Source organism: Dromaius novaehollandiae, chromosome 2, assembly GCF_036370855.1.
Source record: "Dromaius novaehollandiae isolate bDroNov1 chromosome 2, bDroNov1.hap1, whole genome shotgun sequence".
NCBI lineage: Eukaryota > Metazoa > Chordata > Aves > Casuariiformes > Dromaiidae > Dromaius > Dromaius novaehollandiae.
This window is the reverse complement of record NC_088099.1, coordinates 78,712,658-78,856,836: the sequence shown is the minus strand read 5'-3', so window position 1 is coordinate 78,856,836 and position 144,179 is coordinate 78,712,658. Positions and strand designations below refer to the sequence as shown.

Genomic DNA, 144,179 nt, shown 5'->3' with positions numbered 1-144,179 from the left:
GGCCCAGGGAGGCTGCAGGCAGCCCGGCTGGAGCAAGACCCGACCTCCATGAAGCCCCCGGAGATCCCGGACGGGGCGAAGAGCTACCGCCGCTTCCTCAAGGACATGGCGCGCCGGGCCCCGGCGGCCCCTGCTGCAACAGGGCGGTGCAAGCCCCGAAGCAGCCAGCACACAAGCTCGCTCTGGAAACAAGCTGTTGCTGACGCCCGCCCCACCTTGCGCCCTCTCCCAGAACCTAGGGGAACCGCCGGGGGGGGGGGGGGAGAGGCTGAGCGGGGGCAGCGGGGACCTACCCGGCTCGCCGCACCCGACGAGGACGGAGACCAGCGAGTCCCGCAGCAGATGGCCGGGCCGCACCGGCAGGCAAAGGGCGCTCCGCAGCGGGACCTGCACGACGGCTGCAGCTCCGCGGCGGGCAGGTGGGCGCAGCCCCATCGCGCCAACGGCAGCGCGCCTGGCCCCTCCCCCCCCGGCGGCAGGCGGAGGCGGTGGCAACGGCCGCGGGGGGAGGGTGCCCGGGGGCGCCGGCGGCGGCGCGGCCGCTTCCCGCCTCGGGGCAGCCCGGAACGGCGGTTCGAATGGGCGCGCCGAGGGCAGCGGACCTACGTCGTACGAGACCTAAAAGGTGAAACCGTTTGGTAATATGTGACCAGGTTCGGGCTTTGGGTGTGAGAGCTGCTGGTGTGACACGTAGCCGTCCTCTCCTTTTACTTAGCCCAGAGGAGAAGCAGCTTCCACCGGGGGTTGTCTAGCTAAAGCCAAGGCAAAGTGACCCCAAAAAAGCCTCGCAAAATCATGGTTCTGTGCAAAAGAAACCATCGCTGCTGGCCCCTCTTTGGGTCTGCTCGTTCCACGTAACGGCCATGCCAGGACTCCATAAATCCCGCTGACGCTTTATTTGGAAACACTGGCTTTACCCAAGTGGATATAAGCAATTTAAATAGCTTGGAGTTCCTGTTCAGTTAGATTTTCGTAACAGTGATAAAAGATGATCCTGTTGTGGCATTCAAGCATTCTTCGGACACAAATCCATGTTTCACAGTAGATCAATGTTTTATGGCAGCTATAGGCTCTTGGGATCCTTATAGAGGTGTTCACATAGAAGCTTTGTAGTTGATTTACACGCTTCAAATATAAAAGATGGTGATTCTGGTATGAGCAGGTGGGAGACAGGATTTTGCTGGAGCTGCATGTGCTATCCGGATTCAAACCATGCTTTTTCCTTGTAAGTCATTTTGTGTCTCTTTTTCAGGCAGAAAGAGGGGCTTCAGATGGTTAGAGTCCATGTGTGGAACAGGAAAAATAGTTAAGCTCCACTTCTGCATTCCACAATGACATTTAGTTGCATGATGTCATCAAAATAATCAGGGGAGAAGTCCTTAATCAAATAAAAGTTCACAGCTCTTGCCACATACAATATTTACTATCTATGAGATTAAGTACTGTATAGATGCTACTTATGTCTTCTGATTTGGGGTTCAGGACCTACCACTTGTTCCAGCAAACACCTGAAGTGACAGCATTTGAATTACATGAAAACAAATGTCATTTGGAAAGCTCTATAGACCCTGCCACTGTGCCTCCAAGACAGCAATTATAAACTCTGATACTCGAAGCATGCTAGCACAGAGAAACCACCATTCCTGGCCTCTTCTGTATGTACATGCAGGGCTGAGGCTATTCACATAAGGAAAACATGTTACAAAAATGCATTTTATTATGCAAGCTTTCCTTCACCTTAACCAAAACATTTTAAGGTACGTTGTACATTCTCTGCTGGTGAGAGGGACAGAGGCTTGGCAAATGATCAGTTTTAAATACTGACCACGTCTTAGTACTTGGAGCATACAGAACATTTCTGGGAAAGTTTTGAAAATAACTAAAGAGATTTTCTTCAAACCGTCAAAGCTCTTTTTTGGTCTACTATATGCGTAAGAAATTTTCAGCCCAAATGGTAGGAATTTAGTCATGTTATAAACAGTAGAAACAGGAGCCAGATGTTTTTTTCAGCCATGAATACAGCATCATATGAACAATATTATATTCCTAATAACAATCTATCATTAGTTTTCAAAAATAATAAAGCGCTAGTTTAGAGCTTCAGTTCTTTTCAGTCTTTTAAGTCCTCATGTAGATGCCTTCATATGAAATACTGCAGCTGAATTCTTTCTGCATTGTGTTCCACCATCAAAGTCTGTGAAGAGTTGACTAGTCTGTCCTTGAGTAAATAAGCCATCTCCATTTGAAGAGATTTATCACAGAGGGAGAGCTCAGGATGATGATTTTCAGCAGAACGGCAAAGTAAGAGCCAAAGGATCAAACCTTGAATGTTTACAAGTACAATCATACCCTTAAGATTTAAAACTTTGGTCCTTTAAAATGAAATATTAACATGGAGGACATGGAACTGAATGTAGTATTTGCCAGACAGGCAAAGTACTGCTTTGTTTGCATTATCTAGTTTCTTAATACATAACAACTACTGTATTTACTTAGTCAAGGATATTTGAACATGAATTTAAGATGATGTGAGAGCAAAGGAAATAGTTTACCATTTACATCAGCCATTCAAGCAGGAAGGCTCCCACATCTTAGAAGTGAAGCATACAATTTATTTTGCTTTTATTCTGCTCCCATTGCATATTCATGTCCTGTCTCTTTTCAGCTCATGTTTGCAAACACATCTATTTGTAGTTAGGTTCAGCAAATGTTCTTCCTTTTTAATTTATTCAGTGTGTGCTGTGTTTGTGTGAAGCTTTCTGTAAATGCTTTCTCAGTCATTGATTCTTATTAGGGAGAGCAGGCCAGAAAGAAAAAGAAATCAGTAGATCTTATGAAGATTGGTCATCTTAAATCATATTCTTGAAAAGTTATATCCAAGATCTCCTAATAGCTCTTTCCACTTGATTTTTTTTTACCTTAAATCTTGTGATTAAAAAAGAAATTGAAATAAATTGGTTTGATCAAATCAAGATAATTAAACTGATTAAAACAAGAAGTGTAGCAAGTATAATTTCAAAGGTAAGGTTTGGAAAAGAATGTATTTAAGTCATCTGCAGAGCTGTCAAATGCAAGCTTTTACTAACTTACAAACCTGTCATTTCATCTTCCCTGGCAAATCAGTTAGTTGCTTGCTTGCTTTTACTTTCTTTTACCTGCCCATGTTAACAATGGTAAACTCAGAAAGATTCCAGGTGGAATTTCCTCCATCACTACTGAAGGCTATCAAAGAATAACATTGGAAACAAGCTACTGCACAAATCAGTTAACTGCTGTGCTATTTTCTTGTTGAGAAAAAAACAACCAAAAGATAAACTTGTGTAACTTACGTATGACTGCATGCATGAAGACAGTTTATAGGCAGTACAAGAGCTGTGTGCATGTTCAGTGTAATCCATAAACACAAGCCATATAAAACTTTTCCCCTAGTCCTCTTCAGTATGTTTGAGTGGAAGAACTTGGGACTCTGACCATGATTTCTTTTCACTGCTCTTAGGCTAACTTGCCTTCTCTGACAGTGTATTTCTGTATAGCATGGGAAAGAAGCATGAGCAGACATCCCTCCCCAAACTTCCTAGACCTTATTCTCTTTGTATGTAAATCATTAGACTTCTTTGCAAACTAAATAACTGAGTTTACTGAGTACATTTTCACATTGCAACTTGCACAAAAATTTTGTAGCTGAACAGTTTCCTGTACCTGGAGGGGAAATCCTAGCTTTGAGACTTGGATCATGGGCACAGACAGACTGACATTTAGGATTAGGAAGAGAACATCTTAGGCAGAAGTGTACATGCCATTCAGAATTAACCTCTCCCACTTTGAGGGCTGTCATACAGGCAATAGGATGTTTATGTAGCTCAGGAATCATTCAGTTGTTTACTGCCTTGCCTGGCAGCATTGGCAGGTTCAAAAGAGATTGAGCAAGCTAGCAGAACTTTTCTAGAAATTGTAAAAGGTTGCAACAGCTAAAGAAAAAGGATTTTTGATTTTTTTTTAAGAAAGAGAGACCTCATAAAACCAAAAATTGTGTTCTGCAATGGTATGAAGGATCAACCGAGAAAGAAAACCATAGTTACTTCTCTGATGTAGTGTAGGAATCACTCCAGGGCAGTGAATCTAACACAGTTCTGCTTCCTTTGGTATTTCTGGGTCTTTTATTTGGCTGTGCAATGTGTTTTTACAGCAGACCTCCCAGTATTTAGCATGAGGCTTTACCGCCATCCATACCTGATGCTTCCTGAGACATCTGTCTCACACATTTGTAGCTTAGCATAGTGCCCTCCTTTGCTCCAGGCCCACATGTAAATACAGTAGTTGAGCTTGTTGTTAATTACTGACAAGCTATGAATGACTTGCAGGATTGGAGAATAGGAAGAGCCACAAAGCTGCCCCTCAGCCAAACTATGTTCTATTTACCCTATGATCTTGCAGACAGCACCTCCTCCTGCATCACAAGGACAGTCTGTCACGTGCCTAGTGCCATAGCATGCAAGATGCACGCTTTCCCCCAACCTGACAGTTGGTTTCACATTGGAAAGAGGCCTGAAAGAATCTCCATTATTTTCTGTTCATTTGGGAACATTCTAACATTTGCGACTTCCTCATTTTATAAGACTAGCCATACTAGGTCATGTCAAAGACCATCCAGCCCAGCAGCTGGTCCAACAAAAGATGCCTTTGAAGAGCACAAGAATAAACATATAGTGATACTTCTCTAGAACAGTTTCTAACAATTTCCAGCTAGGGCAGTCCCTAAAATGGAGGTGATGTTCTTCTTTTTAAAATAGTCCTGGGTAGATTTCCCTTCCATGAACTTTTTCACTTAACCCTGAATTTTCTCTGATAGCAAACATTCACTACATCCTGGGACAAAGTGGTTAACAGCTCCATTTCACACTGCCTGAAAAAGCTTTTCATTTGGTTTGTATTAAATTTGCCACCTGCCAGCTTTATCTGATGCTTCTGAGAGCTTGTACTAGAAGAAAGAGTGAACAGTTTTTGCCTATCCATCCATTCCATGTTGCTCATGATCTTATACACCTCTGTGATCTCTCCTGGCATCCCTCTAGCTTCCGTTCAGGGAAGTCCTAGCCTGCTTATTCCTCCATTAGCTTTCTGTGTTCTTTGATAATATATTATTTAATTCTTCAACATAGAGCTCTTTAGCACTTTAGAGCTCACTGTCATCGTGGTGTCTGTAAACAAAAGATTGTTTAGTACTGAAATTACAAACAGAGTACCCCATACACATCTACAGACTACTCTTGCACCAACAGTTTTTTAGGGAATTTCTAGACTCCAGCATAGTAATCTTCTGCCTGTCACAAAGACTCAAATCGACCTGTGAATCATGTCTAGTTTTTCCAAGCATGACATAGCCCAAGGAGGGGAGAACTAGTAGGAGTGTTGCCAGCTGCACAATGATTGCCAGTTGGCTTGCCTGTACCTTGGAGTGAAACAATTTGCAGAGAAGTGAATTGACTGCACTTGTCCCCTTGTGGTTTTCATTCACTCATACCCTCCCTATCTGAGGTCCTCTTAAATCACAGGGCTTACCTATAGACCACCTCCCGGCCTTGGCCAAGCCAGCCACCAGGAGGAGGATCAACATGGGAGATCTCAGTTACAGTGAGATTTTGTGCTTGCTCCCTCATCTGCTGATGTCTCTAGGCAGAGCAATACTGGGCACCATCCATTAGTTCTCTGAATGCCTTCCAAGAGCAGGCATTGCTCAGTTCGGTGTCCCCTGCCTCTTCTGCCTTCTCAATCCATTTTTTAACCTCTGACCCTCACACTTCTTATCATTTTTTCACTGGTTGTCCCTCAAAATCAGCTGCCTGTTCTCCACATCATTTCTTTTTCCTTAGCTGACTCTCATCTTGGGAGGACTTGACAAATTGATTATGACTGGGCTAGTGCCCTGCCATAGAAAAAGAATGGCAGAGTACCCTGTCTGCTGGAATATCAATTACACCTTAACATACTAAATAAAGCTCTTTGAACAGAGTCTTGGGATATACCCAAGGTCTTTAACATAAAAATAACTGCAGGAAGGTATAACAGTCTGTCATGGGTATGACAAACGATCTGATCAATGACCAGGAATTTGGATGAAGAGCCAATAGTGAAGGAAGGTCAGTTCTATCAGGAAAAGGAAAGCATCAACTCACCTGAATTGAGCAACTTGAAATACATGTTCTGGAACACTTGTTCTTTAAGAGCGGGGCTGCCTCACTTCCACAGAGCACCTTACAGCTGTGGTGAACATTTGACATCCAAATTTTACTTTTATTGAAAGCCTTGTGATTAGCTTACACTGTTATAGCAGTGCAGATTTTCTATTTGTGTATTATTTATTGCTTTGTTCTTTGTGCCAGTTTAGTGCACAGGAAGAGTTAATACTACATTAGTTAGATTCCGACCTTTGCTCTTCATGCATATTTCTGTTACACCTCTGAGCAAAACCAATCCAAATGTAACAATGTGTTTGAAATCTAAACAGCTAAAATGTACAGAGCCATAATATTTGACAGGAAAACAAGGTGCAAGGGCCAGGGTGACAAGGAGTAGGACAGCAGTAGAAGACAGTGCCTCAGGACAAGATCATTTGGGAAACTGTAATCCCTCAGCATGCCACATGGGGGCATTTCTTATTCTGAGTTTAGGAAAAGTCAGAGTAATTGAAACACGGATAATTATAAATCCCTGAAAAATAGGAGCTTTATGTGGTCTGCATAGAACTCAGCTGCACTTGTTAGCTCACTAATTCCCTTCATTGTCTTTTCAGTGAGGCTACCTTCAGAAACACTTTCCTATCCAATTTAAATATGCAATTATATATAAAATCTTTCTGCTGGCTTCCTCATGCAAACTTGAAAGTCTCTTTTTTTGTTGCTTTGGTTTTCCTACAGACAGTTTCTACTTGTACAGTCCAGATGGAAGACTTAAGGTATTCCCCATAAAAAGTTCCATAGATGGTGGCTATTTCAGGCCATCAACAAAGTCAAAAAAAGTTTTTTCTGACTGCTAGTGCATAGCTCAAATCAACATGCATTATGAGCAGTTGGGTTAACTAGCTGTGTGTGATCATCTAACAGGCAAAGCATTGTATTTCATTCTGTCATTTCTTAAACCTTCATTTAGGATTTCTGTTTCACAGCCTCACACAGCATTATATGCTATACTATGCATGTCACTTGTTAAAACTAATGTATCAGATATGTAGCAAAAGGAAGAAGGGTATGCAATCAGTAGATCACTAGTAAAAATGTGTATGAAGCGATGATTAGATCTACCAGATCAACCATAGTAAACTACATTAATTAGTATAGTCCCCTCTAAAACATATTTCTTCTGAATCTATTTTCTGTCACTCAGACCTTACTCAGCACTTGTGAGACTGCATCTACTTGTCTAGCTTTTGGACCACCCCAGTATATGAAAAATTCTGAGAAACTGGAGAGAATCCAGCAGAAGGCCACCAAGATGGTTGGGGGCCTGAGCATGAAAACTACTAACAGCTGAGAAGGTTTATTTAGCCTTTATTTATTTTATTTATTATTTTTTTAGAAAGAGAAGGCTTTCCTCCTATCAAATGAGACTTTGTGTTTAAGGAAATGTCTTCTGTATGCCAAATTTTAATTCTTACATTTTGCTTAAAATTCATTGCTTATAAACCCTAGAAGACAGTTAAGACTGTTTTTATCAGCCATTCTTTAATGCTATCAAGGCTTTTAGCAAATGCTAAAGTTTACTTGATGAAAAATCCTTGGATGGGAGTTTTGATCTAAAGAACAATACTGGGCAAGAGGTAGTGTACAGGTAGTACAGAGCCAGGAGAAGGGAGAACATTATAAATTAGGGATATGCTTCTTGCTCTTTCACTCTTTGCTTCTTCACTACTCTGGAAGGAATTTATTGCTGCTGACTTCACCTGGAGTGTATTGTGATTTTCTCACCTCTCTCCAACATCTTCCTTCTGTGCTGACTTAACTTCACACATTCTTTGTCTTTTCCCTCCCACAACTTATGCATGCAATGGAGAATGCAAAGGGTGACAGGGAAATAGGCAGTTTTTAGCTGACACCTGTAGTTTCATAGTGAAGTGTACAGTTTAATTCCTCCACTTCCTACTGATTTGAAAAGGTAGGCCTGTTGAAACTGGCTTTAGTGCTATAGTATTCCAGAACAAAAGATAGTATACGGGATCATTAAGGTTAAATTGAGATCTTCATTATAATCACATGCAAAATATGAACTTCTAGAAACAGATTTCAAAAACAGCAGATTCAGAAATTTTGTGATCTTATCTGTGAGAACTACATGAAGCGTGGAAACATCTTTGGGGCTTGTCAGTTCCAGAAACAGTACAAAGGTGTTCTGAAAATAGCTTGAGAAAATGCCAACTAGTCACCATGTTACAAATAAATCCACTTGAAAATTAGTGAGAGGGTGCCCTGGACCAGCAGAATACCACTGGAAAAATCAATATGCTGTGGACAGAACATCTGATTTATGTGGCCTGAGAAAGGAAGGGTAGACTTTGAAAAAATTCCTCTAAGGTAATTTCAGGATCTGTGGCCAATACATGATGTTTGTGTCCGGATATCTAAGATCCTCTGTAAGAGCACAGATAGAGAGCATAACTGGTAAACAGAGAGTTAAGGATTTCTGTTGCATTTTCTGCTCAAACTTAAGGATTTTAATTCAAGTATTTTTGACTTTAAAGTCAGGGATTTTTAACTTTGAAATTAAACAACTTTGATGTTAATATATAGTTGAGTATTTTATTGTATTTTATTTTCTTATTGAAATTTCCTTAAACATTAAATCCTCTTTTTTTAAAAGGGCTTTTTTTCCTATGGCATATGTACTCTTTGAAAAACAGTTTGTCAACCTTTGAAAAAAGTAATGCTTACTGGGAATATTAACTTGTTTCCTGGTGTGATCTTTGATCTGCTGGCTTTCTTCTCTTAACTGAGAGGCCTACTCTGCCATAGCTCTCTTTCTGGAAATATTCTGGATCTTTTTCAAAACTCTCCAGTCTTGTCCAGAGGGGAATGGAAGGTTCTTAACAATTTTCAAACCAAACTCTGCATTTTTTTTAATTATGCCTTTGTTGATAATTTTTATTTTATTGGTTACAACCTTCATGGGTCAAACTGATGCTAAGAGTAAGCCACATCAATAAAATAGCACCAGAGTATACTGGTGTCTGTTAGTATTTCATGAGGAGCGTCACATATGAGATCAGAATGAATCATTTTGAAGATCAGCATCTCAACATTAAAAGGCGTGTATTCTGCTTTTTTGCACCTAAAGCCCCAAGGTATTACTACTGGGTTAGTTCCAAAATGGACTTGTGGTCCTGGCCATTGTAAGCATCATCATTTTGCTCTGGACCTTCTCAGCAGTGGAAAGGAACAGAAATGAGGGCCTGTTCAGCAGTAAAGACTTTATCTGTTATTCTAAGTTACCCTATCCCACACATCAGTCACCACACATTTCATCACAGTGCATTCTTAGGGGGCCTATGCCCCCTCTCTTGAAATATATTCCTCTCTTGAAATGTGAAGAACTGGGTTTCACAGCACGTTCTGAACAGCTTGAGCTATGATGGACCTCATGAATTAATGCAATGGCATAGTGACAGATGACTTTCAGGCTCCTCATTTTTCTACTAATGGGATCCAGCTCAGCCCAGGTACCTTTGCTGATCAGAGAATGAAATAATATCTTAGGCTGTATTTACACTGCTAAATGAAACAGCATTTGGGAGTAATTTCTGGCCTAGAGGCAGTATAGCACACACTCACTTGGTAGCACTCAGTACACAGTACTCTCCATTCTTTGCTTCTGCATAGTGTGTGGACTTGCAGAAAAGCTCTACAAAAGGGTTCCTGAATTCTGCACTTGCAGGTGGATTTTCATTAGCACTCACTGCAATAGTGCACTGCCCACCATGGTTGGTGCAATGTCAAGCTGTAGCTGATCCTGCTGTGCTCTCTTTGCTGCTCATGTTCATGCCAGGCTGACCCTGACTCTTTCTCTGATTGGTTCGCCAGCCTCCCCCTTCCTGTGGAGCCAGGGGTTCTGCCAATCTGCATTATATCAGATAAGTGGGACTCCTTCTGCAGGAATGCTAGGTCATGCCTGAGACACATGCCAGAAATCTAAATGTTGAGCACTGGCCTGAGAGGGTCTTTTGGCCACCACCTTTGCCAATCTCTTGACAGCAGGAAAGAGACTTGAACTTGTACAGCTCCATCCAAGGATTCACGCTCATTGATAAACCCCTGATGGATGAAAAACCTAGTTCACAGGCTGCGGGGAATTATGTTTGTAGAGGTCGTGGGGGTGGAGCAAGCAGAGAGATGTGAAAGCACAAAGTCTGCTGGAATACTGTTGAGGACGCTGCAGAGCAACTTAGCACTGTCATCCACACTGCCTATGGCAGTGGTCCCTGGAGCAAATAATCCCCTAAACTGCACTAAGGTTTTGTCTCAGACAAAACTAATTTGATTTCTCTGGAAAAGAACCTAATAATAAAATAAGAATTACGTGGTGGTAATGATCAGAGATTCAGTGCTCCAGTTCATGCCCTAGCATGGCTTTATTTAGCAGGGAGACATACTTTTAGCTATACATAACTGCCTAGGCTAGACAATCCGAAAAAATTTTCAGAGTCTTTGTATATTCACCCTTGGGTATGAAAAATAGGACTTATCCACAGCAGTGTTGAAATTTCTAGGTCTTATTTTCCCCAGTGATCCAATACAGCTTAAATTTTGTCCCTCGAAGCCTAGTATGAAATCCTCTATAGTTACTCATTTTTTATGAAAATGAAAATTTTTATGAAAATATAGCCTGGGAAGGCCAGTGAGAATAAATGTTTACATTTTCTGAAGTAGGTCATTCAACTCAATGTCTGTTTGCATTTTTTCTTGTACCTGAATGTCATTCTAGGAACTACATCGAGAGAAGTGGGCTAGTAGAGTTAATACAGGACTTTGCTCTACTGATCATGTTTTTGACAACCTCATTCTAAATAAATAAATGGCGCCAATTCTAGCAATGAGAGCTTATACTCTCTCCTCTTCCTGCTTCCCCTTGGGTTCTTTGGACTGGAGTCTGCTCTCCTTTGCAGCAAGTGTAGACCTGAGTATGCTCTATGGCTTGAGTTGTTTTAATAGAGAGTAATAAGAGCTATACTTGAAGCTTTCCTCTTTAAAATGACCATACTGCAGGTGCTGATTGGTCTTATATTACTACATTTTAGTGGATGGCAGGATTTTGTTAATTTTAAAATATTTTAGAATTTGTCCCTCAGTTTAAGAGTCAAGTTAAATTCAGTTATTAAATTAAGTTCTAACAATGAGCCCAATCTTAAGATTTGCTTCTTACTGCTGATTTCATTTAGAATAAAATAAACTCCTTGCCCTTTTCATACAGGGCAATGGGAAACATATAAGTTGCCAGTATTAAAGGATTATGCTTTTTTCCCCAGTACCAATGCACCAATTAAGTGTTCTCTGAGATCTATTTAGATCTACTCTCTGTAGGAAGGGTCAGATGTTTGGTAGGTATATTTATACCACCTAAGAATTACATCCAGCTCTGAGTCTTCTCCCTTGGATTTCTGAGGCTACAGCCAATCAGTAGTTCTGGAAAGAGAATGTAATGGTGTCATCATAAACTCCCTTTGAGTTTAACTCTGATTTGTTATGTGAGCAGTATGGGCTTGGACCACAGCACAATTCTGTGAGTGGTACCATGTTTTATACTCATCAGGGCCTATATTCAGCTCAGCTAATTGCAGGTGCTTAATATGGGTCATCAAGTGAGATGTAGAGTAGCTGTATATCATCTCTATAATCAAGAGAGGCAGAGGAGATGATTCACATGTTTGGTGGATGGTCCTCTGATAGTGCCCCTGTCTACAGATGGAGACGATAGCACCTGTTTTTTCTATTTTGGGGGTCTCAAGTGCTATAATATTCATTGGTTCTCCAGTTTACACAGATTCAGATATACATTTCACCTGTCCATGCAAATTTCTGTTTCATAGCACTGTTAATGACATGATCTTTAAAAGGCAATTAACTGTATATAGTTTTCTCACAGTGTTACTGTGTCTGTTGAACTGTGCTTATGGGAGGTCTTGTACCCAAGCTGAGGTACACTATGTTGCTTTCAGAACTTTTACCTTCACTTTGTCTCTGGCTTGTCATGACCACTTATTCTGAGGTCATGTTTCAATTCTGTTCCATTATAAAATTATATTTCTGAGTTTGTTCCTACCAGTGTTCCCTGGACTGTTCTTCAGGTGAGTTGCAGTACCAGGCTTGATGCTACCGTATGTACTGTCCTTGCTTAGCACAAGAGGGAAATAAGACTCAGATTTTACCGAGGGCTATAAAATAATGGTGGGGATAGACCCTACAGTTCCCAAGTAAGAGATGCCTTTGCCTAAAGGCATTTTGCTGTGTGAATTTAGAGAAGGGGGTTTGACATCGTGCTTACCTGTGTAAAATGTACCATCACAGAATGCCTTGTTAACCCAAGGACTCTAGGCACTGTCCAATGGACTTTACCTGTCATGTCAGTTTGATAGAGCTTTTAAGTGTTTCCAAGAAAGTGGGACTTTGCTGGAAAGATGTGATAATTTGTGCTACTGAAACACTTATCTAAACTGGCTAATTAATTAAAGTATAAATGTCATTTTGTGAAGATCATCAGTTTTGGGCAAACAGCCCCACAGACAGTTTCGAGTGATCAGTTTATCCACACTGTTTCCACCCACATCTCTATCCTATCAGCTGTTGTTATCCAGGCCAGTTTGGCAAGGGTGGGCTTTGTGAGCACCTCTGCACTGCTCAAGCATTTGCAGGATATGATGTGTGTTTAGTTTGGTAGACTAAATATATGTTTTTATTACATTTATTTAGCCATTAATAAGTAAAGGCTGAAAGTATTTATAATCTTAAAACACCTTTTCCCCCATATTTACAATGAAACTGTTAGATTATTTGATAAAAAGCTTGCCTCCACACATGCAAAGGAGCACATATGCGGGAAAGCCCAATAACCTAATTCGAGAAACTGGAGCACCCTAATCTGGCTCCTTCCAGGGCTGTCACAAGAAGGTGATCTCGTGACATTGTCTGTGGGGTAAAACCTATCAGCATGAGTCAGCCTGGAAAGGCTCCCTAGATCACCTTCTAGACTGAGGGGAGCTACTGCCTACAGTGGTATATGGGACTCATTATAGGATGCTGGGTTGGGATTGTACAAGACTTGTTATGGGATGTTTTGGAGAGGAACCAAAGGAAGGGAAAGGGAGGGCTCAAGGTGGTTTGGTGAGGAACAAGCATGGAGAAATAGAAGGATAAGGGGATAAAAGGAACTGGGGTGTGTGAACAGTTGGCTGTGTACCCAATCACCAGTGTGTCCCATCTTCTCATTAAATTCCATTTCCATTTTCCTGGGCGAAAGGCTTTCTGTTCTATATATATACGTATGTATATGGAGGTCAAAGTGCGTGACTCCACTGGAGTCAGACCACGGGTCATAGGGATACCAGTTTGTGATACCAGCATCTGGAGAGACTGCATGCATACTATGTGGGTGTGTATGTCAGTGTGTGATCACCAATATCAAGCTGGACTACCTGAAGTGTAGAATAAGTGGCTTGAGAATCAGGTATCAAAGCAGCCATAAATCTGGAATGGATACTGGACAGACCAGAGGTCTGCGAATTGGCTGCTGGAGGTACCAGGATGTCCAAGCTAGCTACTGGAGAGATCATAGGGGCTGGGAGTTGACTGAGAGACCCATTTGCGTGTGTGTGTATCTCTGTGCATGAGGCAACTGAAGGAGTTGGCTACTGGAGGGACCAGGTGGTCAAGCCAACTACTGGGGAGACCGTAAGATCTAGGGTCACCTATGAGACCCATTTGCATGTGTGTGTTTGTTTATGAGGCAACTGGAGACAACAGCCAGCTACTGGGTAGACTGGGTGTCTAAGTCCAGTTACTGGAGTGATCCGTGGTATGTGTGTCTGAACATGCTTTGGTGTGTGCAGGTGGGTCTGTGTGCCAACAACTGGAGTGGGACTGCAGGCTTCAGAAGTTTGTATGTCCAAGTGCCAGAAACTGTGGAGACTGAAGATTCAGGGCCAGCTGCTGAGTAGCCTGAGTGTTGGAAGCCAGTTACTGGGAGATCCATAGTGCATGCATCTGGGTGCTGATGTACATGGGGGCATGCAAAGTATTTGGAAGGGCAGGGGGTCCAGGCCAGTTACTGGACAGACTGTCTAAAGTCAGTTACTGGAGGGTTCTGCATTGTATATATGTACACATTTCCCACTAACCAGCCTTCATCCTGATCAGGTAGAGAGGGGAAAAGGATGAGGCTGTTGGTGCTGTTTGTGTTTGTGAGTGCTGTGTTTTCTCTTTGTGTTGATCTGTGGGCTGTCTGTGTGTATGTGTATATGTGTATTGTATATGTATGTTTGTGCGTGTGCCTATTAGGAATTCATGCTCAGTGTCACCACTGGTTGGACCTGGGGACAAGGCCGTGCAGCAGTTTGGCTCCATCAGGCTACTGAATTTGTTGGCTCCTGACAGAAACACTATTTAGCTCGTCAGAATAGCAGAAATCTTACTGTGAGCTGCTTAAAATCCACAATCTAGCATTGCCAAAAATAGGACTCTAAAGCTATCCCATTCCTATTTAAAAATCTGAATGAGTGATTTTAAGAGTATGTAGGAGTATAGATTGATCAGAACACTGTTAACACTTTGAAGAGATCAGACATTGCTATAAAGTACAAAAACAGAACAAACTGATTTATCAGTTCTGGTTTAAGCTTTTACTGCCTTTACAGTAGAATTGCATTTTAGTCCTGGCCCTATCTTTTTCATCAGCGATGGACTTTTAAAGTTTGAAAGCTCACAGCAGAAGAAGAATGTCTATGCCAGATTTGATATTCTACTAAAATTTGAATGCATTAAAGAAACTTAAAATAGTCCATTTGGCAACTTCACATTATGTAAGGGAAAGTTAACACTTTAAAAGATACATTTTTAAAATTTTTAATTCATTTTCTATAATTCTATCTTCTCTTTATAATGAACAGATAAGCTTTATATTTTAACTTTCAATTAGAAGTCATCAGACCTATGGTAACATTCTGAGACAGTAGGTATAGAACAATGTCAATTATTGTAATCATCACATCTCTTCTTGATACAGTCTGTCTTGTTGCAGATACTTGGCAGCATCACTTTTAGGTCTTTGTTACATCTTGAGGGAAATTTTTTTCACAGCATAGGGTATCTCTCCAGGATTACTCATAACTATACTAATTGGTATTTTTACTAGTCTTTTACACTGAAGGAAATGTTGGATTTAGCATGAGTCAGATAAAACTGCATTATAGGGTTAACTTTTGGAAATAGGTGAGTGTGGTAAGAGTTGAGCTTTGGTTATTAGAAAGGTGATATAGATGTCTTCTGGACTTATCTACATTATCTTCCTTTGGGGTCAACTTTATCCATTTCAGTCTTCACTGTTTCAGTTCTGTACATTTGTATACACATACTTGGCCTGAATTTCCTTCCATTTTTAACTACTTACATCCCTGCAGAAGCTTTGCATTTATGAGTATGGCTTCTTGAGCCATAAATGAGAACTGTTTCTGGAGTTCTAAAACCAACTGAAACTTAAGTCAGGCCTTTTATAGCAACAAATTCATTTAAGAAAAAGTACAAACTCCTAATACCGTATTAGAAAGCTGCTCCAGAAAAGTTTTAAAAACTCATACAGTGATAATTTATCCATTCCTATACATTAAGGAGGATTTTATCACTGATATCAACAAAAACACCCTGCCCTTGGCTGGCATTAAAGATTGCTTTGAAGATAATCAGTATTTCACATCTATGACATTCTGAAAATCTGAAAAGGAATACATTGAAACAGCATATAAGTGAAATGTTTAACACTTAGATCATTGCATTGATATTTGTCTTTTAAAACAGAAACAAAAATTGCTATAAGTGAAGAACATGAATGTTGCTGTCCACATCATTTCAGAATATGTTTATGACCTCATTTTTTTTGCATATTCAGTTCACAATTTGCAGTTGCTGTACCTGCTTATGTTGTCTGCTAAGCATGTCCCTCTTTGGGCTTCCATTGTCAGGAAAATGATTGACTTAAGAGTTGGAGAGATCAGCAATGCTTTCAATATCCTCTGCACCCATTTGTGGGCATTCTCTCCAACAGCTAGGAGGTCTTCTAATGCTGCTGACAAAATTTCTCAATCCAGAAGAGTTGTAGATACCCTTACAATAACCTCATAACCACTCTTCCTGGTGTTTCTGGGAGACTGACCTCCACTGAGCAGCAGTACCACAGTTCAAGGTCCCTAGGAGCCATGACACAGCTCTTACTTACTCTGTGGAGAATTCAGCTGTCAGGGCCATGAGAGCTGACAGCCTCGTGGCTGTCATGACAGGCCTGTTCCACTTCTCTGTTCTATCACGTTTGTCAAAGAAGCAAGAAGAGAGCATACAAGAGCATACCCCCAGGATTGTCTACTAGCTGTGGCTCTGAGGATGCATTAGTTGTCTCCATCCCCATCCCAGGGGGGGGTCAATGCCTTGCACTCAAGGTCCTGCACAGAGGAATGCAAGTCTTCTATGCTTCTTCCAAGTTGAGAATCAGAAAATGGCAGCTCAGCAAAATGAAGTGTTTGTCTATTCTAAAGAGTAACAGAGGCTTACCTTTCCAAACTCAACTGACCACTGCCTGGCCAGGAGAGACTCTTTAAGTGTCTTATTGGGTGTGCTGAGCACATTAATGTCTAGCCTAAGACTATTTCAGTGCTAGCTCTCCACTGTGTGTATTAGTCAATACATGTTTGTCAATTACTCTTACTTTGTGTATATCCAGCTTGAAAAGTCTCTTTACATAGTGTAAAACTTGCCCCCCAAAAAGCAACTGAATGAGAGGCAGTTACAGTGGGGAAAATAAGAGCTGACTTTTATTTGTTACTGCAGAAGGTAAGAAAGTAGAGCGTAAGTAGCTAATAAACACAGTAGAGCTAGCATTAATGTGCTCATCATCTCCGATGAGGCAGGGTGATCTGCCAGAATCCATATGGCAAAGAAAGCTCCAGGAATGTGATTATGATATGAGAAATATATCAAATGTTTTATCCTCCAAAGTTTTAATTCTAATCAAAGAGGGGGCTGTCCATGCCTTCACTGACTGTGGATTTACATCAAACCCTGAAGGTGGCAGTAAGTCTTAGGCTAAACATTTGGGATGCAGATGGATAGCACTTGTAACCTTCTCTGAAGCTTACTTCTCCTAAGGAATTATTGGTTTTCTGCTGTATATCTCAGAAATATAGAATGTGTCCTTGGCTGGTTTGGCTCAGTGCGCACTAACTCTAGATTGAGTGAACTCAAGTAAGAATTGCTTCTTCCAGGAAAAAAAATTCTCACTGGAATAAGGACTAAAGTCCCACTCCTAGAAGTGAACCAGTATGGCAGGTCCTTGGATTGGCTCCTTCCAAAAGCCAGACTTGAGTCAGTGAAGCTCCTCCTAAGTACAAGGATAGTTTATATTCCAGGACTGGGATCTGCAGCTGTAATGTGAAAGTACAGTTGCTTTTTCTGGAGCTTGTGAGCAAGGAAATCTGAGCTCACAGTAAGCTGGGATAAATAAGCTGGTGCACTGGGATAAACTGACTTTCTGATGTCTGAGGAAATACAGTGAGTAGAAGTAAGGAAGTAATATTAATTTTGGAGAGTCCTCATATGTGCCCTTTTTTGGAATCCACAAACATGCATTAGTTGGCTTGACATAGAGGAGGCTGAATTAAATTTCATCAGCTATGTTATGCAAGACACCATGGTCTAGCAATCTGACTTCAAAAACAGATGGAAAAAAAAATTGTTCCAGCTTGGAAGGAGAAATTTTACCCAATCCCATTACAGCATATGCCTAGTATTCTGCTATGTAATATTTATACAATAAAAATTGAAAGGTAAGACCATATGTAACAATGAAAGCCTTGTGCTCATCCTAACCCCTAGTTAGCATTGACAGTATCAGCTTTCAGAATAAACCATCTTTCACAAAACAGGACCTCCATCTAGTCTGGTGGGAGGAGGCTTGCATCTACAGTCTAGTAGCTTTCATGTAAGCAAAAGTTAGTTATAGACTATACTTCTACAGAAAACAGCTGAACAGCTGTTACTGTCCCTCGCAGAACCAAGCAGAAATCTCATCTTTCTCATTTCTGAAATCTCAACATTCTTTTCCTACCAATAATTGGTTCACTCAAACAATAACTAATTAAGTTATTTCCCTTGCAGACTGGAACAGAGGAAAGGACAGAAGGAGTGACATTGTTATAATTATTTCTTGTTGAAGTGAGTGGAGTCACTCAGCTTCAATAAAGTGGCCGGAGCTAAGCTGGCCAGTTAGAATAAATCCCACACAAACCGAGTTTAACGCAAAGAAACACTTCTTCAGTTCTTTTTTTCCTCAAAGAAATATGAACTCCTCACACAGCCCAGATCCTCAGTTCTCAGAGATACAGAGCTTTGGGATGCTCCACAGATGAAGAAAGCCTGAAGCAGGCATGAAAGGGAAAGAGTACAGGCTTTTTGTGGGGCTGGGTTTAATCCAAGACCGGGATAAAAAAATGAAAAAACAGCTATGATCTGAAGCCTAGTTATAATCTCCTCAGGGTTGTTATCAGGGGTTAAAGCTCATACTGAGTAGTCCTATCCAAAACCTCTTGGACTATTCACTATTGAACTAGCTTGACTCTACTGAGCTGACCACAACTTAGTATCTGTTTGTGTTTTGATACAATGGACGACTTGGCTTTCAGTCATCCTCACTGTTGCATCTCTGTGCCAGTTGTGTTATGCAAGTCATTTGACAAAAGCCCGCGATCTATTTCAGTGTGACGTTATTAGATAGTAAGACTTCTTGGACCATTAAACTATGAAGCCGTTAAACTTGACCTATCAGAATCTACCAGTGGCTTTGGATGCTGATTTGCAAGCTTAATTTTTCCAACAGAAATGGCTGTTCATTGTGTCTCTATGCTTAATGTATCAACAAAAGTGTGAAGGGACGACCCCTCCCCACCGCTGATTTGATGGCCTACTAGCAGATCGGCTATTGCATGGACAGACCGTGAAAACAGCTTTATATACTTTCGCTGCTGCAGAATTGTATTTGCTAGCATATGGTTGGGTCATCTATGCTATCCTTTTCAATCTCTTCAGATCTAAATTTGGAAGATAATTCTTTTTTAACTCTATTAAATGTTTATTTCATAATATTATCACTGTTATTGTTTATTAATTTTTCACCCCACACCTCCTGTGCAGTGTTGAGATACTTGTTGAAAGCAGTATCAGGCATGGAAACATCCTAACAAGCAGGACGATAATAGAAACGGTAATTTTCACTGAGTACACGGAGCCTTCAGGGGAAATTGGTTTATCCAATTCAAGACAGTTTAGATTAAATTTCCTTGGTTTCTGTGTGGGAAATGAAGCTGGCCTGCATTATTGGCTACTAAAATCTGAATCGAGCTATTGATGCTGCCAAATCTTCAAAAAGCATTGCACGGTAAAACAAAACCCTAAAGGTTTGAATCTTTTCATCAAAAGACTGATATTATAATGCTATGTTATATATCATAATATATACAGATTAACTTATGTTGTTATAATGATAACATTAGTATGCATATCTTGAAAAAAATGGATTTCCATGTGTTCTAAGGATTGAACTACTAGCTTTATAAAGTCAATGAGAATTCTGTCACTGAATTGGATGGAGTTAGGACTATACCAAAAGTATCACAGTGGTCAGTGTGAGACTTGGGATATCTTCTACAGCTTTTGTTGCTGCTTTTAATGGTTTGAGTTTTATAAATGACATGAATGCTCAGCATTACATTATTGCCACTTATTTTTAATTATTTGATTCAGGGACAGAAATTCAAACAGTCCATTTTCTCAGAAGTCTTATATGAGAAGTCCTCTCTAAATGTACCAAATCAATGAGTCTTGCCAAAGCAGAATGATTCCACCAAAGTGATACAATTTATTGCCAAACTTCTCATCATGATATACTATTAAAACATTTTTTTAAAGACATATTAGCAGAACAACTTGACTTGTTTAAAAATATATGGAGGAAGTTGACACTGCTTGGAAATTGCACACAAAAAAATCTCCAAACAGCAGCTCTCTAAAGAGTGACAATTTAAGGCACGTGATTATTTTACGATTTTTGTTACATAAATCTCTGACTAGACCATATATTTGTAAAACATAATTTCAAATAAGTAGCTTCACAACTTAGAGAGACAGAATTCATCTGAATGCAGGTGACACACTTGTTATTTTTAACATTTCTAGGTCATAGTGCAGCATAATAAACATTGTTGAAAAGCATCCTACCTGCGGAGCAAAATGTAGAAAGACATCACACATTTCTGCATTCCATCTTTGTACAACAAGGTTGCCCATAGTTACATGTTCAATAAATAGCAATTGTGGAATTCCCCACAAACCACAAAAATTGTCTTTCTTTGACAGAGCACAGACACAGATCACAAATAAATTCTAGACAGACTTTTCAGCAAGCGTAGCTCAGCGAGAACTGAACCAGCCTCACCAGAGGCGACCTGATTTACCAACGGATCTTTCCAATCTCATTCATTGTTTCCTCACACAGTAAGAAGAAGCTGATACACACAGCCAACTTCTCAGCAGCTCTACATCTGCACAGCTGTGATTAAATTAGTAGTGGTCGACCAATTTAAGTCTGCTGAAGAAGCAATCAAAAACTTGCACCCACAGGATGTACTGAAACTCAAAAGTTCATAGAAAAATAGCATGGAGTAAAAACTGTGAGACAGATGATAAACTTATGACCTGTTCTTCTTGTATACACAGGTAGACTCCTGGTAGGAGTAATTGCCCTGGAAAAAATAAGGGATTACAACCTACTACATACTAGTTGAGATCTACCTGTTTTCCCAGTATTCTCCCAATGTGCAAATTAGGGGCTTGAAACTTTTTTCATCACATTTCAAATTTACAAACTGTGCCACCCAAAGCCCTGATGTAGAGACAACTATAGTACAAAACATCTTCTAGAGGCATAAGAGCTTCAGAAATGATGTAAGCTATTCCAGGGAAAGGTCTTTTCACTATCAGAATTGGCCAGTCTATGCTTCACCTATATGACTGTGGTGACAGAGCCCTTTATAATATGGACAAGGCCTAAGGCCTTTGAGAGTAAATGGAGAGTTAAGCCCTTTGTACACAGTGCCTTTCCAGTTTTCAGTTGTTAAAAATGGCTTAATGTTCCTCTCTGTTTTGAAGACACTCCTACCAGCCCACAGGCCTCTCCAAAGCATACAGGATCCTGACTCCTCCCAGAGACTGCTGTGTCTCTAAACACTGTGGTGTCTACTGATCCTCTTGTGTTTATTACTTCAGCATACAAGAACATGAAAAATCTCATAACCTGAGATTTTCAAAAGTGCATACACTTGTGTGTGCAACACCTATCTGGCAAAAATTCCCACCTGCTGATGAGGACTTGCAGATGTTTTATTGAGGTAGCCTGTACACAAATAGATTATGAATGCTCTTATAAGCATACAGAAAATGCAGCCCACAGTGTGGTTCTTCTTCAGAATGCAAGACAGCAATGACCTCTGTACAACACCAATAAGAAATGAAAGCTTTTAGTTCAAAGCCAACACCTAATCAACATCTTGTCAACTTTTGTGTTAGTAGTTAGGCATTATGCTATGAGACTGGAGATGAGATTTTGGCACATTGCACTTTGCTTGTGCTAATATCTGGGATCAGTAAGGGTTGTATGTTGGTGTCAATGATTGAAATTCCAATACTTTTTCCAATTTTACTATCTATCTGGAACAACATTAAAAATACTCTCCTTCACCAAAACAGTATGTTCATGTTTATCCAGTTCACAAAAAATGGTATTTACATTATCGAATTATAAAATTATGTCTCCTGACCCTCATTAACAAGACTAGCTCTGGGTTCAGTACTGGGTGATGGAGCCTTTCATTTAGGGATACTGATTTGAATCAGTACCCAAGATGCTTGCAGACAGGCAGCTGCCTGTGGATTGATATCAAAAGAACCAGTACTTTGAATCTAGTCTCTAAAGGCATAGGTTACGTAGCTAGCTAAGGTATCAGACATCTGCCATCACGTCTCTGCAGTATGTACCGGCCTAATGGGCACTTTTGCAAAGAGGACAAAGACAGGAAAAAGCATTGAGTCAGAATGTTCATACAGTGCTCCACTCTTTTGGGGTGCCTGGGTGTATCTAAAATTGGATATCTGACACAGACTCATGCAGATCCCTTTCAAAATTTGGGAGGGATGGAGAGTGAAGTACCTGCTAATTCCTATAGGTAAGGTAAATTTTACCAAAGAAAGCCTCCACTGGATCCAGTGCTTAGCAATTCAGATACCTCCCTGAAGTTCATTTAGCTAATTTACAAAGGGGTTACATGGTTCTCAAATAGAAATAAGGTACACATTAGGCTCACAGAAGCAGCTAAGCACTCATCTATTAATGTCACAGAATCTCAGCAGTTTATATCACTGAAGATTTCAAGCCAAAGTTTCAGGACTGGAGCCACTGAAGGCAAAAAAGAGCTAGGCCATAGGACTATGCTTGAAGCAGTCCAGCAGGGAGCATTACACATCTATGAAAGATCTCAGAGCATTTACTTTTGTTAAGTCTTCATCTGAGTCAGCTTTCACTGCTGTCTCCAGCTGGCTTCACAGAAATTAGATCAGATTCATACATAATAGTGCAATCCTAACTATTGTCATTTAACAGAAAAGTGGAAAATAAAAATGCAATTTCCTGACACAAACAAGTGTATACATATGCAGTAGCCAAACTACCACTGTACAGTACTTTGAAACATCAACATCCTGAGTCATTGTGGCACTTAAACCATGTGGTAGAAGACAGAATAGCATCTGTGAGGCTATTATGCTGATCTGCTGTTGAAAGAGGGTTGTACATAAATAAACAAGGTGATCTAACAGAATATTTGGAAGACACACAAGCAGCAGGACAAATGACAAGTATTTACACTTTTAAATGAGTGATGCTATTTAAAATTGAGCAGCTTAATCAAGAATATAAAATGAGATGCTTGTGACCACACAAACTAAAATTCTGTACTAATTCTGGATGTTCTTTTATTCCAGTGCCACTAAATAGGGGAAATAAAGGTCAAACACTGGCCATCCTGGAGTCCTTGACTAAACTTCAAGAGGCCAGGACTTTCCTCTCCCCTAATCCCCAAAGGCTTCCAACAAAGTCAACATCCCACAGTTACACAGTGACGCTAGTATTCAAGAGCAGGAAAATATTTTTTCTTTAGCTTGCAATTAAAAAGAAGGCACTGGTCCACTCTAATCAGAATAGACTTAGCAGGCAAAAGGCTCACCATTGGCTCCTCCTATATGAAATTCATACATCACGAATACTGAATTCCATTACTGATACAGCAAATGCAGGCTATTTCTTTAAATGTATTTACTGGGAATATATGGCATAATAAACCATTTCTAGGTAAAAAACCTCCAAACATTTACCGTTTGAAAAGCTTCTTGTTTTAGCCCTCCAAAAATAAAGATGATTGATTTTTGTAACAGTCTACATGAAAAAATAGCAAGGAGGCATATTTTCCCTTTACCATGCAGCCTTTCAGCATGAATAAGGACTTAAAAATATAAGTGCAATAGAAAGCCCCAGTGCTTCTGACATCATGGGATGCCACCTCCTTTTTCATCAGAAACCATTCTGATGGAAAGCAAACCAACAGGTTGCTCTCTATTTTTAGAGAAGCTCTATATTCAACTTATTCTCTCTCATCTTCTCCTTTCAAGTAAGTCCTGGTTCACAGCTGTGTTTCCTCTTGTTCCAGTGAATGTGGAGGGACATGACAAGATGCTGGAAGCGATGCTAGCTTCTGAAGCTTAGGGTGTTGCAATGGTTTTGGCCTGTGAAATGAACGTCGGCTTTGTACACGCCTGGCTGCAGCAGATCTGTAGTTTGCTTGTACATCAAGCAACATTATCTTCTCTTGGGGCTCCTTAATATAAGAGTCTTCTAGCCCTTCAGGCATAGAAAGAGAACTCTCCTCCTGTGAATTCTCTGGCTCATAGCTAACTTCAGAGCAATAACCTGAGTTTATTGTTTCTTTGTTATTCATATCTGTATCTGCTTCCCAGTAGAGATCAGGTACATCTGGGTCACAAGAAGTTACATACTCAGAGACAGTAGAAAGAGATATATTCCCTCTATTTTCCAAGGAAGAATAGGTTTGTGTCCAAGGCATCTGAAGACAAGATGGAAAGAAGTGGAGGGGAGTTTCTGAAACACTTTTTGTTTGGTTTGGTTGGTCAGATGTATAAGGAGGCAATTTGTCATCTGAAGAGGAGTATTCTGTCATTTCAACATCATGCTCCATCTCACCTAGAGGGCAAAATTAAATAGAAAAACATATAGACACAGACTCTCTATACCAGTGCAAGCTTGATTCTATTTTAAATACTAATTTTCTAGGAATCCTTTGAATTTGGTAATTTTGCTGAAAATCTTACGAAAGTGAGTGGTTTAAGACTGTTTTTGAGCTGGGGAACTGTACTGTGTCCCAATGGCCATATTGTACAATCTCAACCAAGTTTATCAAACTTTTTATCCTGGCTGAATATGAGGTGGATTTGAGTCCAGTGATGAACATTGCATGTTACAAATATTTAGGAGATGGAGCCATCATCTGGTCATTAAGGCACATCTTTGCTTTTGAACCATTTAGTCATGAGGCTCGTCAAGGAAATCTTTCAGACACTTTTGAAAGAAATTGTGCTCTTTTAATTAATGAACAGAGAGTATCAGCAGACTATCAATTTCTTTTTGACTGAAGCCTATGCTCAGTTTTCTGTACACTTCAGGTTGTGTAGGCAAACTTCACATTCCTACTTTTAGTTTCCAATCTATACTGTTTTTAAAACCTTTTAACTGAAATTCCAATGTCATTCTCCCATTAGGACATTTTATTATAGGAGATAGTTCAGAGGACTGTTTCTGAGGGTAATTAAGCTCTGAGCTTGTTAGCTCAGGTAATCTAGTTTCCCAAAATGCCTCTTAAGAAATTCAGTCAAAGCCCAGTGACTTTGATATATCAGACATACTTGCACAAGAACTAATGCATAGCAATTCTAAATAATAAAGTCAGGTATAATCAAGGCAATAGAATGGAAGAAAGGAACAAAGGTTAGCAAGAAACAGTTCAGTGAATAATAAGCCAGTATTTTATGACAATATTTTCAATGGAAAAAATTGTGAAGAGATTTTTGATGTGGATAAATGTCAGGAAGAAGTTTCTATTTTGGAATGCTGTTCATTGTTTTAGTTTTTAATGAGGACATTGGAATTTAATTCACAATCTTTTAATTAATCCAATCTGTATTTTACAATACCATTTAAAAATAATCAGAAGATGCACTAATAGAGAACTGAGTACTAGAACTAACCACAGTGCTGCAGTACACTCCAGTGAAGAAACTAATGTGCTACCTAGAATTAATCTTGAACCAGCACATCTTCCGTAGGGACAGAAGCCAGAACAGAAGCAAAATGGAACTTTCTTTTCCATTTCTTTTCAAAAGATCATGAAATTCTTCTCAAATCAAAATTGGGTAGCAGTCACTCTCATCCTGAGATCTTTGTCTGAACAAAGCATCAGCTACCTGCAGAAGTACTCTGAATTTACCACATTCCTGTGTTTTTGATGCACAGAGCATGCTAGGTCATACACATCTGATCATGGATTCCCCAGAAGCTAATTCCCGATGAAACTGAGGATTGGATTTCACTGCATAATTCCTGCAGTGCCCTATGCTCTGTTCAATTATGATGGCTGAACTGTGACCTGAACCACCTCCTTTACAGCACTATGTTGATTATAGAAATAAATGCTGATTTTTATGGTGTGGAAAAATGTCACAGAACAAGAATTAAAGGGCCACCAGGATATTCATTTAAACCTAGAGTTGATTTATTTTTAAGCCTATAACACATTAGAGGCATCAGCTGATTTACTGCATCAAAAAGATGAACATATCTCTGGTTTCAAAACAAGATATGGATTAAGAAAAATTCATGGTTTCAGGATAAGGCAAATGGCTGGGCTCTAACCAAAACTGGAATTCTGCTTTTCTGTGGTTTTGGCTGTTGCGTAGTTATCTCCACCTGTGTAAGGGAAATCTGATGCTTTTCAGTGCAAAACTTGCTTCATTTTTAACTCTCTCTTATGCAACTTAATGGTGTAATCAGCAGTGTCATTTAGCAGTTGTCCTGCACGGTAGGAGCATTTTCACTGGCTAGGCCCAGGATAAAGAAGAACCTGGCCAGATCTTGAGAACTGGTGCAAGGCTTCTCAGCAGCAGAGGCAAAATCACAATGTGGTGATGCTAAGAGTGAGCAGCTCAGCTCAGCCCATTGCTGGTCTAGGCCTCCTGTTCCTATTGCATATCTGATGGATTAAATGACTCACCCAACCTCTTACAGGCAAACCACGTACTTTGGCATCAGCAACCAGACTGTCTTTCCAGGGCTTTGGCATAAGTGAGATAGCTGGCATTGGCTAGGACTGATTTGCTGTTCTTAGTAGTCTCCTGTCCTTGATAATTAACTAGTTTGCTGAGACCTGAAGACAGTCCTGACAATGTTACTTGAAAGAGTAACCACCACTTTTTAAGAGGGTTGAATCGGAATTGCCTTGTGTTAGGCAATTCAAGTAGGAATTTTATCATCTAGAACTGGCTAACCAAGAAACCTGGATCCTCTTGAAAACAGGCACACAACATTCTGGTGTTTGGAATAGTTTTTGCTTAGCATTTAAAATGTTCAAGCCAAAACAAAGAGCCAGATCCTTAGTTGTTGTAAAAATAACCAGGCATTTCACCCCAAATATTTACAGCTGGACAGCAGTTCTATAGGAGGAAAAAATGTTTAGCTGTTCAAACAAGAGGAAAATAGAAGACGTTTAGTTGTAGAAAAAACATCAGGAAGGAAAGAAACACTCTGGGAGAAAAAAATTAGAAAAATAAACTTCTTATCAGTAGTCAGAGTAGACAGGAAGACTGATTAAAAATAAAGATGATAATCTGTTTTAAAATATTACATATGTGTTGATTCTGGGAGAAAAGATCGGGGTCGGTCCTCTGGGCCATCTGCTTGCAAGAAGGAATCTATTGATTTATTGCTGAGCCGGAATGGAGTGAGCCGTCTGAAGTTGTTTGGAGAATATGGGATCTGCACTCTGGCCCTTTGTGATGGTACCACAGTATCTTCATTAGATAACCATGGTGAGAACTTCATGTAGACACTTTGATCATCATCAGCTGAAAATACTGGGTTATCAATTCCTACAAAAAGTTCATGAGTAACAAATTCAATTAATTAAAGTAATTTCTTGGTAATACAACAAGATGTATAAGGAGAAGGGCTATAGTGAAGAAACCCATTGGCAGATATACTATTATACACACACAGACTGCTCTCACTGGCTTGGTTATTGCTTGGATTTCCTTTAAAGAGAAAAACTGGATATAACATGCAGTTATGGTTGGGATGTCTGCAGACAATGAATAAAATCAATAGAGGAACAAATCAACCTGTCCCTCAACCAAAATAAAGGAAAACATAAAAGAACTGCAGAACATTCAAATCAAACCTACGAAAAAAACCCCCCATAATAATAAAAAAGGCTTAAAGTGCTCAAATCCATATAGGTATGAGATGTGTGTGAGGGAGCCAAAGCAGGTCACAGAGCAGTCAAAAGTAAGTAACATCTGCCTTTTAATATAAACATCAAATCTATAGTGTTTAAACAGTAAAAGAAAATTTAAAAATAGTCTAGGTCTACAGTTCGACACCCACTTTTTTCTGGATCGATTTCTGGATGCCTTTATATAAACCCAGACAGGGAATTTGTCATGATGCAGTGAAAAGGTGTATCAGCATGATTGCCAGGAATGCTAACACAAGAATTTATCTTCCCTACATGCAGCATGTTACCCATACAGTGGCACATTGAGACTTCAAACAGAAGAGGACTAAAGAGAAATATTAAAATTTAAAACCTTTGAAATCACATCATATTATTTCTTTTACATATAACAATATATTTTCAATCTGATATTTTGGAGCCATTCAAGACCAGAAGTCAAATACAGTAAATGCCCAGAAATGCTGCAGACCTTCCCTTTTCTGTGACTACTATGAGTTTTGCAGTATCTGTAAAATGATCCAGCATACAGCCTTGTAAGGATCTGAGGGAGCTGTGGATTTAAGATGAAAAATTCCACATGAAAGAAGAAGTATGAAATGTATCACACAGCAAGGTTGATTTAAATGCTAGTAGCAGTCAGTTCCAAAGGACTGGTATTGGCTGGCCTTGTGAAGTAGGACAAATCTAAGAAAATATTTTCTGTTGCTAGAAATAATTAGTGCTTTTAGGTCTGGATTATGCTGTCATGCTCACAACTGCTGTCAGTATTATCAGCTGCAAAGTTGATGCTCTCCATACCTTTAAATATCCAAAACTTTTCATGTGTTAATAATATTAAGCAAATAGCATTTCTAAGAGAACAAATCAAATGAAAACAAAACAAAAAATACAAGATAAAGCAGCATCACTGCTAATAAACTGTTTTATATTTGAGAAAAAAAATCCATATGTAGTTGATTGTCTTACCACTAGGTGTATCTGTGAAATTTTGCTTGGTCACATTAGCCAGGAAATCAACTCCTTTGCCAAGGTGCAAAGTTTCATAATCGTTACTTTCTTCTGGCTCAGAAAACTCCAAATCTGGGAAAAAAGAAAGAAAAAGAAAAAGAAAAAAAAAAGTCCAGTTTGATTAGAGATTTCTATCAGTTTTCATATAAAATGTTATTTCATGCTGTTTTGGTGCTAAAATAGTTATCTAAGATTTATCATTAACAAGAATCTGGATAAGGGCAAAAGAGAGCTTGAATGTATCCAGTTTGCAGCTTAGACACCAATTAGATTAAGAAAGCCAGCACAGATTTCAGCCTTGCATTAGTGGCTGGTACTATGGTAGAGATGGTGCATTCCAGATAAGCTCTTGGCTGAGAGACTGTTTTCCTGGCACTGAAATGAGCAAACACATGATATAAGACCACTATGCTGCTATCTGTTTTGCCTCTTAAATGCTCAGGTCTTGTCAACTGTGGCCCCTTACAACAACCAGTCACTGCATTTTCATGGTTAGACAGATGTTGGCGTTAGTATCCTGACTGATTTCCAACCTGGTGAGGTCATTGCTGCATATATAAGTTTTTACTGCAGGAGAACTGGTCTTACTACAGTTTGGATAAAGAAGTGAAGAGTGTTTCTGTCTGCTGCCAAATCACTTCTTAACACTATCCTCCAACGAAACTATTTTTTTAGGTAGAGGATGAAGAGATTTCTGTGAAGAATGTGCTTTAAGGAGACAGCATTGGATGACCTACTTAAAAGCATTTGGAAAGCTCTTCCCAAGCAAAGGTAGTCTACAGTATTACAGTTACTCAGCCAGCATGCATTGCCTATGTCAGTCAGAAAAAAAAAAGCTCAGAAAATGATTTAAAGAGCATATATAAGGAAAAAAAATCTTTGCTTGGAGCTATGGGAAAAAATAAATCTCTCTCTGCTTTACTTCAGCTTTTGAGATCAAGGCGTTGCCTGCATAAGCAGAGGAAAGACCAGGAATAATAGTTAGTTCAGTGGCTTTTAAACCACATTTCAGTTCTCAAGTGAAACATATAGATAATTTTATCATATATATGTGATACATACTATATATGATATATTAGATATATCATATATGTAAATGATAGCCACATAGCCACATGATATAAATAATAATATATCATTATAATTTGACCTATCAGTCTCCATCATGTCTTGTTATTATTGACAGAAGGCCAAAAGATGGCTAAAGCGCCAGATCAAAGTATGCTTTTACATGCACAACCAAAATGTCAGATTTTGTTTTTTTCTTTCCTTCTTTTGCTAGGGATGTTCCCTAGGGTAGTCAGCTTCAAAGTAGACTTCTAAGGCTGACTTGTTTATTAGGCTTAGTGGATAGGCATGAAGGATGAGCCAGTCTTGAAAGTGGCCTCTGACTGTGTGTTCCTTTCAAAGTTACTCTCTCATACTTGCTTGGCTTTCAACTCTGATCCAGACTCCTTTTAAACAAATGGACCTTAACTCAGATTGGAATGCTATCAAACTACTGAATTTATATGGTGTGGTGTAATGGACAGACATATCCTGCTCTGGTCAAAAAGAAAGACACTAGCAAAAGTTGCTCTGTGCAGCTTATTCAAAAGGAAGCTGAAACTTCATCTACATCACAGCCCCTGCATCTTTTCGTTTTCAAAATGTAAACATGAGATTTTAAAAATATGAGTGAGAGGGCTGATTCAAATTTGATTTAGCATCTAGCTGTCTAGAAAAACAACTTCTAAATCACCCAGACACTACATTTTGAAGTATGCAGCAGACCTCCCCAACTCAGGTTATGATTAGAAGTCCCTTTTTAATACCGGCCTCGTCTTTGCATGCCATGAAGTTTTTCAGTGATGCATTTTTTTTTCCAACAATGTAGTTGGTAAAATGCAGTTAATGAAGCTGGCCTAACAGTTTGTTTACCTTTTTCCTTCAAAGCAAAATCTTGTACTGGGTTTTCTGAAGGTATTTTTCCATTTGGTATGACACTGCTGTTTCGCTGAAAGAAAACAAACAGATGAACATTTACCAAAAAAATTATGCCATCATCAGATAGCAATGGCAGAGATGTCCTTACAAAGTCCGTGGAGTTCCGCAGTATAACCCTGAAATCTCTTTTAAACTTTGCTTGTGTCCTTGTATTGATGATGTTATTTTCCCCCCTCTGCCTCTTACTCACTGCAGGAAAAGAAAGGGGCTTTGGTTCTTCAAATGGTTCCCTCCTACTTCCATGCAAATTTTGTGGAATGGTCAATGCTGCGGCTGAACCCTGCTACATCCTCCTGCAGTGCTCCCACTTGACTCAAGCTCCCTTGTTTTACAAGTGATCAAAAGTCTCTCACCCAGAAGGGTCCAAAAGCATAGAGAAAAGCAGCATGTGAGAAGGTGCCCCTTGAGTCACCTCATAGTTCAATTTCTTCTTGTCTAGACTCTTAAGCTAATGAAGTTCTATAGGGCAGAGATAACTGCAGGACATGGGACCCTTTAGAGTCTTCCCTGCTCTCTCCACTCCTTAGTTTGCATAATAGATGAGTCCTCATGCAAGTATTTTACCCTTTTTTGGCCCCGGTCTCGCTTGTGGATTTTATTGAGCTTCTTGGAATGATTTATTCCTAGTTTGGTACTCTTGAAAGACTCCAAGCGCTTCCTCATTGTCCTGTGGAAAATTTCCTTGTCTTGTTTTTCGTCTTCGTTGTGCATGATCTCATGTCGGCTGTACAGGTGTTTGTGCTGTGGCCAGGAAGGAAAAACAGTATTTATTTATTTAGAAATGCTGCTGGAAGCCCTGGATTAATGCAGTCAATCAGTGCCGTGAAAACAAAACCAACTGCTTAAAAAAAGAGTGAACCAAAGGCTAATCTAAAGGCATTGATGGAAACTCGTATTTTCTTTCTCTGTCTTTATGATGAAACTGGTATTAGTCCAGGAATTTTAAGTATAACTAATAAAGAGTGACAGTCACTCAAAGGAAGCCTCTCCCTATGTCTGTGTGAATCATTTCAGTTTACACGCTCCATTTCATCCTGCTTCAGAACCTATTTTGGATCCAGTCCCGCATTCCCCTGGCCCTGCTGAAATCAGAGGCACTAGCTGTGCGCATGAGGCTTTGCTCATAAGTGGGAGAGAATACAGACAAAGATCCCATCTTCCTCAAGGGTGGATTTTGCAGATGTGTTATTTCCTTCCGAGTTTCACTCCCAAATTTTTGGTTCCTAGTCTCTCCCAGCTTTAGACTGAGAATCTGTCCTATGTTGGCCTCATGCTCTCACCTCTTGCCTCGGTTTGTACAAGTACTGTTGTAGGGTATGGTGCGTGACTGTATCTTCTGTGTCCCGGATACTCTTCCTCCTCTGCTCTAAAGCTTGCATGTCAAGGCAAACTGGTCCAGCTTTTTCTCTCCTGAAGAATACCAAAATACAAACAGCACTTTTAAAAATCAGTAATTGCAGAAGGGGAAGGGAAAACAGGAAGGTGGGGGAGGAGAGGGAGAAATGAACATGAAGTTAAAAAGAACAAAGAAAGGTCAAAATGGAGCAAACAGAGTGAACAAACAGCTGGTGGGAAATGTGAAAAGAGTATATGTTTCCCTTTTAAAATGTATTGGCTTCTTGTATTCAAGGTGGGTGTAGCATTCACTACTCTTATTTCTCTGTCTACATGTCCCACGGCCTATTCCTCGAGAGTCACAAATTAGTTAAAAAAGGAGGAATGTTCCTCCTTGCCTTGCTTGTGACCAGACCTCTCTAGACCAAAATCAGCAACGACATCCAGCACTGTCAATTGCAGTCAGTGAGCAAAAGGCACGCTAATGCCACATGAACCAACACGAACACGGACATGTGCTCTATTTTATGAGCTTTTATCTGTTTACTTTTTTTTTTTTTTATGACAGTTACCTTCCTGTAACTGCAGGACTGAAGTTCTATTATCCATAATCACAGTTATCTGTCTATAAGTTACAATACAAAGGGAGATGAGAGATTTTCTGGGCAAGAGAGGTTGTCCCTGGACGTAGGAACCTAGGTGTTGTAGGGAGGCAGTGGAGAAAAAAGGCTATTTACAGAAGATGACTCTCAGCACCTTAATTAGGGGCAACAATTAGGGGCTTTGAATTGCCCTTGGAAGGCTTTTTCTATTCATTATACAGAGAACCTAGATTCCTAAATTAGGTTCCCATGGCTAAATGTCTAAAGTGGAGCTCTGTGGATACTCCCCTTTCCCCCCAGTGAATGTGATGGGTGTAGAATTACAGAATTCACAAAGCTTTTGCTACAGATACAATGCTTAAGGAGTGCTAAATCCCTCTTTTAAGATGCATAACACTTGCTGAAAAATTTACCTTTAGATCTGAAAAAAATCATGCTGAGCTCTAACCAAGAGTGACTTGACTTTTAAAAAGTTTAGATACAATTTTGCAAGTGTGAAGAAGTGTGTACATTAACTATTTTAAAACTATTGACTCTTATCTTTCAGGTGGATTTTCAATTTTTTTTTCATTTATTACTTTCTAGTCTTATTCTTCTGTTTACATCAGTCTATCTATTCTGTGAGGCAGCCAGGGATGAGTTAGCGAAGACACAAGTCTTTCTAATTTCACATGCTCTGCCATCAGTTTGCACCGAAAAATTTGTGTGTAAAGTGAAACAAGAGCACTGATAGCATCGTATACCCATTTTATGTGAGAGGAAAAGACTAATGAAAAAAAGTAGTGAATGAGGACCCTACAATTTACATTTTTAAAAATTTCTATCTTTAATCCTTCATATTGTTTTTTGCACTCTTCACATCACGTAACACAAAAATAAAAGGCAACCAACCCATCAGCTGCAGGTACTCACAGTAAGTAGGAGACGGAGCTCTCCACCGTGCTGGGGCGCGGGGTGCTGAAATCCACATTCACCATGTTGTCTGTACTTGGCGAACGTATGAACGCTAAGGAGCCTCTGCGTTCTCCCTGGTCACAGCAGGAAATGAGACATGTTACCGCTGCAGTACTTTTTTCTCAAAAGCTACAGCATGTTAACACGAGGGTGGCAATACACAGTGCAGTATGTTAGCGTAAGCACCTAGGACAAAATGTGTATCAGAAAATGCCTGTTTGCAATACACTGTGGAGGCACAGAGATGAGATGTTGAAGAGAGGAGACTTGTTGTCAGTTCTGAAACTGGTATCTCAAAAAGAATTTCTGGGAAAGCTTGTTTTTCTGTCTTCACACTTTTCCCTACTGCTTGCAAAATCCCTTGTTTTTGAGGACGGGAGCTGTTGAGTGACATCATGGTTACACAGGCCGAATCCATCTATGGTTTTGAATAGCAGCAGAGAGGAATCACATAGCAGACCTCTACATTTTAAATTGTAATAAGGATACATGCAGAAAAACAATCTCCCTTGCAGAATATTAAAATATTTTTATCTACATTTCTCACGCTCTGTGTTGTGTCCCTTTTACATTTCCATATTCACAGAGCAAATCAAACAAACATGTTTCCTTGTATTATGACAGATCACCTACGTGTTACAGTAATCTGTGCTGGACTGGTTCAGTGGCAGTAAGTACTTTCTGATCTCTGTAGACAGAAAACTTAAAAGACCAAAAGGTAAAATCTGGGTCAGCACCATCTCATACATTTTCTTAAGTGTGGCTGACTACCTTTTCAAATCAAGTTTAATGTGTCATACATACATCATACCATGTCGTCAGTGGAGGAATTTTAGCCAACAGAAAGTTACTAATTGCAAAATCTTTTCAGCATCCCTTTCCAATACTCAGGGAATGTGGTTATTTACAGCAGAAGGAGCTGCTGTCTGCACCAAGAATCTGTAGAAGTCAAATATTGATTTTTCCACAATATATTTTACATTAAAAATGCACTCTAGAACAATAGCGTTACAACTGTCTTACTTCTCCTTATGAAAAAGTGTTGTTTATTGCCTTTATCTTGATCCTTATTGATCTGTTATAATTTTTATTGTGTAATTATGCAATAATAATTTGCTCCCAGTACAAAATGTCCTAGGACATTTTTGCTGTTTACGATTTATCAGAGATGATCTGGATTAAAATGAGATTTTGCTATAAATGCTTTCTTCTGAGTCACATGTCCATGTTCATTAGAGCATGGCCTAATGTTAAAATGTTATCATTTCAAAAACTGTGTATATAAGCTAACTAAAAAAGCTCCTGGAAGTGTACCCACTCATGAGAATGTGCTATTTGAACTTTGGTACCCTGATGAGAGTGCAGAGTAGCTATCTGAGAATCCTATACCATGACTCTGAAAAGTGGTAGAGGTAAGAAATGTATTTTAAGTCATTTCTATTTGTTTGCTCTGGAGTATTTTGAGCTCAGCTGACTTAGGCTCTCCTCTCACAGCTATAAGGAATTTATTTAGGTTCAGAGTGAGCTCTCTCAAGCTCTTGTTTATTGAACAGCTGCAACAAAACAGTGGAGCTGGAAGAAGGACAGATTTATAAAAATAGTTTTTAAACTCCTGAGTTTCTTGCAACTCAGAAGAGAAGGGGTATCTGGGGGCAGCAGATCTCTATTCCTCCTTGAAGAAATGGCTTCCATTTCAATGTCAGCTTGTAAATTCACAGATATCTAGTTCAGAGAGCTATTTCAGAAGTCAATAAAAGATTGTTAAGCAGTCTATCCCTGAAGCAAGTATTAATGTGAGAAAGGTGGAATGACTTAAGGATTCACAACTCATGACTGATTAACTAATTTCCACTGGAGGAAACCATGTTGCAACACTTTTGTAGAATCTAAAGAATTTTTAATTTCTTTTTTAATTTTTGTCAGAACAATAGACATTCTAAAACACAATTTGTCTGCAGGACACATTCTACACAAACATTATTTAAATTTCAGTAGCATGTCAAAAGTCAGCGTCTTTGTGTCATGCACTGTACTAATATATAATGAGAAAGATCATTCTTCCAAGCAATGAATAGTCCAACTTAACCTGACATCACTATATGGAGTTCAAGACATTATTGGCTAAAAATCCTGAGGGTGGATCTGCATGACTTAGTGATTTCTTCCAAGGGAAAGAATACTGTAATGAATCTGCTGAACAGATTCAGCAGTGATTCTGAACATCATATTCATTATCTAACTTTTCTTCTCTGAGGTTTGACCCAGAAAGGCCCATGAGAAAGAAAATTAGTTCTTGAGCTCGAACAGCCTGAAAACTGGAAGAGTAATTTAGAAAATTTTAACTGAAATATTTTCTTGTCTCTTTCTCTTTTCACACTAAAATATTTGCTGAATTTGACCTAATTCTGTGAATACTTTTTGTCTCTCAAACTTCAGATTTCACTGAAAGAAGTATGCCCAGCTGTTTTCATTTTCCAAAAAATTAGATTATTATTAAACATTATATTTAAATAAACAAACTAGTAAATCACCTAGCTGTGAAAATGAGTTCACTTGGAGATTAAGGGAGATAGATTATCACTTCAAAGATCACTAAGATATTACTGCTTAAAACTATCCTTTGCACTGTGTGGATGCTGCATATTTGTGGTGATTTGAACTAACCTGTCTGATTAACACACATTAATACAACCGACTGAAGAGGATTAGGAAGTCTTATACAATCTGTTAACATAGCTTGGCTCTGGGAATCACGTTCAGGCAGGTCAGTAACTCCCTTCAATTCACTAATTTTTAAATGTGCTCCTGTTGTTATGTCTTAAGTTTCTCTAACTTCACAATACTGTGGTTGCATTTGCCATCTGTAACATACTACTCTAACACTAATTTTTGAAGTGTGGACGTTGTGATTCAACTGAATTAACGTTACTCCTCAAAAATCTTTTGAATGACTGATCTTGCAGAGTGGGATCGTAGCAGTTCGCCACTTTGAGTCATAAGGCCACACCGTTTGGAAGGGGCTTCTTCAGATCAGATTTGACTTCATGCAGAAGCACCATTCTGCAGGAGCCACGTTCTGCTGACACATTTAGAAATACACATTAACTTGCCTGGTCCCAATAGATTAACAGTGTTTCCTCATGCAAAGAAGGCAGAAACAAAGCTTTTCAGTAAAATCCAACAGGGAAGTGCACTGATATATGTACAATATGCTAAAAAAACAGTGACATGCGTACAGTATACTAACGTTCAGGGATCAGGCATAAAATTGACAACTGCAGCTACTCAGACAGGTGATACTGGGTGAACACACTTAAATTCCCTTTAGAAAAAAAAGCAGAGCAGATATGAAAATAGATTTCTTTTAGACAGCTTTTCTGCAATGTTTCAGCTTCAGGTTACCTATAAAATCTGAAAAAAGGAATATGGTGCTATAATGTGTAGAAAAGCGTTCATACCTCAGCCACATAGCTAATTGCATCCTTCAAGTTGAGTTCATGGAAAACATTAAGGATCTGGTCCCTTGATTTTTGAGCAGACCTTCTCATCAGTATTTTACTGAGGAATTTCCTATCAAAATTGGACCACCTGATAATTTAAACAAATTATGTTAATGACAGGAAGCAACTTTAGTGTCATAGCATTTTTAGTTTAGGATAAATGCTACCTTTTAAGCACTTTCAAAAATGATAAGCATAGTAAGGTGGAGGATTTGGGTTTTGAAGCTTTTCAATTAGGAGTTAAAGTTAAGGAAAAGGCTGTTACAGAGTTAGGCAGTTGTCTCAAAGCATTTAATAGGTGCACTTACCAAGCACCACTACAGCCGCAAGAGTGCTATGAATACAGAATCACTACGACTTTTTATACTCTGGGAAATCATGCTACCTTATTTTTCCACTTCTGATTAGTCACTTGTATACTAACTAGTTTCATTCTAAAAGTTACAAATTTCTTTCCTCCTTTCTACAGGAATCTGTTTTTCAGCAGCTGTCTTGTAGGACAGCCAGCCTAAAAAGTGAGTTCACAGTGGTGCGCTCTAAAAGCATTGACATTTCATGTCCAGCACTGACTGGCCTTATTCATGCCATTGATGTACACTGATGGATAGGAGCGGTGTGTATTTTCTGTTATTTCCACTTTCAAGCTTATCTGAGAGAAAGATATCTGCCATTTCATATTTGGACTCCAGAAGATTAAAGCTGCTTTACTTTCATCTACCTTCGTAGAGATTTTTCTCTACAGGGCATGAGGCAGCTTCAGAGACCTACCACTATCAAAGTGATTCTATCTGTCTTGTCCCATGACTATTTTGAGTTTACACCTTTTTATTCCAATAGTTGAAGTCTTTTTGTTGTTGAAGTTGACATTATTCACACGGTTGATAACTATTCCTCTTCCTTAGCCAGAACACCAGACAAGCAGTCCTGTCTCTTTTTCAGGCAATCACACCTGAGCCCATTAGTGCAGAAGCTAAGGGGTTGCCACCTCTCTGAGGAAGCAGAGCCTTCTGGCTGCAGATGTAATCCAAAAGAAGCAGATGTAAGGTGGTCTCATTCAAAATACGTTAGTCATCAAACCACACACTCAACCATGACCCTGGATTAAGCTACACCTTCTGTTGTTACTCAGGGATATTACTCCCTGACATCAAAGAAGTCAAACTCTAGTCCGCCACTTCAAAAATCTTTAGCTCCATCTTCTTGACAGTCAGTATTTCAAAACTGAGGAAGTATACCCCTGTCTTTTAATCTGCTGAAATTCATTCCCAATAAATAAACTGAAGACTAAAGATTGCCAAAAAAAAAGGTGCTCTGTTTGTGATGCCTCATGAAAATTCTTCACGGCATAAGGACAGAGCAAGAGAAATACCTACACATATGATTTCACATGTGTAAATGCAGATACTGTGGTGGGATAAATCCTAAGCTGAGGTTCTTGGCTTGCCTCAAACTGTTGGTCTCTCCAAGATTTCTCACTCTGTATGAGCATAAATATGTATATGCACATACATATTCTGCTGCTGCAGAATTAAACTGAAATAAAAGAAGAAATGAAAGAGACTGTCTCTATAGCTGGGTACAGACAACTGAGCCATTCTGCTTGAGCTCAGAACTAATCAGACACAATCTAGCTCCAGCCTAGGAGATGTATAGTCATATAGGAATGATGTTAAACCTGAGCTAATATTCTCTGCTTCTCATTGAGACCTAAGGGAGAGCTCTGCAGTATACTAGTGCAACCACATGGCTTACGGATTGGAGTTGATGTGTTGAGTCAGATTAAGATTTTAGCACATTGTACTGTTGACTGTCTGCACCTATGAAATGACCTAAATCCAGGAAGAAAGAAACTGCCTAACCCTATATAACATTATTAAAGAAGTCCAGTTTTAAAGTCCTTTTTTCACATTTATCCATCTAGCTTATGAAAGTCTACCCATCACAACAGTAATTCTTCATGTGTACTTCAAAGAACATGGTGACTGTATCTTCCATTGAATAATTTTGCTTCCCTCAAGCTGGATCGACTATAAACAGAGGGGGGTGGAAATGATCCACAGATTTCATTACTGTTTTCAAGCTAATAGGCTTAAAGCATCTGAGTTGATTCAAAGCACTCTCTGTGATCACTTTTGGAGATGCTGAACTCATCCGTTGTAGGATTAAGATAAAAAGTGAGCATTTTTGAGTTTAATTTAGAGAAGCTTAGTGTCTCTCTTCCACTCCCCATGAAAATACTGTTCATGAAATGGAGTATCACAGAGAAAGACCAACATTATATTTTAGGTTAAATCTTGTGCAAATGGCCAATTCTAAAATCTTGAGAGGAGCTGACCCCTAGATGTGGACTGAGGCATTTGTAAAGGCCTAGTCTGAACTTGTGGCAGTGAAAGAGAAGAATCCAGGCACAGGGGATGGAAACGCACTCTTTTCACATGCCCTAAATTTCCAGTGTTTTCAGTGTATAACCTTTAAAATTATGCTTTACATCCCTGCTGTCCCAAACTGAAAGACTTAAAATTCTTAGTTTACAGGTGGGGTTTTGTAGCAAGATTTCAAACTTTCCAAGTTAGTTACTACTTACTTATCTCTCAGATAATTATGTCCTATTTGACCAGAGATGTCTTCTATAGCAGAAAGAATGTGATCAAAGGCCTAGGAAAGTGAAAGTAGAATTATTATCTTACAGAAATTAAATTCACAGTTAGAAAATAGCTCAATTTATGTCAAGTTAGACCAGGTGATTATGCAGGATAATTTCACTGATGCTAAACAGAATGTTTTCCCATTTAGAGAAACACTGCAACTGCCATATGCTTTTTTCCAAAGGTTCTGATTGCTTTCTGACCAGTTCTTTACTACTACAAATTCACTAACTCTTCTTGATCTACACAGGTCTAAGCAAGAAGGTAATTAAACTCCCTTTTTATTAACAGTCAGTTTTAAGACTCTTTATCAACTCATTTTACCATCTTCATTTCTGCCCTATGAGGGACATGAACCATTACTATTGGTGATTAAACCAGTTGAAAGTTTCCGCTTTTTAGACTTTTCAAGAATCAGTACTTCCATCAGAGTAAAAGTAGGAGCTTCTTTTGGAAACCAGCGCGAAATCCTTTGCTGGGTTGACTTTTGCATGGTTGATGGCAATTTGGAGCTGTGTAACTTTATTCAAGCCAAGGCAGCTGCAGGTATAATTTGGTCTTTTTCTTTAAACAGTTGTTAACATTTCACCCTGAACATTGAACTGAATGGTATAGAGTCTACAGAATGCTGGGTTTAGAACAACGCAGGTGATAAGGATCATTCCTGAATATAATAATTATTGCTTCAGTAGACATTGGACATGGGACGGGGGAAAATTTATTATAAGTCAGGTGCTTCCAGCCCACTCTCTGAGGATGGACAGTGCTTTCCCTCTCTCAAGGCAAGGAAGCAACAATTTAGGAGAGCTAGAGACACTGAGACAAGGTGCTGGAATACTCTAAGAAGCAGTGAATCAGTATACACACCTTACAAAGTGCCAGAATTAACGTTACTGCTCAGCCCTCCACTGCCCACTGACGTGAAGATATAGCCCATAAATGCAGCTAGAAGATATTTCCTCACCTGGAGGAAAAATTCTGTTTTTCAGATAACCAAAATAGTGTCTCTGGGAAAATTTCCTCTCTTTGTAAACCAAACAGCTTTTCTGCTGGGTAACAGAAGCATAACGTATTTATTCTGTAGCCTTTGAACAGAACACCTCAGAAACAAACAGATCATGTAGGGTCATGATGGTGAATACAGTACTGGGAGAAACTTTTTCTAGAGAAGGAAAATTTTTCAAGACGAGATGCAAAACTGCATAGCTACGGAAGTCTTTCTGAACGGCGTGTAAACCCACGGCAGGAATTTTGCCCATAGGGAATTTTCAGAGCCTAGAAATATTCAGACATAGATCCAAAGACATCTTAAGCAAATCCCTAGATACATTTTTGGACACCTTTGAGGGCTTTTTAATTGAGTCAGTGACTTATCAAGTATGAAATAACTTTCTGGTATGTAGCTGTCCATCTCTAAGCTAATTCACTTCAGGAATCCTCTAGTTGGAAAACAGACAAAATTATGAGCTCATGCAAGTATATTTTCAAATGGTCAATGCAGGGATACCTGTATAAATCTGAATTGTTTACTAATTAAAGAAGTCCATGCAAGATGTCTTATAGTCTTCTGACATTTAACCTCTCTATGTGTTGAAAGTGTATGTTTTCTTCTATTGCATTACATTATAATGTCACACGAAAATGAATTGGAAGAGATCCAGGGCTCATGTTTCAAAATCTTTTCAAACGTGTAAGAAATATAGGTACGCAAAGCATTCAAAGCGGACTAGAAATACTACCATTAATCTTTAGTGTCAATATTTAACTGCCACACTGAGCAGCACACTACCATTCCATGCAATATGTAAGTTACAAAGCCTGCTTTCATCTCTCTTCCATAAATAAATAATATTTAGGAAGGATAAATAAACTTACTTCCACATGCTTTGCCCTAGCTCTCTACAATCAAGAGTGCATCACTCCTCTTTTAGCTGAAGGGAAGGAAACATATTCCCAGCTGCGCTGTCTCCCCAGGGCTGTCAGCACCAGGGAATTAGCAAGTGAAAGACCAGAACTTTTCAACTGAGAATCCCCTCACAGGGCTCAACCTAAGGACAAATGACAGCCTGCAGGATAGTTTTTAAAACATTTGAAGGATTTTGTGCTTGAAATTTCAGTTTGATTTTCCCCCCTTGCAAAAATAAATTTTCTTTAATTTTTTTTTCTTTTAAGGCACTCTGTAAAAGTCCAAAATATACCATGAAATTTTTTTAAAAAGTCTTACTCTGCCATGGAGTTTCTCATTCAGTTTGGGCTCTCTATGCTCAGTTTTCTTCACTTTCAGCCACTGCACCAACGGCTTGATTGTCAAACCCTAGGCAGTGAAACATGATAAGCAATACTTAGTAACTGTCTTAGAATTGCCTCCAGCTGGTTAGTGCAAAAGAGATAAAGAGCATTTTCCTATGTGGTATAGGGTGTTTCTCAAGCTTCCTCATTTGATCCTGTTCCCCTTCAGAGATAAAATAATGCACTAAACTCAGCTCCTGTAGAAAGCTTCAAAAAGATACAAAACAGTGGGAAAATATTTATTCTATACAGGAAAATATGGCAGTGGAAGAGGGAAAGTGTTCCGTGTACCAGTGAGTGTGGTATTTTCTGCACCTATCAGTAGTTTGTGAAAAATATGCTTTATAAATTTGAGAAGCATTCTGAGCTGGTATATACTGGCATATCTCCATTCAAGTTAATGTTTTTTTCATCCAGAAATTGCTGTTGTGTTTGGAAGCTCAATACTTTCTTTTCCACTGCTTACTGTTACATTTTAAAATGAGAATTTAGGTTCAGGTAGATCAGTGTAATAATTGTAATAATTGCCAGTAAAAAGGACTGTTCCCTATAGTTATTCACATGAGGTGAAGGATGCTTCATCAGATATTAACTTGAGTTCTATTAATACCAAGAAGCTAGATTGAACATTTTTTAGTGCAGAGGAAACTGTGTTTTGTCCCTTGTGATGCCATGTGAAAACATAAAATAGGATCTTTGTTACTAAAATTAAGTTGTTAATTATGCTTTTGGTTCAGTGAAACAAAACACAACCTTCAGCAGAGGACTACTTTAAGCATGCAGTAGTCTGGGGGGACGACTTCTCCCTGTAACAAGTGTGATTAAGAAGTTGAATTACCTGAAAAATAACAGTAAAAAACACAACAATGATAGTTGTGCTGACAAACAGGTTTTTCTCTTTCACTTTGTCAATATCCAGAAGTGCAACCAGAGCGAAAGCAACTGCTCCACGTAGTCCGCCATAAGACATCACCACCTGGTCTATTATCTCCAACTGGACCATTCTGTAGTGGTTGAGAATCCATGTCTGTAAAACTACACCTATAAAAAACAAAGGCCAGGATGTCTAGAAATACCCTTATGAAATGCCAACAAACCTCAGCCATGTGTAGCAGAAACAGGACCACCAATCTGCTTTCATAACACAGTCTGTATGGCATCTACTTCTCCCTCACTATCGCTACTCTACCAAACAGGCAAGGCACACTTGGTACCATCCCCTTGACCTTGAACCAGAGAAAACAGATGCAGCTTTTTCAATGATCCAGCAGCTGAAAGTGCTGCCCAAGAAGGATGTCCCTTGGTGTGAGGCAAGGCTTTTCCTTCCTCTAGCATAGGCAGTGAAGGTGAGATCCAGGTTATGTGCTGTCCTTTGAAATGAACAGCTCAGGAAGAAGGGATTTCTAGCACCATAATAAGTGATATGCATGGGGTCTTTCAACAAAAAGAGAAATGGATTGGAATAGTGTTGATTTAGACAGCAAATGTGATACTGTTTACAAGTCACATGAAAATATCATTCATGCTGTTGCCTTATGCAGGGTAGTGTTTTTATGCTAATGCCGTATTCAGGCCTACCGGTGAGCTGCTCCCTGCTTCAGGAGCCCTATGCACAGCATGTGTGACCTTCTGCAGCAGGCCAGGTCTGATGACCAGTGCAAAAGAGTTATCCCTCTTTTCAGAGCACTTTGAACTTGTGCTAAGGGAAGTGAGAAGCATATCACTGAAAGCAAGGCTTCTGGTGGACAGGACCTGGAAAATAAATTCATGCCACCAGTCTGACTTCTCCAAGGGTGTGAGAGCAGTAATTACATAAAGCCCAATATCATCAGGTCTTTAGTAATTTGTCATAGTCAAATTACTTAATTACTTTCATGGATGCTTACTGTCATTGCTGAATATTTACTATTTAATTATCAATCACACTTTGGTACAAGACAGTTAAGCACTAATTCCAGGAATACAACAACAAGTGACAAAGTCAACAATTTGAAAACTTGTTTGAGCAGCTCACACACATCAGTGGTTACTGAGAGGTAGCTAACTGAACAATGGTTACAGACTACTTAGAAAGGAGGACATGGGGCTAGGTCCTTCAAGAAGCCCAGGATTCTCCAGTCAGAATAACAATATAGAGTCTTGGAAAACTGCCAGCTAGCAAGGGGTTTTAGCTTTTATTTACATTTAACTCCGATATTCAAGATAGACAGGCAAGTGATCCTGTTTAGTTTATTCCTAGATGTAAGTACACACACCAAATCACTACGTGTGTTATTCTCAAGAAGTACTGCATTCTGTACCCTTTTGCTATTTCAGACCATCTACTATTTCACAAAACAGTGGTTAAATAGTAGAACAAATCATTGTCTCTATTTTGCAATGTTTACAAACTCATATAAAGCCCGTAAAATGACCGTAGGTAATCTCTACCTGCCACAGTCTTATTTACTCTGTTTTTAACCAGTCTCTGGGTATTATTTCTTAAGCCAGAGAACCTGCAGTGTAATTGTTTACGATTTTACATCACTGTGTCTCAAACCTGAAGTCGAGCAGAAAATTAGCTTAACACAATCTCTTTATTTCCAAATTGAAGGAGCTGAAGGAAAGAGATGGCTGACAGGACTCACAAGTCTTTTGTTAGGCTGTAAGTTACCAAAGTCCAATTCACCAAGAGAATTTGCCAATGCCACGTGTTTGGTCAACAAAAGTTAGCCATTGGGCGATTCATGTTAACCACTGGGCTATTCAGGTCTTCAGAAGTGAAACCCTACTATATTTTCAGCATATGATGAAGCTTACTATAAACATCTATTCTCCTAACCCAGCAACAACCTTAACTTAAATTAGAATCAATGGGATATTTTAAAAAGAACAGCTCTGGAAATACAAATTCTTTGTTGGTAAAAGAATGTGTGATTGCACAGCACTGCAATATAAGGACAGGAAGAAGACTGTCTCCTTACCAATAACTCTATATACTGAGATAAAGACCAGAGTCAGTAGTATAAAAGCAGTGTTCCAAGTCCAGATTTCTGGATTTACAGCTGAAATTCCCAAGAACATGAAAATAATAGTTTCTGCTCCACTGGCCAGCATTTTCATGGTATATCTTACAGTTGTAGAAGATTGTTCAGATATGTTAGCCTTGACATATTTCTGACAGCAGATGCCACAGAAGGTTATCCTAGAAAGAAAACCATCAGTTGTTCAAAAAATACTTGTTGTAACACTTAATATTCTTTCCACCTAGACCATCACATAGTGATGAAAACCCACCATTAATTCTTAAGAAAAAATACACTTGGGAACCATTGTGGAGTCTAATCTAGGCAAAAAACATACCCCAATGAGGTGACTCCAAAAGATCTGAAGGTTTGCAGTAGGATTTTCAGATTTTGAAGATACTCACTGTAACATCTACAAGCATGGTAAGCAAAACTGAGGTGAAAGGTATGCTACAAATCAAGGGATACAGTAGTAAGAAAGACCACAGTGGGACTCAAGCTAAAACAGACATGATTTAGGCAAACTGAAACTAAGTTCTGTTTGACTGATCCCATTAGTAATTGGCCATATGAAGAAAATTTTAAATTTTACAGAGGAAGAACATTAAAAAACCTAGCTGTTCAAAATGCTCAAAAATCAAAAAGGCCAGTCCAGACAGTGAGAGCAGCAGATAATGCACATTCTGTCACACAATGCCTTAGAAAATGATAGTTTTAATTACAGATTATATGGAAAAATGTCAATATGAATGGATAACTGTTAGTTATTGAAGTATTATTACTCATAAAGAGGAAAGAATCAGGTCTATATTCTATATGCAAAGGAAGTTCTCATGTTGTACAGCAGATACTAGAAAACTTGCATTCCTTTTCAAGGCTGAATAATGATAGTATATGCAAAATATAATCTACTGCAAACCAAAGACATTAATAATCAGCACAAGCTCTGTGAGTGTCATATTCTGTAGCTTCCCTCTATAATTTAGGTATTTCCTTTCCATGCTTTTAAAAACTGTATTCCCTTCTCAGCCCTTTCACAGAAAATAACAAAAAGGGGACTTACGCAAGGATGGCAGAAAGAGAAAGCATCTCTGCTGTGAGGTAGGACAAGTAGGAAATAATAAACACGAATGCAGGTTCAATGCTTCTAACGTGCTTGGTGAAACGACTGACCAGTGACAGCAGGAATGCAAAGAAAATGCCAACCAGTGTCCCACCCAGGCTCACCACAAAGAATGACACTGAAATACAAAAACAAACACAGCTTAAACAGTAGAAATTTACTGGTCTGAATCAGTATTGTTTCTTCTATTGTATGGCCAGCAAATCAGAGAAAATTTTGGAGAACACTTCAAAAATAGCCATGAAGTTTGGTGGTCTTAACAACTGAACTCCACATCTATTGATTCCCCTCAGAAGAAAACAAATCCTCTCAAGCTTCCCACATATTCACTTATTCATTCTCCTAAGACATTATTTTAGGTTTGTTCTCTTAGAATATACCACAGGGCTGTGCAAATATGAGTGACAAGGGAATGGGCTGAAAAATAAGATTTACTGATAGAGCAGTAATTATACTTTGTTTAAAAGTCCACATATGTACATCAATGACATGATGCAGAATTCAACACAACACACCTATGCCTTTGGCACATTCAATCCCCGTCACCTTCTCTGGTCCAATTGCAACAAAAGATTCAAACACATCGTACAGCACCTGAAAAGAAAAGCAGACTCACTTAGTATTTGCTCCTGAGTTAAGCCTGTTAAATTATCTTGTTATGGGCCCCAACATTATGAATTCTGAAATTCTATATGACTGAGGGAAATTCTTTGTGGTGGTAGAAGATTTTGCAGATTTTTTGAATTTGCAGAATTGAAAAAATACGGTGTAATAGAAAACAAACAAAAATCCTTTCCATTTCTTCTTTCAATATGATTTCTATCTATAAGATGGATGGTTAAATCTAGATGTCTAAGGGTTTTCTAAAGTGCTTATCACTCTAAAATCCCAGTTTTGAGCAGATTTTTTTTTTTTTGCCTGAACAGTGACACTTCATAAAGAGACTGGATTGAAATAGGTTGAACATACATGAAATGAGTTGAGCATAAAAGTGAATAAACTATAATAATTATACTAAAGCTTTTCAAAATTGACTGCCAGTGATAGTGCTGAGAGTGAAGAAGTCATCTAATCCATACCACTGACTCAAGATGTGATCTGCTTGTATCAGCATCATTCTTGACAACTGTTTTTCTAACCTCTTCTTAAAGGCCTCCAGTGACGGAGGAGAGCTTTACTATGGCATGCTCTGCTTTCCTTGTTGCAGTCTGAGCTCATTAATACTTACCGTATTTACCCCAGCGGTGGAAAACAGGATACTTTCTTATTCAGTAACAGCAGTCTTTTACATATTTACATTTAAAAAATGCTACATCATTCCCTTTCTTCTCCTAGCCTCCAGTCTTTGCTTCTTCAAGATAAACAACCCCAGCTGTTCCAAACTTTCTCATAGGCTATGCTCTCTAACTCTGGATCATGCTTACCATTCCCTTCTGGATTCTCTCCAACAAACAGCCACACTTTTACTTGTAGAGTGAGTGCTTTTATTCATTTCACAGTAACAGAAAGTCCTTTCTTTCTGAAAGGCAGTGATATTGATACTTCAGTTCATCAGGATATTATTTTAATATTTGTTTCTGGTAGCACCTCAAAAGTGTAAATGAGACATTTCTAAAGTCAATTAGGTTTCTTGGGAGGTTCCAAATGGGGTTTTCAAAAACATGTGAACAGTTAAGCCACTGCCAGTGACCTTGCAGTGCCTAGTTGGCTGGGCTGCAAAACATTAAGTCACTGAGCCTGCTGAAGGTGTCTCACCCTCCTTTGGAGATATGCAGGACAGGTAATGGGAGATGATTCAAGAAGAGGAGGGAAATTGTATAGCGAGTCAGTCATACAGCATCTTTCTGCCATAGGACTTCCTAGTCCCTGCCCACTAAAATCCTACTGCAGAACTGGTGATTATCTTATTCTAAGAAAAAATTGCATTAAAAGAATTGTTTCAATCAAAATAAAAACATCAATGGAAATTTGGGATAGGTTTAAGTCTTTTTTTTCCTTTTTTTTAAAATGGAAAACCAAAAAGCAACAAGCTACCAAAACAAAACAAACCAGAACTTTCTAAAATGTCCCATCAGTTTTCCCCGTTTGACTTTTTGATGTATACCCATTTGATAAGCATCTGACTGCAGTAAGAAAGGGGACAGGCACCAGCACTTCAGGGAGTACTCTCTCTCCCACTGTCTATATATCTAAGTTATGCATATAAATTAAGGACAAAGGAAATAGGCAGAAAATAGTATTTGTATTAAAAAGTAAAAACAAAAGAAAGCCTTAAAATCTCTTCTTTGAATAGGAAAATAAAATAATTAGGCAAATATAGGCAAATAAAATATAGATAAAAATATAAATATAAAAGATATTTATAAGAATATAAATATAAAATATAAAATAAAATAGGCAAATAAAACATACACACCGGAAACTTGGTTTTAAATGTTATTACACTCACAGAGACTGGGAATATGTATATTATTATGTGACTTATGGGCTCCAAATAACTTTCGTGTTTGAATATTTAATCTTTGCAACACAGTGTTTGTAAGCAAGACAGAGAACACCATGAGCTAGGCTAGACTAGCCTACGAGTAGATACACACTAATGGTACACCATTTCATTGAAGGGGCGACTATACTTCAGAAGAAACCCTCTGGAACTCGGTTTACTTTGGATATATAATTTACATACCACAGTTACAGCATCATTCAGAAGTGATTCTCCAAAAACAATGATGAATAGAACTTCATTGACATGGACTTCTTCGAACACTGCCAGAACAGCTACAGGATCCACTGCAGCTATCAAACTGCCGAAAAGGAGGAAGTCCAGCAGTCCAATATCCAGGTGGCCTTTAAAAACAAAGCAAACAAAGTATAAGCATTGTCGGCTCTGCATTATCTCTAGTAATGGGGAGCTGGGATATTACAGATAATGTGAAATCCTTGAAAACATGGATCCTAAGGCATCAGCTGGGAAGCACAGCACAAAAACTACTTTACAAGTGCAGCATGGTGTCACCTTGTAAGCCCAAAGTGGCTTTGTATTTGCCTGTGATATATTTTATCTAACTTGAGTAAATTACCCTAGGATAACTGAGAGGTGACAAGATGGTAAGAGGAATATACCAGTAGTCCTGGACTAAATGTTCCAAAATTCTTTAGCCACAGCCCAAACTTGATTCTTGGTCACTGAGACCTGCTACAGGGTGCTCATATGTACACTTAGTGCAGTTTTTGTCCTTAAGCAGCACTTCTGACCTCCTTATTCAAGCTGACATTTATTGATAGCTGCATGAAATTACTTAAGCCAGTTGTTCCAAAATTATGATTCATGAAGCCACTGTTAAATGGCCTGCAAGTGGACTGCAGAATAAGATAAAGGAGTAAAATGTACAACCTCAGCAGCTGTTTTGGAGCCTCTGAGGAATTTTGAAGGATGGTTGGCCATGATTTCAAAAGTTTTGGAACTGCAAAACTATGGTAAAGAAGTAACTCAGTATTTATTTCATTAGTTTTTGTCTTCTGTTAGTCAGAAGTCATTTTTTTCTGTTATGGAAACAAAGAATATATATGCAAACAGAACGGCATCTCTATCCTTTTAAGAGTATCAGAAAAGGGAGAGCCACAAAAATGGCTTTGCTCAACTTTCCAAAGATCTTGCAAAGTTTATCCTCTTCATGCAATCAAGAATGGGACCCCAGGCTTTTTTTCTGGAAAACAGATTTTTTTTCAAGGGTAGAGAACAGGAAAATTCCCTTTGTATTCATTAATGGATGGAGAAGGAAGCAAGGTTCATTAAGTGGTGATGAAGCCCAAAATTATATGAGAAGGAGAAAAGCACAGATATATTCAGAGTTCATTCATTAGAACACAGTGCAGACACTCATGCCCAAAAAATAATAGGTGGCTGTGTAAGGCATGATTTCTCTGGATGAGGGAAAAATGGATCTGACTAAATGATTTGAAAGCATCAGTCAGACAATGAACAGCTGATAGCCCTAGCCAAAGGACCAATATTGTTTGTTAGGTACACCCAGAACATCATGGCCACTCCTTTGGCAAGAGCTCTTATGAGGTAATTTTTCAAATCCAGAATGCTTTGTGTTTGGAAGGCAATTGAAGGAGAAACTAGATTCCAAATACCTTTTTTTTTTTTTCTTTTTCTTTTTTTTTTAACAAAATCTATGGTCATGTTTACTCATAAGGACACTTAACAGGGGAAGCTGGAAACAGGAGTGGACAACACACAGTGGTATACAATAACGGCCCATAATCTGGGGGAGTGCAGAAGCAGATACTCTCTTAACTGCTCTCTGCCAAACAGGGCATATACAATGTTTTCTGTACAGTTTATAACGACTCTGGTAAGGCCCTGAGAACAGAAACCCCTAGTTTGCATGCATATATAACTATTCTGTATTTTCAAAAAGAGAGATTGTGTTGTCCACTTAGTGGACTTAGTGGGCTGTGAACAAGGAAGACTGAATCTATCCATTTTTGTGGGAGAGATGTTGAGGCAGTGAACTGGAGTCTGTGCCAAAAATTCTGAGAACAGCCTTGAACCTGTATCTAAGTAATGATTCCACCAAGAGTTGTCCTTCTTTGCCATGCTTAAGGAAAGTACAAGCCCTTTGACAATAACTATCAGATATCAGGGCACAATAGAACATAAGCTTTTAAAATAAATGGGCTCACTGAGATTGCTTATCTTTTTTATATGTTACCAATTATAATCATTGGTACATTCTTAGAAGAGTTGCAAAGCTAGTGAGCAAATATTTATGGAAAGCTCAGGACACATCTATAATTCATACAAAACAGTGTCAAGAGACATGGGATTGCTAAACCAGACTTTTACTTAGACGAATAACATAAGTTATTTCCAAGTGGTGCATGACCATTGCCCCCTTCAGCTCACCAGAGTCTGGAGTGACTATTGCCAATGGTGACACCTCAGCAAGGTAAGGTTGCTGGACCCAGTTTAAGACTTCCACCCACACCCAGCACATTGCCACTGCAACCTAGATTGTATAAGAAAAACTTTTGTAAGCATTAGTCACAACAGTTATTCCAGTGCAGATAGCACTGCTGCATGTGTTAGTTTTACAGCAGATGCTCAGGTGGAACCAGACAGCAAGATTTAGGATTAGATTCTTCCTCCTATCCAGTGAATGCAGCAGGGCCACAGTGGCTGTTAGTAAATAGTTAAAAGGTGCTGTTCTTTTTATTTCACTTCTAAAGAAGGATTTCCTTGTTACTATCACCTTCTTTCTTTTTCTTTCTTCTGCAAATTAATTGTAAGGATGTTAAGTGTAAATAAAGAACTATTTCTATTTATTTATGCAGGCTATCTATGTAACCCAGTTTGGATTAACTGCTCTCATATCTGGCCTGTCTTAAATAAATTACTACAGGCCTATTCCACAGCAGAGTTAGAAGTAACTTTTTTTAGTACCTCTTAGTCTATAGTGGATAGACATTCTTACATTTTAGTGATATTACTTTTAACATTATTCACTCAAATTATATACAAAGTGATGTAGAAACAAAAACATCCCCTAGAACCTCAACTAGAGGCTGCTATGAACTCTCCTAAAAATTAAATAACTCAATATTCTCACATCTTCAGCACAACAGCCCACCTTTTCACAAACTGTTGAACCCAGTTCTTGCTACCATCTTGGGGGTCAACGCAGTGCATTTAGGGGATTAGTAGGTATGTATCAGGTACATATTTTGAAGTCCTACTTAGCTTTGCTGAAGAATGACACAGTTTGAATCAGGGACAGTCTTCTCTGGCCTTTTCCGTAATCAAAATTAGAATTAGGAGGTTATAATATGTCTTGTCAGTAAAGAAAGGTCCACACGCTATATTAATTAACACTCAAGTGATCTCATTCTAAACATGGAAACCTGTCAAGCATGTAAGTTTATAATTTGCCATGGTTAACATCTCATGTTTTTAGCTTGTAGAGCTTTACCTGTGACTTGTGGTAAGGGCGGATTCAACTGTTTAACTATAAGCTCAGAGCTGGAGTATATACGGTCACTGAAAGATCTGCATATGATGAAGCAGAATGTGAAGTCATCAAATATAGCTCTTACAGTTAGTCAAGAATTGTTTAAGGATGGGGAGACGAGCAAGAGAGAAATGAGTTTTTCACCTCAAATAAAATTTTCAGAAAGACATTTGATTTTTCAATTTCATAGTCCATACAGAGATCCATAGTTCTCCTTTTATGATTTTTATCAACACATTTTAAATAGTAATTACCATTCATTCTGTTTTCCAGGACAAGATGTTAATAAAAATATCTTTGGTGATCATTTGAATTGTTCCATGAATCTATCAAAACAAAAGCAACTTGGATATTTAAAGAAAGAAATCTTTGTCCATTCTATTTTTGTTTAGCTGGCAATTTACTGCCATACTGAGCATCACTATGTGGAAAATTACACTAGTTTTTAATGATATGCTTTATATTTTTTCCTTCTCCATTTCCTTTTGTCATCTTTTTTCTCTCTGTTCCCTTCGTATCTCTCTTAAAGAGTTCCTTACCTTTTTCCTTCCCTGTAAAACTTCAATCTCAACTTCTTCACTATATCAGCTGCTGTAGTTCTGAACAAATTGTTAATTATTACATTTTTAAAATATCATCATTTGGCATCATAGGTGATAAGACCTTAACGAATTTAATAGAAGGTGACAGGACAGTTCACACCTTTCTTTGCTATTGCTTCAGTGGTTCCTGAACTGTTTTATTGACTAGTATATTCTCCAAACTATTCCAGAGGAGATGCAGGCTTGTCAGGGAGCATGTAAGCGCACTGCCAAGAAGCTTGCTTTTCTTGCTGTCTTTCACTGATTTCCTGAGAGTTATAGACTCCCCTTCTTCTTGAATGGTTCTGACTGAGAGGTTGAAACCCATTCTGATTATTCCTGAACAGGGAAGACAGCACTATTCGGTTATGCTCTCTCTACTCTTAGAAGGCACTCTTTGCAGCCATAAGTGATTTGAAGGGAAGGAGGAAACAGGAAGGAAATGGGAGAAAAATAAAACTAAATTAAGATGGGACATATACCTTTATTGATATGGCTAAACCTGGATGACAGATTAGCTGTTACACAGCATGGCTTGAGAGATGTTTTTGTTTCTGAAGAACATTTACTCACATCTCATTCCATTTAGTTCAGGTAACATGCAACTCAAGATACTATGCAGTATCACAGATAATCACATACATTTTATTTTTTCAACAAAAGTCTAACAAATCTAAAAAAATGCCTCTCTACTTTTATTATAAAGTCAAAAAGCAATATAAATGTGTCCATATCCTATTTCAACCGTGACATAAAACCAGATCTTCAGAGAGAAAACAGGTTTCATTTCCTTTGGGATTTCATTTGCAATAAAATCATCTTTTTTTCTGAGATGTTAACAGTTGAACTTGTATCTCTTTTTCCTTTTCCTTTACTAAACTCAGACAGCAGAAATCTTTTTTTTCATCTGGACACTGCTTTACAAAGACAAAGTATTGAAGTGAACACCTTTATTGACTGGACCATTGAAATATCAGTAGTACATTTTTCAGACAAACCAATCAAATTCATAGATCTTTTCTTAAAGAAAACCTACATTGCATCTACAGAGTGAAAGCATTTAAAATTCTCACCTACCTTTAGAGGTCAATAGTGCCTGCATTGGAGCTAGTCACCCTAATATTTTACTAGGAAAAGCTGTTTCTTACAAAACATGATTTATCTCCTAATAAGGTGAATACCTAAAATGTAGATTAAATTAACCAAAAATGTCGATACTGTAAACATCTAAGGTTATGCAAGATGAATCTCATATGACCAAATCTGTGGCACAGTTCTTCCAGATTAGGATTTTCTGATAAGGACAAGAAATTTAGTCACAGGTTTCCCTTAAAATGGATGGAAAAGATGGCCTAATCTTATGATCTGTTTCAAAATTATGCTGCTTCCCTATGCTGCATGCTGGGAGCGGTTTTTGAGGCTGGAAGGTGGGGCAAGACTTTACTATCTTAGCTTCTGTAATAATCAGCAGATAGTTTAATTCTTGATGACAAAAATGTTCTTCTCTGCACCATCGTCAGCTTCTGACATTGGAGGCACTCTTTTATCTGGACTGAAAAGGCAGCTTATGGTAAATTACCCGGAGCTGGTTTTGCACCACTGTGGTTAGAGAGCAGCTCCATGACTAGCCAATGGCCCTGTGGTACACCATAACACACATCTTGGCTCCTTGGGGCTGCTCCCTCAGTTGGGGGTCTCAGGGGTCTCAGGACTGGATGCCAAAGACAGATGGGTGGAGTGAATAGGCACAGCAGCACCACATTGGTACAGCTCTCAGCAGCATTGGGTATGCCCTGTCAGGACCTTCTTGAACTCTCTGACCTAAGACAATTTGGAAAATTTCCTTTTGTGCTACAAAGGCTCTTGAGGTTCTTCAGTACATGCACCAAAAAAGCATGGATATGATGCCTGTTTTGAAATACTCTGAATGAATTACTGTCGTATGAATTACTGTCGTTCAGCTTATGTGCACACCACACCTGCAGAGAAGATTAAGAATTGCTGTTCTGTGCCTCTTCCAGCACCCCATGATATCAGAGGACAGCAAAGACGACGAAGATTTCTCACATACTTGGCCTTTGCTTGTGCTACTAAGGCTTCGCTTAAAGTTTCTAGCCTCAGAAGACAAAATACAGATCTGTCATGCATACATACACACTCAACAGCTATTGTTTACTTAATATTAGAGCTGTCTGAAGGAAGACAGTTCCATTTTACAGTAACTTTGAAGGTTGTTTCACAGCAGAAAGAAACAAGCAATTCAGAGTGTATTTCTGTCTAGATATCCATTAGTAAGATGATCCTTGAGCTTAATCCTGAGAATGTACACACACATAATTTAGGGCAGGAAAATATGAGAGACTTAAGTTCAAGTCCCTTTTGTGCTTGCTTCAGAGAAGAGTTCTCAGATCATTCTGAAATCTGGTTAAAAATATTTCAAATTTCTCCAAAATTGCATTTTTCTACTGAAAAGATTTGTTGAGCATAAGTAGCATCCCACTCTAATAGCTGACATCCATTAGCATTCACAGTTGTGCCTTAACAGAGAAAACTTACCCATTATTCCTGTCAGGTAGACACCATAGAGCGATAAGCCGGTGGTGGCAGCATTCCAGACTGTCCCAATGACAGCATACAGAAGGATGGAACCAAGATTTCCAAAAAACAATCTATTCGGCATAAAATATCCAGCATCCAAAACAATGGGGGGCAGCAGGTAGGAGAAAAATAGAGTTGGTGTAAGGGTGAAGGAGGCAATGTGGTCTGCTGCCCATACTATGCCACCAAGGAAGAGACCAAGAACAATCAGCAGAGCACTCTCTGGAACCACCCGAGTGACTCTGTGCGACAAGTGGAAAACTGCAGTGGAAAAGGAAAACAACATGTTAGAACTGGAGTGAAGAAAAAATTTGACAGAACAACTGTTGTTAGCTGGGAATTTTGACTGCATACACACTTCCTGCTTTTATTACTGTTTTATTATTCCTATTTTATTACTATTACTCAAGCATGAATGAAATGCATGGGATACAGACTGTATCAGAACCCAGAATCCACCTATTTACAAAATAAAAGAAAAAGATTGATTTTAAGATTATATTCAGCAGCCATTTTTAATTCACATTTGTACCTATATGAAACCAACATTCCACTATATATGTTTCTTCTGTTGGATTGTCTTCACCATGCAAGACCTATTTTAGAGAAAGATACTGCTTTTGCAAAGCAGTAAGTGCAAGACTACAAGAAGTGGTAAAAGGGCTGGAAATTTATGACTATGTGGTTTCTTTCTTTATCTAAAATATACACCTAACCTTCTAACATTTGTCCTTAAAATAAGCTGTATAATAATAGCTTTATTGAAGGATGGGAGGAGGAGAATGCCAAAAAAAGCATTAATTTCAAGACAAATCTTGGTAAACTTATGAAGAATATTACATTACAATGTAGCCTGCAGCAAGAGCAAAATGGAGCTGATAACATGGGAAATCCCTGCTGGCTCTTTTCCTCAAAATTTCCCCAGCAAGGATTTCAGTTAATTCAGAGGCTTTCTGAAGGAACTAGAGCTTTAGTGGCAACATTGTATCTCCTGTTCTGCATTCTCCATATACAGACATGTTCATGGTGAACAGTTCTTCCTCAGGCTACTTCCTTTTGTGTAAATGGTGTCATAAAATTTGTTTCTTACAGTAGTATTTAAAATGTAGCAATATAGCAGAGGGACAGTATATTGTATGTATTAAAAAACAACATGTAATGGTATGATAGGACTATTAAATTAACCAATAATCAGAGGGAGAGAAAAATACATAGAATTCCATGGGTCAATCTAAAGAGATGGAAAGATGACAAGACCAAGAAAGAAAAATAGACTGTTCAAGATGATAGAATACAAGCAAGAGTGTGTATATATGTGTATGGCAACATGTATTTAAAGAATACATGTTAGGTGTCAAATAAAAAAAAGCAGGAAGGAGATCAGAGAGAAGTCAAGCTCCTGAGAAAGATGGAACATAAAAAAGGAGGAGGCAACAAAGGTGTTTGACAATAAGGAAGCATAGGTGGTTTCACACAGTTAACTTCCTTGGCATTTATGTGAGCTTCTTCTTCAGTTTGTCTTAAATGTTGATATGACTTAGGTGGCCCAAACTGACACTTTGTGGTACTGACCCAAAGCACTGGAGTTTATGTATGGCTTTGTATTGAAAATGTGAGTTTCGATGTATGAGGAAAATTCCATCAAAACCCAAGAAGTTTCTCCTGTTCTGAGAAGCGTTGAAGCTTTTACAACTGTAATCCAAGTTAGCTCAAAACTAGTTCAGACAGGAATCAGTCATTAAGCATTCCAGCTTTTTAAGATACAATGGAAGAATCTTCCCCATGACTATGCAGAGGTCTTAGAACAGGGTACTTTACTCAAAGACCATTGTTTTCCCTCAGAATCTCCCAGCCAAGTATTTGTTCTAGTAAAACATTTACTGGTTACTTTTCAGAGTGTTTTAAGGGCCCCATTCCTGAGGTGTCTGTCTTCATCATGGCTGCATCTATACAGACAATGTTAGGAACGTTGTCCATCATTATACTAGCACCTAGTAGCTGCACAAATGCCAGGGACTCATCAGAGTAGAAAACATAAAAGGAAAAATGACAGCAGCCTGCCTATACCAACGTTCTGACCCCCCCCCCCCCCCCCCAATAAGCACTGGTGTAGATGTTCCTAAGTATTCGTAGGCAAGATTTGAAAATTAGTTCATGTTAGAACGTATCTTACTCTCGCTTATGCAGAAGAGACCAGAGTGGAACTAAGGCAACAGCAATCAGACACAGAAGCAAACTGCATCTGGTAAAGTTGGCTAAATCCTGCCAGTTTTCTATAACATCTGGGACATTTATCAATAGCTGAATAACACTTCAGAGAAAGAAATACTACGGTGTTCACAGTTAGTTTCCTCTCTTTATAATAAAATCTCTTCTACCTTGCCTTGGGCCTGCCAAAAAGGAAAAGAAAAACTAAAAAGAAAACCAACTAGCTACAAGTATTCAACTTTTCAAAAGCCTTTACTAGTGTTATTCTCTCAGTTCCTTGAATTTCCAGTCAGTGAATTATCAACTAATTTATCACCTCACAGAGAAGGGATTACCTCCTTATCCCTGAAAATGAATGTTGCTGAGCTAGTCTTACTAACCTGAGTCTGTTTTTCCTATTGCTATGTTTGCAGATAAGCCATGACTACAAGATGCTGAAGTTAAAAGTTTAGAACAAAACTGTGCAGACTTTTCAGAATTAGATGTTGGGAAAAAGTCTGATGTCCTTCAGCTAAAAATTCATATTCTGTACAATTCTCACCTTTACAGTCAAGAACCAGCTTTTCCCAGTAAGTGCTGGAAAGCCAACCTGTTTTTGCTTACAACAATCTCCTCCTAAAAGCTAGGTGCTGCATGTTCCCAGTGAATCAGCTACGTAACTTCCACATCCTTCTGTGTTCCCCATAACACCAATCAACCAATAAACTGTATCAGATCTGAATAGTACCAGCAATAAATTCTCCTACTCTGTTAGCTTAAGAATGCAGGCTGGGGATAGGGAATTGCTGCATGAAACAGGGCTCTAATACAGGCAAATCCATAAAAAGAGAAGTGAGGGAAGCGCCTTCCCTTTATTTTTCTACATTTGGCCCCAACACAGTCTAATCCTGAACTCTAGACCAGATTTGCTTTACAGTAACTACCTAACTACCACTGCAGGCAGATAGTATTCAGTATGATTAGCAGAATCATGGTGTCTATGAACCTGGAAATACGTAAAAGAAAATACCCAAAGTGAAGCAATTGAATGGAATAACTTTAGATTGAGATGTGACTGGAACTTATGTCAGATGTTTGAATTCATATTTTAACTTACAGTGACTGATTTTTTTCCTTCTGGATGTGTGCATGAATTACATTCAATAAAAGTTGTGCAGGTTGTGCAGGTTGTGCATTATGAGCAGTTTTTGCATTTACAGACTATTAAAGACTTAGATTAATTTCAAATTCACCCTCTAATATTTTTAACAGTTCATTGTCCTGAAGCTATGTCCCTGATACACTTGGAGTCAGTTAAAAGCAAAGATAAGGCCAGTACATTCCTCTTATAAAGCTGGCCTTTACCAACTTTGCACAGATCCAGGAATTGCCCCACAAAATGAAGCATGTGCCCATTACAAAGTAAAAGTATCAGAAGCTTTAGTTACATCTACCTATCTAGCATGACTAAGTATTTCACCTGATTCAGGAGTAAAACACAATCCAGCAGTTGTGGGCAAGAGGTTCAGTCCAATTCTACTGCTGTGAAAGAAGTTTACAGCAGCTCTGCAGACACCAGCAAGGATTGCACACTGGGCTGCTCAGACACCCAGCTCTGCGCCAGCCTCAGAGAGGAAATGAAGTCTATTTTCACTGCTGTTAATGCTGAAAACTAGATGAATATATTTTAATGAGGAAGGAGAAAGAGCAAGGAAAGAAAGAAAAATAATACCCAGTCCATAACATAAGAACAATAACAATCCACAGGGAAATCTGGAGATCTGCTTCATAATTCAGACTTTATCTACATCAGTCTAGGAATAGTATTTGATGGAAAAGTAAAACATATGCCTTTTATCTGGTACATGCTAAACCCAGCCTGAAAACGTGTTGGACTGGCTAGTGTGTAAACTGTGTTTAAATTCAAGCTGAGCATCAGCAGAGGCTTTCTACAAAGTTAAGAAACAATTACATAGTATAAACTTCCTGTTAAAACTTTTCCTGACACTGCCTTTGAGATCCGCGGAAGGGGACTCTGACATTTAAAATGTCTGACAAAGAAAACAAAACAAAATAACAATCCATGATCTGATAGCTGGATCCAGCTTCTTTTGACTCAAAGAAAGAAATATACTTTGAGAAAGCACACTTTGAAAAAGTTTTAATCACCTTTTAAGAATGCAGTAACTTAGATGAAATCCTACAGTAGAATTCAGAGCATTCAGTGAACTGTCTGTTGCTTTCTAAGACACCATCTGAGACTGCTTTGCAGGACATGACTCAACAGAATAACCTTTTTTTCTCATTCACTAAATAAAATGAAGACTCAAAGGCCTGGTTTTAACAAAAATAAAGAACAATAACAAGAATAAAGAACAGAGAATATAAAATTCATGCTCAAGTCACTTACTATTTGTAGGCATAAAAACAAAAGCTTTCTGAAGTAGAATTTTCCCATATTTCTTTCCAAACTGTCTCTAACAGAACTACCTATTTAATATATAGTCTAATTTCTGGATTTATACCCTTGCTCCAACACTATCATAAGTAACTGATGAAACTCCCATTAACTTTGTTGGTGGAAAATCAAGGCCCAGAAAACACTGAGATATTTTTTTCAGATAGGATCACTGTCCCAGCCAGTCACAAAATCTACTGCGTGTGAACAATGTGCAACATATCATCCTGAAAAATCAGGAACTGACTTATAATACTACTACTAATTCTCTGTTGAAGTTTATTTCCATGTATCTTTGGATAAAATCCAAGGAATCACAATAGAGTTTAAGTTACAGAAATATTTGTATCCTATTTTTTCAGACCTAAGCTTTCTGTAGTTCACATAGAAGCACAGAAATGAATTTGCAGACATTTTTCAGCTCCTCCTACCACTACCAGTGACAGGTGCGGGGTCTACTATCTGCATTTTTGCTAGTGGATCTAAATATGCACTGTTAGTGTGCTATGGTCTGTGGTTTATGGTGTGCTAGTCTATGGTTTTGACTTCTTATTTTCACTTAGGAGGTTGAAGTTATCATATTAGATCAAGCCATGAGTCCCTCTAACACAAGATCCAAAACTTGATTCTCTGTAAGAGAAGGCTGCTGGCCTTGTTAGACTTACCAATGACCAAGGTGAGAGCTCTTACTTAGTGATTACATTCTCTTTGCAGAGATGCAAATAACAATAGTATCTTCAAGGCAGTAAATAATGAGGTTCCTATAATGGCACCACATGGCAGCTACTTAAGAAAAGGCCACAAAGACCTTAAGAAATCCTACAAAGAAATACCCTGCCCAAAGGGAAAACTATCTTCTCAACATCTCCATGAAGTTGGACTCTGCCTGGCAAGCATGAAGTTTTCATTTCTTATCTTATATCCCTTAGCTTAATAAAGAGGGAATTCTATTTAAAACCTGTTTAGCTCCCGCACTTCCTGCAGTTTTTGCAGGCATGTCTTCTGCAGAAGAAATATGTTATTGCTTTAGAAAAAAGATAATAAATCTGAAATATATTCTAATATCACATGTGGAAGAATCTATCTTACCCTGCCTGTATAATTTCAAGAAATATAGCCAAATACCACAGAATCACATAACAGTTGAGGTTGGAAGGGACCTCTGCAGATCATCTAGTCCAACCCCCTGTTCAAGCAGGGTTGCCTAGAGCACATTGCCCAGGACCCTGTCCAGATCATTTTTGAGTATCTCCAAGGATGGAGGCTCCATAGCCTCTCTGCGCAACCTGCTCCAGTGCTCTATTACCCCTTCTCCCCCACCAGTAAAGAAGTCTTTCCTTATGTACAGAGAGAAGTTCCTGTGTTTCAGTTTGTACCCATTGCCTCTCGTCCTGTCGCTGGACACCACTGAAAACAGTCTGGCCCCATCCTCTTTACAACCTCCCTTCAGATATTTATGCGCATTGACAAGATCCCGCTCAGTCTTCTCTACTCCTGACTGAACAGGTCCAGCTCTCTCAGTCTTTCCTCATATGAGAGAGGCTTCAGTCCCTTCATCATCTTAGAAGCCTTTTGCTGGACTCGCTCCAGTAGCTCCATGTCTCTTTTGTACTGGGGAGCCCAGAACTGGACACAGTACTCCAGGTGTGGCCTCCCCAGGGCTGAGTAGAGGGGAAGGATCACCTCCCTTGACCTGTTGGCAATGCTCCTCCTAGTGCAGCCCAGGATACCATTGGCTGCCTTTGCCACAAGGGCACATTGCTGGCTCATGGTCAACTTGCTGCCCACCAGGACTCCCAGGTTCTTCTCCACAGAGCTGCTTTCAACAGGTCAGCCATGACCAGCTTATGAACTAAATAGATCAAACATGGCTGGGCAGTAATACAAAGACACCAGAATATCCCAATCAATCCGTATAATACCATCAGGCTACTTGACAGGAGAGCAGGCCACACTGCCTATAATACAATTTGGAGCATATGTTTTCAAGAAGGGACCATTTTGCTTCTACCACCCCTAAAAGGTGTGCGTCTCTGGCCCTTCACCTGCTCCATGTCTCCATGTGTTAGCTGCAGTTGGCTGGTGGATCACAAGTCAGACTAACCACATGCACCTGCCACATAGAGAGAGCAGTGACAGTTCTGTAAAAGTGTGTGGTATGGCCTAAGTAGGTTCTGTCTTTCCCTGGGCAGAGCTTGCAGCCTTCACGGTGTAGGAACTGGGTGTGGATGCTGGGGCAGAGAGCACTGTACACTTACTGGCCTTTTTCACTGTTTTCCATCTGGAAACTCCTTTATGCAGTTACTGTAAATTAACAGTGTTCATTAGCAGATTTTTCTTGTTGAACTGTATATGTATATGGAGATCCAGGTACCCTGACTTCCCCAGCATCTAAAATGAAGTTGAGCAATGTTTTCAAATTACTTCTAACTACTGATTTTTTAACAGGCCTACCTAGTCCCTGATCTTTATTAGCTGCCTCCAGTGCTCACTGGAGTCCTCTCATTGATAATTAGAGCAATGTATGTCATTTCATGCTGCACACCACCTTGTCCAGATTAATCGTGAATATTTGTCAAATAGTGACCCGTACAGATCCCTTAAGAAACCTCGCTGTTGTGACTGCTTTGGAAAACATTTATCATTACTCCCCATTAGTGTTTCTCTCTCTGGCCCCCCTTTCTCTTTTCTTTTTTTTAAGGAAGGTAGCATTTGTTCTCTTCCAGTCTTAGGTCACCTTGTCTTTTGTTTGGATGAACAACTTTCTTAATACTTCTGCAGCTTCAGTCTCAAATTTCTTGAGAGGTTTTGTTACCTTGCCCTTAAGTGATTGGTGTTAATTGCTATTTATTTCACCTGTTTGTTCAAGAGCACATTGTTTTTGAACACTCCACTTTCTGGTTACTTCACTGCTCTACTGAGAGAAGGTATTCACCTATTTTCCTCCATCATGAAGACTGACATTGTTTCCATATTTGCATTCATCTTATCTTTTGCTATGGCTCCCTTTACTTCTCAGCAGTTCAGTCCACTTATTAATTCTCTAATAAACTTCCGGCTTTTGCTATATTTGATTTCTCTTTACTTATTTATGTCTTTTACCTTCTGCTATTTCCTTGTAACGCTGCTCATCTTCATACGACATGCGAATTTTGCATTCCTGTGCACTGACCTTCATGACTTGACTACATAAGTTTTCCACCTTTGAGACTACCAAACACAACATTTCTTGCCTGCATAGCCTCATGCAAACCTCCTAACTAATTACTGTTGCTCATGTAGCCTGCACAGCAGATCTAAGGTTTTTAATTAAGACTATAAGAACTGAAGGACTTGCTTGGTCATGTAGCCAGTTCCTCCATTATCACAACACTGTATTTTATGAACCCTATTTAGGAAGATTTTTGCTCCAGCTAAGCCTATGTGAAGGCACAGCAACAGTCCTCTCCTCATGGTTACAGACATTCTTCTAATTTCTGACACTTTCTTCTGATTTCTAGCCTGAACTTGCTCACAAGTAGCTTATACCCATCTGCTTTTGTGACAGTGATGTAGTTTTCTTAAACAGTTCTTTTTTCCCTGTTATATCCCTCATTTGCTATTATGCATGCACAGAAAAAAAATACATCCTTTTTGTTGTCTTTGTGTTGTTAAACTAAACCAGTTCTTTTAGCCTCCACTTCAGCCCTCTCTCATCCATTTCAATCTGAATTCATCTTTCTTGACTTTGAGTTTTCAGAAATATAGACTGTGTTCCGCATGAGTCACAGTGGAAGCAGGTCCAGCAGCGCTAATAATTTCCTAACACTGGTGGAATCTATACTTCAGCTACATCCTGGATTCACTATCACACTGGTGACTTGCAATCATCTTCTGTTCATTTAGTACATGAGTATACCCCTCTTCTCTTTCTCAATGGCAATCTCATGTAAAAGTTCTTGTCACTTGTCACTAAGACAGTGAAACTGCCTTTGGTACTACTGTGTTTCATCCCATTCCTCTAGGTCTCAAGATTATATAGTTCTTCTATTACAATAGTCAGATCTACATGGATTCTGATCGTGCCAACCGAAATGTGCCATCAGAAACCTTCAGTAGGATACTTCACCTCTTTGTGTCATGGTCAAAAACAAAAAAGCTTTGTAAGACTAGTCCAAAACTTGAACCCTAATGACTCACACTAATAACCTTCTTGTATTTTATGTTGTCCTTTCCTTAGCCACCCAGTAATTCCTCTCAGCCTCAGTGAAGAAAAGATTTTCTTCCTGTGTTTTAAGAGAGTGGTTCAGTTGAAGCAAGAATTCAGACACTAAGGAACTGCTTCTCTTGTCCATCCAGGAGATGTCTGAGCAGACTTTGGGTGGCTGAAACTGATCATTACTACTTGCATTTGCCTTTTTAATCATTTGCAATGGGGTGCTATCAGTATTTTTTTCCTGGTCAGGAAACTGATAGCATATTTTATGGTCCTAACAGGTTCTGTTCTGTGGACCTCTCAACAATGGTATTCTGCTGGTCTTATGAATTGATTCTGCCATTCTGAATTGTTTATAGACAGATGTTACACTATCCTTAAAGAAAAAGCTTTTGCTAATTTCTTCTAACCAGTGTTACTTAGGCAAAAATTTAATTCTTGTATCAAACAGTATTTTATGCTTTTACCAAATCTAGCAAAAATTGAAAGACTTATTGAAGAAACTCAGAGATAAATAGTGTCTTGTGAAACAAGACAGTACAAGACACACTTTGGTATAGGTCCTTGGATAGTGTCTTAAGGTATGCTATATGAACATGAATATTAATACTATTCGCTTTTGATCCTGGGCATCTTCCTGAGCAAAACGCAAAGTCCTTCATATTGAACTTGTTTAGATGAACTGGTTAGAGTTTGGTTTTATCCAGCTCAAGGAAGCTTTCTTTATTTGTCACATATTTAATGATCGCCATTAAAAAAGTGTACAGCATTGCAATGAGCTCATTAAATAGGAGATTTTAGGTCGCTGCTCTCTGTAGGTGAGCAATTAACAAAATACATTAGCAATTACAAATGTGACCAACATACAGGTCAAGGTTCCCAGTTGATAGGTCATGTCATAACATAATAGCCTCAAGTCACATTCAAGGAAGTGTGTGAGTAGGCAACTATTACCTCTATGGGCAGTTAGAATATAATGAAGTTTAAACAGTTAGGTACAGATTGTCATAATTACGCCAAATAATTCTTTTTTGAAGGAACAGTCCCACTGCAGTGCAAGTGTGGTAGAATGTGGCCCTTATGGAACTGAACAGCTCTGAAAGAAAAATGGGAACAGTCAAAAATAATATTTTAAAATGAGAGCAAAGTCCACTTTAGAAACACCTTGAAATATAGTAGAGGATATAAAACAGGACAGCAGACATACCAGAAAACTGTTTGACTTCCTATACAAAGATATTAGATTGAAGGCTAAGTCTGAAAGACAGTCTTCATGGTCAAGTTAATATTCCTCACAGATTGAACTCAGCTAAGGATTACTGTGTTTAGGATGCTCTCTCAATACAAATACTCCATCCTGAATACAAATATAATTCAAATACAGCTGAATAGTATTACATACTAGAGCTACTTTATATATGAGAATATATAATATTCTTTTTATATAAGAGAATAAAAAGGGCCTCTGCTCCTGTTACAAACCTTTCCAACTAAATGTTAAAAGGGCACCAATAATTATACATATAATTAGCAGTAATTTCCTGACCAGTAAGGCTGTTTTGACTAAAATGATTGCCTGAGGTCTAAAAATCCACCAGCTGATTTTACAGTACAAATTAAAAGGGCATTCCAGTGCATGAAAACAAGGTAAAATTTAATTCCTATTAAAAGCGTACTTCTCCAGGTTTAAAATTGTCTTCAAAAATACATTAAACTTAACAGACAGATGAAGAATTTTTTCTATCTTTATTTTTAATATAACTACATTCTAATAATATATAACTATATTCTAATAATATAGGAAGGACCGTGTGAAATGAAGAAATGCTAAGAAATGCTGAGTTAACTCATTTCACACTATGAATTTTAGAAAAATGTTTCCTTTTGACCTTCGCTTTAACATGATAAATGAATTAAAACAAAGGTCTCGATTTGGGAATGTTTTGGCTTTTGCTTATACAGATAAAGAACAGCAAAGAAATGAATTACTAGTACATATGGAAGCAGTTCTTCTGGTGTCAAGATAAATTGTGCAAGGAATTATCCAAGCCTGAGCACACAACAGAACAAGTTCTTCTCCTTGATTCAGGTCCACTGCACAAGGAAGAAAGAGAAGATGAAGATGAAAATTTAAAGAAGCCCTATAGGAGGTTCAGGCACTTTGAAAATTTCCTTACACTATAGGAAATTCCTGTTCTTTCCTAGCACTGTTTTTTGCAGGGCATGGCAAGGATGTGCTACTGGTTGTTTCCTGTTAGGAACTGCATGAGAGACCGGAGGCACTAGGGGAATAGGCTAGGGGGATAGTTATTAAGTCTGCTCTAAGACATGGGATAGGGAAGTGCCTCCCTTTCCAGCCTTGGTGAGTTGCCTTGCTTCCTACACTTTATGCTCCACCTTGGAGAGATCCTAATCAGTCCAAGTGGAATGACATGGGACTACAGGGGAAGTAGTCCTGATTACATTAGTAAATTAAAATCAAAATCATGGTACTCCAATTTAGCAGTAATGCCGCAGACAAAAATTTCACAAGTATCAAGTAGCTCTTGCTTAATATTGAAAACTAACATAATTTGAGTGAAGTTAAGAAGTACATATGGCTAATTTCTGCTGAAAGTGAGTACTACTGTGCACCCTACAAGTCTTGCCAGTCTTTTGGCTCTGCCAAATTGCTGCCAGAGCCTCATGCTGGAGGAAAGGCTCCAGTAGCTTGATAAGACAAGAGTTTCATGATGGATGACAGCTCGTGGAAATAATTTCAGAAACTCAAATACATTGTTTATATGTACTATGAATTTGGTTAATCTTAGCTTTTCTAGATTAGATCATTTTTATTAACAAGTCAGAATCAGTCTAAGGTGAAACACTCCCTAGTGCTAAAAGCTTTCAAAAACAGCAAACAAAATGTGCCCAGCACATGAAGGATAGAGTCTTTGCCTGGGATTTTTACAGGGCTGTGGAAGTCCCTCAGTGATCTATTTTGGACTCCAAAGCTTTTTCAGGAGATGGAGAAGATGCAGATACAAACCTGTTTCTATGAGACTGCTGATGAAATTACTCGTGACTCACCTATTTCTCCAAGTACAAATCCCTTTGTGGAGTTTTACTTAATGGTGGAATGGGTCTTTGAGCATTAGTAGTGCATTAGTAGCATTTCTAGTCAGAAAGGAGAAAGGAAGAAGCTCAACAGTGAAGTAGATGATAGGTGGGAAAGATGGAGGCAGGGAGTCTCATGTTGCAATACTTGCACACTGCTCTATTTGTTCCACAGCAGGAAAGCACCATCTTCACCAATCACGGCTGGAAGTTTCTGGCTTAGACAATAGAGAGCAAAAGACACTGCATGCTTCCTTACTGGATGCACTCTTTCCTGCCCATAAAGCAAGTATGTTGCTCAGAAATCCAGTCACATGACTTATTTTTCCACAGATTTAAGAAGAGTAAAGTCCGGCTTAATTTATATCACTTTTCTTGCAAATGGCTCTGAGATACTGCTATTATTGAATGTCCTTTAATGTGGCTTTTGATTTTTTCTCCTTACTCACAGCTTTTCTGATGAAGTAATACACTAACTCTCATGCCTTCTTCATTGTCTCACTTGAGAGGTGAAGTACACAGTGATAACAGCAGGAAGAATAGTGGATTGAGGAATGTCCTTATACTGCAAAATGCAGTACATGGAAAAGAGCTTTGATGTTTTGAAATGGGGTAGGAAGGTGATGGTGAGGCAGCTATTTTTTTTCAGTTATGCATTAGTGTTTTGTACTGTATACACAAGGAAAATGAGAAAGGTTAGCTTTGCTAAGCATGCAAAAGGAAGTTTATAAGGAGATTAGTTTAAGCTAATCTGCCACACTGCAGAAAGAAAAAGAAGGAAAAATCCCCAACTGTCTAAAGCTGTATTTGAAGCTGTTCACAACTCAAAACTTCTTGCTACTGCTGATGACTGACTGTTTCAAGAAAAAAAAAAGAGAGGATAGAAATAAGACACAAACCTTCTCCTAACTAAAAAACAACAACCCAGAATGTCATACACATAGAATAACATGATACAATGTACAAAACCATATCAACATAAGATTCTTTGCTTTATATAGAAAAAAGTGGGTTGTCTGTTGGCATGGCGTAGTGTGCCTAAAAACATCTGTGCAAAAATTCATTAGTGAGTGAGCAGTAAGAATTCAGTGTGAGCCAAATGTTACACGAAGTACATGCACAGAAGTGTCTGCTTTTTTGTTTGCTTGTACCACATATGTATGAGCTTAATTTCACTGTAGGAAGTTAAATTATTTACACTCAGATAAAATCAGAAGCGAGAGAAAGCTTATATCTGAAAAAATGTATACATGGACTTAATTCTAAATGAAATAGTGTAGCATCTTCATATATAGGTAAAGGCCAGGATACGTTCTGAAAAAAAATATTAGGGTGAAAAAGCACCAACCCAGCAGAAAGACCTAGCTGAACTGACATTGCTTTATACCAGCTATAAATGAATGTGGAGGAGTCAGTCTTGTGTTCTAAAACACAAAGTGTTGTGAACTGCCAAACTTCAAAATTTTCTGCTAATATTTCTTTTTCCACTGATCTCTGGAAACTCAGTACCTGAATACACTCCTAGTCCTGACAGAGTGAAATGAAAGATGAACAAAAGTCAAGACGGAAAGTTGCAGCTGAATTTTCCTTACATCTGTGGATTCTGCACTTTCTGCTATGTCCACCAGCATCTGAGTAATATTTTATTGTTTTCATTTCAGTAATGAGATTTTAGTTTGTCAACAAATAAATCTGCTTGGCGATTTATTTGTACTGCAGTAATATTCCAAACTGACCAGCACTTCCCGATGCATGGGGCTGCTTAGCAGGCTTCTTACATTTATGGGTATACCTTCTGTGTTTCTGGCACTACGACGTGAAACTGCTGCAAGAGCTGTTGGATATGGCACTATGTCACTGGACTACCATCACAAAACATTTATCATATGAGGGCATACAGACCAGCTCCTACTGATGTTCAGAATGCTGGAGTCCCCCATCCTGTGACACAGAACAGCCTACACCAGACAGCACTAGGAAAATGGTGGCTACAGACCATTTATTCTTACTTTTGGGTAGGTCTTTCCCAACATAACAGCTTCAGGACCCGTACACAAGCTCAGCTTCCACCTTCAGCAGCAGGTTTATCTTGGACTGGTTTTAATCTTTACTTCTAAATCACAATAAACAGAAGGAAATTTCAGACTTCCTCCTGCTGTTTTTGCATCCTCATACTTTCAAACACCAAACAGCACTATTCAAGTGAACATGCCTTGAAAACCATGCTTTTTAGTAAGGTAAACTGCATGTTGTATATCTTAGGAAAGACTGAATAATTAAGATGCCCTATCAAGTACTCAAAATGAAATGCTTTGCCTCAGAGGAAAAAGCTATTAAAAAGAAAAAAAGCTTTTTCTTCAGCACAAATATTCAAGACATGAAAACAAGATGTACTTCTATTACTGAAATGCTTAGGAACATAAGGTTGCAAATAAGATTAATGTATTATGTACTAAAGAATTGCCACTCCCCTTCGCCCTATGATAAATGTGACAGCCCTTTCTTTAGGCTCATACTTGAAGAGTAATACCCTCGTCCTCAGACCACAGCATGGCTGAAAGTTGATCGAATTAACTCGGGCAGGGAGGGAGGCGGTGGGGTGAATTGCAAGGCATTTATCTTTTGCCGAGTTTAATCCCATATCTGTCGCACTGAGAAAAGAAGAGTGGTTTCTGAGCTTGATATAATTTTTATTTCCAATAAAATCTTGGAAGATTGCATAAGTTTTTCTAAATACTATCAAGAAAAAAGCAACATAAGCCATCTCTTTTAAGTTTTCACCACTGCAGAGCTCTCTTATGTATGTCCATCCATAACACCCTACACAACCATCAAAACCCAAGCTAGCTCCCACCTTCTTTGTTTTAAAAGGTCTCTCTCACTCTTTTTGTCCTTGAATTATAAGAATTTGCTGCATTAGAGATTGTGGAACACAGAAAAAGAACTGAAAAGAATAGATACTAAAGAAGTAAGAACAAGAAGCACATTTCAAACTCTCAGCAACTATGGATAGCTGCTCTATACTTTTTTTTTTTTTTTTTTTAACCTGTGAGAGATAAGCATATACAGGTCAGCAATGATGTAGCACCTGGCCCAGATAAAATGAAGATTTATAGGATTACTGGAAGCAGACAGGAAGGTGGTGCCGTGATTTGAAGCAATACTTAGCATAGCACTGAATGGACCAGAGCAATGCTGACTATTCATCTTGTCTAGGAGTTGCCTTGTTAGTGGGGAAAAAATAACATGCTATGCATGGTTTTTTTTTTTAACCCCCCTAAAAGGTAATATCCTCTAACAGACACTGTACTCTATAGGGCAACATATAGAGCCACAGGAAAGTCACCCAGAGGCCCTCTTGAATCTCTATAGAGCAAAGTCTAAAAAATCTTAAATTGCCTATTCATGCTACGAAATTATGACTAATGGCCATATTTACAGAATCTGCCAGGCATTAGTTTATGACAAAATCCTTTTAATGAATGGAAGAACCGTTATCAGAAAACCTCTTGAACTATGGACAACTATTTATCTCCTCTATGGTAACAACTGAACATAAATTAAGAAATAAATACTTCAGTGAAAAGTTCTGTATAGAGACTGAATGTTAAGATGTCCATGGAATCATTACTTTCTACTCTCTTTCCTTTTTCCCTCACAATCTAATTATATCATTTCTATGCAGTATATATAATAGCACCCTCATCTGTCTCTTCCTTCCTGACCTTTCTCTCACAGTACTTTTTTATCCTACTTTTTTCCTGTATTGATCCATACACTGATCAATACAAAATTGTTTTTTATTTGAATGTGGACTGTCTTACTCAGCTCATTACGCTTGAAAAACTGTGCATGCAACTTAAATTAGTTGTTTGCCTATAAATGTATCTATGAATTGCACTTCCACATGACATCTATTATGGTAGCTAGTATTACAGTAACGCATGAAAATAAACACAGTATTTATGGAATATTTCTTCTTAGGAAAAAAAAGAGTACTCTGTCCTCCACTAATGATCATCCACTGCAACTAATCTAAACAGATAACTGAGCTCAAATACCCTCCAATAATGTACTCTGAAAAAATACCAGTCTGATTAGGAGAAAGTCATCCTAGCTATAGTAAGAGCTTGCACAGTCCACTGTGAAGGGAAAGGAAGATGGGAGATAAATGAGTATCATATAAAGAAGTGACAGGAGACCACCATGGTCATAACTGCCAAGGACTCAGAGATTTTCTAGTCTTTCCTGTAGGGGAGGAAAGGACTGTAGTGATGTAATGATCCATCTGCATAGTTCTGCCTGAGTTTTGCTTTGTTTTTTTGCAGGAGAACCAGGGGAGGCTTCTTGAGAAAATTCTGTTATAAATGGGGAAACTGAGCTAGGATAAAAAAAGTACCAGTATTGCAATTCAGGTAAGTGAAAGACCCAGAAATAATACCTACCTCATTCAGAGAATGGCTACAGAAGTATGCTTTCTGACATACAGTTGTAAGCGGAAGAGGAATCTGGAGGAAGCAGATCTATCACCATGTTCTGCAGGAATTAGGGAACAGTACATCCAGCACCTTCAGGTTTGCCCATGTTCCTGCTGAATTAGCTAGCTACGGCTTGAACTTGGCACTACCATTTAATAGTCCTCACTACCACACATTCCAGTCAAGCAATACTATTCCTTGGAACATCAGTTCATCACGGAGAATGATTTAAGCTGATTGAAATAAGAGATGGACCTTGCACTGTATGAGCTAGGAGAAGGCAGAAGAGTGGGAGACATAGCTTGTCCAAACGGGTGAAAGCAAATAGGAGCCATTCTGATCAGAGTGAGTCTGGGTTAGAGGAGAGTTGAACTTTCTCCTGGCATCTTGTCATTCCTTTCTCTAACTCACGATGGTATGGCCCAGTATTAACACGATACATTCTCCACCCCTCTGTATGTTAGCATTCTCCAGTTAACCAAAGTACACTAGTTCCATCAAAAGAGGCACCACAAGTGTTGCTTTCTTTGATCACGTACGATGCAGATAAAGTTCTCCACTCCTATCGACACTGCCAATCCAGAGACCAGGATCTGCAGGTCTGACCTTACAGCAGACCCAGAGTCCAGTAAAAACATTACTGAACTAGATGGCTACAGGAGGTAGCCATCAGGTGTTACAGGAGTTACAGGTGTACAGGTGTTACAGGAGACTATTTCTGTATTCTTCCTCCTCAGCCCTCAGCTTCTGTGACAGTTACACCATGGGAGTAGGAACTTAAGCATTAAGCACTTCTCACTGGCTAACCCAGTTTGAAAGATTACTTTTTCCCAGTTCACTATTGTCCCAAAGTTGTCCCCAAAACTAAGACAACAGAATGGCATGGGTGAGGATCTTAGCTGCTTCAGGGCTAAAGCTGGCAACCTAATTCAAGTCAGCTCCTATAGCTATTTAAACTAACTCTCTAGGCTATGCAATAAAACAGAAGAGCAAGCATTCAAGCAGTGTTTCATTCAATCTGCCGTGAATGTGGTTAAACAACTAAATAACAGTCATAAAGTGAATGTACTTCTAAGTTGTTGAGGCTTGAAAATCTACATACAGATTTCCAGCAGTACTGCTACACCACTGCAGTAGAAGGATTTAATTGTAATACATGCATACTGTACCTATTTTTAGTTATTAAACCATCACATTACAATTATACCTCCAGTACAACTGTTAGTATTGATGTACTTATATTAACATAAAACCATCTTATACCAACCTATGTCATCTTGTCCCTGAATAAGAATATCATTATACCATTGACCCAGTATAACAATATCCACATCAATGAAGGAGTTATAATGTTTTAACTACATAGCAGCAAAATTGCGTTTAGATAAGTCACTGCATTAGTTTACAATCTGTTTACACTTGGGAAATTTTCATAATGACCAGTGAAATCTTACTGGCTCAAGACATTTACAGGTCTCTGAATATTTCATACTTTTCCTCAAAACCCAACTTTTCAAAGGAAGTGAATCCATAAAGCTTCCACTTTTCATTTAAAAAAAATTGTAATGGATGCAAAAAAATGTTTACAAATATAAACAAATGTTTTCTAAAACCAGCATATAATCTACTTGGGAATTTTTTTCTTGAGGTCTAATATTTGGGATTGGCAAAAGGGCTAGACACTTCTTCTTTCAATAAATAAAAGCAGAAGAACTCAGCTAGGCACGTATTAGTGAATCCAGAATGACTTCTTCTACTTTCAGTTATCAAAAAGAGAAACCTCCCCAGAGCCATCTACTTAAAAACATTGCTTTTGGTTACGTCTTTCAGAATATCTTTTAGTTTTCTTCTTCCATGAGCAGTCATTAACTATTCGTGCCTTAATTAAAAATGTTTCCACTTGAGGTCTTGCATTCCATCTTGGCTCTTCCTTGTCAGCCTGCAGTTTCAGTATTTATGACTTTACAGTGCAGCCAACTGGGTATCACGTCACTCCTTTCATAGAGGTGAATGGTTTGTAAGCTCTTTTACAAGAGGAATCAAAATATTACAACACAGTCCAGCCAGCCAGCCACGCTTTCCAGTCTACATAGACTGTTTTTAATAGTCTATAATTGTAAATGGATTCCACTCGGCAGCAAGATAAAGAATAACAAGAGCCTTTAGTCCCTTAGGACATTAGTTTCCTTGCACTAAAAGTAAACAAAGAATATTCAGATAAGAAATGTTCCTCTAAATATTTGGACACAGCATTGCATCTTGCAATAGAAAGGGCTATACAGAAGCTATAGAAAACCACAGTCATCAGCCCATCTCTGAAGTTACTATTTCAGAGCAATTAAAACATGGTAAATAGAGGGGAAAGGAGTTTTGAATGTGAATTCAAAACATTTCTTTCAGTAAGCTGATGGTGAAACTCATGGACTTTTGGTAGGTATCTGGTGACGAGAGCCAAAACCACTGGAAATGCAACTTTCTTACTGCTGGGTCCAAATAATGAATCATGATTTCCAATACCGACATCCCTACTATGAATCTGTAACACTCAAAATTCCACAAAACCAGAGGAGACCTCGCAAAGCCTTTCCCCTGCAGAAGCAGTGTGCACCTGAAGGGGTTTGCTGGTTGTGCCTATTACTTGTTGACCTGTGGTCTACTGCATTACCACAAGAGAGATCTGCAATAAAATCTGGGTTTTGTAGATCACTCTTAGTAATAAGTGGCTTTAGTTCTGAAGACAGTAAATCAATGGTTTCAACAATCCTATGACTACAGTATTAAAAGGATTGCATTGTTCTACAGAGAACGCCGAGCACTTTGCACGCAGGTGCCTGAGAGTAATTGATGGCAGAGATCCTCTCTTAGGTATGCATGCCTGCACTGTATTCAACTCAGGGCCATTCTCAAAATGCCATTGTTTTCTTATGTAATTCACACAAGTTGCCATTGTATATTTGCTATTCGCCGGGGGATGTAATCTGAATCTTGTAGAATTATACTGTCCTGATATCTTCTTCCTTACTCTAAATAATTAAGACTTGCGACTCACAGGACTTGGGGGGAGGGGAAGGAGACAAGAGAGACGTGTGTTTCAGGGAGGCAGGAAGAACAGGAAAAGGATGAGGGGCATACAAGAGTAAAATAGAAACAAAATGCAGAAACAGCATCCCTTTATAGACTGTAAATTTAATAAAGACATGGCTTACACAGTTGTTCCTAAAACTGGAAATGCTAAACTATTATTCTATGTTGGAAACTTGCTTTCCAGTTGCCTAAAACATGTACATAAGTTAATTCCTTGGAAGTCAGAGATCTTACTCTGCTTAATGTTGCTGACTTACAGGTATTCTGAAGAGTACTGTTCAAGAGGAAATACAGTGTCTTACCAAAATGAAGGTACCTCAGTTATATAATATGGTCGCCAACACAAATGGATAGCATTTCTGTGTAATTGCTTTGCTACCCTAAGAGAGATAATAAATGTAGGTGCCTCCTTTATAAATGCCAAACTATTCCAGCTTCCACTGAGATCAGTGAAAAAAAGGTCAAGTCCTTATCACTTCTGAAACAATAAAGCAAGAAATACAGTACAGGCATTTCTCTTCATCAAGTATCTTCCCTCAGGCTAGGGTTTAGACTATGGGGGAAGGCAATCAAGACCAGTCTTACTAGTCACAGTGCAGAGTAATTTTTCATATTATCACTTGGTGCTAATGAAAACAGCTCTTCACAAGCACTACAGTCATGACAAGGCTGGCACTTTATCTTTTCACTTTGCAGGCTGTGGTAGTATTCCTCACCCTGTGAGTCTCCAACGGCCTTTTCAGTTAGACACTTCCCATAAAGTTCTGCTAAGCATCCTTCAACGTTTCTTCCTAAAGGTATTATTTACTGAAAACGGACACACAGAATGGTCAACAGAACAGCTATTCCCACATTTTTGTTTTTATTCTCTGAGTAATTGACTATTTTCACTACTACTAAAATACCAGGAGGAGCAACCTGGAGTGAAATGAGCTTTTGTTTTGACTGTTTGCTTTGGAGCAAGGGGTAATGATTTCGTTAAAGAAAATATTGCCCAGGGGTCTAAAATGTTAGTCCTGCATTTCACAGCTTCTTCGTTAGCCCATCCCTAACATGCTTAAAATTCTCCACAGCAATGTTGGTGTTAACAAAATACTCCATCTGAAAAGCTCCTTTCTCTGAATTTATATCAGCTCTCAGAATAGTTCTAGAAAATATGAAGGAGCCTGGGCATGTAGGAACTGGAACATTTATAGGTGACCACTTTGAGCTTCTCAGGTCATAGGATCTAAGTGTTTTGAGAGCTGGGCAACCAAAGAAAAACTAAGACATGATGAAAATAAGTTTGATAAAGACCTCTTAATTATTTTTAATGTATCTCTACATTCCAAGTCAATTTATTTATAGGTGTACTAATCACACCTTGATTTTAGGTTAGTTTGCTGTCGGGGCTTCAGCAAGAGAAACTGGTAGAACTCATGCTGCTGATTCAAAACAGGAACCCATATCTCTATAAGCTTAGAGACACAATGCATTTTATGACATTTTATGGACAATGGACTCAACATGTCCATCTGACAGAGCATCTTTTTGAAATATCATTGAAGCAGCCTTCTCCATAGTGTTCATTATTACTGAATCTCATTCCCCACTCCTCCTCCAAAGGACAGCGGCATTCCTGAAGATGGATTTACCAGCTGCCCTGCATTCAGATTTCACTACCACTTCTAAATTTATCTTATAACAGACTTCAGAATTTTGGTGTAACTATGCAGAAATAAAAAATGCTTTTGTGACATTCCAGGACTCAGAATAAATTATACCAACAAAAGCAATCAGCAAAGAGGTCTGAATCAGATAATGAAAGCACAGTGTACCCTTCCCCATTCCTGTCCATAGCTGTCCCCTCTCCCACTGTTTCTTTTGCACCATCTCCAATGCTTATCTGATCCACCATTAACAAGTTCAGGGAGCTAAATGGGCAGAAAGACTACCTTGAAAATAAAAAGTGCATGTGTTGGGGGTGGTGGTGTAATTGGCTACTTTATCTCTCAGATGGGTACTGGAATTGGGACAAACATGGGACAGACAGATGAAAAAGAATGGAAAAGTGTGATGACCTTTTTAACAGCAGCAATTAGCTTAATCTAGCCAATCTGTCCATACTGGGATAATTACACTGGTAAAACTTTCCTTGTGGAGACCTGTCCTGAGTAGACCAGTGAAGTGTAAGGTTAATAGGTAAGATGACAGAGGTGAAAGCAGTAAATTTTATTATTCAGACTTCAGGTGGGTAATGTAATAAGCCTCATTGTCACCAGTTACATTACCACTGCAAAAAAAAGAAAAACAAGGTGTTCAGTAGTTTTTATTATTATTATGGGATCAACAATTAACTATCCTACTGAAAAACGCTACTGTACACAAAAGGATGTAAATCACATATAGCAATTTTACAATGAGTTCCCCCGCTTAGTACTCAATGAAAATATAAGTACAATCTCTCTCCCTCCTAGTATTTTGAGCAAATAAAGTAGCATACAGTGAATATCCCCCAGTAAAAAGCATACCTTTCTGGGAATAGCCACTGTCCCCAGAAAAAAACTTATGTTATTCTGAACTGAAACAATTTCTTTTCTTGCCTATTTTTTCTTCTCCTGAGATTATTATTCCTTTCCTTCCACCTGTTTACAAAGTTGTTTTTTGATCTCTCCTCTACTTCTGGCTTCCACTATAGTAGACTCATCTCTCACTGTGTTTCCTGTTTATTAAAAGGTTATTTTCAAGATGTGCTCTATTCAAGACATATAAAGAAGGAGAGAACATGGTGAAGTGCTCTTAGAAAGCATGTGCAAGGCCGGTCAGTGTGCACATCTTTAATCCTAAATCAGGACTATACTGTGCAAGTACACTGAATTAAAAAAAAAAGTCATCTCTGACCAACATAGTTACACTAGGAAAAGCCCTAGTCTATAACTAAATATGTATCTTTATCCATATGTATTTATACTAAATACAGACACAGAGAGAGAGAGAGAGAGAGAGAGAGAGAGACACAGAGAGAGAGAGAGAGAGACACACACACAGAGAGAGAGAGAGAGACACACACACAGAGAGAGAGAGAGAGAGAGAGAGTGTGCGCATGCACGCACGTTTTCCATTGGTATTGCTTCTTCCATTTGGAAAAGTGGGGTACAAGGAAGTGGACTCGAAGTCCCCTAGGAGGGTTTCTCAGGTGTGCCTCATGTACCTTCTTCATGCAGATAAGATGTTTTCAAGGATTATCCTTATACCTGTAAGTAGTTTATTGGCCTTATCCCATAAGGACACTCATTTGTAGTGATAAGAGAGCCTATCAAAAGCAGAAATAAAGATCATTAGCCGAAGTGGAACACTCTGTACCTTAGAATAAAGAGCTGGAACATTTCAAATGAAGAGGATCAAATCAATTATAATATGTAAAACAGCACCCTGAGAGGCCAAAAAGGTTTCATGCTAGACTTAAGACAAATTAATTGTTTTCCCGTACTGCATGAAAGTCAGCTGTATGAAGTCTTCTTCCACAGTTTTATTTGTAAGAATACTTAGGCTTGCCCAAGAGATAAGTATCCTTCACATTAAAAATAAATAAAATGAAGAATGGGGGAAAAAACGGCTTCTTTTCCACAAAGCTGAAAACACTAGGTTGTTCTTTGTGCATTTTGGCTGCTTAGAAGATTTCACAAACAATAATTTGTTATAGAACACAATGTCAGCACTAATTTGCGTTCTCTATATACACAACAGGAATATCAAGGCTCAGTAGAGCCACATGAATCCCCTATTAAAAGCACCCTCCCCCAAACCATATACTGAAGTGAACCAGTTTTCTTCAGAAAAACAAAACCCAAAACCCTAAGGTTTTCCTAAAGCAGAAGGATGCAAGATCCTCTTGTACAATTTTCATCTCGAGCTTTAAATAATAGGTCAAGTTGTTGCAGTTCCCAGAAGACTCTTTGCTAACCCAATTGCCATCAAAACCTATCCACCACTAAAATATCTTTACCATCCTCTAGCCACTGAGAGGCAAACCTGAATATGAGAGAACTGTCCCTCACCCTGCTGAATAACACACAGCAAATGCTATGTGTTAATTCTGCTGCCTTTCCCCCCCTTCAGGTGGCAAACCAAGAGACACAGGAGCAGATGTTCTGTGTTTTCTTCCTCGGTTCTTTTACATCTGCTTTTGGAATCAATCTTCTTGGTCTTGGCATTTTTCCTCTTCAAAACCTTCTAATCGGTTTCTGGTGTACTTTCCAGAGCCCTTGACACACCCCAGCTAGTAGGAGGCTGACAGGTTTCCTTGCCCTTTGGTGCCCTTTCCTGTTGGCTTGTATGGACCCCTCCACGCTTTCTGCATCAACCAGCTGTTGGAATGAGCACATTTCTGCTCATCTGTACTTTATTTGTGGCTAGGGGGGAAACCAGGGGAATTCATAGGCTTTCAGTGGAGCAGAGCAGTTGTCCATTGTTTCTTCAGAGACTACGGCCAGAGGAGTATGGCATTACAATTACAAATGTGAAGAGAGAAGAGAATGAAGTTTGAGAGCTTTGGGGAAGGAAACGAATCCAGAAAATAGTGATAGATGCTGTCTACCAATAGGTAACACTCTGTGTAGCTGTGAAAGGAGTGCAAATAATTTAAAAACAGAACCAGTGACATCCAGTTCCTGAACTTCTTACTTCTGTTCTGAAATAATGCTGCACAAAATCCAAGAACACTTAGTACTTTATCAAGAGTTTATAGGTATACTGAGTACTTCATGGTAAAATGGCTCATCTTAATCCAGGCTCATCTTAATCCAGGCCATTGCAATTTAAATACAAGACAATCTCACAGTCCTGTTAGCTGTATAGTGTTTCTGACACAGCACTGATAGAGCTGTGCAGAACAAATATTACTCTGTACAACAGTAGCACATTTACAGAGCAGTCAAACCTTAATAACACAAAGCCAAATATAAACTTTGAATATTCTTTTTGAGATATTCTTCTAACTAGAAAACTGTGTCTTAGAACAATCAACATAATCACTCTTTCCTGTATTTGGTTCCCCCATCTTTCCAGTTGATACAACCCATCAATAACAGTCAATGAAATCAAAATTATTTTTTCTATAATCTCATTAATGCATCAACCATTGGAACATAAAGTATTTACAAGGTGTAGCCCAATAATGAACCAGTTTAAGTTATATATGGACAGGTAAACAACTGAAGCCCAAGATGCAGGTCAGTTTAAAAAAAAAGGTTTTACAAGATCACCTGTTAATAACTTCCCCCTCATTTTTTAAACATTTCATTAGGGTTTGTTTGTATCTGGAGACAGCACTTTCCACTCAAACCTTATTGCATTTAGCTGGTGTGTTAGACAGTGTATACCTGTGCTCTCCATTTACATCACTGATTCTGTGTGACATGCAAGATCTATGGAAGATGATTGTGGTATCTCCAAAGAGTATTGTCAATGCAAGTACAGAAAAGCATTTGCATGATTTTCAGTTGATAATGCCTTCTAAGTAGAGACTGATTTTGGAGGCTTTTTAACAAAGACTGCTTTTGGCAAAGTCATGGGTTCAGAACACAGGAGTCAGAGCATACATATAAATTTACTCATACTCCAGTTGCTGAGTCCCTGCTTTTCACTCATTCTGTTTTCTTGAAGAAAATTCTGTGTGCTCTAAAGTCTGTATTTTGTCAGGCGTGTTTTATGGTCTGATAAAACCTCTTACCCTTCTCCACAAACTCCATTTTCCTACTCTTTCCAACAACACACAGCAGAACAGAAAATGCTAGGTTTGTGTAGGTGTTGTTCACAGTGTTTATTTGTGAGAGTGTTAGCTGATATAACTACCAATCATAACCAGGAGGACGGCATATTATAAGCTAGAGCAGGCATAATTGTATAAGCAGCAGGGTGCGATCTCCATTTCACTCCCATAGGAAGGCAAAAGGTTTCAGGGAATGCAAGGGTTTGCAAGAAGCCAGGCAGAGAAGCTGCAGCCCCAGGCACTGAAGACAAACCAGGTAACCCGCAGGGGCAGGTGAAAATCACACTGCTAAGCACAGTGGATGGCAGTATTATGAAATCAGGACAGAGTACAGTAAAACCCCTGAAAACGGGCCAGTGGACTTACGATAAGCTTTCTTCATTTATGTGGGGTGGGAGAAGGGGAGGGAGGAGGGGAAAGGAGAGGACATATGCATGAAGATATAACTCCGGACTCACCGATTTTAGCCAAGCTGGCCACCAGTATCCAGAGTGTAATGATATAAGGGTCCTTGACGGGATTCCATTGGAAAGAGACGATGGCGAAGCTCTGAGGCTGGCTGCTATTTATAGAGCTGCCCGAGCTCCGCTGCCCCAGCGCCGCCGGCAGAGCCAGCAGCCCCAGGAGCAGCCCCAGGCGCAGTGCCGGCCCCATCGCCTAGCCAGCTCCAACGGGCCCTTCCCGCAGACGCCCCGCCGCTCCTCCGGCCCGCGCGGAGGTGCTGTGCGCGCCGGGACGAGACAGCCGCACAGGAGCCCTACGCACCCGCGGATGCCCCGCGCTAGGACCACCGCCTGCCGCCCGCACCTGCCTTTATGGGGCGGCCCCGAGCGCCGGGGGCGGAGCCGCTGCGCCGCGCGCCTCGCCGGCAGGAGGTCCGCGCGGCTCCGCGGAGGCGTCAGCCGCTGCCCCACAGCCCCCGCCGTCGGTCAGCCTCACGGTGCGCCGGGCTCCGACCCGCTGGGCTCCGAGGCACCGCGCATTTCTCACGCTCTTCTGTCCGCCAGAGAGCACCTCTCCCCCGGCCGGCAGGGCTTGGCTGCGTGCTTAGGTCTGCTTTCAGCTTTTCGTTAGGATCGCCTGGATTAAAAATGCTCCCTGGCTTCTTCCCCTGTTCTTTTATATGGTTATAACGTGAAGTCTGTCGGAAGTTTGCCACCTTGCCCCCAAGCCTTCTTTCTCGCTGACCCCATTTGCCTGATCTCCTGGCCGGTGCGTATCATGGGCTGTAGGCAGGTGGAGCCGGGATAATCATCAGCCCGCAGTAAAAAGGCAGCAAAGCCGCGCATTGCCGGTGAGCAGGGCTCGGTGCAGCTTTCCCCCCGCCGCCGCCGCTCCGGCTCCCCTGCGTGCTCTGAAGCAATCCGCTGCCACACGTGCAGTCCGCTGCCTGTGGGGCCCTTGGTGGAAAAATACTACCTCTTCACTTTCCTTACACGAGAGCTGCTTTTGTTAAGAGTTCAGAAATGAACTTGATAAACTCTCCTGCAAAATGTTCAGAAAACAAAGAAACAGCTTTGATTATTTTAATCACTTGGGATAAAAACAAGGTAATTTTTGGAAGCCTAGGTGAACTATGGTAAAAGCCTGCAGAGGCACTCTATAAATCAATTAACTGGTCAATTAAAACAATAAATTTGCATGGAATGTCGTTGCTACAAAGGGTGTCCATCATTATCACATAATCTTATTTAGCTAAGGAACTCAGGGAGCAAAGTTCTGCTAAGTTACTTCACTGAAGATGTGGTTATAACCTCAAAGCAAGTGCCAGCCTTGCCCTGTTGCCTCTTGTCAAACAATCAAATATCTTGGGTTTCTTATTTCCTCTGCTTCTTCATTACTTAAGGGAAAGAAAATTATGTGGGATTTTTTTTAGATGAGGAACCAATCTAAAGACGGAATTAGCAGTTTATTAGGAAGCAGCACAGACAGCAACATACTTTCTTTACATTTAGGAAATGTTGTAGACAAAGAATGCTTTGGTGCCTAACAACTAAAAAATGATCTTTACTATTTCTAGCTTTTTCTAAGTGTGAGTTAGATGCCTAAATACCCTTGAGAGTTTGGGCTCTGGTTTTTTAAAAGTTTTTGCAAATGGCTCTGACCAATCATAGAAAAACATTTTTGTGCACTGCCATTATGGAGAAAACTATAGCTGGAAGGAAGGAAGTAGTTGGTGATCATCTCTGTATCCTAAGCTGCTGAGACCTGTAGATAGCAGCAGTTCTTTGCTGTCAGCATCAGTTCCATTTGCTGATATTAGCTAAAGGGGAACTTTAGTGGAAACAAGCTCTCAGCACAGTTTTTAGTAACTCAATTTATTCCATCACACCACAATCAAATATCTTGTTTTAGCTGCAGCTGATAAAAGGGCGCCACAACTGCCACAGTGTTCCAGCTTATGTACGCAATCATTCTCAAATCTAGTTCCATCAGAATGATAACTGGGTTTAAAAATAAACCTGACTATTAAAAGTGTTGAAGCTAATCAGTGTTAGGAGAAATGGGTCAGAGAGCATGAATACATGCAGCTGTGCTAGAAAATATGAGAAACCCTCCAACGGACCCTTTCCACAGACAAGTGAAGGCTGACACTTCACTTGGAGGAGTACAGCCAAGACCATGCTTCTGGTTGTCCTTAGGCAGTGCTCCACTCATGGCAGCAGTGGCAACACAGAAACTAAGTTACATGAGAGCTTTCAGTTTCCTGATATTGGTGGAGTTAAGGCAGTATTAGCAAGCAGGAAAAATGTTAGCAATATTATCTTAGCAGAGACATGTCCATGAATAGATGCTGAACGAGCAGTCCACTCAATATATACATACCCATGTACAGAATGTATAGTTGCACATTAAGGGCAATCCCATATTAAAATAGTAAGTTTGCATATATATATGTATTCATAGATGCAATATTCTTGACGGTCCTTTGTGGAAGCCCTCGAGTAGTTTCCTGAAGTTTTATTCTGTATCAGCAACAAATAGCAGGAGCTTCAGCACTATGTTTGCTGTAAAAATCTCCTATCACGCAACAGCTGGTATTTCCTGACTCTCCGAAATAAGAAACAAGGACTTTGAAATATTACAAAAGGATCATTTCTGCTTGTTATAAAGTGCTGCCTGGCACCTGACTGATCTTTTTATAAATAAAAAATTCCAACATTGTCACTTCTGGCAATATTGTGTAAATAATTGCTTAGGGTTTTTGAATGAAATTTAGCAGCATCTCATACACCCTTCACATGCTCTATGTGTTGCAAGGATGAATCTTTGGGGATTATTTTAAAGATGAGGTAAAGGACAATTTCAATAAAAAAGATAAATTTAAATCTTTAAAGTTACATTAGTTTTCTCTAGAAAGCATATGTTGAGAATTTCAGTTGTACTAACCACAGGCAGAGGTAGAAATCTGAATGTTGATGTTTACAAACAAATGTGTTTAAATGAGGTGAAATTAAGAAATATGTTACTGTGGATCCCAGAACTTCCGTAAAAGAAAATAAATAAATCTAAGTGAAGAATCTGCAAATGAAGTGTGAAAATCTCCTGCCACAATATAAATGACCATCACTCACTGCCATCCTCGACTTCCCTCAAGGAAATGCACTGTTTTCATGTTCGTGCCTATGAAGTGCATAAGTAGGTAAGGTAAGATTTTGAAAGGAATATCGTTCCAGATAATATATTTATGGCATAATTCCACCAGCAGTTAAATAGTTAAAAAGAACACTAATTCTTGTGAATGGCATTGAACCAACATACCTGTACTATTAATGTAATGTGGGTTATATGCAGATGAATGCAGACTGGATGAATTTATAGTTAAACCTACTTGAGGCAACTGACATTGTGCCCATTTCTCTCTGCATGAAACCAGTGCAGCTGTACCAGTTTATGCTACAAAGAGCCAGACAAATGTTGCTGAACTGAGTAATGTTGCAGAATATTACGTTACAGCATGATGAATATGAACCTCTCAAATGGCTATGAGAAGCAATGTACTATTACAACCCACACACATTACTACAAGTTAAGCGGACAAAAAGAAGGCTGGAGTGGGCCGTGTGAGTCAGATGGAGAGATGGATGGATTTTTTGTCTAGAAAGGGGTATGTCAGAGATTTGCATGATTTTTTTGTGACTCATTTGAAGACATGACTAGTTGAATTTTCAAGGACAGAAGACAGAGTGGATTTTTAACCAGATCACCCATTTTTAGTCCCATGTCTTTTTGACACCAGATACCTAACACATTTTATCATCTTATGTTCAGAGAAAATATCCTTTTCTAAAATATCATTTGTATAAAAACTCCTCCTTATTTAACTTCCTATTTTAAAGAGCATTTTTCTATTGTGGATTAGGATTTTCCTGGGCTTGCTACTGGTCAAATGCAGAAAATACATAATCCTTAATTATAGTAATGATCCTAATAGCAAAATCTAGATTTTAAGACTGCAGAGTTTTCATCTTTTCCAACCTGCATCTTCCACTCTCCTCCCTTTGCTCTCACACTACACCCTTCACATTCCCCCCTTTTTGGTATCCCATTTCTATTCAGTTTCTCTCTACTCCTGGTCTCTGCCTCCTTCCTTTTCATAAACGTTTTCTGTCAGTGCTCACCAAGAATCCCAGATCCTGAGGCCTAAGGAACACTCGACAGCTACTTGTGTATGAACTTTCATCCCAGTCCTTAGTCTCCCACATGCCTTGCTCTATATCCCTCCAAATTCAGCTTTGTCATGTGTCTCCATATATCCTTTTTTGCAGCTGCTTGCACCAGCCAGACCAAAACAAATGCATACACCGGGCTCAAGACACAGCTTGCTAGTAGTTTGCCTAGTCCTAAATGAGTATATATTTGCTGATCTTTAAAAATGAATTGTTATTTTGCTCTGTGTCAAAAAGTCTGGGGGAGGGAATGTGTGTGACTGAAGCCGCAACCACAGATTTCAGACATAAAGCTGCTAAAAAAGGAAATAAAAGTGCATCTCTCTGCACTGTTTCAGTGGGTAAGTATTCAGCATTCTCTAGCTCAACCTGAAAGGAAAAGCAAAACAGAGATGAGTTGCTTAGAGGCAAAACAAGCACACGTCAAATAACAAAAGCAGCTGAACAGAATAATCTCAATTTCTAGCAAGATACTCCTAGTGTTATTTCTTCCTTCTGTATCTAGGCTCAGATGCTTCTTGATCTTAAGTTTTGGCGGATCTATGGCAAGGGAGTCTTTCCTGTTTATTGAATCTCCATTCACTGTAGCCCTCTGAAGTCCATAGTTCCCACCTCCCATGTCTAGCTTAACACGTTGTACGTTCACCTTAAAAAGTCCATCTGGTTTTACCCACAGCAGCTACAGAATTTATTTTGACTTTCCCGGCACACCTCTTTTGCCAGACACATAGGACATGTTCGAAATCATGTGTGATATCTCCAGGCCTCTCCCCCTCAAGACGAAGCGAGAGTTTCTCCTGGGGGCTCCCTAAATTGCCTCATGCTGTCTGCAGAGCTGACAGAAGAGTCGTACAGTGATTTTTCGCTTATTCCTATTGGCAGGCCATGGCGTGGAAGTGGATGCTCAAAGCTCACATACCGGAGTGAATTGAGTTGCCCGTTGCAATTTGAAGCCTCTTCCAGCAGAGGGAGCGACCCTGCAGCCCGCCCGGGCTCGAGCGCGCCCGCGACCTGCTGGGTGGGAGCAGAGCCTCCTGCAGCTACCTCCACCTGCGGCTTGCTCGAAGATCGTCCTACCTCCACGACACCTTCTAAAGTCAACGGAGCCTTCCTCTGACACGTTTTTAGGAGGCAGCTGACATTCCGCAAGAGCAACGTTTGGCTTTTACTGCAGGCAAAAAAAAAAAAAAGTGAAAAAGAGAATGGTGAACCTTGGCTGATGTGTAACAATGATCATATAATAATTAGCAGCAAGTTTGAACTTAAATTGGATGAACTAAAGAATCAAACCATTAAATGGATTAAACTGCAAATAAAATCTGCCCTGACACTATTTATGGCTTAGGGAATTGATTCTGGCAAGTTGGGCAGCAATAAAGGCATAAATAACAGTCACTGCTTCCGTGTTGTTTATGCATTGTTTAAAACCTGCAGATATCTAAGAAGGATGTTATTAAAGCTTGTGGAGAGTTTTACTGGCTAATTTCAGATAACTGAAATGGAAAACTTCAATGAAAACATACATGTTTTTATGAATGTTTTGTTAGGGTTGGAATGGGATTCCTAGTCAAAACCACAGAGGAAGAAAAAACTTCAGAGCCAGTGATAACCCCAATAATCCACCTAATTCAGCCTAAAAACATAATCTTGAGCCTCAAAAATCTCAGGCAAGTGGCCTGATCTTGATCATGAGTTAGAAGAAATTAGGCTGATTCTGGTTTCATTTTGTTCTGTACTGAAACAAAAGCAGTTGTTGAAACTTCAATTGCTGAGCAAAATAGAACTCATGTTTTCTATCAGTTGAGCTTTCTAAAACTTTTATGATATCAGTACATGAATGTTTATATTAATGGTGCTAAAAGTTATAATGAGTTTGGAGAAGTTTGCATGTAGTATTTCAAATGTCAATTTAAAAGGATTGCGGTACATGTCTTGTCAATTGGACAGTATTGGAGCTGGAGGAGACAGTGACCTTTGCTGCTGGTGTAAAAAGTGACGGCGATTCTTTGAAGTAGGAGGGTGCTCTGCTTTGAATTGAGGGAATCTGAACTGGATTGCTGCTTATCATCTGCAGTTCCAAAGGCCATGAGGCGCAGCATGCGCGTGGCCTGCGCTTCCACATTACCAAAATAACAGCCATGAATGTACTGACTAAGACCAATAAATGAATGTGTAAACAGAAGAGGGATTTTTTTATAAATACGCAAAATATTTTGACACTATTGTATTTAATAATTAACTACAACAATCTGGTTTGACAAACTTCTGCCATTCAGGAATGCTGGATCAGAGTTAGTATTAAATTTTTAAGAGTACATAAAATATCTCATGCTTTTAGAATCAATTAAGATATGGAAAAAAGTAACTGCAACATGATAGCTTTACGGTGAAAACAGGAAAGCAACTTAGAAATTATTGTCATGAAGCTGTACAAATGGGGTCAATAAAAACATGTAGTGGAACAAGGTTTTTTGAGTCTCACATATTTTAAACTGTTTTTCTCTTTCAAAGTTACATTTTTGGAGATACAGAAAGACAAACCTCACAAATCCCAGAGGAGAGTTATTCGTTCACTCTGCTAGATGAAAATAAAAATCCACATAGTAAATAAGTCATTAGGAAGGAAAATCTTTCTAAATTTTAATGGTGGAGTGACCTTGGAGGCACACTTCAGTGTGATGACGCAGAGACACACTGCATCTGTTGGAGCTGCTGGAGACCTTCCACCTGAGCCTAAGGCTCCCCTGCCCCTGGCTGCACAGCCTTACTGCTTTCTATTTGCTTGCTGGACCTTTGGTGAGCCACTTCAGCTCTTGGCAGAAAACTAGTCCATCAAAAAAGTGAATGGCTTTCTACCAGATTATTTCATTGTAACGTTGCACCTGCCACAAGAGAGACAGTGGGAATATTCAGACAGTGCAGGAAAGAAGTGGTGACTGGGGAAGCCAGCTCATTTGCCATAAAATGTCATTTTAAGATACAATAGCAACAATATCTCTAGGAGAAATGGGGACCACAGCTTGTTCCCTTCCACCCTTTAACATGTTGAGCCCCTCCTGATTTACAAGTGGCTCTTTTGGCAAGTTGTGAGTTTTGGATGCCAGTGGCATAAGCAGTCCACTGCAGTCCCCATATGAGATGATACTAATAGCAGAGGCACTTGCTTTGAGTATTTGTCACCAGCCTCTTAAAAAATGGAGCAAAATGCATTAAAATACAGAAAATATCAAAGAAAAATATACAAAGATGGGACCGTAAGGGCTGCCTTGGTCACTACATCCTGTCTCATGGAATGACAGGTATCATATTGTATGTTTCCTGCATAACCACATGTTATCTTAAAGATATTGTCTCAAATGCTTTCTACTGGTTATGAATATTCATATGATTTCTAACCTAAATTTCATCAGACAGTTCATAACCTATTTATTCTTGTGTCAGTGTTGTCCTTTACCACAGTGCACTGGTCTTTTTTACCCTATAACAGTAATGATACCCTCTTCCAGCATTTCTTTTGTTAGCCTAACCAAGCTAGTCAGCTCTCATGTGACAGGCTCTCCTACTCCCTGACCACCTGAGGAGTCCTTTTTTGCCAAGAAGTTTACAGCTTGGATTAATCCTGCCTGAACACAGCTCAGCAGGTCTGCAGACAGGTGAGGTTTTACTAAGGCTTTGTAAGCTGGCACCAGCACTTCCTTATCACTGCAGAAACATACTCCTTGAAACGTGCTGGAGTGGTATTTGTTGTTAACGGCTGCATCACTGAAGCAATCACAATACTTATCTTGAAATCAAGTAATATTCCCAAATCCCACTTTTTTTCCCAGGGATTTCCAATCAGTGAACTTCTAACTGTCGACTATTTTATTGGCATTGCATGATCTTTTATTTCACAGAGTGGACTTTCATTATGTTCATATTATTTGAGTCCTCAGTGTCCTTCTAGTACAGTCTTTCTCTGTATGGATAGCAACACCCAATGTTGCATTATCAACAATTCTATTCTGGATGCCAGGATTATTGACAAAAATATTTAAAAAGATGATCCTAAAGTATAACACTGGGTTATTCCTCTTTTGCCTTCCTTCCAGCCTGATTATCTCCTCCACTTTCAATAGTACCTATTTCCAGTCATGTATGTTCTGAAAGAACACATAATGCTATCGCAGCATGGTACACGCTAACAACTGAGGCAAAATTTTCACCATCATGATTAGCTTAAAAAAAAAAAAAGTTTACATTGAGTTAAAACAAAATTAGGCACACATTTTTAGCAAATTGTCAGCTCAATAGATTTAGCTCTTTGAATTCTCTAATATATATGTATATTCTCCTATATTATCTCTATAATATTCTCTGGTGGTCCATATATAGAACCAGCAACCTTGTTTAAAAAGAGGCATTCATATAGCTTGATTTTTTTTTTTTTAACCAAATCAGAGTTTATGACAGTTTGGGAAACCCATGGTCAGCAAAAGCTGCTATGGCCAGGTTGAAGAATTGTGGTTTCCTATAGGTTTTTTCAGATTTGTGAGAAAGCTTGGAGCTAGGTTTGAGAATAAACATCCAGCTTTGTTTTGCTTCTTTAATGAAGTAAGCCTACAATTTCAAATGATATGGTGAACTGATCTAACATTTCACCACTGAAATGTTGAGAACTTACCTAACATCATCAGAGGGGAAGGACGCCGCAGCTCCTGCCCTTCTCTACTTCCTTGCTGCTGCAGCTTGCCACTTACCTTGTTCTGGCTTTAACAGTCAACAGAACCCTTCTGGACCCGACGCAACTCATAGTCCAGCAAAAACAAACAAACAAACAAACAAACAAACAAACAAAAAACCCCGACAGAAGTTTTCTGCTGAGTTAGTGAGCTGAACTGGTTGATAAAAGGTCCAATTGCTTTGCCGCAGAGTTAGGGCAAAGGAATAAGTCAGGGCCGGATGTCCCAGATTATAGAAAGGAGGAAAAGGAGATGCAAGGCAAAGAACAAAATAATCTTTCCCTTTGGACAATGGTGAATAGTTTAATTCAAATTAAACATAAAAAAATTACCTAAACTGCTTTTACTCCATTGTGTTCCCTAATCTTACATAATTTCTATCCTCTTCTAAATATTTATAAAAGAAAATTTGGGTTGTCTTTTCATTCACTGAAAGTCCAATTTTGTTGCAATGGAGCAGTCTATTTTTTACCAAAAAATGTTCCTCTCAGGACTTCAAGAAAAACATTTAGTTTTCATATTTGATAATAAATCATGAAGAGTAGGCCTATTATGGTTTTATTTCTCCAAAAAGGAAAGAATGTTTAAAATGCCCAAAAATGAACTAAAGCACTATATTTTGCCAAGTTAACTTGCAAAGTACAAACATATTCCCCAAAGCCTTTCCCATGAGAGTGTTTTTAAGATCTACACTTAAAAGGCATCAGCCAAATTCTGTTTCCTGTGTCACTTGCTTCATGAGTGTCTTGCTTATCCTTTTCTTGCTGTGATCATTATAGTTATTAGGTTCTCTGCAAAGCAAGCATCAGACATTATTGTAGGGCTCCAGAGAACTTTTAAAACTTACTGATCTTGATATTAATATCAATACAGGATAGAAAACAGTGCATAATTACAGTTTGCATTTTTACTTCTGCCAATTACCTTTACTTCATTTGATTTTAACTGTGAAAAGATAAATCACTGAGAAGCACAGCTAATGCTTTGCTTATTGAGATTCAGTAGAAATAATCTTTTACTACTCTTTTGGTAACATCTTTAACATATGATCTCAACATACCATATGCTCCACATTCTTCTCCCATTAAACAAATTAGCAACTTCCTTAACTTTATTTCATGTCCATTTTTACTTATTTCCTGTGTTACTAGAAGTCTCCTCCATTTATTTTGATCTCTAGAGAGAGACAAAGAGAACGCTAACTCAGCAGTGCAGTGGTCTGCGTCTGAAGGAAAACACAATCTACCTCAAGTATCACTTCTCAACTTCCTGGCTGAGAATCAACCGTGAGAGTCCAGATATTGAGTCACAGAATAAAGTCTTGGCTTCTACTAAATCAGTTAGCATCATCTGGTGCAGCATCATGTTCTGTGCTAGTAATTTTGCAATAAGTATCCTTATCCCACTCCTCAGCGTCAGATTGAGGTGATTGTACACTTGGCCATGTCAAAATGGCATGTACCTTCTAAAGCAAGCAAACATACCAGAAGCCGTATCTATAATCCAGTATAAGCTAGTGTCTGGTTCAGGCATGTGTACAAGACCCATATCACAGTTCTTATTCTTCAGTTAAATCAGAGTTCTTCTTAAATCTCAACGAAGCCATGTTTACGACTCAAAGGAAAAATTTCAGCCCTCTGGCCCTACTTGCAGAGAGTTCTCAGAAATTGCCAAGAGAAAGGATAATGTCACAATGTGGATGCTGTGTCACTTTGAGAGAAGTATTGCAACCTTAATGCCACTAAAAGGAAGACCTATCCAAGTATAAGCAATGTGAGGAAAAACATATCCATGCTGTGTCTCAAGTGATCTAATTGTATTAATTAGTTTATTTGGATTTCTGTACTGCATATGATAGTACTGCCTCTCTGAATACAATAGATTGACCACCATATTTAAGCATGAATCAAATGGCTTGTCATGTCATCTCCTTGCTTATACAGTTTTTTATATCTCTAGAACAGATTAAATACTCATGATTACCAATGGCGATAGACCTACAAGAAATATCAGTAAAAGCCTTTGTTTCTCATTTCCTCTTGAGCAAATGCCTTTTCTTTCCTTCCCGTGGTAAATTATAGCAGATTAAATTCTGGTCTCTTTACATGTAAATAGGTGTATCATAATTTAGCTGATGATATTAAGATCATAGAACAGTTGAGGCTGGAAGAGACCTCTGCAGATCATCTAGTCCAACCTCCTTGATCAAGCAGGGTCACCTAGAACACGTTGCACAGGACCCTGACCAGATGGCTTTTGAATATCTCCAAGGAAGGAGACTCCACAACCTCTCTGGTGCAACCTGCTCCAGTGCTCTGGCCCCCTATCAGGAAGAAAGTTTTTCCTCATGTTCAGACAGAGCTTCCTGTGTTTCAGTTTGTGCCCATTGCCTCTCCTCCTATTGCTAGGCATGAGACATTATTCAAAAAATGATGGGACATTATTCAAAAGACCATATTTATTTCTCAAGTATATCAATTTACTTCTCAAGTATATCAATGTGAGAATGGCTAAAATGGTTTGCAAGCCATGGGAGAGAGGGAAGAAGAAGAGGCCCAAAGGTATTTCAGTGGAAGGAACTCATTGAAATTCTTCTGATAGCCTAAGCCATAATCTACGGAGGAAGAAGTCACTCCCAGTAAGTGACTTCCAAGGCACCCTGAAAACCTGCAGCCTGCCCAAAATTGTAATAACAGTTGAAAACCAAAATTCAACCAGAATTCCAACAACAAATACACAGTTTGTAGCGAAAAGATGCCTTTTCTTGAACTTTCCATTACGCATCAACTATTTGCCACTGTCAGAGAACTAGGTGACCTTTTGGTTTGACCCAGGATAGCCATTCTTTTATCCTTACCATCCTGTCCCATTTAGCTCTAGCAGTGGTGCTCATCAGTAACTTTTAAAGGCAAACTCTATGGCATAGTAACTGATCTAACAAAGGAAGAAACAAGCTAAGCAGTGTGTTTCTCATTTGAAGCAAGGTATCAGCCAAATATTTAGATGTAATACACAGAATGCATGGGAAGGTATCAGGGAAACAAAGGGTAACATTATCAGGTCTCTGAAATAGAATGCAGTAGTATATGAACAATGCAGTTTTAAAAAATAGTTGAAATCATAAGCAGAGACAGAGTTTACAAAATAACTGGAATGATTAGGCGCTGTATAAGCAAGTTCGCATGAGAGATTTTCATAAAATAAGTAACCATTTAAGCCTGGAGATTTCTAAACAAATAAAAAAAAAAAGGATGGATTTAGAGCTGCAGAACAGAGCATTCAGTGATTTTATTATTTACAAGAAATGACCTGGCACTGATAAGCACCGGCTAACCCCCTTGTTGTTTCCACCTCTAATTTCTGGTATTGTAATTATGCACTGAGTGATCTTTTTCTTCTCATGAGTTTTAAATTTATTATTCTACAATTTCACAGGATACTTCCTTGTTCCTGTTATGTGATAGGAAAAACAAAAGGTTCCACTCTTATTTCCTGTGTTATTTTACCACATGCACTTATATACTCTCTTACTCACTTCACTCTTAAGCTATATAATTTTTTCCACATTCTTGTCAGATGAGAGTTTTTTCCCATGCTTCCCAGCTTCTTCAGTGCTGCCTAATTCTGAACTACCACTTCGGTATTTTGGATTTGGATTCAGATTAATTTAACTTTGCTTTACGCACCTCACAGAAGTTAGGAAAGAGACAGGCACTCCATGGGGACACTCAGGGCATTCCCCATAAAAGTGAATTACCTTCTGGAGGTGTCTATATTTATCTTATTGAAACTAGGATGGAAGGGATCTACTTCCATAATTTAGGGACCTTCATGACAATCTTACAATTAAGTGAGAAGAACATGGGCTGAAGTAACAGACAGTGGACAAGGTTTTCTACAGGAGATTGCACCTTCAAGTTGTAGCATGTTTTTCTCATTCTCTTCAGTATTCCATCTCATTTCTTTCAGATTCTAGCATCCTTATTCATGTTACATACTTGCCAGAGGGTTTTTCAAGCTGCAGTGATGATTTTCATACACCTATCCTGAGGATGATAGGGTTTACTTAGAACCGTATGAGCAGTGTGAGGAGTTCCGATCCCCTCCTCTCCTAACAAACACTTGGTGTTAATCAACACTGATGTGCAGCATGTTGTGCCATTGCTTACCTTGGCTTAGTCAGTGCCTCCGAAGTTCCTCACAGGTTTCTCTTGACTGACTAGTTTCAGTTACATATCACTCGCATATTTTCCAAGGATATTGAATTTAAAGTTAGCACAATTTAAATAAATTGGAAATTAAAATGATCTTTAACAAGGAAGTGGTATACATATAAAGTTAAGGATGGAAATTAAGGCTCAATTCCTTCTGATTCAAAAGTTTTCAGTCTTTTGCAATCAATAAAATTATATCATCTGCAAAATTGTTTTCAGAAGCACTATTTACAAGTGCTAAAATCTCTCTGCAGTTTTACAGTTTTATAAAATGATTAGTATTTTCAGCTGAACTGATGAGAGTATGATCTTATTTTAGATCAAATGAGACATTGCTTTAGTTTTCAAACTGATCTATGGTCTTTGGTAAATGCTAATCTTGGCAGTGTAACAAATGCAACAACAACAAAGCCATTTCTAAAAGGTTTTCTTCCTTACAGCTATGAGTAACTTCCTACATGTCAAACACAAAGCTTAATACAATCTCAGTCATTCTTTTCCCTTTTGGGGGTCTTTGTAACTTGTATCAGTTTAGGAAATTGAATACAGTGACTACCCCACCAGAGATATTACAGACAAGTGGGGAATGCACACTTAGGTAAGATCTCTTTACTTTTAGGAAATATTTTTTTGCCTCCCACGTATTATCATTAAGAAGTCATATTGTTATCTGGCATATTTGAAATGTTTTAGGAGAAACCACCAGATTCCTTTCAAATTAAAAAGCACTACAGACCTGGACTTAATTGTTATATTTTTTCCCAGAAAATTGCTTTATTGCACTTGATTTCATACCAAAAATATGTGTACATTGCAACATGACCATTAAGATACTTTCTACAGAAACCTTTATTTTAATTAAGGCAGAGGGATAGCTCATGGCAGAAAAGCAAATGGTTGTTCTGCACCTGGGATTCTGGGGAGATAGACAGGAGTGTTTTTACTGGTGGAGTCAAGTCATCTTTTGCCTATGATCATAAAGGTGTCTGGCAATTAGGTCTTTTTTTTTTTCCTTTTTATTGACATAATATATACCTAAGAAGGGATCTCTTTGTGCTTCCATTTAACACCAAATATAGCTGCACAGGAAGATTCTATAAGGACTACAGAAAGAGTGAAATAATGACATTACAAGAAATTGAAAGCTGAGAAAATGAAAAAGAATTATTTTAATAAAATTATTTTAATAAAACTATTAAGAAATATTTGCTTTCGTTGACAGTTATTTAATACAAATAGCTAAATAAATTTTTTTTTAAAGCATTAAAGTAAAAGATCCAACATTTTAAAATCCTACATGAAGGTATCCTACTAGTTACAGGAATTGTTTGAAATCTCTTAAGTGGTCTACATGAAACCAAGAGACCTGATTTAGCATAGTTAAAAATGACAGTTTTAAAGAAATCAATAGGTCAGATATTTTAACATTTTCATCACTCTCATCAATTTTTTCAAGTAAAATTTATCTTGCAATAAGCAGTTCGGTCCTCTTGGAATTATGATCATCACTGAACTTTCTTAAAAAAAATGATGTGGTTTAAGTATAGATAACAATATGCAAAGTGATCATTATTTTTACTCTCTGAATTGCTTTATTATTAGTGGGACATATCTCTCCCCAAAGAAAGAATTTGGAAGCACTACTAATTGTTTTCTCATTTTTTTCCCACAGTAAGTGCTGGCTTGATCCATATTGATCTACTGATAAGGTAGATTCAGATATAATGCAAGGCCTTCCGGAAGCCTGCATTCCATTTCTGTTTTCGCTAGTTTCTTCTCAATACTAGGTAAGTGGGGTAAATTGGCCTGACGATGGCTTCTCTGTGCTGACTTTGTTTTTGGCAACCCTAATTGATTTGGGATCTAAGTGTTCCCGCATGGTCCATTGGGCACAGCAGAGAACAATGCTGACCTATTATGGATTGTAATACACAGGAAGATAAATGAAATGTCACTGATCAATACTAAGAGAAATATTTCAAAAACAAAACAAACTTGCATTGTATTAATTTAGAACATTAATCCTTGCACACCTCCTAATTCTTCCAATTTACAAAGTCTCTATTCGAGTATAACTTGTTATTCTGGCACAGTAACTGATGAAGAAAGAGGTGAGCCCAGGTTCAGCAAATCAGAGACTGCATCAATTTCAAAATGTTAGTGTCTAGACTACGTCTACTAAAAGACAGTCTGTGCTGAAGAAAGCATGAAGTAAAAGGAGGTGTCAAGTTCACTGAAAAGTAGGGTTTTCCTACTCTCATTTAAATTTGGTCTAAAGAGGTCAGAACATTTTATTTAGTTAGTTCTAATTTTCAAATCCTGAAATTCCAGGAAAAATGACCTGGGTGCCTTGCAGCTGCTGAAGGAGTTTAAAGTTCATGTAGCTACTGCTATTCTAACAAATTACCAATTGGAGTTGACAGGAATGACAATTTCACTGAGCAAGTGCAGCAGCATGGGTGGTAATCAACACCTGTCCTGGTGCAGGCTGACCTTGCCGGCTGGCCAGAAGCCACAGAACCATGAAACCTATCCTAAAGCTTCAGCATCCCCACAGCAGAGAGAATGATTAGGCACCCAGGACCTTCAATGACAGGGAAACCTCAAGCGTTGATGTTCTGGATCAAGAAATCAATATTTTTTGGCAAATCTTTGTTTCACTGAAATTGGTTACTAGCTCTGGTGTGAAGATGATGTGCTAAGGAATGAGAAATGTCTGTGGGATTTCCCTCTGCGAGATCCTAGGAAATGCATGCCACAGCAACATGCTTCTCTGCTACACTGTCAAGGAGAACAATATATGTTCCACTCCGTTAAGGATAGTGGGGTTGTAAGTTTATTCTCTTTTCAGTCTCCTTAAACTGCACACCTGTAGGGCACCCCTTATGAATGGTGATGGTTTGTGGGGGATATGGATGCAGAAACAATCACTCTGTCATTGTTTAACAATGAAATAACTATACAGTACGTATAGTAACGTCGGCAAACCTTCCACAGGTCTTGCTGGCATTTCTGGTTTTGTCATCCTGGAGGTGTGTGACTAACTTGATGCAATTATTCTTACTTTCTCACTTCCTAAATTTCAGGAAAAGTTCCAGCATGTGTGATCCCAGCTTTTGCTGTCAGGACCCACGAGCAAAGGCAGTTACACAGGTGCTGCAGAAGCACAGCAGAAAGAAATGTTTTTTTCTTTCCATCCCTTCTTTTTCACTGCAAGCTTTGTGGCGGGACCATCCACTTATTACAGTTCTCCAGCCAAAGGAACACAGAACATTATCAGAGTTTGACTGAGGGAGAGAAATAACCAAAATTCTCTCTTCCTGGTTGATTTTTACCCTTCCACACATGTAAAAGAGAAGATATATGTATCTTTGCAGATTTGATTAGTCACGCCATTGCAGCAAACTCACTAAGGACCCAAGAAATCATACTGCAAGGTGAAGGCAAGACCAAGATAAAACTAGTATTCAGATTGCTGCCATGAGGAAAAGCTGTTTCCTAAGTCAGTAGGTACAGCTTTTTTTCTGTCCTTATTTACATTAATTTTAACTCACAGTAACTCCATTAGTTTCAGGAGAGAGAATGTTGATGCTGTTGAATGCTAGAGGAAAATGGGTTCTGAGTGAAATTTCCAGGCTTTGATACCAGGTTTCTTGTTAGCTATAATGCCACCACCATTCTTTCTCTCTCCTCTCTTTTACCTTCTATCACAGTTCTACCACAGAATTGCTGCTTCTGCAGCGACATGCACTGAAAAGCAATTTGCATCTGTCTCAGAGGCCAGGATTGAATTGCTTTTGTTTGCATTAAGCAATTACACTTTGCTGACTGTTTCTTCTCCACTCTTGGTTCAAAGCAAGGTAACTCACCTGCCCCATTTACCTACTTGGTGGTAGGATTTTGCAGAGAGTTTAATGTTAATTTGGGTTTCTCAACTGATCTAGTCATAGCCATGAGGACCTGTCTACAACAGACTTTGTTTTTCAAAATCCCTTCAGTTGCCTCACAGAAGAGTTCAAATTGCATAGCTGAGCATCATAGCTGTACAACAATCTGATCTGGATAGGCAGACATTCTTGAACAAACAAAAGAACACAAGTAAAAAATTTCTTAGCAATAATATATCCATTTTCTTGAAAAAACGGGGAGCATCAAGGATCAAGGCAACAAAAGGAAGAACTTTATATGACTTGACTATTAAAATTTTCAAAACTGAAAATTGCAAGGGGAACAATAACATTTGAAAATTAAAATTCTCTTCATTTTATTACTTCTTGACCAAATGATGTATAAAAAGGGGTCTTACAGCGTGAATGATACTAAATACAGATACATGCTGGTGACTATTTACCTACTTATTTCAGTCTGCTGACTTTTCATTTTGGAACTAGCTTAAATGTCCTGAGGCAAAGTCAGTCCCCCTGAAGTTTCCCCTGAAAGTCTGATGCCCTACTACTCACCTGAGGATATAGTCAAGTCAGGATTTTGAACCGTGAGAGCAGAGAAAGAAATTACTACCACTGAAGGAAGGCAGCTGCACATCTAGTGCTACAACACAAGTTAGAAAGCACTTAAACCACTTTCAGTGGGAATGTTTCCCACTGCTGCCACAACACAGTAAGAAGTCAAATGACTGCAATCCAAGCCAATATTTTTGAAGTAATCTATTTTCAAAAACATAACAATACAACTTTAGATGGAAATTATGGAAATATTCTAATCAGTCTCAGATTTTCACTAAAAGGAGGTCGTTTGGCTCAGAAAGATGGCTTAAAGCACACCAATCTTGGTGTTAATGTCCAATCCCTTTACCTTAAAGTAATAGTATAAAAATCCCTTGATATATGTAGGCCCACTGGAGGAATCTGCAGTTAGGAGGGACAAACACTATCTCAAACTGCAGAACAGGCAGATGGGAATACTAGTGAGTGCTCTTCTTTATCAGGCTTTACATTTAGGAAAAAAAAATAAAAACAAACAAACAAAAAAAGTGCTCCAATGGAGTCACTTGGAAAAATCCGCTAACTAACAAGATCAGCTAAAGCCATTCAAAATCCCTAGTCTGTGAACCATGTTCCCTAGCACATCTAGTTCCAGCAGTGTTTGAGGCAGCTACTCGAACTTAACTTGATGGTACAAACAGAGAGTATATTTATTTGGGCCCTGTGTTATCCTTCACCTCTGAAGCCTATGTGTCTCACCCCTGTGAACCACTCATTAACAAGCAAGTTGGGATCACTCATACAGAGCATGTAGGATTCTCTTTACAATATGCCCAAGAGGAAACATACTTCAGTGCATTATTTATACAGGAACAAAAATACACAGAAACCAGACAAAAGTAATACATAACTGCATTTCTTAAAGCTAGTACCCATTCCTTGAATAAAGATTTGTAAGTTAGATGGCAGATGTCATGTGCCCTTACAGCATGTGTCAGTGATTGGTCAGAAATTTATCAAAGCAGGATGTTAAATGACATTTTTTTTTGGTAGGATGGGTCAGCTTTCCAAAATAATTTATGTATCATAGAGACAGGATTATTAACAGACAACTAACAGTCCCCTTTTGTTGGACTTCTGCTGGCATTTTGGCAAATCTGTACGAACTGCCAAAAGGCATATTTATTTCTGTCATTCACTATCACCTTTCCATATCTGTGGACAGACTTCGTATCAAGGGCTTTTGCCAGAAGGAGATACTCAGTTGTTTAATAACTAGTTTGACATCAAAGTGAGACAGACCAGAAAAAAAATGAGGATATTAGTAACCATAGTCAAGATGAGTGGGAAATTTGCTCCCCAGCTGCTGTAGTAAACTACTTAAAGTTGCACGCATGGATTAATGGAGTAGGTCTCATTCTCCCTTGGGTTATCACCTGCCACTGTGCATAATGCTTTAACACTTCATTAGCTTCTGTATTTCAGGACAGGGGAATATTGATATTTCCAATGAACCATGACTACATGATTCTATGGCCAGTCTATCATTAATCAGAGAGCAAAGGGCCATTTCACAACCTTTAGCACTTGCCTGGGGATCTCTCTGAATAAACTAACAGTAATATGTCTGTGTGGAGGCTTAATGACCATTTTCAGGAAGCTCTCGGCTGGTCATTGTAATATTAATCATAGCTATTTATATCCTGTAAGTTCCTCAGTTATTGATATAAGGAGAGCATATGAGGTTATCTGAAATCCCCTCCACCCTACTTCCTCAAGAAGACGACTAATAACGTGCTCTAAAGGCTAACAACCTAAATTGGTGGAGACAGACAAACTGAAAAAGGTAGGGTATTCCATCAGGTCTTGGCCTCCATCCCTATTGCCTCTAGTGATTTTCAACTCAGGAGGTTCAGCAGATTGCTTTTGCAGATAATAAGATGCAACACTTTCTCAGACTTTCCACTATCACAGAATCACAGAATGATTGAGGTTGGAAGGGAGACCATCTAGTTCAACCCTCCCTGAGCAAGCAGGATCACTTAGAGCATGTTGCACAGGGCCTGTCCAGACGGCTTTTGAATATCTCCAAGGATGGAGACTCCACAACCTCTCTGGGCAACCTGTTCCAGTGCTCAGTCACCCTCAGAGGAAAAAAGCTTTTTGTTATTTTCAGATGGAACTTCCTGTGTTTCAGTTTGTGCCCATTGCCTCTTGTCCTGTCATTAGGCAGTAGTATGTAGATATAGCTTTAGCAGAAAGAACTGAGTGCTAAAGCAACTGAGGAGCCTATACATACTTCCTAGTCTAGGACAGTACAAGTACAGACATATTTTGCACTGCAAAATTCCATGTATTGTAGAAATACACCATAGAAGCCTCAAAGAACATCACGGTAAATAAGCCCTATTTACTGAATACATTTAGTAACAAATAGCACTGAGAGAATGTATTCACATTATTTTATAGCTTTATAGAATGTATTCACCTTGTTTTATAGCTTTAGGTGGCCACATAGAGAGTTAAGCAAACACTCCTAAAAGCATTTCCCATATACATGATGTGGTAAGTAACAGCACTATATAGTGGCCCTGAGATATACCACTACATTCACATTAGCAGTCAGGCTCAGATCTGAGAGAATACTGGAAAAATCTAAATACAAAAAGCCCATCACCCAAATCATTGACTCTTTCATGAGGATGCAATCCCTTAGAAAATAAGTCTTATTCCCGCAAAGTTTTCTGCAGCCCATTCTACTCACTTTATTGTCTACCTAGTTTCACCTCATCCAGAATCAAAGCTCCACCCATCCCAGGGAAAGCAAAAGAAACAAAAATACATAGTAAAACTAAATGTCATCTGCATATGTATGAAACTAGAGCCCTGGAAATCTCAACATTTCACCCACAACTAAACAGAACAACACAAAACTGATTCAGCAATATCTGAATACTGGTCAGCCTTCTCCTAGCACTACTGTAATGGAGGATTGGGCGTCTACTGATACAGTCTTCCCTACTCAGTGTCATGGCTGACTGCATGCACTTAAGGCCTATGAATAAAGGCCTGAATATTCCTATGGAAGCTAGATTGTACCTTTGGGCACAGCCCTAAGCAAAGGTTGGTGTTTAACCTTCATTATGGCAGTGGGAGTCACAGGAAGCACTGTGTCCCAGAGACACACCTCAGGGGCAAGATGTACACCTTGTTTCCTCATTGCTCCAGGGGGGTAATAATTTACTATTCCATCAGCAATGTTGGCCATCATGTTGGGGCATGTAGGAGGTAAAACTTAGACTGTTTCTCCTGCATGTTTTCTGCTGCCTCCATACCCTGAGATGGTTGTGGATCACACAGTAGGCAGCCTGCACAGAGAGAGGAAAAGAAGGGTGTCCTTCTTCCCCAGGTTCTTTTGCAAGTGCCTAGTCCAGATGAGTAGTTGGAGATCAGAATCTCCCACTGGATTTAAGCAAAAATTCAGGTCTCCACAAGGCCTGCTACTTTCCTTTTGATGCTTAGTTCATATTTTGTATATGAATTAGATTTATTGTCTCTTTCCAATTCATTTTTTAACCTAGTTGTAGGCAAATGTATAGCTGGAAGTATTTGTTGGTGGAAAATGGTGACCAAATAAAGCCTGGAGGGAAGAAAAGAAGCATATTTATTCTGCATGTTTTAATTATTTAATATAAGTAAGCATAAAAGTAAGACTTTTATATTGGGCTTCATTTAATTAAATATAAAAAATTAGTCAGAATCATTTGTACAATCCTAAGAAAAGATAATTATTGAAAAATAACAAAAAATATTATAAAAGGTTGCAGGCTCCACCAGAACATATGAAATAGTTTGAATCCAAAAAGGCTTGCTTTAACTCAGATTTTCTCCAACCTTAGCCGGAAACAGCATCTCAAAATCTGCTTTCCCAATAGATTTTGCTTGTTTGTTTGCTTGCTTGCTTTTTAGTTTGAGGTAATCAAAATGACGAATCCTCCTGGAAGAAGAACACAATGAAGGCAAATTGCTTCAATTTTATCAAAAAGGCAGTATCCCTGTTTCACACTCTTTAATTGTTAAACCTGAGGCACTTTATCTTCATTAGATTCTTTACTTTGCAATAGTCCACATGCATTTCTATCTTCAAGATACAGATGAAACTTCTTTAAGGACTGAAGGCAGAACCATGATTTCTATATTGTTCTCCTGGACAAAACTGGAGAAAGTCTTAGGGCTATAAGCCTTACAGGTAAACAGCTAAGTCCTACCTTTCTATCACATCTTTGCTGGTTGATGACATCAAACCAAGCTTAAAGAACTGGTTTCTTTAGCTTAACAAACATAGTCATAAAGATTCTTGGAGGGGATCTTTCTTTACAGGACTGTTACAGCAGGCATCTGTAGCCTCAACACTTGCCACTAGTCTGAAACATTTCCACTCTCCAGAACTTCCCTGCATGCTAATTTTGTTCTCAGGACCTATACTGACTTGCAGTATGCATTACTGGGGAAAATTTGGCCCAAACAAAATGGGCTCCAAAATTCCCATTGCTTCTGGGGTGTCCAGTGCTTCACCCCAGGCACAGGTTATGTTCAATGAAAATTTTTTGCCAACAAATTTCTGCAATTTCTGAGTATTGACCTTGTGTGCAGGTTGTCCTATCTACGTGATAGATTTCAAGATTCAAGATACTGACTCATTATTACAATTGTACATAAAGCTTTAGACCTTCCTTGTTCTTTTCACTGCTCTTTTTTGTTCTTTTCCTTACCTTACACAGTCTTTTGATCCTTGAAAATAACTGTGATGAACTGAACAACGAAGTGTGGGTAAGAAATCCATAGTACAATCTGGCAGGATGTGTTAAAGCTTCGACCTAACAATACATGGAAAATACATAGTCTGATTTTATACTTCAATTTCCTTCTAAATCTGTAAAAGGAATAGCAGAAGGGAAGTGACTGATATGATTAAAAGCTGATGAGTTTTTGTTTTATATGTATATGTATATATGTATATACATATAAATATGTCTCCAGTACAAACAATAATTTAGATAGATCTAAACTGTTGTCTTAGCTATCATAGAGGCTACATGGCAACTGGATAACAAGTAAAATTATGGCATTGCAAGAGTCAAGAAAGTGAACAGTGGTCAACAGGTGAGGAAAGGTTTTATAATCAGGTAATTTAGAACCTTTTGATTATTGTTTTGTTTTTCAATAGAGTGTTGATTTCCACCCAGTAAAACTGGGAAAGGACACCTTTGTTAATTATTTTAAAGAGTTTACCAATCCGGCTGAAGTAGGAGAACTCCTGAGGTGGTGTCATTCTTGCCAAGTGCTCCTTCAAGAGAACTGTGTTTGAATCTTTTGAATTTTTAAATTAAAACACAGAGAGATGACCCCTTCCTGAATGCAAAATGTAGGTAACGTGTAATATCTAAACCATACTGGTATAAGTGACCAGGAAAAGCACAAGAGCACTCTGAATCAGTTTTGAACTCTTTTTTCAGAGTCTATCCCTTCAGTTATAAATCCCACTGCCAAAACCACGGTGGGTTGAGTGGGATGTTTCTCCATTTAATTTTCTTCCTATGGGTGCCTAAATCTTTTCCTCTTATCAGCCCTGAAGCATGACAGGAAGTAATGTATTAAAATTTGCCTGATCTGAGCGCACAATGGATTGGTAATCATAAAAACAGGATTTTTCCAATATGAAAATCATCAGATCACTCTTGGAACTACAAACAGCACTTCCTTTACTGATGGGCCATCCAGAGACCAGCAGATACCAAACCAAACTATTATTGAAGCTTTAACTGAGGACTGAGGCTTTAATGTTTCAGTCTTGTGGATGTGAATAAGAAAAAACATATGTTGTCAGGCAAGAATCATTCTACTTGCCTTTTTTTAAAATCTAGACACCCAAAGTATATATTTTAAATAATAAGTAAAATTGAACGTCCAGTGTTCTGAATGAAGATATTTTAGTGCACTGGGAAACTACATACAGGTAGACTTATCTTATAATACACTTAAGAAAAGAGTTTTGATTAGAAGAGGTTGGGACAGAGTGGGAAATACCTGAATGAATTGTAAACTTCAGTTTGCATTTTATGCTGAATATACATGTTAGTTTGTGTGCAACAGTTAACATGCTATATTACTGACAGTTGTCACACTGCAGGGAATCTTGATGCTTCCATGAGAACTTTGCCTGAGAAGCAATTGGGATGGCAAATTAAAGTGGCAATGCAAGAAACAAAGTCTTGCAGGCAAAAGAGCTTTGCCTATCTGGGCTCACAGAGAAGGTGAAATAAGATGAGGATAAGGTGTATCTGTAACATTTAAGTGTTTTAAAGACAAAATGACTTGACTTGGTTAAGAAATTTCTTTGCTAAATCTCTGTTCCTGACTTTCCAGTTACATTGTCCCTAAAGCGATTGGCCTAGAAGCTTGGAAATATGACCTGTAATTCCACTGATAGAAACAGTGGGGCTCTACATAGTCCCAGCTGGCAATGATAGGGCTACTCACAGAAAAGTCTGTATGCTTCTCTGCTTAAAACATGCAAATCACTAACAAACAACAACACATTAAAAAAAAAGCTCTGAAAATTACTTTTAGAAAGGAGACTTCAACAGGTACTCTTCCTCTTTTTTGACAAACTGTATTTACTCCCTAGCATATTCAAGCCTACTCAGCAGCAGCTTGCCCAAAGAATTTTGAACTGAAATTGTTTGAGAGCAAAGAATTTGTCATCTTACGTTTGCCTAATAAGTTTGACATTTTTTTAGGTTTCTTTAGAAACAGAGTTTAGCAAAATGCAGCCTAACAAGAGTCACTTAGTTCATACCTTTTTTCATTAGCAGTTGGTGTTGTGAATGTAAAATTTACATTGCTGTATATGTAAGTCATAGATGGTAATACAGGCTTTTAGCCCAACTCCTTCAACGGTAATGTGTAACTTTCCTCTAGAACAAGAATTACAGTCAAACTGTGCTTGTTCTTACTAATGAGTGTGAGCCATCCTGCCAATGACTACATTTTATGAATTCTCAAGCATTCATATTAAAGAAATGAGAAATGTTAGATATTCTTTATTGATATAATCCTTGTCTCTGCAGAATAGTCACTGTACTTTCAGTCTACCTGTATAATTAAATGTAGTTTTATATTACAGTTTGAGCCAAATTAATAATTTTTCATCACTTATAAGGAGAGGTCCCACTTCCTCTTTCCATCTGTTCTCCACCTTCCTTTCCTAATCAAACACTGTTTCTACCTTGTGTTAACCCTGGCACTTGTCTGCTTACACTGTGAGCTCATTCAATTTAAAAAATGCTTGGCTGGTGAATTGAGTCAGCTTACGATGTAATCAAAGGAGCAATGACAAAGCGGGGAGAGGTAATTACACAGCAGGGAGCAGGGAGAAAGAGGAGCAAGCTGTTCATTTGTCTTAGCCACAGTATGACACCCCCCCCCCCAACTCCCTAGGAAAGTTTATTTTTAGTAAACCTACTATTTTAGGAAAATCTTGCTACTGCAGCGAGGAACTGTGTTGTTATTGATTATATTACATATTGATCATATTATTATATCCTACCTACATCAATTTTTCAATATAAAAGCTTGCATAGACTTGGCCTGAATTACAGAAACTTTATTTAGTTTTCTTTTACAACAAATAATCATAGTATGCAAGTCAATGCTTGGCAGTTTATTTTATAATGTATTTTAGGTAAATCAGTACCGAATGGGTAATTTTTTCCTAAAAAATGGGAAGAAAACTTGCAATTTTTTTTGTACTCATTATAAAGTGCTTAGATGGGGAAATGAGAGGGAAAGAGGTTCTATTGTAAATGGAGGATCGGTATCAAAATAAATATTCAATGCAGAGAAACGCAGTTAAACATAATCATCAAAGCACCCATTGTCTCTACTGGCTTTTTAAATAAACACACATAAAACAGGACATTTAGAGAAAAATTCAGTCGGTATCTCCTCACACATTGGTAAGAAAATTTTCACAAAGAATCAAAGGAGCTAAAATGCCCTAGTTACCTTCATCAAATGACTCTCTAAAGCTTAAGTATCTGTAAGGACTTGAGGTCAACCTTTGATATCTCTTAAGCACTACATGTCTGAGTCTAGCACAACTACCCTAATAAGTTTTCAGGATGAAGAGACCTGTGCTGAATGTTGAGGAGCTACTGGAGCAAGTCCAGCAAAGGGCTACTAAGACGATGAAGAGACTGGAGCATCTCTCATATGAGGAAAGGCTGAGAGAGCTGGGCCTGTTCATCTTGGAGAAAAGAAGGCTGAGAGGGGATCTTATCAATGTGTATAAATATCTGAAGGAAGGATGTAAAGAGGATGGGGCCAGACTCTTTTCAGTGGTGCCCAGTGACAGGACGACAGGCAACAGACACAAACTGAAACACAGGAAGTTCCATCTGAACATGAACTTTTTTCCTGTGAGGGTGACAGAGCACTGGAGCAGGTTGTCCAGAGAGGCTGTGGAGTCTTCATCCTTGGGGATATTCAAAAACCATGTGGACAGGGTCCTGTGCAACATGTTCTAGGTGACCCTGCTTGATCAGGGAGGTTAGACTAGATGATCTACAGAGGACCCTTCCAAACTCAACCATTCTGTGATTCTGGGGTTGTGTGACCCTTAATAAGGATAAGGTGGACTTCACCCTTTGAAGGGCTGTGATAGCTGGGTCAATGTTGCTTGTGCAGGAAAAGAATGATTACTGAATAATTACTGAAATGAAGCAGCACATTTCTTTTCACATGCATCCCTGGAAACATTTGAATTCAAGTCTGAAATTACAAGCAGACCTTGATTAGTTTGGAAATTTTTCTCTTTCTTTATCCCACATCCCTCTTCAATGCACGCTCAACAAAACAAGATGAAATAGTAAGTTAGCATTGCAATATTGAGCACCTGTAGGCCACAGGGCACAGCCTTATCAAGATACTTGAGCTAATTCAAAACAAATTAGCTAAGGTTTCAGCAGGGTGGCCACCTCAGTGTAGAGCTCTGTGCTGGGCAATTAGTCTTATTGGGAGACAGGATATATCATGGAGAGCAGAGCCTGAGCTAATGTGATTATATTGCTTTGGGAATCAAAGCTAGTGTCTCTGTATGGCGCTGAGCTGCACTCTGCAGACACACCAGCTTGCTCAGAACTACCTCCAGCTTTGCTATGTAAACCTGCACTCCGTCATGCAGACATATCCAAAGCTGCAGGCTTTGGACAGAGGAATCTGCTTTTCAGTCAAAGCAGGATTTCATTGTATTGCATTCCACCATCATCTGGAGGAATCTATGTAAACTAATGATCTATTTATTACACATGCCATGGAAGGCATCAGGTTGCAAGTTCATCTCTGCTTGCTGTTTTAAGCAGTATAACCAAAACTGTTAAAATAGTCTTGAAGGAGCCAAGGGAGCCCTTAGATGAAAGAAAGAGATCAGGTTGCACGGGTGCTGGGAATATCCAAATATTCAGAGTATATCAACTCACTCGTAATTGAGATGGGGTAAAGAAACGGATGGGCGCAGCATTTCAGAGGGATTCTCCTCACATTCTGCTGACTCGGGACATCACTTGATTTTGGCAAAACATATGAACCATTGGTCCAATAAAAATACAAGAAAGACAGACCATAACCAAGAAACTGAAAAACAGAGAAGCAAAACAAGACGCTCAAGTCAGAGCAGTGTTTTTCAGAGCAGCCGCCCCTCCAAATAAATTGACAACCTAACTGAACTCTTGGGTAACATCTGAGAAAGGGACTCACCGCTCACTGAAAGCAATGTGGAATTTTTGACAGAATAACCAAGAAAGCACATCTTGCTGAGTGCAATTGGAGGGAAGTCCTGATAATCCCTGTTGGAGAAAAAGCCTTGTGCTATGTGATACAAAATCCTCATGTGCTGCATGCAAAGCTTACAGAAGGTTGAAAGTAGACCTAGAGATACTGTTATTCTGTATACTGTATATTAAAAATACTGCATACTAGTAGGTATTCACACGAAGAACGTTCAAAGAGGTATGCAGAGACTGGCCAGCACCTGATGTTTGAGATTTGTAGTGTGGAGTGTGTTTCAGTGCTGTGGAATGCCAGTTTAGCATCAACATCATCATGTTCAGATGTGTGAAAGTGATTTATAGGGATTTAACCTTCAGAAAACAGAACAACTCAATATGGAATCACTAGGTTGAAACAAAATTACATCTCTTCACTACTGCTTGGCATTTCCACAGATTTGGTAATGAAGAACTGAACAAACAAACAAAAAAACCCCACCAACAGAGTAAGTATAAGCAGAACCATACAGGACCTAGATTTTGGGGATACTGTGGTATTGAGCAACACTTTTGAAATACTAGGAATAAGGACAAATAACCTGACAGAAATAGTGGACCAGACTCGAAATCAATTCACAAAAACTTACTTAAACCCCCATAATATCATACTAGATGGGAAAATATCAATGAAGAAGAGTTCCCAAGCCACTGCCTTACAAATACAGAGAAAACTCAAGTACATAGCACATCAGGGTTAAGAAACCCACTAGCAGCATTAACTAAATTATTTTATTTCCTAGTGTGTTAAAAATAACATATTATTTTATAGAATAATATGTATATTTATATATTCTAAATAACATTTTTTTTTCTCAGAAGGATGCTGTCCCCTCATAATTAAACTGAACTATGAGCAAAAGCCACGGGACACCTTTACAGATTAGTGCCCAGCTATTTCTGTGGATTTTGCTTAGAAGTAGCTGATTTGTCTTCCAGTGAGGAATTAATGGTTTAGGAAGCCTTTATTCAACAGACTAGAGGTCACTTTTCACTTTCCTAGACAAACTGCATGTTACTATTCATCAGCACCTGAATGAAAAGATCTTAAGTTTTGCATCATAACCTAGGTTTGGCATTATACATACGGCTATTTGCAACAAATTAGTTTTGAAAAACTGAACAAATTATTTCTTGCAAACTTACATCATAACTTGTTAATGTTCTTTTATCAGTGTTAAGCCCTTCTGAATACAACCATTCCCCCAATCATCCAGACACATCAAATCATCACCTTTTAGTCACTCATATTATAATACACTGAAATTTACAACTCAAATAAAAATGAGAATGAAAATTGATATATGTGATCTATAAACAATCTAGGTACCTGAGTGATATGTTTCTGTCTCTATCTAAGTCTGTATTTTATCTAAGATAAACTACATAATCTCTGGGATAAAGAATGTCTGAGGTTGTCAGTTATGATGAGGATATTTAGACCCTGGATTTATATTAAATAGAGAAACTGAACAATACTGTTGCTTAGGTCTGGAAAGAGGTCTTAACCATTATCATTTGAAAATCAAGATACAACATGATAAAGTGGATTGCATAAACTCACTGACCACCTCAGAAAACTGAGCTGAGACCAGCCCAGCCCTGCCCTGATCATTGCTTCTGAAACTACTAAGGTATTTATTGGAGGGAAGGCTGTAGCAGGGAAGAAGATAAAAAGGAAACCTCAGACCAGAACTCAAGGGGGGTGCCTAGGGTCTGGCTGTCTGCTGGCAGATATCTGCTGTCAGCGTGGAAGCATGTGCCTACAACATAATTTAATGCAGGTCCAATGGTGGGATGCAGTGTCATCAGATGCAAGGGTTGAAGCTACATCCCTCTTTCATTTCTGTGAGCCTAGGGTAAATTAGTTAAGGGGATTTGGCAAATTATATCAGCTGGAAAGCTGTGTCTAAAAAGGGGAATCAGTTTTACGTTTTCTAAAAAGATGCAGCACTTCAGCCAGAGTCACAAAACTAGATGCCTTGGAAACCAGGCTGTAAGTATCAAAGCAGAGTTATTCTTTTACAGTACACACAACCTGGGAAAGCTAAACTTTCTCTTAGAAGACATGGAGACAGCAGAGCTTTGAGACATCTAAGAATTCCAAAAGATAAAAAGCATTAAAAAAGCGCCACCATTGTTCTCTGTTTGCCAAAAAAAAAAAAAAATCTGTAAACACAGAAAAAGGATTTCCCGCAAGTTAGGTGGGGTATTCAAAACTTGTAACTGAATTAAACTGAGCCAAAAATGCAAGATTACTACAGACATTTAAACTCTAATACAAGGGAACGTATCTGTGTCTATATGTGCACCTGCAAGTAATTAAGTATTTCCTACCTCTTAGTTTCTACAGACTATATAACAGTGTTTGCACAATAGTAGTTTCCTGTCACTTGTATTTATGCATTTTCTTTTTTGTAACCACATCTAATTTGTGTATTTCAGGAGGACTTTTTCCTTTATGGGAATGAGAACTTCCTGAAATACATGATCCTGTGAGGAGTCAGTGTAATAAGGAAGAACCTTATTTAGCAAAGATTAAAACTTGCACTAAACTTACTAGTTCCCTCCCTCCCCCCATCCTCATGCCCTCAAATTACATCTAACTGACAAATTTCCAAAGCTGTGACCATCAGGTTTCATTGTAGGTGAAATGTTTCTATTAGGCTCCCAAGTTTCTGTCAGGAGAGAATTAAAGGACCTGGGCCTGCTCTTCTGCTCAGAGCAGACCAAATCAAGAAGTTCCAATTAGCTTTCTAAAAGCAGAGCATAAAAGCATATTTAACACAGAGAAATGTCCCAAAGGCCTTGCCTCTTGTTGAAGGATAGACAAATAAAGGTCAAAACCTCAAAAGTTCTTCTGAAAAATAAAACCATGCCAGACCATGCCATGCCAGACATGATATCAAGACACTTGACATCATGTCTGGTCAGTCTTGTTAAGCTCATGTACGTTTTGGAATTACAGTCCTACTTATAATTAAACAAAACTTGAAAGGTGTTTGTCTCAATATGCAGATGAATCACATATCTAATTAATGTTGTGCCATTGTGAAAATGTCAGGCTTATAATTTAAAAAAGAAAAAAAAGTGCTAGCTTGTTGATAAAACACAAGTCCTTAGTTGCTCTTTGATTTTAAGTGAATCATTCAACTGTTTCAACTTTTTTCTTTTGAATAAAATAACATTTTATTTTATTGGTGAGAAAGAGGTCCATTTTTTTAAATTGTAAGCCTGATGTTTTCACAGTGCTGCAACACAAATTAGATATGTGGTTCATATGGAAGTATATTAAAAGGTTTAGTCCCTCTACACTGCTATGTGAACATAAAATCTAGGATTTGCATGTTGAGGACATGGGTTATTTTGACACCTTGGCAATTACTAACCAATCTGGCATGAACAGCTCACCCATCAGGGCTGTCATAATGGAAACATGTGCCTCCACCCTGTAATAGTATGAGAGCCCTTAGATAAACATGTTGTATCAATTGTTACAAATGGCTTAATATAGCTGGCATGTGCTCTTTATTAATTAATATATTTATTTTATTCCCCAAGTCTCACAAGAAGAGGAGAAGGCTTCTCCATGATATTCAGTATTTGGTCTGTATATGGAAAGTTCATCTGTAGTAATGAAAAGTTCTAGAAAAGACCTAGATATAATACAATGAAACGTTTGAAAGACTGAAAGAAAGGCAGAGGCTCCAGAGGAAAAACATCTTCCTTTTGATTGCTACTTGATGTATTTTGCAGAAACTCGGGAGAGCAAGTGAGAGAGAATCTTGCACATGTAAGTTGGAGAAAAGCAAGCTTGGGAAGTCACTAAGGAGGTGCCTGTGGAATGATACGAATGATACAAATTCCTTAGATCAGTTTATTAGTATCACAGTTTAATCATACTTGATATGTGTTATCACATTTAGTGTTATTTTTACTTCATATTCTTGCACAGTTTGTAATACAGTTCTTGTAATAAGGTGCAAGTTTCCATGTTATTTTGGGGATTGTGAATATGTCACAATGATGACGTAAAAGGAGAGTCCATGACCCAAAACGATGAAAAGAAAAAGCCAACTCTTCCTTATTCAACACATAGCAATATCACAAAATTAGTACTGTTCTATAAAAGTCTTGGACTAAGCACTCATAACACTACGTGCATTCAGAAGACTAATTTGCCACGCATTTCAAGAAGTCTGTTTGTCTTTGCATGATCATTCAGTATCCTTTCTCCCACTCCCTTTCTTCTTCAAGACGCTAGAACTGTAAGGCAAAAAGTAACCAGAAGCTGTCTTCCTCATGCACATTGCCTCTTCCCAGGTGTGATATCAACACTTATCGCAGTAACAAGTGGTTGCCCTGCCAACCTGGAGAAGTGAGTGACCACTGTCAAACTGGCTGCTCCTGTGAATATCATAAAGCTACGTAATGACAGTGTATCAAAGAAGAAGTGAGTTATGTGTGCTTTTTCATTCCTCTAAGATATCACTTACTCAGCCTCTTTTCTTCGTACTTGATTCCTTAAAAGTCACCCGGATATCATCCTTTCAGGGGTATTAAGCTATTTAGCACAATCAGAGCTCATTTTCATTATTGCAACACAGGAAACCATACCATGTATTCCTTTGTCTACATAATGATAATGACTTTTGTTTATATAACTGTACTAAATTAATGAAGATTGTCATGGTGAAAAAAAGGCTTAATTTCCACCATCTGAGTACATGACCCCAGAAAACATCATGTGTGGCAGATAAAGCAGAGCACAGCTCAGATGTGTGAATTCCGTATGAATTTGATATGACCTTGGAAAAGGCTTCAGACCAGCATTTAAGCAGCACAATGACCATCTGTCTACCATGACTCCAGGGCAGAAGAGGAAACACAGGTGAACAGAAAGCCTGGAAGCAGTAGAACAGGGTAGGAAAACAGGGGCAAGATTTGACAGATTTGTGACGTGACATGTTTTTGTGATGCAGAAATGCCCTTGTTTGTTTTGAAGCAGGTGAACTTGTAACATCGCGTAAGAGAAATCCCAACCATAAAATCACAATTTAGTGCCAGAAAATTAACAATAAAACATTCTAGTTTGGATGTGAGATACTGTAAGATGAACCAGCTCAAGGTAACCCACAACAAATTTCAAATGTAGACAATTCTTAATGTCCTTAGAATCAAGCTAGTATCTAAGTAAAAATTCAAGTGAAAATTTGGAAACCTATCAAGGTCTTTTACTAGCATTGTTATCCTCTCTTGCCCAGAAATGCATAATTTGATCTCAGGATCTGTAGAGAGATGTGCTAATGTAAAAAGGAAGATGAAAGCAAAACAAAGATTGTTAACATAGTTAATATCCATGAAGCCATGAATAAATCTTTACAGGGTAGCCTCTAACCTTCATCTTTTAAGTAAGATGAACTGAATGCAAAAATATTATCTGAGTTCATTTCTCAGTTTAGAGGCCACATTTACAGAAAGGATTTAGATACCCAAAGATGAAGATAACCACCTCATCTGGGCTTGTCATGTTTAGTAATAAATGAAGAAGACTTAGTCTCTACTCTTCTTGTACTCATTGCTACAAATTCTCTGTTGTAGAGTCTGGAAGATCCTTAATCATTTAATATCAGAGAGTTAAGGGATCTGACACATGGAGCACTTCCAGAAGCATGTTCTGAGATATATTTAACACCCTAGATAACCCCATTAGAGTTTTTTTAGCTTTACACTAGTCAAAGCTAACACATAATTACGAATTAACCAACTGTCTCAAAAGGAAAATATGCATAAAGCATTTCATGTTCAAATACGAGTCCCCTAAATAGTGAGATAAATTATTTAAAACATTATAAGAAGCAACTTCAATTAAAACCTTTAATGGTGAAAATAAGTGAAAAAAACACATGAAAATCTGCTGCAGGAAAAAGTGTTTTGTCAGTTTAAAACAGTTGAGAATGAAATTCAGTAAGTCACATTTAAAACTGCTCATCATCTTAGAGGAAAACAGGTATATATCAAATTATTTGTCAAGATGTGTGAAGTACAGGAAGTATAGGAACATATTTGGTCCTTATTGCTTTGTGTTTGTATATTGTATTACCAACAGTAATTTTAACAGCTAATAAGCAGATACTGCCATCTATTGGAAAAATTATTAAAATACAAAAATTAAATTATACTGCTTACAAGGGATCTGGAGTACAATATTCCTTCTGGAGAGACATGCTCTCTATTCTATCACATAGAAAAACTGTTACAAGAATGTTACCCATGGCTGTTAGCTTAGATTGATCTATAGATAGATTACAGGTAAGGAAGTATAAATAAAAACAAATTTTGTTCAGCTCTGCTTCAGAAATATGGTTAAAGCTTGCTTCTGAGACATAAAGCAATTGTAATAATTTTCACGCCCATACTCTGCAACATGCCACTGTGCTGACTGCTTCTGAGCTGCATATCATATCTGTTCTTCCACTTATGACAACTCTTCTGAACAACATCATGCCCTTTAACATAACATAGTTCAGCTTTGTGGCACAGCCCATTCTGTTGAAACTTGTTCCCAGGGGCAACGATAGTGAACAAGGAATTTACAGCAGCCAATTTCAGAATTTGTTCTTCCTGCCAACATGGGCTACAACATGAGCAGAAGCTGATGACATGGACCAGTGACCTCAAGCAGCTGAGATACCAGATCTTAGCCGGTGACCACTCACCACCTAAACTGTGATAACTGAATATGTGTGTACTGTTAGCCTGCCCTGAACTATATTGTGAAGGAAAATGAGATCTCAAATACTACTCTAAGATTTGCTGGAAGCCAGGAAAATAAGATTCATCTCTTAGGTAATGTGAGTACTCTATTCATCCACAGCTCCCTTTACAATCCACAAAGAGAAATAGTGATTAAAAAGGTGATTCCTACAACTTGTCTTAGATACCTGTCCTATGAGATGAATTACCATGTGGCTATGTCTGTTTCTCTTCATGGACCACAAAGGGAGTTTAGGTTTGAAGATCCAACTTCAAGATGCCTCAGCATAAGCTAAGGTAAGTTGATGCTCCCTTCCACCTGGGTCCCCTTCCTTTTCCTGTCTCCAGCCTGACCCATGTCTTCAGCTGCCTGTGTTGGGTTTTTGGACCTTTCCATGAGCACTGTTAGTTCACGAGAACAGCAGAAACCCAGCTTGGCAAGAAAGTAAAGTCAGATAGTTTTCTGCCTTGCTAGTGAGTTAAAACAGCTTATTGGGGGGTCTGACAAGCACCAGACCTGCAGAAAGACAGTAGTGTGTGACCAGGAACAAGGGAGCAAAGGGAAGAGCAGGGCAGGAGAAAAAAACCTGTAAGACATGCTCCTTTCAGGGGGAAGAAAACATCTGATGAGCTCAGCCACTTGTAGAACCTGCGATTCACAAGCTCATTTCACATAAATGCTTTGAAAAGCCAGCTTAGAAGAGACTTTTTTTTTAACTTACAGTTTAACTGTTTGGGTTTTTTTAATTAAGAGATAAAGGAAATTACTGTGAGAAAATATTAAAGGATGTATGTTTCAGTTGATAGACATACATATACAAAGAATAATATGCCTAGAAAGTAAAAAACTGCTAACAGGGTTGCTGATTCTCTTTCTGACAATAACACTGAATTGCTCACTTGCCAAGTACACTTAGTGCTTGAGCGCTCACCTAAGGTGAGCTCCAGAGAGGCAATTTTTGACATATATCCTGGGGCTTGGGTAGAACTTTGGTACTGAAGTACAACACAGTAACCCCCAAAAATCTGTGAGCTAGCTTAACTATGTTAGTACCTACCTCTTGGACAATGAAATTCCCTAGATGGATAAATGTCTGCTTCTACAGTCTGAACACTTGTCTAAACTGGCTTTATTTTCTAAATTTAGATTATATCTAAATTCTGTTTTAAGTCAGTATTGTTGTAAGTTGATTAAAAATTTACTTCAAAAGCTGAATCCAAATATATCAATTGTGGGGACTTGTGGGAAAATTTAAAAAATTAAAAACACTATAGGTATATGAATATTCCCAAGGCTTATGCATATTCTTAGTTTTATATTCTGTAAGTCAATAAGACTATTATCAAAAATGGTTAGCAGTTTGATGGATAGCAAAGTAAATTTTCCCATAAGAATGAACATAACAAGGATGTGTATTTCTTAATTTTCTATACAATTTAAATACTTGGGGACAGTATATGTGACATGGAGGATGGAGAGGTAGGAGCAGGAGCTTTATGATCATCAACTGGAGGAGATGCTGAATTTCAGTGGCTGGCTATTTCAAGGGCTCTGGCTTTTTGGAACAGATTATTCTTCCGAAAGACATTTAGTGTCAGTGTCCTTGCTGCCTCTTTCTGAATAGTTACATTTCCTTTGTTGTCATCATCTTCCTCAGATGGACCAAAGTCAATGAAATGAATCAAATGTCATGGACAGAAAAACATAGTAGTGATGACACTTCTTGAAGCACAGATTAAATGGTTAGTGATGGAATTCCAAAGTGATGGATAGAGAAACTACTGATAGCAAAATGATATATTTGTATGTCACTGTATTTTGTCAATAATTTTAATAACTGTTATCTAGATAAACTGAACACAAGCAGAGTTCTAATTGCTTACCTTTCCGTAAAATCATGATTAAAAATAAGGTAGTTTCTGTGCATTTCAGAGAAAAACCCTGATATTAATGAGAAATCTGTGTTAACCTTAGAACAAAACTGGATTAATTAAAAAGAGATACAGTAAACTTCAGCTAGTGATCCCATACCGCAGCAAAGCTAGTTGAGATTTTAACAGTGATCAGAACAAACTATTCAGTATCTTAGAGTCACACACTGAATTTTGAAAAATTTAAAAAAATATTTTATTTCAACAGCAACATTAGGATAAATTTTAAACTCAATTTCAAAGACATTTTCCAAGGTTATAGTAACAATAATTTAATTTTCCTCATTCTTCTGTAATAAAGTGCAGTGTCCTTAACATTAAAAGGCACACTTTTCAGTCTCCAAAATGGCATGTGACTGAACATGGTCAGCTCATCAGGCTTATTTACTGTTCATTGGCAAACCGATTGCCACATTCACAACGAAAATTCCTCAGGAAAGCTTGTATCTCAGAATGGTATTTGAAGAAATGAATCAAAACAGCCCACATTACAGCCCATTTTTGTGCGGTAGACAGTTTGTTACTTTCCTTTTATTACAACATGCTTGAGAGAAGTTGGGGAATCAGTCCTACTCATTCACTCCAAAGACGTTTGGCATTATCCTATCTGGTCTCAGTCAAGAAACAGTAACAGGTTATACAAATGTGTCACGTGTAGATATTTCCCTTGGGTTTGTTTTTGGGCAGACTGGTTCAGTGCAGAGCACATTTGGCAGTGAAACACCCACAATAAGTCACCCGGAAGGTGCAGGAGGGAAGAATTTACCCCTCCCAGGGAAAAGGAGTTGTTCACTCACCACTCAAGTACAAGAGCCCTAGCAAGGAGATAGCCGCACTTTCAAGGAAGTGAAATGGTGCTCATTTTATTTAGACAGACTATTATGTCCTGAAAAAGTGTGGAAATGAGTAAGTTTTCATTTCAGGAAATTGAATCTTGAACTCCTGGAATATTTTAAAGAAGAAATTGAGTATGAGGATTACCATGTTGCACCAAAAAACAAGGTGTTCCTTGATTAAGGCTTCACATATTAATGCATGGAACATGAGATGAAAAGCAAAGACAGTATCCCTGAAAGTTACTTTATCATGGAATGACAGAAAGTGATCTGGATAAAACAGAAAGAGATTCTTCTAATTTAATTTTGGGTTTGGTTTACTTGAATGAAATAAATAGATCTAACTCCTCATTCTCCTTCAAAGGGGGAGTGTCTCTAACCTCCCCCGCATTTGTGTACCCCTGCTCATTCGTATTGTCAGCATTGGGGCTTATCTGACCTCTTGGTGAGCCAAATCAGCCTACCATGCTGGCAGAAACATTGCACATTTTTTATAGGTTAGTTTTCTGACAAAATGCCAGATGTGTCACAAGGAGTTAGATGAATGCTACAGTCAGTGCAAGAGAGAGGATGGGATAGCAGAGACAGGAGAGGTGACCATGTTGGTGACCCAACACCTATTGCTTAGGTTTAGCTATCTTGTCTAACTACATAGTGGGTATGAATAGCTTAAATAAATGTTGTCCTTTCATTCCATTTCCTATACCCTTTACATATCCTTTTCTGTTATCTATAACTTACTTTTTCCTTATCTTGCAAGTAGCAAAAAAGAATTTAAGACTCTAGAAAAGAGGGAAAGGGAAAAATGGAAGGGAAGCAAGGATCAGGCACATGGAAGTAGGGACCATTTTCTCCTCTCTCTAACCTCTCATCTCAACCCTCTGATCTTCGGGTATGTAACTGCTCCACTCCCTACCTCCACCTTCCTCCTGAGACTTCCTGTGTACTGACACCCTCCCAGGCACAGAATGCTCATCACAGAATCCTTACTGGGAACCACAACCCCTTCACCAGCTGGGCTTCCTCTTCTCCCACACAAAAGCTGGTCATCTCCTGTAAATATCAAGTCCCCTCCGGTGTTTCCCAAGCTGCTTCCACAGCAGTGGAGGGGTGGAAGGAGACTAGCACTGCTCCTGAAAAAGAGAGAGGGAGCAAGTGAGGTCATGATAAAAGCTGTGGAGAACTGAGCTTGCTGCTGCTGCTGTCATCAGGGAAATGAGGAAAGAATGGAAGAAAGTGAAACTGCTGCTGTTATGAAGGATGTTTTGTCCATACTGTAGTGAATTTGAGTTTTCCTCAACAGTTCATATTGCTTAACTCTAAGTTGAAGACAAGCTCATCAGAAAGTTAGATCCATACCCACCACACAGGCATTGCTAAATTAAAAAAAAAAGAGAGAGAGACTGGCATGACTGGTACGTATTAATCACCTGAGAGCAGTTAGCGCTCTTCACTTCTTTGCTACTTTTTGGGTGCCTATGGCTGTCTGCCTGGAACTAAAGGTTTTGTTCTAGAGGTGGTTTAAAGAAAAACAAAAACAAAAGCAAAACACCACTTCCAACAAATCCACGTATTGTCAGTAGTGTATGTACTACAGTCTTGGAAACCTACACTGGAAGGATAATAAGCTTACTCCAATTGCAGGCTAACAAATACATTTACTGCATTCAAGCTCTGTTTGCTATTTGAAAGAAAGGGGCAAATGCTTGTGAGAGATTTGTTACAAAAATCTTCTCAATTTTTCCCACTCTAAAACTTGTTATAATTGATATTATGATAGATATACCACAAGTCATTGAAAACAATCAGTTTCAAACACTACAAATAATCTTTCAGTGTCATAAGAATGCATATTTAAAATAACAAAGTAAACATGTAATAGTTCACTTACCCAGATGAACTCCAAGAGCCACTAGGATCCAGAAAGAAATGACATAGGGTACGTGAATGTCATGCCAACTGAAAGCAGATAACTTGAATCCATGGCTAGTGCTACTTCTATTATTTCTATTTCTTCTATCTAGAAAATTAGCCATGTCTTGGAATCTTTCAAATGCTGTAATTGCAGCACTGAGTAGGAGACACTTCCTGCTAGTTCCCCCAGACTGCAAAACAGTCAGGCCAACATCATAGGTTAACGGAGTTTCAACCTCCCTGCCTTTGTTGTCAACAATTCTACTACGGATTTGTCTTTTCCTTGATTTTAACCTTCCTTTCCCAGTTACACCTTTTCTGCCTAATAATAAACCTTTACTCAATATGACTTGATAGTGCTTCCAGTTATCTTGATGCCCAGGGTTTTTTTTAAAAAAACATTGCACTTTTAAAAATTAGTTTTGACAACATTTAGAAGTATGTACTGTTTCTTTGGTTGAAGTCCACTTGTTCTGTTTCTCTAAGTTCCTTAACTGTGAAGTCCCAAACTTTTGTTTGTTGATGCAGTGCTGGAACTAAGAATTCTAACCAAGAATTATCCAACTCTTTTTCTTACCAGTGGTTTTTTTCCTGCTTTAAGGAAAGAGGGATGTCTCTTTTTATATGTAAATGTATCTGAATGGGAGGGGCTTACCTACACCTACAGGTATATCTCCTTACAGAAGCAGGTTAAAATATGCAAACATATATGATGAAAGTATTTCCTCTTATGCATAAACCTTTTGACATAAGTTAAGTGGAAAAGATAAATTATATAAAATTATATAAATTATTGTTCATAACAATTTTAATGTCACAGCATTTCAGAGACTGATAAAATGAGGAATGTGCTATAGACTGTCCACATTAAAGTTATACAATATTAATTTGTACATCCTATTCAAAAATATAAAAGTAAATGAAAAAGATTCAATATACCCTATTCCCAGATCTATCTAGACCACATTGTGGGTTCTCTTTCCTTATCTACTAATATTAGTAACTATCCACTATGCTGGTAAAGCCAGGAGATTAACTCGGCATCATCAAAGAAAGTATAACATTAAGGCTGTGTTTTGTCTCAGAACATCACTCCATAGGGACCCTAGTGAGGAATTATGAGTCAAAAAGAGGCTTTTCTCACCTCAGCATGGCAACTGTGGCAGAACCACATCTATCCATATGCTACTCCATCCATTTGTTTGCAAAGTAGTGTACTGAGCATGCAGTCCTTGTCCCTAGCAACTTAATCCAGGCCAAACATTTTGTGTGACAACTACTAAAAAGATGTTGTCATATGCCTTTTCACAGCCATAGTGGTCTAGAGGAAAAATAGAGTCCTTGGACTGAACTCGCATGAGACAAACTGAGCAGATCTCAAGGCTTACCACTGGTGAATGGCTGTCTTGCTTTTGCTGTGCGCTCATGGTACTTCTGTTACCCTAGCTCTAGCTGTGCAGACAGTTTGCTGCTACATTAATGAGTTGAATCAATCATGGAAAGGTCCAGCAAATTAAAGCTGGTAGAAAAGAGTAGGTGGAACTGCGCAGCTGGAAGCAGAGCCAGGAGCAAGGACTCTTCCTTCCAGCAGTTGCAGTTATTAAACTGGCTCAGTTGTTTCATGTAACTTCCCTATAACAGATTAAATTTGATTTGAATTTAAAAAACATAATGTTTTATTTTCTCTCCATACATATTCTGAAAAGAAATGAATGCAGCAGTCACTGATATTTATGGAGTAACTACAGTTCCTTCACCTGTGGAATTCTCAGTTTTAAGCCCATAAAGAAGACTTTTATTTATGGATTTTTTTTATGTCCTTTGAAAGTTACCTTAGGAGCTAACAACTCATTTTACATAGGCTGATCAGTCAGCAGTCACTAAAAAGTACTGCTCTCCTGCCGACTTTAATGAGTCATTTAAGAAAATGGAGATTTTTGCAATGTACAACAGGGACAAACACCCTTCAGTGTGTGAGGTGCAGAACTACCCTGGGAGTGAGGAATATGAAAATAAGTAACTTTCCACTCTTAGCACTAATCTACCTAAAACTTAGAAATTCCTCCTTAAATCTATCAGGAGTGTACAAGGAAAATGGTTATAGTCCTCTCAGACCATTTCTGCACAGGGAAAAGAGGGAGCAGGCAGTTCTAAGGAATGTGTTTTCTCCCATACAACAAAGATGGACAGTTTTCTGATGGAGCTATGAGTAAAATTGGCTCAGAAAAATATTTCACAAGTGCCGCAGCTTGTGCAGTGAGAAGGAAGAATCACATGGTCAGGAGTGGGGATGGAGAGGAGAGTTTCAGCAGCAGTGACCTGTTGGATTAATTCACCAAGTCTCGTGGAAGCATACAAGTTTCAGTGCCACACTTTACATCAGCTCATGGTTTAATCTGATTTAGCAGTAGTAACCTACTAACTGCTAGACTGAAGAACAAGGCCTACCCAGGTGGCTGTAAAACTCTTAAGCTACATCAAATTTAAAGATGAAAATCCAAACCAGCTCAATTGATTTCCTTAAACAAATTTACAAGCTGTGAACTGTATGTACCATGAAATAAAATGTTATGGAAGTATCTTTACACCACAGTCTGCATCCTTCTCAGGGTAAGTGAACATGTTAGTGCAAATGAATACATTAGACCGCCTAAAACTCAGGCTTTAAGTTGACATATTTTGCCTATGGTGTAAGAACTAATGGGAACATTACTTTGAAAGCATGTTCATTCTGGCTTCTCTGAAATTACAGTCACTGAACCTGTTGTAATGGATTGTAGTGAAACAGCTTTGATTAAAGCAATCAAAGGATGCTGACACATAACCAAATATTGATTTAAGAATGATTCTCAAACGACTTGCAGGTATTACGTTAGTGAAAAAGCCGTACATCAGAGGTGGCCAGTCAGAGCCATGCATGGCTAGCAAACATTTCAAGTATGGCTCCTTTACTGGGGATACCTACTTAAAGTAACCAGTTGTGCCGGCACAGGGAATACTAAGTAGTCCAAACCTCTGGCTATAGGAGAAACAGAATTAACAGGATTTCCCAAAACTGGCATTGGGGATTCCCCTGAGGGACAGCCGCATACCCAGCTGAGCCCCATACCACAGTGAAGCAGTGAGAGCTCTGATAAATCACTGTCCTCTTCTGGAAATGAGTTACTTTCAGAATTCCTAGCTTGATTCATTGTCCCAAGTACATGACAAGCTTGTTGTGGTACTCTGTCATGAAAACATGCTATGCAAGTCTCCAGGGTTAGGAAGGTCGATCCTCCATTACTAAATTTATATATTTCGTAAATGAACAGTAATCTGGAAATCTGTTGAGATCATTAGAAAGGCTCCCTTATTTGGCTTTAGGAAATCAGTAGTCTGGAGCAGCAGCTCAAAGAAAAGAAAAGGGAAAAGCAGAACTGATGGTCACAAAGTGTGCCTAAGCAAGATTAATGGTGAGTTCCTGAACAAAGAAAAGGTCAACCCTCTAAATGTGAATGAAAAACTTGGGGAAAATTGGTAGTTAGAATTAACTCAGAATTTTATCATAGAGATAAATGGAAATAAACATATAATAATGATCCAACATACAAAGAGTTATTACAAACAAAATGGTACGTCATCCAGATACCTGCAATTAGATTAAATGTAAGTCAATTCCAACAGTCCCAGTATACACAAGGGATGATATATTAGCTGCCACCACTTGAAGAAGAGATTGTAAAAAGCAGATTAGTAATGAATATCAACATGACTGATTTACTAATTTTTCATACTTCATCACAATTCAAACACATTTTACATTAATTACATTAGTTTACTGTGAATTTATCATCACAAGCATGAACCCTGAAAAGCTGCACAAGAATGTGATTACTGATTATACACTCTGCTAGTTCCTGCCTGGTCACCATACTTATCAGTATGTATTTATTAGTGATATGCTTTCAAGCTCATTGATCTATAATGATCTGCAATAACAAACATTTTTCTCTATTTTTTTTATGTAGCAAAAGCCATTCCTTACATTATGATTAGTAAGAGCTTTTACCAGTTAGACTACTCAACAATTCCTACTTATCTGTTCAAAACCACAAAAAAGACAAGATGTGAATATCAAAATAAGTACAAATTTGCTCCCAATTTCATATGTATAGTTTCTAATGCCAGCTGAGTGTTAGGTAAGACAGAATTCTAGGAGTCATGGTAAGTACAGAAATAATCAGCTGAAACAGGTAATTTTAAGATACCCCTGTTGGAAAATGAAGGGCTTTCATGCATTCGAATGAAAGGTGAAGGGCAAGCTAAATGTTTTTATGCTTTTGAAACACAGAAGAGCCATTTGCTTAATTTCAGCTAATCTTGCATCCACCTAAAGTATGCTAGATAAGAAGTACAGGATATGCTCAAGTCCTTGACAGTACTGGATTAGTTCTTGCTACTTTATTGCTTAGAGAGCTATAACATAAGCTATAACATATATATATATAACATTATATAACATAAAAATGGCTCAGTTTGTGTCACATAGATATATAGACATGTAGAAACACAAAATTTATAAGATGCAAGACAGTCTTGAGGTGTGACAGTCACTATTTAAAAAAAAAAGAAAGGGTGGGAAGGGGAAAAAAAGCATCAGGAAGCTCCACCATGGGACTAATTGTTCCTGGGTTTGCTCAGCTTGCTATCACAGCTGCAGAAGAACAGCTACAAAGTGTCATTGAGCCCCAAAGAACTCAGGAGCAAGAAAACTGTAAGAGTAGAATAATTATTCAAGTAACAGTGAGGACAGAGATTCAAAGATAGGAAGCATACATCTGCATAGGCAGGCAAACATTCACTTTGCCCACACTCTAAACCAATTTAGACATGAGATAGCTGTGTAGTTCCAGTTAAGGCAGTGCTGACAGACAGGGTGTGACAGGTTCAGTCTTAGTATTGAACTTAGTATGGTGCCCAATTGGCTTGGAGCATAGGCAAAAGATTAGGCAGACATTAAAAAACATTCTGAAGGTAATGGCTAGAGACTTTAAATAATGTACTCTTTAGACGTGCTATTAAGTACAAAAGTTATCTGGCCCCATTGTAAGCATGAAAACACTAACCACACCCTGCAAACATGGAGGATGAGACAGCCACTATCCACAAGTGAACTACATTTGTGTTTGCTGGTAAGGAGTTGCAAGCAGTTAATTCTGCAGAGTGAAATAGTGAAACTTGCACAAAGAAACAGAAAGCAAAGAAGCTTCTCTGAACACCAAGCATTTTAGGGGAGCTCCACACAGAGATTTCTAAGTACCCTGGCAGGTATGTATGCCAAATATTAAGAGGTATTCACATTATTTGGTTTTCATACATGCTTTTCCCTTTCTCCTCCCCACTCCCATGACCACTGCTCACTGTACATGGACAAAAATGCTGATAGTCTGATACTGGCTCATGTGCCTGCCCCATTAGACATTTTGCCCCAGCACAAATGAGTCATTTCCTACCTCTTTAAACTATGTGGGAACTGAACCTACATTGAGGACATGTCAATAAAAGCTTGCAGATATCAGCTTCATCAGTATAATAGGATGAAGTTTTCTCCTTCTCCCATGTTGAAACTAGTTTTACATTGTCTGGATTATTAAATACTAACTGCATGAAACTGCATGAAGCGGAAATCAGTGGGGACTGTGAAAGATTTATTCCACAGCAAAGCGTGCTGATGTGAGATGGTAGAGACCTGTGTTCAAATATAGGGAAACTACTATACTGACTAAGATTATGATATGGCAAGTAATACCTTATGCAGGTTAGAGTCTTCCAGCAACCTTTTTTTTTTGGTTCAAGTGTATGACTATAAAGTAACCTGTCCCAGTGCACCACAGTTTCAAATGTTATTTAGTGTAGACATGTTAAGATTATCAATGGATAATATGGATAATAATAATTAATGGATAATAATGATATAATTAATGGATAATATAAGGGCATATTTCTGAGAATATCTCTCTCTGAGCCTTTTAGGATGGCTCAGGTGCTTCTCGCATATTAACTTAATCAGTGACTGCTGTAACCACCTCTTGCTTCTGTTAACATTTTTTAAAAAACTACTTCTGCTTAGGGAAAGTTCTAGGAAATGCTTGCTGTTGTTGTATCAGTCAGTTAAGCATTAAGAAAATGTTGCACATAGTGTTAAAAATCACTTTACAAAGAAATTGGTACTAATTTAGAAAATGTGGCATTTTGCAGCAGTCAGAATGAACGGAGGTTTCTTTAAACACAATCAGCAGAATCACCAAAGAACTACCCCATCGTAATTTCTAGACATTTCCATAGGAGTTATTTATGACAACTCTTCTTTAGTTACACTGCACCATAGGACTCTATGTGTTCACATTGTTTTTCTTGCATAACAGTGCTACATTGTTTTTCAATATGTGTAAAGGCTTACCTATTCTGAAGAATAATACTGTAAATAAAAATATGTAGATTAAGACAGACCTTATCACTCAGAATACATAAGGATGACATTTACAACATTATGTATACTGTCACCATACATTCTACTTCATAATGGAATAAATCACAACCAGCTGATCTGACATGAAATGAAATGATTACTGCTTGTGCTACATGCTAGACTGTGTTACCTTCACCTTCTTCTTTCAGCTGGTAAATGGAGTCAGGAGCCTTGTGAAGTAATAACAAATAAAAATTTGAGCGTTTTAATGTTAGTCTTATTTGTACTCTCTACTACAACATGCATCCCTGATTGCTATCTGCTGCAGGGCACCTGTAAACCTTGTCTTTGAGAATGAAGAAATGAAAAAATAAGAGCAAATTTACTTTATAAATTTCACATTTTTTTCAAAAGAAAATTTATGATCATCAAGCTCAGAATCCAACATTTGCAACACATAATCTTTGCCACAAGCAGAATGCACTCCAAGCATTTTTTATGGTAACAGGTTCTAGGGTGGCACTTGTTTCTAACAAGCTGTTTCAGAATTTCAGCAATAAATATTTTTTCTTCCCAGCCTGTCTTAAAAGTATATGGCATGAAATGCCTTATGACTAGTTTTAGTTTCTTATGAATCGCCTTAGTCAGCCTAAACCTTCCATCAGCTGACATGAAGAAGGGAGTCAAAAGTCTATGGTATGCTGCTGATTTGGATGACACACTCCTTTTTGGATTTTATCTAGCAAAAGTATTTAGAAAACTTGTGTTAAAATACTCAAGTTATCTCACTGCCTTCTAGTTATTTACTCTTCACTCTTGCTAATACATTAATTCGTTTAAGCAATTCTGACTTCATATTAATCATGTTCATTACAGCATAAAAACTTAGTGATTATCAAATCAAAATATTAGCTTTTGCAAGATGTTTAAAATCTCCAAAAAACCTCAAGAGAGAAAAGTGAAATATATAACAACAAGAAAAGATAAGGACTTTTTGTTTATATATATACACTAGAATTAACATCAGAATTTAATGGAATTCAGCAGCATCTAATTTATTATATGATTTCAGTCATGAAACTTGGATTTTTAAGGGATTTTAGAGGAAATAGGCACATGTCTCTCATTGAAATTCAAAAGAAATCCAGCATGTATCTTACTTAGACTGATTAGAAAATCCTACTCCCAAAGCAATGCTGCTTATCACAATATGGTAGTGAAGACTTTAACTGTTGTATACTTTTCAGTGTTCTGCTCTAGACCCCAGGGTACAGGGCACACTGTATTTCACTTCTGGTAAACACTGCCTGAAAACATGTGGAAATGGCCTTGGCAGTATCACCTTCAGAACAGTATACTCTCACCTGACTGAAGGACAAACCGGTTTTGAAAAGCTACACAATGTCACAGCAGTGTGGTTAATTAGTGGAAGAAAACATCTGAGTAACTAATGCACATAATCATTGGAAATTAATCCTTTTATAGGACAGTCTTTGGGTTACTCAGACCTGATACAGTATACTCAAATGGACTCCCTCAAATGCAGCTTTACTAGATTAAATAGGCAAACCTCTTCAGGTCTCCTCTCATAAAACGGACTCTTCAGTCTTGGATGCGCTAACAGTCCTTCTTAATGATAGCAAAACTCGATTGTATCAGTGAAATAATGGAACTCTGCTAAGAATGTATCACTCAGAACATCCTAGGGCTGTATTTTCCTTTTCCACAACTGCATGATACAAGCTTTTCATCAGTCTGTGAGGATCTTCTCAGATACTTCCACCTGATGAATTTTCAGCAGGTAGTTAGAGTCTGCTACAAGTCTCCACAACCTCTCCTTTTACTGACTGTTTTCAGCCTACCTATATAGGTCAAGTTTGCAAGGTCATTTAGCATTTTATATACAATATTCCAATCCTCCACTTTATTGACAGTGCTCCCATTTATGTGCCATAGGCAACTGGAATTTTCCTTGATTACGTGCCAAGACTGTTAATAAGTGTTAAACAAAACTGATATCATGATTGTTCCCTGAGGAACTACACTGGTAAACTTCCTCCAGCTTGACATTTTCCCTTCTAATGATAATCACTGCTATTTCCATATTTGCTTACCCACCACATAACTTTTCTACTAACCACATCTCCAGCTTCATCATTTCGTTTACAGCATCATATCAAATCATTTGATAAAGACCTGACAAATGAGTCATGCAATAACTCCTTTGTCTATTGGGTTGGTGTGACATAATCCGTTTTGGTAATCTTTCAACATTCTTTCAAAAATGTGCTTGATTCTCACATATTGCAAAGGTTAGACTAATGGGTCTGTAGATTAATGTTTTTATCCTTTTAAAATCTATGTACTATACTTCCCATTTTTTGTAATGTTGCATCACCCTGTTTTCACAGACTTTTAAAATATACTTGATTTCAAACATGCAGTTTCATAAGCCACCATTTTCAGAAGTCTTAAATGGAGATTATCTAGTTCTTCTGCTCTTGCTTTCATTTAAACACATTAAACTCTTAAAATTTTGTTTTCAGTAAGGCCATAGTACTTTCTATTCCCACATCCTTGTTCCCATGACCAGTCATGCCTTTACTCTGTATTCAGAACTCCCTCCTTATTGAAAACTAAGGAAAAGTTATTACCCTTAATCCCTCTCTCATTCTCATTGGAAAGCAGTCCCTTTTCAGTTTATTGTTATTGTTCTGTCCATATGTATATATTTAGAGAATCTTTTGCTATGTAGCATTTTTGCAAGGTCTAGTTCAGTTCAAATTTTGGAAACTCTCAATTCATTCTTTCATACTTCTTAACCTCTGAGTTTCATTTAATGAACTGTCCTGTCTTCTATTTCCTGAATATTCATGGTTACTCCTGAAGTCTTTTATGAAGTAGCTATTTCTGTAAGTCCTGCAGATTCTCTTCCAAGATTTTCCTCAACACATGTGATGTGACTTCCAGACAGCTTCAGCATCCTTGACGGAAAAAAACCCTCAGACTTCCTTTATATTCAACTCTTAAAGCTTCTCATGCTAGTCAATTTCCCTAAGTTGTTACTTTTATTAGCACCGGTCTCTTAAAAATTGAAAGGCTTAATCACAAACTTAATTTTGTTTATACTTCCATTCATTTCAAACAGAATCACTCACTAATCACTCATGAGCAAGTTGTTTTTTAATACCAGCCTATGACATCTTCATCACCTGCCAAAATCAAGTGTCAAGTAGCATCTCCATATATTGGGTCATTTGATGAAGAAATGTGTTGGATATCACATCCAAGAATATCTGGGCTTTCTTATGCACTTATTCTCCAATCTCTGTCCAGAAAATTAAAGTCTCCCAATAATAAAATTCAAAACGGTGTCTCTCTCATAATCAAATATGACCCAAGGGGGTTCCTATCAAAACTTCTTCCTTCCTTCTTAAAAAAAAAATCCATGGCTATTTTATTTTATTTACATGATCTACTCTTATTCGTCTATGCTCTATTACATCCTCAACACACAGTGCTATCCTCCAGCTTTACCTATATTTTTATTTTTCCAAAATACTGAATATACCCAAAACGTATGTGTCTGTTCCACCATATTCCTGTTATTGGAAGAATACTGTTGCGCGGGGTGGGGGTGGTATTAACTCTGAGTTTATTGCAAACAAGTTTATTGAAGATGGTGATACAGTGTAGTCACAGCAAGTGAATCTTACTGCACATTTGTTATTGCCCAAGTCTTGGTTTCTTGCCACTCCAACAGTTTCTTGTCAGATGTTCTCTTAACTCCCAGAGAGTAACCTTGAGAGGCTTCCCAACTCAAGGGGAGATTCACCACCATGCAGCCTGCTGCCATGCAGGAGAGCTCAATGGGCTCTAGGCTGCAGCGCTATTTATAGGCATGGAGTTTGACTCATGGTCACACAATATTTGGTGTGGAGACGTACCTTTTTTGCTGACCTCATGCTGTGTTGGGGAAAATATACCCTTTTTGCTGATCTCATGCCCGTTTCTGGCCTCACCGGTTGCTACCAGTATCACCTAGTTCCTCTTGGTCAGCACTGGGCACTGTCAGTTATTTGTGGTCAGCTGGGACCCAAGATAAAGGTGGGGAGGGGGGAACAGCTGGGCTCCACCACAAGTACCCAATTCAAAAGTTGCACTAGCTCAAATCATTTGCTTTTGTAATGTAGGCTTCGGGATTGGGATAAAAACATTTCAGTTGTTTCATACAAACTTTACCCAGTCTTCTAGATGAACATGGCGGAGAAAGCACAGCATCAACAATGATTCTCATTCATCTTAACATATTTTCTCTCTGCTGTCTATCCTTTTGTCCACTGACATGGCTTTATCCCCTGTCTGATACTCAGTTTACCTGTGGTCTTCTCCTTAGATATTAAAAGTGGCTTCAGAATTACACATATTCTCTGAATCTTTTCTCTCAATTTCTATTTCTGCCCCCCAAAAACCTGAGGCAAGCACTTTGTATTAATTTTATGGAAGACTGTTTTGTTATTAATAACATTCATATTTAACTGTAGGTTAAGATAAGAATAATCATGTTTTATGGTGCAGTTATTTAATACCTTGCAAGGTTTTTGAAGATTTTATTCCCCCAAATAATAATGGAATTTGTTTTTGAGTGTTCTGGAATTTTTCTACCTGCCACTGATATGTTGTATCAGAGTGTATTAGTATACAAGACTGCAAGACTTGATAGACACAGAATGGCATTCAGTAGTCTATATGCAGCCATCTTGGGATGTTGTAGGCACATGAAGGTATCCTGCCTTGGTTCCAACCACTGCTCTGTAAGGTCATTAATCTCTTAGATATACTATGTCATTTCTCCCAGTCCTGATAAGATGCCCTGAGATATTACAAACAGTCTAAAATGACATTTGGTGTGTATAGTTAGGTACATGAATTGCTCCTGTAATCTAATTTACTATGAAAATCCATTTTTTTCCAGGAAGTTAGAAAAAAATTTGTGCGGTTAACAGCCAAAGGAGTAAATAAATGTGCAAGGTGAAATTCATTCTCTATACCTCACAAGCTTAGAACATTCAAGAACTCACATCAGGTCTCTTTTTTTACAATATTTCTCAGTATTGTTTGTAATTTAGAGGACCACATTAGTCACCACATTTCTCGTGACTAATATAATAACTTGTTTCCTGTGCTCTATCCTTAAGGTGAAGATTTTTCTATATTATTGTACAGTCCCAGTTCTCCAGTGCTTTGCATATGTATACCATGAAAGGGAAAAGTATGTAGAAAAACCTTAGGAAAGCATAATATTCATTCTCATGGAAAAGAAGATTAAACTTTGGAGAAACATCCTCACACACAGTAAGGACAACTAAGCTTCAAGTCTGGTGCAGGGAATCTTCCTGACCCCCGGTACAGAGGCAGGAGTGAATTCCATTCTCTTACACCATCTTTAGAAGTACTACTGTTTGTGTGATACCTCCTACTTTATCATTCAGCATGTTCTGTGGTGTCAGATATTTTTAGATATCCTTAATCCTACTGTCTTTATTTTTCCAACTCAAACTGATAATTGTTTCCTGGAACATGGGCTGACTTTATTCCAAACATTATTTTAATGACCTTAAAACTAAGGTAACATATTTGTAGCTATTTTAATGCCAATATCTAGAAGCCACAGATATTTTTAAACATTTTTATAGACTTTTTAAACCTGATCTAATAACTTCCAATTCTCCCTTTTTCTTCTGACCAGGCAAGCCTAGTTTAGTATCTTCTTCATTGTTTTTCCCAAATTAGACTCTTAAAGAAAAATGTAGTCTTTTCTCTTGAGCACAGTAAGAAACAGGCAAAATTGCATTTTGCATGTTGTTCAGAACTATGTATGGCTGCAAAATGATATTGCTGTTATGAAAAAAATGCTAACACACCAAAAGTAAAATGTCAATTTTAACATAATGAGTCATCTTTGGCTTGTATGCCAAAGTACTATAAACAGTCCCTGACATTATTATCTTAAAATTATATTTAATGGGAGACTTTTTAAAATTGGCAGAACACTCAAATATTTTATCCTGTGCTTCCCTCACATAATAACAAAGTTTTAATTTATTCCTTTTTCTTACAAAATCTGCATGATTTGAACATCTCCAATTATTGTCAAAAAACAGTGTACAGAACATGGATGAAATGCATTAATCCTTCAGTATATGAATGAACAGAATGCAATTTGCACACATATGTGTACAGGTCTGGTAGACTTTTTCTGTCTGAGTCACTCTAGCCAGGAAAAAAAAAAAAAAAGGAAAAAAGAAAAACTGAATAAAACTATATTCTCTTCTTGTGAATCTTGGATTTTCTATCAGCAACTATCAACATCCATTTAAAATCCTCTTTTTACTCCGTTTTGTTGTAAGGACTTGTTAGCTCTTTTATATGCAGGGAAGGGAGGGAGCTGTTTGTTTTTAATAGGAATGCAACAAATGTGATGATGTCCAAAAGATTTGGAGAAAGCCAGATTTCCTTTTTGCCTAGTTAAAGTCCAGTCAGACTGCCCTCTGAGAACTGGGGTCTGATTAGAAAATGTTAATGTTGTGAGAATAATTTCTATTTCACCAGAGTTATATTTCAAATTTCTACAAAGATAGGCATACTTCACTTTTCTAGCTAGATATAAACAAAATCAATTTTAAAAAGATTTAGTCTGTGAAGATTTCTCAGTCTCCATATCCATTAGGACAATGCACAATGAAACCCTGAACCAGGAAGAAAAAGTGATGAACCCCTTTGATCTTTAAAAACAGTTCAGATGGGCTATTATTCACATTACCAAATATTGAAGATGGTCAGCAGTGGGCCTGTAGAGAGGAATATTTGGTGCTGACAACCACGCTATACATTTTTCAAGGTGTTTTTATTTCAGTCTGGCTAAGTCTGTTACCACCTATTTGCAGTTGGAGTGCACCTTCCAGTTCAGTTCCTTCCCAAAACAGTGCTACATGCTACAAACCTCAGCACTGTAAAAGGAGGATAATCAATAGGCACCATTCAAAAATATATTTCCATTATGAACAAAAGCACAATGTAGATGAATTCTTAGAGTACCTTGCTGTATTTGGTCCTCACAGTAGACCTTTTCAGTGTTCTTCTACCTTTTCATTTATATAATCCCCATCACATCATTTTACAGCATGAAGGGATACCAGAAAATGTCTGAAAACATCTGTTGTGAGGTTTACAGAAGAGGATTCCTCCATGAAATTACATAAGGTGCACTTCCACTCAAAGGGCCCTCTACTTCCATGCAATATAAACCACATAATAATCTCTTGATAACTATTCTTTCTGCAGTACAATACAACTTCTTATTCCTCTAACAAAAAATATTTTCTAAACCCAAAGATCACCCCATGTTTGCTTAGCATATGCATTTATAGCCATTCCTTTACAGAACTTTTTCCTCCTGTTCCTGGCAAAGTTCATGTGGTTAGAATAAAATTGGAATGAAATATATCTGTATTGAAGGTGACTGGTTATTATACCCAGCAAATATATTCTCTTCATTTCACCTGCTTTAAATTAATACTTTCAGAGTATTATATGAGATTAGGATTAAACCAAAAGCCTGGAAAAATCTTTGACAAACCTGCACCAAATAGCCATGGGATAGCAGATGCCATGGACCATTCCTACTCCACCGTGGAGAAAACTCTGCTACATTTGGCTTCCTCTCCACTACATAACTGTCGAGAGGCCTTCATGACACACCCTGATCATAAAACACATACTTTTTGTTCCATTCTATGGAAGCAGAGCTCTGAAACAATATGAGGGCTATGTTGCCCTCTAGGAGAAGAAGACAGCCTCTATTCTTATTTCATTTAGCAATACGGACACGACCAGAAAAAACACCTGGCTCCTCCAGTTCAGCTCTCTATGATCATAGGCATCCACAAAAGTGGATAGTTAGTCCACCAGTCCACCAGTCCACCATCCACCAGAATAGTCCACAGAACATCTACTCCTTAAGCCATGAACCATAAAACGCTACTCAATACAAATGTAAGAGCTATAGATAAACATCAAAGCAAGAACTATAATGTTCCACAGGAAGGGAGCAGGGAAGACTGAGACAGCGTTCTTCCAATATACTTAACACACGTATCACATTACAGACCCAGATAATCCTAGGAAATTAGTACATTCCATACTACAGAGAAGCTAAAAACTTAACTGCTAATCTTTGCTGGTCTACCCATTGCACTCATTATGAGAGACTGATACGCTTACCTTTACTGGTAAAAAATGGACTGAATAAGAATAAATCTATGTAAACTACTCCGTGATAACTCTGGACCATTCTCAACTTTATTCAACTTGAAAAGCCTATATTGTTCCCTATAGTGTCACAGATTCTGTTTTTTTCATTCCATTTTTTCACTATGAAAGGAAAATGCAGCTTTGTTTATTCTTTTTTATCAACTTGGCACTTGTCTGTTTCACATACTTTTAGTTTCAGCTTTCACCTAAACCTTCCTCCCCTGTAAACACTTGGATTTCCTTCTCCCCCTCCCCCAATTCATGTGAGCATTTTACTTGTATTTTCTCTTGATATTATCTTTGCACCAGTCATGCAGGGCCTTATTCTCCTGTCATCTAGACTGGTACAAACTAAGAGGTGCAAATCAAGGCCAGCACACCTAGTCCACGCTGTAACTCGTACATAGACCGCATACGGAACCTGTGGCATAATTAGAGAAACACGTGAGACGTAGCTTTCTTCCTCTGCAAAAAAAGACCTCTTCAAACTTTGCAGAGTTGCAAACTCCTTAGAGAGGCGCTATATGGGTGAAAGCAAACAGTCCTTTTCTTAGAATGGTATACATAGATTTGCAACAAACCAAATTAGGCTTTTTATATATGCAAATATTATATCTATATGTATATAAATATATATATTTATTATACCAGTTTAAGTATAAAATGACTTTCAGTTTCCAATATATTCTCCCTTCTTCATCTCCCAAGAAATAAAATACTTACTTTTCCTTTTTAAACTGAATGAGCAGAAATGTTGCTATTCACTGAAAAATTTGGTGTGTAATCATTTTCTAATGCTTACAGTCTATGTATATTCCCTATGTTCATAGTTATATCAGTCTATTTTAAGAGTGTGTTTTTTTCTGAGCCACATTCTACTTCCGTGAAAGTAAATGACAGTTGTATAATGGTTCAGAAAGCAATGGCTTTCAGCTCTTTCTAGACATTTGTTTTATCAAAAATGGCTAAGCTTACGTTCTAAGAAGCCTATCTTTAAAAATATTATAATTTAAGAGAAAGAAATAATTATATACTTTGGGAACAGTAAAGCCTTCAGGCCTTACTCACTAATATGGCTAAGACTGTATCAGTAAAGGCAGTGGGAGTGGTGAATCAAGCCCTGTTCAATTTCATATAATTTCTCCCTTTTTTAATAGACCAGTGCTGGTCTGTTCCATTTACCGGATTATTACGTAAAAATACTTTATTGAAGGGATTTATCTCCAATTAAAATCAAGGAATATTTTTATAGAAGCTGGCATATTTAGTAGTTCATCATGTCACCACTTACGTTTCAATTTCCTCGTTCTCCAGACTTATACTTACAGTTTGGATCCTCAGTTCCACTTCCAAAGAAATATTGTTAGGACTAAGAGATGTTTTATTAATCCTACCGTTTATGGAGTATTATCTTTGTCTCAAACTTTTCTTGATGTTGCTCAGATTCTTAAGCATTGAATGCTTATGGGTTATTTGGACATCACATTTTCTAAGATCCAAATTTTACTACTACTATAGTAAGTTGAACTTTATTCGGTGAGTCATCCTATTCAAGCCAGTTATTTCATAAGCAGAAAGAAGAAATCACTATTGGACCTACTACTAAACAGTGTCAGATTGGTTGTTTTGAAGCTGATGGAAGTTTAGACAGGAAAAAAATCTGAACCCAATTTTGAAGGTTCTATCTGGATTATTTGACTCCAGCTGCTTTTCAAATTTGACTATAGAGGTTTTTAACTTTCATCCTAAAAAATGCAAATGAAAACACTGAGTATTAATTTCATAGTAATATGATAATTTAATAGTAATCTCCCCTTTAATAGATCAATAAAAGATTAACAATAAAATATTATTCTATTTCCAAAAACTGAGAAGGAATTGAAGAATAGCGTAGTTACATATATGCATGGAAGTTAACAGTTAGCTCTAATTTTCATTTATAAGAAAGAGGGCAACTTCATAGTATGATTTTTATGGTATTACTCACAACTTTTCATAATCAATTGTATGTGGTAAAAATTTTAACTGCTTTTCCTCTACAAACACATTTTCTTGTGCTTGATTGCAACATGTCTGACAGTCAACGATCAGCTAATACCATTCAGAGCTATGTGCTGAGCAAAGTATTAATATCAGATATATAAATGCCAGCTGCTGAGTAGCTTCAGTTTGTTCTTGAAAACTCTTCTGGAAGAACAACTTGAGGACAATCATGACATCACATAATATTACTTAAAAACATCCTCTTTGCCCTTTTGTTACTTTCCTTGTTAACCTGAGCATGCTATCACATCTGTAGAAAAGAAACATTTAAATTGGTTTAAGTCCCACTGGTTTTAAGGAGTCACTGTATGCTATCAAAAATGTACTGTTCTTTTAAATCACTCTTTTATGTCTTATTTTTTAATTCATTATTTGTGGAGAAGCTAAAGCTGAAATCAAGCATTTATGCAGTATATGCAATAGTTAAAGATGAATGCAGTAGTTCTGATGAAGTCAATTCAACTGTCATTTTTATCAATGGATGAGCTGGCAGAAAATCTTCTGTTAATCTTCTCTAATACCTTTTGGCTGAAATACATTATCACAGTTGCACTATGCTTCATCTTTACAGCAATTGAGTTTACAAGCATTTTGAAATCAATCTCAGGAAGGTAGATCTTAGCTAAATATTCATATTTCTGATTTTATGTAATAGTCCAGCCTTTACCCATGGAATGCTCCTTTGAAAGTGAAGTATTGCCATTTCTATTTTCTCTCTGAATCTTGTCCTGATCAACAGAGTTCTGCTGGGTTAGGAATACACTAACATGACCTGCAACAATCTAAATAGAACTGGCCTTGAAACAACTTACATGTTTATGAAGTTTCTGTTCTAAATAAGATAGAATGGTAAATCAAATAAAAATATCAGGAAAGATGGGTAAAAGATGGGAGAGCTGAAACAAGAACAACAAAATGGTTAGGTAAATAAAGGATACCATGTGAGGATTACAGACCTGTAGTGCTACAGCTATGTCATTTATTTTCCTTAAGATCAACAGATAACTATGTATCTTCCTGCAGCCATGCTGTTTTATATAAGTGATACTTACAGCGATACTTCTATATTTATTCACCTAGGATATACAGTTTTTCTAATTTTGTCATTACTGACTTGTGGAGCTACAACTGCACTGTTAGTTTTGCTTCAGTACTTGCTAGGGATGCAAAACACAACAATGGAAGGGTAAAAATCCCTAAAATAAGGAAAAGGGAGATATTATAAACACATTCTCCAGGAAAACATTTATACTACTTCAAGTATTTGAGCAAGCCACAGTGCAAAAACTAGAAGAAGAGACATTTACCATAACTGCTGGTAATAGTCATACTTACTAAGGTTCTACCATATCTAAAGCAACAGAGTGGTTCAAATTGGCTAAATTTTCTTCCCTTTCACAGTAGTATAAACGGAGAGCAACTCCAAGGGATTAGATGGAGCTATCCATAGTAGTATAAAACCTATTATAATGGTGTGACTGACCAAGAAACCTCTACAACGGAAGAAGGCTCAGAGGAGAAGGGCAAGGGTGAGGTGCCCATGAAGTTCAGGGATGAATGTAGGGAGTGACTCACCACGGCTATTGCACAGAAAGCTGACTTTATCTCAACACAAAGGGGACCCAAGGGTGGCCTTTGTTTTAGATAAACAGCTATTTTAGTTGAGTGAATCAACTGATGGTGTAAATGTTTCTCCTTGAGTTCACCAAAACTGTGAATGTCTCTCTGAGTTGGCAAGACCAGCATGGTGAGGGGGCTCAGCCCAACATAGAGTATAACACCTGAACAACTAACAAAAGAATTTCGAAGAGAGCAACGGGCTTGAGCTGGTTTCAACCCACATGTTCCTTCCGGGCAATTGGGGATGCCCAGGATCATGATGGTGAGCATATTATACAGACTGAAAATGGGGATCACATTTGTATAGAGATTGAATTGTACATTCCAATTTCTGTATTTTGCTAAGTGTAACTTACACCTGTGTTGTGATTGTGATATATCGCTGTATCATTCTGCTAAGTCAAAAATCTGTGTAACATCAAATACCTTCAAATAAGTAAATTTGATATTAAACATTACACCCTCCACGTGTGGAATATCTAAAAGAACCTGGTCAGAGACTATCGGACTCTGACATTAACTGGCATCATGGACAGAATATTCCTGAGGGTGAATGTTATCTATTATACTGATAACATTTTGGCAATACCAGGATCTCTGATTTAAGGTTATAGTCATGAATAAGAGCTTAGTAGAGGTGACTTGCGCTCATTGGGAAGGGTAGTGGTAAGACCGGCTGCAGGCCGGCTGCAGGCGGCACATCTACTATTAAAGAGAGTACAAATCACTATGAATACTAACAAACGCAGGAAAAAGTTAGCCATCCTATCTGGGATTTTTCATGGATAGAACAACATTGCACTGATCCCTGTGATATTTGGGATGAATTTGAAAAATGGAAAAGTTCTAAAAAGTTGAATAAAGGAAAGGGAACGGCAGGCCTGTGCTGGCTGTTGCTTGCAAGCAGTAGTGGAGAAGCTAGAAGAGGAGACAGGTAAGAATAACACAGTAGAGAGAGAGAAAGAAACAATTATAAAAGATAAGATGATGTATAAAATGAGATGTACACAGCTAGAAAATCAGAATATGTTCCTAGAATCAAAATTGCAACCCCCATATAGCCAATGCCTGCATATGTTGGGATCACTCAATTGCGGTCTACTCAAATAAACCCTGTTAAAGTAATGGCTGCTATGTATACCAAGGATGATGAATGGGTGGGAGATAATCTGGTTTTACCCTGATTCTCCCGATCCTGGGGAAAAGGATCAAATCAGGTCACCCTCACCATGGCCGTGGTTTAGTATTAGGAATGAGGATTCTCCTGCAAACCCTTACACCACAGCAAGCAGATGCTAGAGAAAGTAAATGGTTGTGGGAGAGCACTCAGGAGTTGCAAAGTGCCATGCTAAAATCTGCTATCTCAGACATACTGGATAAACCAGAGCCTGTAGGTCAGAACAGGCAACCCCCAAATATTGACCCTTGGCAATCCTATGCCACTCAGGGGGGTATGTGTCCTGTAGTTAAAGGAGCAAATGCAGCACTTAGACCACTTGCTCTTTCTACAATGACAGGAGGAAATGCAGATACTCACTCAGTGGCAGATCGTTCTGCAAGCAGTTTCTGTCTGCTGTACCCTTACATGAAATATCAGACTCTAAGGTAAAGACTAGGACCATACAGACAGTTAAACCCAGCAACAACACTGCTTGCCCTCGATTCCAATCAAGAAATACTAAAGGCAAAAATTCTTCAGATGGTGCGTCTGAGGAATGTAGTTGTGTCTGGCAAAATGCTTAGATAAAGAGTTAATGAGGCAGTGGTCCTCTAACTGCAGTGCTAAAACAATTAGCAGGAGAAACTTAAGCACAGCTATCAGGACCCACACCAGCTCCCTGCATATGTCTGAAGTTAGAGGACATCACTCAACACTTTGAACAAAGTGATTCAAATGAATAGGGCAGCCGGCTTCGCTCTGCTGTCCTGGCTGTGGCTGCCAAGGCAGCTACACAGAACCAGAGTCCAGAAATGTTGGCCACTGTAAATGACAAGTATACCGCAACAATTCTGAGTGATGCAGGAGTGCAGGTTTCAATAATAGATCAGCGTATCTATGAAGGTAAAGCTTCTTTAAAGAAAAGAGCAGTAGGCATTAATGGTGCAATAAAGCTCATTGCATTGGCTAAATTAATATTGTCCAATGGATGTACTTATTGTTATTGGGCACAATGAATATTCTGGGAATGGATATTCTGAAGGGACTGTCTTGGAGAGATAGCTGGGGTAAATGGGAAATTGGTAGTCCTCCAGTTACAGGAAAAACTACTCTCCATATGATTAAGCCTATAAATCTGCGACAAGTAGCCCCACTCCTGCTTAGCAGCAAACCAGTTAACATTCCCCAGTATAAGCTACCTGCTGCCATATCAGCTGTGACAGAATTAGTCAAACAATTAGAGCAATGGGGTATTATAGAAAAAAATATTCACCATATAACAGCGCAATATGGCCTGTTAAAAAGCCAGACAGCACATGGAGCATGACTATTGACTACAGAGCTTTAAAAAAAGCAACTGGCCCTTTAAAAGCCTCTGTTCCTAGCATGGTAGATATAGTTAATACAATAAAGGAGTGTGTTTTTCCATGGATGCAAGCATTAAATATAAAAGATATGTTCTTTATGATCCCAAAACAAGAACAAGAAAAGCCAAAGTTTTACACTACTTATAGGCATAGGTGATAAGGGATATCAATGGGGATTACGGCAACAAAATGTGCAAGGTAAAAAGGATTACCCTATTACCTTTGGCTCTAAATCCTGGCAAGGCTCTCAAGGGAACTACACTCAGTGCTATATGAAGGGCTACTAACTACTGAGCCATTAACTCAAGAAAGAGAAATCAAGTTATGCGTGCCTAATTCCTATTTTAAAACCCATTTTAACTGGTAAGCTGTTACCCCTCAGGGTATAAGCTGTAGAGTTGAGAGAGATGCTTTCACGGAGGAAATCAATGGCTTGGCCCAGCTAGCAGAGCTTTGGGGGTTGGAAATGACCCTGGAGCAAGGAGCAAGAAGCCACTTGTGCCTGTACAGACTCATATGCTGTATGGGCTGGTGCCACCCAGTGGCTAGAGTATTGGGTGAAAAACAATTGGTAAGTAAATGGTAGAGGTATAATGCGAAAAACACACTGGGAAAAGATTTATGATATAGCTCAATCTAAAAACATATCTATGGGACATGTATCTGCCCACCAAAAACCTAAAAACGCTGAAGCAAAGTGGACTCGGATGGCTGATCATTTGGCTAGAATAAATGCATTACAAAATGCTGAGGCAGAATGGCTAGGTACCTGATGACATGAATACCTGGGATGCACTGGGAGTTACGATTTATTTCAACAGGCTGCAAGGAGAGGATGGCCGGTGACAAAAAGCTCTGGCAAAGCAAATTGTAGATGCATGCAATTTCTGCCAGACAATGGTACAGTACATGGGAAAAGGACATATTTGCCAATCTCAGGCAAGGTAAACTACTCTGGGAAACTTGGCAAATAGATTATATTGGTCCCTTTAAATGAACACCTGAAGGCTGGAAATACACCCTTATAGGAGTAGAAATATTTAGCAGTATAGGGAATATGCACCTCACCTGAGCTGCAACTGGTCTAGCAACTGTAGCTGGTTTAAACAGGTGGTTTGCTACTTTTCCCTTGCCTGAGAAATAAAATCTGATAATGGATCACATTTTAAGAATAAAGAAGTGCAAGCTTGGTGTGCTTCAAATGGAGTACAATGGACTTTCCACCTCCCTTATCAACCTCAAAGTAATGAGATAGTAAGAAGGTGGAATGGACCACTACAACAACAGCTACACAAGTGTGAATCTATGAATACCTCTAAGTGCGGATCCCATTTGTAGGAAGTGGTAAGTTGGCTCGATAAGCAACAAGCTCCTATGAGAAGTCCCATAGATAAGAGGTTCATGCCAGCAGCTGCATGAATTCCTGGTAAAACAGAAATAAAACCCTGCGGTCTCTATCCCAGAGATGAGGTTGTGGTTAAGCACCCATCTCCGGGCTTGATGTGGGTGACTCTGTTGTTTTATAAAGGAAAAGGAATATGGGACGCTGTAGACACTAAAGGGAGTAAGTTAACCATACTTGGATCATGGCCAAGACCTATGTCTCCTCTTGCAGGAAAATGTGTTATCTCTTTACCATGGGAACACTGATAAATGGATTGCACACCTGAAACCTGTCCCTGGCAGGCTCCACCTTTTCACATTGCCCAGGGGACAACTCAGGCATTGAAGAGAAGCTGCAACCCATCTTTAGAACTACAGCTACAGGAGGAATACCAGCTGTGACAGCAGCAGGGCAAGGACTGAGGACAGGCACTAATGTTACGCTAATCCCAAGTAATCTAAATTTAACTATTTGCAATAACCCTGGATGGGAAGAGACACATGGTTTTGACAACAGAGTGAAAAAGGCACCTACCGTGGCAGAAGATTGTTTGCACTGCACTACTCATGACACTTAGGAAATTAGTAAACATTGCACCTACTGGCTATCCAGCTGAGAGTGGACAGTCACATCTCTCCTTTTCTCTCCTTTCCCTTTTATTACCACTTGAACAGTTCATGGCCCAGCCCCTACCCTCCGTGTTTTGGGTGAAGCACACCCCATATATGCCATACTATGGCAGAACTGGCCACAACACCCCTGTGAACATGCACATTTCCCCTTCTTGCCATGGGCAGTGACCTGTCAGCCTTCGCCGCCCTGGGTCTGGGAACATGCAGCTGCGGCTGATGGCGTCACGCTTCGGGGCCATGGCTCCCCTGGCCCTCTGCTCATGGTGCGCCACAGGCGAGGCGACACTGCCAGCAATGGCGGCAACTGCCCAGCCCGGGGCAGCAAAGAAGTGGCGGGCAGAGCGTGCAGCAGTGCACACACAGTGCCATTCAGCTTGAGAGGGGGTGGCGGTTACAGGATGAGTCTGACTGTTAAATCCATTGGTCAGGAGGCGGAGCGGTGGGGACAAGCTGGGAGGTGGTCTGTGGTCCCGCTCAGGAGAGCCCTGCAGGCCAGCGGCTGGCCCCAAGCAGGACCCTTCCCTTCCCCCTTCCCTTCCCTTCCCTTCCCTTCCCTTCCCTTCCCCCTTCCCTTCCCCCTTCCCTTCCCCCTTCCCTTCCCCCTTCCCTTCCCCCTTCCCTTCCCTTCCCTTCCCCTCCCCTCCCCGGGGGAGGACGGCCTTTCCCTGCAACAGACGGGTTTGTGAGCCCTGCTGCCACCAGGCCACCTCGCATACAGCCTTGTGGGAGTCAGTGCATGGCCTGTTATGCCACCGCTAACTTCGTTCCCTGAGTTGGCATCTTCTAAAATTGGTTTCCAGTTCCTGAATCCTAATGCACACGGGCGGAAGCTAGCGATGTCTTTGTCCTGTCTTAACACTTGGCTCGTGCTGACTGTAAACTGAGGGACAAGCATTACTGTGATATAGTAAAAGCTTAATTAGTCTCCCTTTTCTCTAAGTGATCCTGATAATATGCATATTATACTAACTTAAGAGGGATCAACAATTAGTTGATTGTTTAAATGACTTTACAGAGGTTTATATCCGTGTA

General features: G+C 38.6%; 1 protein-coding gene across 2 annotated transcripts; it reads right to left on the bottom strand.

The window, feature by feature from the left end:
* Nucleotides 1-24,461: 24,461 nt before the first annotated feature.
* Nucleotides 24,462-81,646, bottom strand: SLC9A3 (solute carrier family 9 member A3). 2 transcript variants are annotated; one of them, XM_026107128.2, is made up of 17 exons: nucleotides 81,271-81,646; nucleotides 55,524-55,826; nucleotides 49,056-49,216; nucleotides 46,885-46,963; nucleotides 46,310-46,487; nucleotides 45,205-45,425; nucleotides 43,080-43,282; nucleotides 42,177-42,266; nucleotides 39,892-39,962; nucleotides 37,266-37,395; nucleotides 33,766-33,881; nucleotides 32,197-32,326; nucleotides 31,481-31,657; nucleotides 30,851-30,926; nucleotides 28,889-29,002; nucleotides 27,314-27,557; nucleotides 24,462-24,600 (listed from the first exon to the last, which is right to left on the bottom strand). In XM_026107128.2, the coding sequence occupies exons 1-17, from the start codon at nucleotides 81,464-81,466 to the stop codon at nucleotides 24,597-24,599; spliced, it is 2,493 nt and encodes an 830-aa protein (XP_025962913.1). In that variant the 5' UTR covers nucleotides 81,467-81,646; the 3' UTR covers nucleotides 24,462-24,596. The 2 variants fall into 2 exon arrangements, with proteins under 2 accessions (XP_025962913.1, XP_025962914.1); XM_026107129.2 differs by lacking the exon at nucleotides 24,462-24,600 and having other exon boundaries at nucleotides 27,310-27,557.
* Between the last annotated feature and the right edge of the window lie 62,533 nt (nucleotides 81,647-144,179).

Coding starts and splice junctions, on each gene's coding strand:
- SLC9A3 (XM_026107128.2), bottom strand. CDS start 81,466: ATGGGGCCGGCACTGCGCCTGGGGCTGCTCCTGGGGCTGCTGGCTCTG. Junction 49,217..55,523: donor CTACCTGACAGGAATAATGG/GTAAGTTTTCTC, acceptor TTGTTTTTAAAG/GCCACCTGGATATTGGACTG. Junction 39,963..42,176: donor ATGAGAAACTCCATGGCAGA/GTAAGACTTTTT, acceptor TCACTTTCCTAG/GCCTTTGATCACATTCTTTC.